Source organism: Mustela nigripes, chromosome 17 (assembly GCF_022355385.1).
Source record: "Mustela nigripes isolate SB6536 chromosome 17, MUSNIG.SB6536, whole genome shotgun sequence".
NCBI classification, from domain to species: domain Eukaryota; kingdom Metazoa; phylum Chordata; class Mammalia; order Carnivora; family Mustelidae; genus Mustela; species Mustela nigripes.
The window spans coordinates 17,335,301-17,468,071 of NC_081573.1; the positions used below are offsets into that span (position 1 = coordinate 17,335,301).

General features: G+C 51.5%; 13 protein-coding genes and 1 long non-coding RNA gene across 29 annotated transcripts; 4 read left to right on the forward strand and 10 right to left on the reverse strand.

Moving 5' to 3' along the window:
- Positions 1-3,129: 3,129 nt before the first annotated feature.
- PROSER3 (proline and serine rich 3) lies at positions 3,130-11,326 on the reverse strand. 3 transcript variants are annotated; one of them, XM_059383522.1, is made up of 11 exons: positions 10,846-11,326; positions 10,448-10,544; positions 9,922-10,124; positions 8,946-9,073; positions 8,732-8,838; positions 7,737-7,819; positions 7,504-7,643; positions 4,720-4,907; positions 3,603-4,548; positions 3,433-3,514; positions 3,130-3,323 (listed from the first exon to the last, which is right to left on the reverse strand). In XM_059383522.1, the coding sequence occupies exons 1-11, from the start codon at positions 10,887-10,889 to the stop codon at positions 3,197-3,199; spliced, it is 2,145 nt and encodes a 714-aa protein (XP_059239505.1). In that variant the 5' UTR covers positions 10,890-11,326; the 3' UTR covers positions 3,130-3,196. The 3 variants fall into 3 exon arrangements, with proteins under 3 accessions (XP_059239505.1, XP_059239503.1, XP_059239504.1); XM_059383520.1 differs by having other exon boundaries at positions 8,732-8,841; XM_059383521.1 differs by lacking the exons at positions 3,130-3,323; positions 3,433-3,514 and having other exon boundaries at positions 4,058-4,548; positions 4,767-4,907; positions 8,732-8,841.
- Positions 11,327-12,330: 1,004 nt separating this feature from the next.
- On the forward strand, positions 12,331-15,087 carry HSPB6 (heat shock protein family B (small) member 6). The gene is made up of 3 exons (XM_059383525.1): positions 12,331-12,808; positions 13,789-13,911; positions 14,024-15,087. The coding sequence occupies exons 1-3, from the start codon at positions 12,611-12,613 to the stop codon at positions 14,192-14,194; spliced, it is 492 nt and encodes a 163-aa protein (XP_059239508.1). The 5' UTR covers positions 12,331-12,610; the 3' UTR covers positions 14,195-15,087.
- Positions 15,088-15,145: 58 nt separating this feature from the next.
- On the reverse strand, positions 15,146-20,268 carry LIN37 (lin-37 DREAM MuvB core complex component). 2 transcript variants are annotated; one of them, XM_059383523.1, is made up of 9 exons: positions 20,043-20,268; positions 17,210-17,285; positions 16,973-17,023; positions 16,640-16,669; positions 16,469-16,554; positions 16,205-16,383; positions 15,529-15,669; positions 15,368-15,441; positions 15,146-15,282 (listed from the first exon to the last, which is right to left on the reverse strand). In XM_059383523.1, the coding sequence occupies exons 1-9, from the start codon at positions 20,074-20,076 to the stop codon at positions 15,201-15,203; spliced, it is 753 nt and encodes a 250-aa protein (XP_059239506.1). In that variant the 5' UTR covers positions 20,077-20,268; the 3' UTR covers positions 15,146-15,200. The 2 variants fall into 2 exon arrangements, with proteins under 2 accessions (XP_059239506.1, XP_059239507.1); XM_059383524.1 differs by having other exon boundaries at positions 16,217-16,383; positions 20,043-20,265.
- A 1,074-nt stretch (positions 20,269-21,342) lies between these two features.
- On the reverse strand, positions 21,343-22,710 carry PSENEN (presenilin enhancer, gamma-secretase subunit). The gene is made up of 4 exons (XM_059381360.1): positions 22,624-22,710; positions 22,335-22,491; positions 21,794-21,898; positions 21,343-21,625 (listed from the first exon to the last, which is right to left on the reverse strand). Exons 2-4 carry the CDS (start codon positions 22,393-22,395, stop codon positions 21,486-21,488), a joined length of 306 nt encoding a protein of 101 aa, XP_059237343.1. The 5' UTR covers positions 22,396-22,491; positions 22,624-22,710; the 3' UTR covers positions 21,343-21,485.
- A 117-nt stretch (positions 22,711-22,827) lies between these two features.
- On the forward strand, positions 22,828-25,124 carry U2AF1L4 (U2 small nuclear RNA auxiliary factor 1 like 4). Of its 2 annotated transcripts, XM_059381358.1 has the most exons (8): positions 22,828-22,968; positions 23,115-23,202; positions 23,586-23,652; positions 23,742-23,791; positions 23,867-23,965; positions 24,143-24,276; positions 24,387-24,482; positions 24,837-25,124. In XM_059381358.1, exons 1-8 carry the CDS (start codon positions 22,925-22,927, stop codon positions 24,919-24,921), a joined length of 663 nt encoding a protein of 220 aa, XP_059237341.1. In that variant the 5' UTR covers positions 22,828-22,924; the 3' UTR covers positions 24,922-25,124. The 2 variants fall into 2 exon arrangements, with proteins under 2 accessions (XP_059237341.1, XP_059237342.1); XM_059381359.1 differs by lacking the exons at positions 23,586-23,652; positions 23,742-23,791.
- Positions 24,187-27,880, forward strand: IGFLR1 (IGF like family receptor 1). Of its 3 annotated transcripts, none has more exons than XM_059381357.1 (5): positions 24,187-24,276; positions 25,887-26,109; positions 26,585-26,769; positions 27,036-27,426; positions 27,507-27,880. In XM_059381357.1, the coding sequence occupies exons 2-5, from the start codon at positions 25,953-25,955 to the stop codon at positions 27,830-27,832; spliced, it is 1,059 nt and encodes a 352-aa protein (XP_059237340.1). In that variant the 5' UTR covers positions 24,187-24,276; positions 25,887-25,952; the 3' UTR covers positions 27,833-27,880. The 3 variants fall into 3 exon arrangements, with proteins under 3 accessions (XP_059237340.1, XP_059237339.1, XP_059237338.1); XM_059381356.1 differs by lacking the exon at positions 24,187-24,276 and adding an exon at positions 24,395-24,482; XM_059381355.1 differs by lacking the exon at positions 24,187-24,276 and adding an exon at positions 25,150-25,229.
- Positions 27,881-28,273: 393 nt separating this feature from the next.
- Positions 28,274-48,186, reverse strand: KMT2B (lysine methyltransferase 2B). The gene is made up of 37 exons (XM_059382695.1): positions 47,809-48,186; positions 46,607-46,679; positions 44,290-46,361; positions 43,932-44,045; positions 43,688-43,838; positions 43,121-43,400; positions 42,904-42,959; positions 42,384-42,662; positions 42,002-42,096; positions 41,626-41,724; positions 41,372-41,485; positions 41,084-41,230; positions 40,889-40,984; positions 40,325-40,442; positions 39,723-39,836; positions 39,348-39,532; positions 39,183-39,272; positions 38,981-39,091; positions 38,773-38,846; positions 38,082-38,197; positions 37,894-37,985; positions 37,674-37,811; positions 36,666-36,824; positions 36,369-36,489; positions 36,214-36,292; positions 35,953-36,113; positions 34,653-34,880; positions 33,275-34,571; positions 33,099-33,188; positions 32,912-33,021; positions 30,237-30,374; positions 30,073-30,147; positions 29,792-29,969; positions 29,410-29,517; positions 29,211-29,294; positions 28,963-29,092; positions 28,274-28,869 (listed from the first exon to the last, which is right to left on the reverse strand). The coding sequence occupies exons 1-37, from the start codon at positions 48,169-48,171 to the stop codon at positions 28,594-28,596; spliced, it is 8,211 nt and encodes a 2,736-aa protein (XP_059238678.1). The 5' UTR covers positions 48,172-48,186; the 3' UTR covers positions 28,274-28,593.
- A 24-nt stretch (positions 48,187-48,210) lies between these two features.
- ZBTB32 (zinc finger and BTB domain containing 32) lies at positions 48,211-59,552 on the reverse strand. Of its 6 annotated transcripts, none has more exons than XM_059382701.1 (6): positions 59,386-59,552; positions 58,529-58,712; positions 50,403-50,476; positions 50,222-50,290; positions 49,936-50,097; positions 48,212-49,756 (listed from the first exon to the last, which is right to left on the reverse strand). In XM_059382701.1, exons 4-6 carry the CDS (start codon positions 50,247-50,249, stop codon positions 49,479-49,481), a joined length of 468 nt encoding a protein of 155 aa, XP_059238684.1. In that variant the 5' UTR covers positions 50,250-50,290; positions 50,403-50,476; positions 58,529-58,712; positions 59,386-59,552; the 3' UTR covers positions 48,212-49,478. The 6 variants fall into 6 exon arrangements, with proteins under 6 accessions (XP_059238679.1, XP_059238684.1, XP_059238681.1 ...); XM_059382698.1 differs by having other exon boundaries at positions 59,284-59,552; XM_059382696.1 differs by lacking the exons at positions 58,529-58,712; positions 59,386-59,552 and adding an exon at positions 50,736-53,417 and having other exon boundaries at positions 48,211-49,756.
- On the forward strand, positions 49,505-79,135 carry LOC132005513 (uncharacterized). The gene is made up of 3 exons (XR_009400820.1): positions 49,505-49,576; positions 77,308-77,428; positions 78,745-79,135. It is a non-coding gene; the product is annotated as an uncharacterized LOC132005513 (long non-coding RNA).
- Positions 72,326-80,891, reverse strand: UPK1A (uroplakin 1A). 2 transcript variants are annotated; one of them, XM_059382703.1, is made up of 8 exons: positions 80,736-80,891; positions 80,363-80,446; positions 79,049-79,249; positions 76,366-76,440; positions 76,116-76,223; positions 74,314-74,493; positions 72,915-72,998; positions 72,326-72,832 (listed from the first exon to the last, which is right to left on the reverse strand). In XM_059382703.1, the coding sequence occupies exons 2-8, from the start codon at positions 80,441-80,443 to the stop codon at positions 72,788-72,790; spliced, it is 774 nt and encodes a 257-aa protein (XP_059238686.1). In that variant the 5' UTR covers positions 80,444-80,446; positions 80,736-80,891; the 3' UTR covers positions 72,326-72,787. The 2 variants fall into 2 exon arrangements, with proteins under 2 accessions (XP_059238686.1, XP_059238685.1); XM_059382702.1 differs by having other exon boundaries at positions 80,363-80,891.
- Positions 80,892-88,588: 7,697 nt separating this feature from the next.
- LOC132005188 (cytochrome c oxidase subunit 6B1) lies at positions 88,589-95,905 on the reverse strand. Of its 2 annotated transcripts, none has more exons than XM_059382043.1 (4): positions 95,796-95,905; positions 93,930-94,045; positions 92,672-92,772; positions 88,589-89,087 (listed from the first exon to the last, which is right to left on the reverse strand). In XM_059382043.1, the coding sequence occupies exons 2-4, from the start codon at positions 94,033-94,035 to the stop codon at positions 89,034-89,036; spliced, it is 261 nt and encodes an 86-aa protein (XP_059238026.1). In that variant the 5' UTR covers positions 94,036-94,045; positions 95,796-95,905; the 3' UTR covers positions 88,589-89,033. The 2 variants fall into 2 exon arrangements, with proteins under 2 accessions (XP_059238026.1, XP_059238027.1); XM_059382044.1 differs by having other exon boundaries at positions 93,930-94,080; positions 95,796-95,895.
- Positions 95,906-97,900: 1,995 nt separating this feature from the next.
- Positions 97,901-100,946, reverse strand: ETV2 (ETS variant transcription factor 2). The gene is made up of 6 exons (XM_059381615.1): positions 100,868-100,946; positions 100,016-100,348; positions 99,711-99,770; positions 98,984-99,463; positions 98,363-98,475; positions 97,901-98,119 (listed from the first exon to the last, which is right to left on the reverse strand). Exons 1-6 carry the CDS (start codon positions 100,944-100,946, stop codon positions 97,919-97,921), a joined length of 1,266 nt encoding a protein of 421 aa, XP_059237598.1. The 3' UTR covers positions 97,901-97,918.
- Positions 100,947-104,551: 3,605 nt separating this feature from the next.
- On the reverse strand, positions 104,552-112,521 carry RBM42 (RNA binding motif protein 42). 3 transcript variants are annotated; one of them, XM_059382246.1, is made up of 10 exons: positions 112,286-112,521; positions 111,914-112,058; positions 110,548-110,632; positions 110,369-110,443; positions 108,512-108,577; positions 108,257-108,432; positions 107,522-107,854; positions 107,077-107,194; positions 104,894-105,088; positions 104,552-104,801 (listed from the first exon to the last, which is right to left on the reverse strand). In XM_059382246.1, exons 1-10 carry the CDS (start codon positions 112,411-112,413, stop codon positions 104,689-104,691), a joined length of 1,434 nt encoding a protein of 477 aa, XP_059238229.1. In that variant the 5' UTR covers positions 112,414-112,521; the 3' UTR covers positions 104,552-104,688. The 3 variants fall into 3 exon arrangements, with proteins under 3 accessions (XP_059238229.1, XP_059238231.1, XP_059238230.1); XM_059382248.1 differs by lacking the exon at positions 108,512-108,577 and having other exon boundaries at positions 108,257-108,411; positions 112,286-112,520; XM_059382247.1 differs by lacking the exon at positions 108,512-108,577 and having other exon boundaries at positions 112,286-112,520.
- A 6,525-nt stretch (positions 112,522-119,046) lies between these two features.
- On the reverse strand, positions 119,047-129,013 carry HAUS5 (HAUS augmin like complex subunit 5). The gene is made up of 19 exons (XM_059382065.1): positions 128,874-129,013; positions 128,052-128,114; positions 127,928-127,960; positions 127,776-127,800; positions 127,054-127,159; positions 126,817-126,976; positions 125,669-125,738; positions 125,497-125,579; positions 124,922-124,979; positions 124,656-124,780; positions 124,389-124,452; positions 124,147-124,277; positions 123,773-123,935; positions 123,477-123,557; positions 123,230-123,375; positions 122,858-122,969; positions 122,648-122,780; positions 120,381-120,513; positions 119,047-120,198 (listed from the first exon to the last, which is right to left on the reverse strand). Exons 1-19 carry the CDS (start codon positions 128,969-128,971, stop codon positions 120,081-120,083), a joined length of 1,902 nt encoding a protein of 633 aa, XP_059238048.1. The 5' UTR covers positions 128,972-129,013; the 3' UTR covers positions 119,047-120,080.
- Positions 129,014-132,771: the final 3,758 nt, after the last annotated feature.

A 132,771-nucleotide genomic window follows, 5' to 3' on the forward strand; every position in this document is an offset into this window, starting at 1 on the left:
GGTTCTTTATGCTTTGCTTCCTACACTTCTAACACTAAGCATTGAGCCCTCCCCTTAGTCCACTCTCAGTGACCAGTCCTCTGACACTTTTTTCCCCCTTTGACACTCTTAGTTGGGTTCTTCCATGGCCTCAGAGCTTTTCTCCATCCCCAGGCAGCTTTTCAACGTCTCAATCCTGTAGCTCCAGCTTGTCAGTCCTGACCCTGACACCGCCCACAGAATACTGAGGGCATTTGCCCATGGACGGTTTTCACAGACTCAGATACCCTGCCTGGGACGTTATCCTAGGCACTCTGAGACTCGGCCTTGCCCTGCCCACTGGATATTTGCCCTTGCCTCCTGCTCTACTGCTTCTTGCAGGCCGGCCTCCAGCTTTGACTCCTTTTTCCTAGGAACTGGTTTAGCCCGCAATGCCAGAAACAAGACCACACCTCCCATAAAGCCAGTCCCAATCGTTTTGCCTCTGACTTGAGCCAGGCCCCAAAAAGGCTATTAACAACGCCCTTTCCGAGAGAACTTTTCCCCTGGTCGTGTTCTCAACAGGGGCCCTCACCTCAGAGAGCACCGCTTTGATTTATTCACTCTTTCAAAAACTCTAGTTACTTACTTTGTGGCTACATCAGTAACCAAAACAAGGGAAAATATATCCTGCTCACATGGGGCTCAGAAGCTGGTTGGAGAAAACAATGAACAAAATATTCAAAAATATAGCAAATCAGAAGGTGATAAATTCTAAGGATAAAAAATTAAGCCAGGATTGGGGAATTAAGGGAATGCTGAGGAGGGCTCAATTTAGAGTTACTTATTTCAGCTTATTGAACTTGCAGACTTCACTCCCATTGCAGGGATTTCTTACATGATGTTCCCGTTGCCTGCAGTCTTTAAAATGACTGCAAATTCCTTGACACGGATTTCATGAAAAGCTGGAGTCTGTGTCCTCTACCCCTTGAATCTGAGCAAGACTGACAACTTCAACCAACAGAGAATAGTGGAATTGACATTATGCTATATCTGAGGCTAAGTTGCAAAAAAGCAATGCATCTTCCTTTTTGTCTGCTGGAACGACTAGCTCTAGAGCTTTGTGGCATCATGTGAGAAGTGCACCTATGGCCAGGAAGCCATGCTTTGAGGAAGCCCAAGCCCTGTGGAGAGACCATGTGTAAGCACTAGAGTCTACAGTTCCATCTGAGCACAGCCTTGGAGTCATCTGAGCCCTGGTGCAGGACTTGTAAGTGGAGAAGCTCCAGAAATTCTGTCCCTGGCTGTCAAGTCACCTTTGCGTCTTTCTAGCTGAACCCCTAGACATCATGGAGTAGAAATAAGCTGTCCCCAACTGTGCCCTGTCTGAATTTCTGATTCACAGAATCCATGAACAATAAAATGATTGTTTTATGCCACTAAATTTTGGGGATGATTTATAATCCAGCAATAGTAATTAGGATGGCCTTTTGTCAATGAGTTAATTCCTACCTGTCTCAGCTTAAGTTGTAACTTCCTCAGAAATTCTTCTAGGCTCCAGTCACCCCCAACTAGATCAAGTTCTGCTACTATAAACATCTTTTATTTCTCTTTATATCTAAACAGCAATTTCCTTTTTTAAAAAATGTCATTTAAATGTATGGTTTGTTCAAAAAGGTTGAAAACAAATATATACCATGTCTATGATATACACAGCTACTTTTTAAAAAAGATTTATTTCTTTATTTGAGAGAGGAGCATCAGCAGGGATAAAGGCAGAGGGAGAAGCAGCCTCCCTGTTTAGTGGGGAACCTGACACGGGACTTGATCCCAGGATTCCGGGATCATGACCTGAGCCAAAGTCAAATAAACGCTTAACTGACTGAGCCACCCAGGAGCCCTCAGAAGCTACTTTTAACAGAAACCCATTATATCGTCCCTTTTTAATAAATACAGATATCAAAATAACCCTAGTCATAAATTCTCCCAATATTTTATTACGAAAAGTTTCTAACATATAGCAAAGTTGAAGAATTTCACAGTAGACACCCATATACCCACCACTTAGATCCTACCACTGACATTTTACTGTATCTATTTTATATCCCGGTCACCTATTACTCTATTCATTCTATTCCAGTAGTCTATTTTTTGGATATATTTCAGAATAAATAACAGATATTGGTATACTATCCCCTAAACACTTCAGCATGCATATCTTTAACTAGAGTTCAATATTTGTTTTTATTTTGAGATCAACTCTACCTACAATAAAATTCAGAATTTTCACTGAATCTTGACAAGTGCATACACCCGTGTAACCAAAATCCCTACTCAGTAGGGCAACTGCACTTTTTACATGGCAGCCCAGGGCTCCAAAGCACACAAAAGAGAGGGGATGCTGGGCCACCAGGTGGAAATTGTATCACCTTTTCTAATCTGGTTTAGAAACTTAAAGCAGGGTCATTTCCTCTGTATTCTATTTGTTGAGGCAGTCCCCAGAGTTCTACCTAGTTTCAGGGAGAATGGACACTGACTCTACTTCTTAATGGGAAGTGTGTCAAAGAATTTACAGACAAAACAACAGGTTTTTCAAAAGTCCAGACAGGTGATGTCCAGACAGGTGAAGCTAGATGAGAGCACCTGGGAATGAATACATACAGTTAAGGCCAGGGACCTGGGATATCCTCAAGTGACAGGCTGGGGCAATGACAAGGTGTGACCAGAGAGGTGAGGAGAATGGTGGGGCACTGGGAAGAGGGGAAGAAGTGTTTCAAAGAGGGAGGGATGAGCACGCCGAATGCTGCTGTGGGCTCAAGCAGGCTGCCGACTGAGGGCTGACCATTGTCCAGCACTCTGATGACCCCATTAGCTTCATTAGCCCAGAACACAGCCCTTTGGTTTCAGCTGAGTCAGGAGGATCCGCTTCTGAGCTGAGAGTCAACTAAGGTGAGTCTCAGTCTTGCCTGAAATCTGGCCTGGAACCGCTCCCCCTCTCCGGACCTCAGAGAGGATTCCTCAGAGGGGAAACGGGAAGAGATTTTGTGCCAACGGTCGGTTGGGAACTACAGTGGGGGTGGGGCAGAGGGTGGATTGGGGCGGGAGGGAGCTATTTCTCTAAATTAGCATAACCCTCAGCCTTTCCTGAACAACTTTCTCAGAGACAATCAGTAACGTGAAAAAAATAATATATTGTATTGGGAAAAACATAATTTGTACAATTCAATATTGTCTGGTCTCAAGAGAAACTCCTTCCCTCTGCAGACGCCTTCCTGGGGACCTGGGGGGGCGACCTGGTTGGAGGAGACCAAGTCCCTGGGTCTTCAGTGTGCTCCAGTAAGAGGCATAGTTGGGCGTCCACTTTCCTGCAAAAAAGGCCAGGATAGTAGAGGCTCAGGTTATGTGCTCAGGATTGGAGTCTGGGGTGGTGGATGGCTCTGGGAACGGGGTGTTGTATATCCCGGCGACGGTCACCTTTTCTGGCGTCTCAGCTCGGCCCTCTGAACTCTTAGCAACTGAAGTACCGGGTCGTCCTGGAACTCGCTGCCGTCAGAGTCTAGGGGAAAAAGGGCGAGCGCCAGGCTGTTGACTCGTAAGGTGCTGGACTGCCATCCAGATCCGCGCAGCCACGCCCATCAGCTCACCTTCCGCCTCCTCTAGAAGTCTGGCAGCCTGGCAGAGCAGATCTTCTGAGGGGGCGTGGCCAGCAGCAGAGGAGGGAGCAGCCACCGCCTCGAGAGACCCTGCCTTGAAGGAAGGGGGCGGGGCCCTGGCGCCAGGGAACGCCTCCTTAGCTGGAGTGGGCCGGACCTTGGGCGCCTGATACCTAGCTTCAGCCAAGGGAGTGTCTTTGTCTTCCCTAGGCTCCCACACCGCTAGGGGGAGCGTGGCCTTGGCTTTCGGAGACTCGGCTTTAGACCGACTTGGTGGAGTCTGTGCCTTGGGAAATTCTGATCCAGAGAGAGGGGGCGTGACCTCTGAGCGAGGTGGCGCAATCTTGGTTTGGGGCTGTGTGGCTTTGACTTTCAGAGATTCACCCTCGGGTAGAGGTGGGCTCTCAAGGTGAGGGGGCGTGTCCTCCAGGCCATCGGGGAAGAGTCGAGCTGATACTACTTGGCCCAGGGCGCCTCTGAGCTGGGGACCAGGCTCCTTGTCAGCTGCCACGACTGCCCCAGCCGACTCCTGGCGCGGGGCTCTGCTACTCCGAGGCTTGGGGCCCTGCCTCTCCGGCTGGGCCGGGCAGCTTGGAGCAGGAGTGGGCGGGTCCTGGGGGGCGGTTGGGGGCGGGAGGGTGGAGGCTGCGGGTGCCGAGGTGGAGGCGGGGGGCAGGGATGTGGCAGCCAGAGCCACAGGGGTTGACGGTGCGGGAGGAATGGCCCCGAGAGATACCCAGGGACCAGACTGCGGGGCCCAGAAGAACCCATGGGGGCTGGGACCCCAAAAGATGTGTGGAGAGAACCCTGGGGGAATAGGAGGTCTCTCCATATAGAAGGCCTCCAGGGGCCCAGGTCGGGCCACACTGGCCCAATGTGGGACGCAGGGAGGCTGGGTTCCCAGGGAGCCGAGAGTCTCTGCAGGGGCAGAATGGGCCTGTAGACAAATGCGGGCAGGGACGGGAGAGGGAGGAAAAGGGCAGAGGGTTCTTCAGTTCCCTTCTGGCTTCCCCTTCCTCCAACTTCCCTTAGCATCCCTCCCTCCAGCCCCCTCAAGCTCCCAACCTCATTCCCCAACCCTCACCCCTACCCCCACCCCCGCTCTCACTGGAGTGGTGAGGGCAGGAGTCTGGGGTAGTACCCAGGTTCCATCACCCTGTCCTCCTCGAGCCTGAGCCCGAGCCCGTTCAAGCTTCCGCCGCTGCCGCCACTGGTATAGAATGTCATCCTCTGGACGCAGGGGTGCCTGGGAGGAGACCTGGGCTGGCGCAGGGATGGAGGCAGGTACTGGTGTTGCTGTGGGGTAAGTAGAAGGAGGAAGGGTAAGGTCACAGGCTGATGTGATGAGCAAACCAAGGACAGCGTGCATACCCCCTCTGACTGTACCAGAAAGGTATTCAGACAGGTTCTCCAGATAATGTCCCAGCTCCTCTCCCAAGCAGGAAGCGAGAAAAGGGGCAGAGTCAGAGGCAAGAGCACTCATGGGCTTCTTAACCTGTCGTCATTCAGTTCTTTATTCATCAGCAAATATTTATTGAGTTCTTCCTATATGCCAGGCACTGTTCTGGACATGGTGTTCACAGCAGTGAACAAGACAGATTCTCCAGAATCTACCCACTTCTCCCCCTCTTGACTGCCATTTCCTGGGGCCAGCCCCACAGCAGGATCTTCTCTGGTCTACTTCTGTCCTCTCAATCTGTCCTGTCTAACCCCCCACACCCCTCCACACCCACCGCAGCCAGAGGGAGCCTGGGAACATCTGAGTCAGGTCAGGGCCCTCCTGGAATGGAAACCTCCCCTGTCTTGGTAAAAAGCAAGCTTTTGCGTTTGTGCTTCCCACTGCTTGGAGTGCTGTTCCCTCCTGGATGCACACGGTTCCATCCCTCCCATGCTTCAGATCTTTACTCAGATCTTTATTCAGATCACCTTCTTAGTGGGGCCTTCCCTGGCCAGTCTATTTAAAACTGCAACAACTGCCAGCCCATATCCTCTTTCCTGTTCCAGGTTCCTTCTTAGCTCTTTCTGCCTTCTAACATATTCAGTGTGGTACTTCTTTGCTTTCTTCTCTCTCCCTTTGCAATGCCAGCTACCCAAGGGCAGTGATTTTCGTCTATCTGACTATCACTACATCTGCAGTGTCAAGAACAAGGCTGGTGCCATCAGTATCTGGGCATAAATGCCAAAGGAACTATTTATTATATTGAACTGCAGGGTCCAGGGATACAGCAGTGACCAAGGGGAGGGACATAGCCTGTCCTCAGTTCAGTGGGGCAAATGGACATCATTCTCAGCACCCAGAGCCTAACTTCATCCGTCAAGATCAGTAGGGCTCTTGTCTCTATGAAGCCCCACCATCTGATGCTGCATAGAGAAGAGGGTGTCATCCTGGATGTTTCTCTCTCCCACTCCCTTCTGTTTCCTGTGATTCTACTTCCAAAGCTGGCCCCTTCCCTCTACTCTGTTCCTTAGGCTCTGGCCCAAGAGAAACTACCAGCATCTCTCACGGTGGGGCAGTGGGGTGGGGGGGGGGGGGGTGACAGTAGCCAGAGGGAGTCTGTTAATAACCCAAGAAAGATTGAATCCCTCTCTGCTCAGAACCCTCCCATGGCTCCCCAGTACTCAGATAATGACCAAATGCCTCCCATGCTTCCATGGCCCAATGTAATCTGACCCCATACTACTCTCAAACACCACCCCCCCCTTTTCTAGTCCATTATCTGCACCGTGCTCCCTTCCACCTGAGGTCCTCTGTATATGCTGTAGGGGTGTTGTCCCCACCTTTGTTGTTCAGGTCTCCACTTAGCACCTCTTCCAAGAAGGCCTTCTCTGACTTCCCAGCATCACCATCCTCTCTTACAGGGCCCTCATTTCTGCTTACATTTCACATATGTTTGTGGGGTTACGTGGTTACTTTCTGGCCCACATGTCCTATGAGGACCATGAAGGTGGGACCACACACAGCTGTTTCACTGTGGAATCCCCAAGTCCCCTGCCAGGGCCTCATCCACAATAGATATTCAATGCTTTTTAGACGAAAGGATGAGTAAATTTAAAGGACAACTCATGGAGTAGATACTAGCTTTATCCTCATTTTGCAGATGAGAACACTGAGGTTTAGGAAGGAGAGGAGAATGAAAGGTGAGGTAAAGCTGAAAAGAAGCAAAGAATCAGACAAGCGAGAGCTCTGCCAGGATCACATACCACGCAGGTGCACCTGTTTTCTGTGCCTGCCTGTCCCCATTCACTCGAACCCCATAAGACACGGACAGGATCTGTCCTGTGCACCACTGCGTCCCAGGACCTGGCCATGGAGTAACAGTAATCCAGGTCCATAATCCCATCTCTGAAATCTGAAGACTTCAGGTGGCTGGAATTAGGAGTTCAACAATTTGCCTGCTTCAGCGAAATCACATCATACGTCCAGCACCAGCAGAGGGCTGGCTCGGTACCCTAGACACATTAGTATTTGGTTGAACAATATGAAATTATCCATACTCAACCATCTCTTACTAACAAGGACAAGTTTCCTGTGGTTCAAGGTAACACAGTCATAGCAAAAAGTATGTCTATTCACCCTCAATGAGATACAGAGAGATGATAAACAGCCTTTATATTCTTTCGGTCAGATTTTGCTGTCCAAGCAGGTACGGGGCCAAATGAGGAAAAGGCCTTCAGATTTTGGAAATTTGTGTTCAGAATTGCAAACAGGAGGCAGAGAGAGAACCTGCCATGTTAACAACTGGTGCTGTGAGGACTGTGGCAAGAGCTCCCTGTACCCTCAACTCATTTATTGCTGATTTAAAACTTGGAGAAACAGAGAGGCCCAGAGTGGATAGATGTCAGAGCTGGGATTCACATCCAGTCTCTTCTCGATCCTTGCCTCAGAACTTACCATGTGCCTTGGGGTCAGAGCCCTTGCTGAAGTCAGGGGTGAAGGTCACGGAGAAGGGAGAGAGGCCATCAGAGCTGACTGGGAATGAGGAGCTGCTGGTATCGCTAGGGCTTAGTGAGGAGGCAGAGATGGATGCCTTGCTGTAGGGAGAAAGCACAAGCAAGGCAAAAGAGGTCTCAGAGGCGGTGCGAGGGTCCTGGAGCTGGCGGGGGGCGGGCAGGAAAGGCACCTACCTGCGTCTGAGCAGCCTGGCAGCTCTGCTCTGTAGGCTCAGTGTCTCCAGGTCCAGCAGGGATGAGTTCCATGTGTTGAGGCTCTGCAAGGGAGGAGGGATTAGAGGCTAGCTCCATCTTATTTATTTATTTATTTGACAGAGAGATCACAAGTAGGCAGAGAGGCAGGCAGAGAGAGAGGAAGGGAAGCAGGCTCCCCGCCGAGCAGAGAGCCCGACGCGGGGCTCGATCCCAGGACCCCGAGACCACGACCCAAGCCAAAGGCAGTGGCCTAACCCACTGAGCCACCCAGGCGCCCAAGGCTAGCTCCATCTTAAAGGGTGCTGGGAAACAGACTTTGGACACAAGACCTGGAGTACAGGTCTGTGTTACAGCTGATAGGCTCACATGCTGGTAAGCCATCTAAGGAATCCACTCCTCCTCCCCAGGGAAGGGGGACCCAGTTTTCCTCTGGGGATTCACACCCCTCCTTCTAGTCATTATTGTGGGAGAAGGGCTGACCCCACCTTCCTGACCAGGCCTGGCTAATCACAATAGTCTGTCTTCTGGTTCCACAGCAACTGGCTCAAAGATAAATGAATAGCAAAAAAAAAAAAAAAAAAAAAAAAGAATGAATGAACGAGAGTAAGCTCTGGGGCTCTGGATGGAACTACTGGAAAATGCTCCTCTTTCCACTAAAGTGATTATGTAAGCTAGAAGCCAAGAGTCACTGGGGCCATGTTCACTACTTCAAGGGGAAAGCCTGCCTGAGACTGAGCCCAAGAAAGAGGAACAGAGAGTCAAGAGAGTCAAGTTCCTCCTAAAACCATTCAAACACCTGGATCCAGCCATGCCTGAAAGCATATACATTTAGATTTCTTGATTGCATGAGCCAACAAATCCTCCTTTTTTCTTTAAGCTTCCTTGAATTGGGGATTGACTCTGTAATTCTATCCTAGGGCTGGTGGTATCAGTTCAGGTACACAGGGAAGAAAGTAGATGAGAATATATATCACCTGCTTCATTTCCTCAAGGGGGGGCACAGCCTTTGCCTGAGATGCACTGGCCAACTTGGCAAGAATTGGGACTGCTGTGCTGGGTCTTCCTTCTGGTTCATTGGCTCCTGCTGAGAAGCCCCAGTTGATTTTTAGGGAGGCATGGGAAATGTCTGCTGGGGGCATTGATCAGGAAAGGTTTTAGGCCGGCAGTGGACAGGACTGAAGCTGGTACCTGCAGCAAGTTGACTGCTGGTGTCTGGAGATTCAGGCCGGAGCCACCAAAAGTCAGCTGGGGTTGGGCCTGCAGGCTGGCGCTCCTCTCGGCTTGTGGGCTGAGCCTGACGGAACCGGTTTATGTACCTGTGAGCATCAGAGAATGGGAGGCGGGTGAAGGAGGAGAGCCAAATAATAATAATAATAATAACAATAGCGAAGTTTATCAGATACTTTGGCAGTACCTAGTGCTTGTCCCTCAACATCTGTTTTCTCTTACAGAGTAATGCAGTATTATATAAGCCTGTATAATACTAGGCCCATAGCCACTCTTCTGCAGATGCATTTCTCAGAGGCCCCTATAGTTTTATGGCCCCATAACTAAGTTCTTGACCAGCAGGGTTTTGAGATGAGGAGATGTGATTCTGGAGAGTGGATGTGGTTGGGAGCCATTCTGGTCCATAAAGGAAAGGGCAAAAGCTTAGTGATGGGAGGCAACAAGACATGAAGCAAACCGTGTCCCTGACACCTGAGCCAGGGGATGCCATGTTGGCCTTCGTTGCTTCTGCCTGGACTGTTGCGTGAAGGAGAAATAAATGCTCTCTTGATTAAGACACAAGTAATTTGGGGCTGTTTGGTAGAGCAGCTGAACTTAGATGCTACAAATCCAAGGGCTCACTATGTGATAGCATACTTTATAGATACTAGATACTTTATAGACAGTAACACATTGAAAGCTTAAAACAGCCCTAGGGGATATATGCTGTTAATACCCCCAATTTACAGATGAAGAAACTGAGGCCCAGATCATACAGAGGGTAAGTGGTAGAGCTGGGATTTGAACCCAGGCAACCTACCTCCAGAGCTCTTAACAGCACACATAAAGTGTGGTCCTAAAAGTGTTGCATAAACAACTCTTGCTATGGTGATTATTATGGGATGCCTACCCCCTCCTGATCCAAACCCTTCTCTCCCCCAGGGCTGCTGGGACTTACTTGGCCACCACGGACTCCCTGCTGTCGATCAGGGTGGGTGACGGAGAGGTTCCCATCTGTCCTTCAGTGGTGCTGGGCGGGGAAGGGCTTTCTGAGCTGGATGGCCAGGACTCTTCAAACAGTTCAGAGGAGCTGGGACCTGTGGCCAGAGCCTTCGGAGCTTCTGCGGGCCTGGACCTCTGGGACCTGGATAGGGTCAGGGTCTAAGATAGGGAGGTAAGGAGAGAAGAAAGTGAGGGTGGACGGGTCATCCCTGTAGGGGAATGAAGGCACACGTGAAGTTTGTCTTAGTCGAGTCGAGAGGGGAGGAAACATATCCCACAATGGTTACAACTTAGAGTGACTGGGGGCTACAACAAGGGATCCAGATGACAGAAGACTGGGTGAGGGCAGAGCCATGGGGAGGGGAGGAGGGACTGTCTCTTAATCTCTCACCCCTGTCTCTCTTCACATGTCCTCCTTGCCTCTGGTTGTCACTCCCTCACCACTGGGCTCACACACAGCACTCTCTATGGAGTGTCCTCACCTTGGGGTGCCAAGTCTGGCTTCCGGATGGCCAATAGTGGCTTTGATCCAGGGCAGTATCCTCAAGGGGGTTGTCTTGGATGGAGAAAACTGGCAGACTGCAAGAGGAGAGTGAGTTTGGCAGGCAGAGCCTTCCTGTTGGGGGGTTGTGGGCTGGAGTCAGGTTTCAGGGTTGGGAAGAGGAGGGGAGAACCAGATTACCACTCCCATAGATTCCAGGAAGAGATGAACTATAATTCCCATGAAGCAGCGCTGCACATTCAAGATAATGATACTAGAGGCTCGATTACCCACCAGCCCTTGGGGGCAGTCTCAGAAAACCAAGAACTGCCAACTGGTGGTTCTTAAGCCTGAATCCAATAAAGGAGCCTTTTAAAAATACAGATACATGGTCCTTACCCCAAGCCGAAAAGAATCATAATATCTGGAAGTGGGCTAGTCATCTGTATCTCTTTGGCACCGTCCCAGGTGATTTCGACGTGGAGCTCGGGTTGAGAACCACGGCTAACCCCTTACACTGTACATTTCCCATAAAGTCCTGGGTACACTAAGGTGTAAATGGTAAAAGGACTACAATCCCCAACAGCAACTGGGCTCCGTCTAAGCAATAAAGTTAAAAACCAACACCCACAGGAATCTGGGGCAGTTTTAAAATTCAGAAATTTAACTCCCAAGATGACACTGGACACCCGTGGAAGAAAACGAAAAGCCCTTGGAGCCACTTGGAAAGCGGAACGTAAGACGCAATGGGACCCCGAGATGGTGAAGTCCAAAGCTGGCGCTGCCGGCGGATGTGGAGCATCTTGGGAGTCGTAGTTCCAGTGCGGTTTTAAAAATAGAGACTCCGGACCTTAGCAAATCGGACCCGACGCTGTGTTCATCTCACCCTAGGTCCTCTCCAGGCCTCCTGGGGTCCCCGGGAGAAGGATCGGCCTCACCCGCGGTCCATCCAGCAGCTACCTGGGCGCTTCCGCCAGCTCCGCTCTCTCACTGGGCTGAGCCTGCGTGCATCTTTGTTGCTAAGCAATGCCTGGCCAGGCCCGTCCCTCTCCCGGAGTGCCCGCGCGGGAAGAGAGCGGCCTTCAGGGCGACCAATGATGGAGGAGAAAACAAAAGTAACTGGGAAGCGGCCAAAGGGAGATGTCGCACAACTGGCCGTACCTTCGGACTGACTGAGAGAGCGTGTTTGATTGGAGAACCGTAGCGCGTAGCAGTAATTGACAAGCCTGTGAGCCAATGGGAAGGATCCGAGGGTGAGCTCGCGGTTAGGAGGGGTCATAAAGTACTCTCTCTTTCCAGCCCTGCCTTATAGCCACTCCTACTTTTGCTGCCGAAAGCTTGTCTGGACTCCAAAGTAACCACCGTTTCTTGGGTACAGGGCAATCGGGGAGTCTGTCGCCTAACTGCCGCCCCTCCATCAGTCGCGCCAGCCAACCGGTGCCGCGGAGTCATTAACCACTTCCCGTCTTGCTGTAGGAGCAGCTGGTTGCGCTAAGTGCCAGGCCTGGGCTCCTAGCCGAGGTGGTGGGATCAAAACGAGCTATTTCGGGCCCGGCGCGCGGCCCCTGGGGGGCCAGCCTGGACTGTTCGTGCCCGCGCCCTCTGGCCGCTGCTCACCTGGCAGACCCCGCTACTCTGCTCACCCGAGGCTGAGTCAGAGGCCCCGAATTAGGCCCGGCTTGCCGGGGGGCTGGGCCCAGCGTTCTGCTGAGATGGGAGTCGGGTCTGTTCTGTGTCCTCCTGACAGCCTGGCCGGCTACCACATTCCCTGTACCCAAGAATCTGCTCTTAAGACCGCCGTCTGCGTCATCCCCAGGGCTGCCTGCAGGGCGGGAGTGAATTAAAGGGACTGCGAACTCTGCGGTGGGGTTTTCGGGCCCTGGGTCCCAAATGCTGCGCCGTCAAGGCTACGCCTCCTCAGCCTTAGTTTCCCCTTTGGGAAAGCGGGGGATCACCTCTCTGGCATCCAGCAGGCGCTTAATAAATGGCCAAGTCATTGTTGGGCTTTCTAAATAAGGCTCTATTAATGGCCGGGGCTGGCAGCGGTCCCAATGTCCCCGGGCGGCCCGCCGAGGGGCGGACACAAGGCGTACTATAAGAGCTGCTGCGGCGCACGCAGAGGCACTGCGGAGCCTAGGGGCGGCGGCGGCGGCGGCGAAGCAGGATGGAGATCCCCGTGCCTGTGCAGCCGTCTTGGCTGCGCCGCGCTTCGGCCCCGTTGCCCGGGCTTTCGGCGCCTGGGCGCCTCTTCGACCAGCGCTTCGGCGAGGGGCTGCTGGAGGCCGAGCTGGCTGCGCTCTGCCCCGCCTCACTGGCCCCCTACTACCTGCGCGCACCCAGCGTGGCGCTGCCTACCGCCCAGGTGCCAGGCCTGGGGGAGGGCGGTAACTCGACCACTTGCAAGGCTTGGGGCCCCCGGTCATCCCGAAGGGGCGGTGAGGAATGTCCCCCGACTTTGAGCCGGGTGGAGAGTCCGGCCACTCGAGGGGCTTCCAGAATTCCTGAGTATGGAATCTCACAGGCCGGATTACTAAGGCGGGTGGGAGGCCCCTGGTCATCTGAGGAGGGTCTCAGCTCTGAGGGGCTGGAATGACTGAGTCACGGATAGGGTGGGGCCGTCACTCGGAGGCGATCTTTAGTGACTCTGAAGGGGGCTGATGACCCGGGAAATCTGGGGAAGAGGGGGCGCTCAGTTACTCTGAAGGGCATGGGGGTTCCCAGGGGCTCCTGAGGGGAGGGAATGTTTTGTCATTTCTCGGGGAAGAATTTGGAGACTGTACGTGGTGACCCTATGTCTCCTGGAGAGACAGAGGGGGAGGAAGGGTCCTGTGACTTGAGAAAGAGGGTGGCTGGCTACTCTGAGAAGTTGGGGGGAGAGTACTGTAACTGTGGAGGGCGTAAGTGGCCCCGTGACTCCAGTGGGAGGGTAAAAAGACGACACTGGAAGCTGGGGGAAGAGGCATCTTGGCAATTTCTGGTGGGGGGGCATTGGTGTGCAGTGAGGGCATCAGGAGTTCTGAGGTATTAGGGGGCTGGGGATTCTGTGTCCAAAGGACACTCTGACACTGGGGGAGGGCGCAGGCCTCACCCTGTGAGAGCGGAGGTCCCTGACCTTGCAGGGGAAGAGGGCCTCATCTCTCTGGATGAGAGAATCTCAGTGATTACAGGGGGACGGATGATAGCAGTTATTCTGGGTGAAGAGATCCTCTGGGGCTACAAGTGGGAAAGGGGACTGCCCAGTTCCGGAGGCCTGCGACAGGGGCAGCCCCAGAACCAATGGGGGAAGGGCTCTGTTGGCTCCTGGGGGCCTCGCCCCAGTGATGACGATCGGGCTGTGCTTAGGTCCCGACGGAGCCTGGGCATTTCTCAGTGCTGCTGGATGTGAAGCACTTCTCCCCGGAGGAAATCGCCGTCAAGGTGGTTGGCGACCACGTGGAGGTGCATGCGCGCCACGAGGAGCGCCCGGTGAGCCCGCTGGCAGGGGTGGGGCCAGAATGCGTAGGCGGGACCCGCAGGCCGGAGGGGCGGGGCATCCATGGGGAAGGGGCGGGGCCACTCAAGTCCCCTCTCTCTCCAGGATGAGCATGGATACATCGCGCGTGAATTCCACCGCCGCTACAAATTGCCGGCTGGCGTTGACCCTGCCGCCGTGACGTCCGCGCTGTCCCCTGAGGGCGTCCTGTCCATCCAGGCCGCACCCACAACGCCCCAGGCCCCACTGCCGCAGCCGCAGGCTGCTGCCAAGTAGGCGTCATGCCTGAATCCCGGGAGCCGCCTCAGGCCCCCTCTTTTAAAGCCGACCTGACTCCGCCCAGCCAGATGTCCCAAGCGCGCCAAAACCACCCACCCAGTCTGGGATCCTACCCTGACCCTGACCCTTCCCCACATAGACCCTGCCCTGGTAACGTAGATCATTCCACCGACACTCCCATTCTCACACCCCCTCCAGTTTTCAAACTCCTGACATCTCCCTAGATTCCCTGCCCTGGGGTACAACCTACAGCCTGTAGTCTCCTGGCCCCACTTTCTTGGCATGTAAACCCTCTCAGAACTCCCTCCTCTGCTTCCTTCTGACTCATCTATTAAAACATCGCCACATCGCAGCATTTTAATCCTCTTCCCTCTCCAACACTGGATTATGGTGTGGCTAGCCCTGCCCCCACCCCAGGCCAGTCAAGCATAATCCCCCTCCACCCCTTGAATATCCAGACCATCCAAGGCCTGGGCCTTGAGATTCTGGATCCTTCCCCTCATTCCAACTGGACAATCTACTCTCCCCACCCATCTTGTGACTTAAACCCCCAGCCAGCGCCCCCCCCAGACTCTTAAACCCCTTTTCTGACCCCCACCTCACCCTTGGACACCTATTTCAGGCCCAGCAGGACCCTCAACCTCAGACTGCACAGATACCCTAAGCCCCATTCCCAACTCTAACCAGAACCACCCCCTCCACCCAGTCATTCTGTCTTAATTCCCAAATCAGCCACACAGCACACGTAATCCACCTTTCACATGCCCCACCCCCCCATTTTCCAAGATCCAACCAGGCAGCCACTTTTGCTTTGGTATCCCACAATCCTTCTCCCTCCTTGAATTTCCTGTCACCCTTAACCATTCCCCTCAATAAACGTGCTACAGCTACGCCAACTGCTTTATGTCTGGGCCGGGAAATGCGGGCTGGAGAGAGCGGAGGTTGGTGTGAAGGTCTGGGGAGGGGATGTTTATTGGGGGGATGTGTGAAGAGCAGGGAAACATCACTGTCGCTCATACATCTCCCGGAGGATCTTCATGCTTTCTGAGTACCGAAGCTGGTTCCGATGAGATGCCTCCTTCCACCTGTGGTGGGGGTAGAGAGGCAGAGGGAGGACTTAGCAGCTGGGACAGAAGCCATGGGGGTGCAAGCAGGTTCAGGAACGCTCACCTCTGGCGGATGCGTTTCCAGCGCTGCATGTTGCGGTAGATGAGTGTGGATGGTGAGGGCTCAGGCTCAGAGGGCTGCATGGACAGGGAGGCCAGGCTGGGTTGGCCATGCCCAAGCCCTGTACCAGTGCCCCAGAGCCCTGGGCCAGCCTGCGTACCCACCTCATCATCAGGGGTGCCCTGGGTCTCAGGCTGCAGGGGGGATGGAATTCGGGACCTGCAGGCATCTCCAGGCGGCCCGGGGGCTGTGGGTGGGGGCAGCTTGTACACATCACGACTCTTGCTGTTGGTGACCTCCGAACTCTGGGGACACAAGGGAACCCACGCCAGGCCCAAGAGAGTTAGAGAAGAGGGCCAGCAGTACGCACTTCCCTCCTCCTGCCCTTCCCAGTGACAGCAGACACAAAGGTCTCACTGGGGACCCGTCTTAGGAGCCATGCCAAAGAAATGTCGCTTCGGGGATCCCTGATTCTATTCTATCCAGCCCAGGGACCCCCAATCACTCCTACCCAGCCCAGTAACCCTCATCCGCCACCCTAGGCAGGTGGCTACACCTGGTTGCAGTAAGGACCCCTGTCAAGCCCCCCAGCTTTTGGGAACCTCTAATGTTGGAGGTCACATCTACCTGCCTCAGGAAGCCCTGTCCCCTCCCTCTGGCAGGCCAGGTGGTTGTATCTGTCTGCTTTAAGGAGTTCCATCCACACTCTCAGCCAAACGGTTCACATCTGTGTGCTGCATCGGATCCAGCAAACACAGAGACCTGTGCCTGCCTATCCCACTAGCTTTGGGAGAGGACATCCTTCACCATCTCCCCATTGGCTGCCCAGAGGGGGCCCACCGCATGTCCAACCTCCTCGTCCTCAGGCAGCGGGCGAAGTGGGGAGCTGGGGGAGCGCTCGCGCTCACGAACTGAGGGGCTGTTGCGCATCCAGGCTCGGCAGATGGGGTAGAGTGGGGTGTTCTCGCTGAACTGAGCCAAGTCCACACTCCGGTCAAACAGCTTGATCACATACGTGTCTAGGGTAGTGGGAGGGGAAGGCGTGTGACCATCCTCACACAGCTCCCCGACCCAGCCGGCCCTCTAGGGCCATAGCCTACTCACTGGATCGCTGTGGCCCTCCCTCAGCCAGCCCATCATCCATCTCCCTCCTCTTCTTCCTCCGCTGGTGGGGGAAGCGGGCTGATGGCCTGTGCGGGGCAGGAGAACATCAGGACCAGGGCAGGGGCTGGCGACCTCCTGCCAGTGAGTGGGCTGGGGCCCCTGCCACCTTACCGTTTGCCAGAGGCTGCAATGGAACAATCCCTGTGTGGAGAGACAAGGTGTCAGCAGGCTGACCCTCAAACAAACCCCTGCTCAAAACCACCCAAAGGGTGCCCTGGGGAGACTGAGATGCTCACGTGGACACCCCACCCCCGACCCCTTAGAGCCTACATCCCGCTTGAGCCTCCAGGGCTGTAGATGGCAACCAGGAGGGGACTTAAGCTTCTGCTGCCACAGGGTCTCTGTACACATGGGCTGGTTACAAGTATGGTAGAGGAAGCTTGGATAAAGGAGGAAGCTGTCTCACACAAATTCTCAGATTCAGATCCCATCCACAAAACTTACTTGTTGTGGGTGTCCGAGGGGGTTTTCCCAGCTTCTTCCTCCAAACGCTCCCTGGTAGCAGGAGAGAACTGTGGGCTCGGAGTTCCCAGGGCCGAGTGGGAAGACAGAGTGGCTTTTCCATTGGGCTCCCTGCTCCCTAAGTCAGCCTGTGGGGCCCTACCCAGATCCACCCAGGACCAGAGAGAGGGTCCAATGTGCCAGGACCCCGAGCCCCCAATGACCTGGCCAGATCCCAACCTGTCCATGTGGCTCTTCTCCAGCAGACACTGCAAAACAGCATCAAGTTGGTTCCGGGCCTTGGCCATCTCCAACTCTGGGGAAGAGGACAGCGAGCAGGAGTCAGTGCCCAGGTCCAAGGCAGGTGGGTAGCCAACTGGGCTGGGGAAGGGCATGTATATCCAAGCCTCAAGCCAGGCCCAGGCATGCTGAGAAGGGGCAGTGGGCAAAGACAACTGATGTGAAGAGCAAAAGCCCTGGGTCCCAGGGCTGTCCCACATGCTCACATGTGACCAAAGCCAAGTCATCTTACCTCACTGAGCCTGTTTCTTTATCTTGAAAATAGGCCTCCCAATGCTACCTAACTGCAAAGACTATTCTGAGATTTAAATAAACCTATGGTGTATATAAATCTCTGAGCAACATGTAATAATAATAATAAAGTTGTACGTATGTGCCAAGAATGGTTCTAAGCACGTCTCATCTGTTAACCCCGTTATATTTTCAAAATGACTCTGGCAGGTAGATATGTCTTATGTACAATGAAACTGAGGCACAGAGAAGTTAGGCTACTTGCTCAAAGTCACACAGCGAGGCAATTTTAGGGCTGAGGATTTGCACACAGGCCATCTGGCTCTACAGCCGAAGTTATAAGGCAGAGACTCAAAGTGGGTGCAGAATCTAGCCCCCAGATGTATTTTGTTTGGCTGACTTTTTGTTTTATTTGATGTTATTTTAAATCTGAACTAAATCTGAATGGACAACACTTAATAATTTGGAGACTAGGGGCACCTGGGTGGCTCAGTGGGTTAAAGCCTCTGTCTTCCACTCAGGTCATGATCCCAGGGTTCTGGGATCGAGCCCCTTTTGGGGGGGGGGGGGTCTCTACTCAGCAGGGAGCCTGCTTCCCTCCACCCCGCAGCTGCCTCTCTGCCTACCTGTGATCTCTGTCAAATAAATAAATAAAATCTTTAAAAAAAAATAATTTGGAGACTGCACCTAAAATATCCATTTTTGGCAGGAAATGACATCTGGGCCCACCTTCCTGCATTCCTGGCTCTGTCCACCTGTGTGTTTGCCTGCCCTCATCAGAGAATTTAAGGAGGTGATAATGTTATAAATATTCTCCTCTCACCCTTGTGGGGTGTTTATTCTCTTCTTCCAGCCAGTACCTAGCATCACTCTGTCCCAATGCTCAAAGCCTGGAAGGACACTTGGGGACATGCTTTGCCAGCCCTGGGACAGGGAGACACAGGGATTCCCAACATCACTGAGGAGAGACATGGTGGGGGTGAAGGGCTAGAGGCAGTTCAGAGTCTAGCAAAGAGCCCTGGGCAGGAGCCAAGGCATTGATCATACCCACATCTCTTTCCCTAGCCCCTGCTTCTCTCCTGAACCTTAGACCTTGGGATCCCATGGTCTCCTAGATATCTTTCCCTGAACATCCCCTTGGCCCTTACCATCTACTGGGTCCCACACTAGCTTCGGGGCCTCTCTAAACTTTACCCCTTTCCCTGGGCCATTTTGGGGTAGTCCCACAGCCCCCCAATCCCTCCCTGGGCCTCATAACAGACACCTCTTACCCTCCCCTACCCCAGCCCACCAACCCCAGGGCCTGTCCACTCGGCCTCCTGAGTGTCTCTCCACATACCCCCTCCGTACCCGGGTCTTCTCCCTTACTTCTCCTGGGCTCCCAGCCTCAATCTCGTCCTCTGATCTATCCTCCACAACATAGCTAGAGGACTCTTTGGAAAACCAAACCAAACCTGATCCTCTCCTGCTTAGAACACTCTACAGCTCTCCAGAGCCCCGGGACTGAGCTCTTCCACCCAGTGTTCACAGGCCTCTGTGCCTACGCCTGCCCCAACCATTATTTGTGGCCAGGCCTTTACTCTTTCACCCACAGTTGTTTTTTTTTTTTTTCATTTGGGGGGCATTTTTATTAACTTGCTCCTCAGTTCTGAACCCTCCCTTGGCTCCCCAATTCCCCTCTAAGCAAAAGCCAAAGTCCTAACTTGGGGCCACAAGATCTGTTCCCTTCCCTCTCGCTCTCTGCTGTCATCCCCTCATGCTCCCTACCTCACTCCCTCTGCTCCAGCCACACTGGCCTCCATACTTGTCCTCGCACGGGCCAAATCCGTTTTCCACTTCAGGGCCTCTTCAGAGCTGTATCCTGATCTGATTTGCTGGTCCCTCACCTACCCTCATGGCTCTCTTCCTCATCTTGTCAGATCTTACCTTCTCCTGTTTCGTTTTTATTACCAATTATACCATTTAACACCCTACACATCATTTTACTCTTTTTGGGGGGTGGGTGGGTGGAGGAGGGGTCTGGATTCTGTGCCACTAGCCCTCAACATGCCAGTCCTGGTTTCCCATCAACTCGGACCCAACTCAAAATGACTTCCTCTCTCTCAGCTTCGGTTTCCCCATCCACCACATTTCCTACTTCCTAGGATTATTGGGATACAGTAACAGCCAAGATTAAAAGCTTCCCTGTACTTCAGGCTCTGAGCACAATGCTTGACCTTTGCTGTTAATGACCACTGCTGGATATAGGGAAATTGAGGCAGAGCCAAGACGAGTCCTTTTCAGAGTTACACGGCTCGGGGTCCCCATGTCTCACCGCACCGAAGAGTCTGAGCCACCACCATTCAACCTCAAATGCTACCTTGAGTACAAACCGGAAGGGTATGAAGATGGCAAAAATCGTCCCATGCCTGACAGCGATAGTCAGATGGGTGGCAGGAAAAAGTTGAGTGGTCCGTCTTATGGCGATAATCCTGTCTTTCGGAGCTCTCATACCCCGATCGGTCGTTGCTCCCCTAAAAGCCCCCTACCTCGGAGTCCTCACCTGATTTCTCCACTTTCACCTTCACCGGGAACATGGTTTGGGTTTGAGGTGTGGCTAACTGGGTCAGAGGAGCCCAGAAGAGCCCAGGTTCACAAATCAAGGCTGAAGGCAGACGGGAAGAAGTCAGATAAGCTTTGTGTGCGGCCAATCCTCGGCGCTGAGCAGTGTCCGGCGGCGACCGCCACTGCAGCCGTCACCTCCTCTAGTTTCCCTTCTGTGGGCGGGCCCCTTCGGCAACTGCTTATTTCCATTTGTCAGTGCAACCGTCGATCTCATCCCTGACCAATTGACAGCTGCAGCCATCGGCTCCCAGGTCTAAGTCCCACCTTTCTGAGGCCCCGTTTCCGGAAGCAAACCAACGGCATCCCGGAGCGCTTCTTGGGAGGTGTAGTTCCAGCTCCCAAACACGCAGCCAGAGTAACGGCGCCTGCGCCGCGCGAGGCACTATGGGTGATGTAGGACCAGGGCTTCGCGAGGCCTCTCGGAACTTGTAGTGTTAGAAGCTTTGAAGAGCACGAATTCAGCTATTGACTGGGTTTATTTAACCGTGGGAGTCCTTTTTGTCCCTGAGGAAGAGAATTCTGGAGTTAGGCCGCTTTCAGTCTTACTGAGCACTCTCTAGGTGCCATCTATCTGTTAATCTCTCTTCAGGCACCTCATTTATTTAGCAAGTATTTGTTAGAGTGCCAGGCACTCTTCTAGGTACTGGGAACACAGCACTGAACAAAACAGACAAAAACTTTTCCCGTAATTGAGCTTATATTTTAGAGGATGTGAGATTACAAGAAACAAGTAAAACATATTAAATGAAGTGTAATGAGAAAGGATAAACACTGAAGGCACATTGGGAGTACCAAAGTAGGGGCTGAATTTCAAAGATGGTCAAGGAAGCCCTCTCTGATAAAACTCTTGGCCATATCTAATGCTGCAGGCAACATCCTCAGAAAACGGGAAACTTCCATTTACCACATACGCTTTGGCTCAGGTAATTTCTAGGAGATAGCACTGATATCCAAATTTCTGATGAGAATACTGAGACCAAGTGAGAAAGTAGTTTTCAAATTCACACACCACCAGCACAGGATAAAGGCCCCTAGCAATGCCAGCAATAATCCTTAATTCTGCATTGTAAAATAGGGTTCCAGAGCAGGAAAGTTCCTATTTCAGAGAGTGCAGAGAATGAAGGACTGCACATATGTGTGAAGCACTAAGCCTGGCACAAGGTAGGCATTAAATACGTATTTCTGAGTATTAATAACCATTTTATGTTTCAAAATCCAAAAGATCCAGGAAGTCAATATAGAGAATTAGAGTCCTTTATTGGGGGATGTCAGCAAAGAACACAGGAAATGGGAACAAGTCTTGGGGTTTGAGAGTGAGCTTAGAGTAGAGGAGCCCATCCTGGGCGAATAAGCAGGTCCCAGGCCTGTGCAGAGGAAGCTATCAGGGGGTACCCAGGGGTATGGTGAAGGAGAGGTAGTCACCAAGGGCGCCCCAACGGGGCCGGTAGATCTGGAAGATGGTGATCCAGGTGGTGAGCACAATCACCCAGAAGAGGAAGCCCACAGCTGAGCGCCAGACATCTGCAAAAGAACAAGAATGGATAAAGTTGGCCTCCATCTGACCTCTAGTCTCCAGCCCCGCCCCCGCCGCGCTGGCCCTCTCTTCTCTTCTGGAGCCCCGAATCCTGAAACCTCCATCATTCCCTCCCAACATCTAATGGCCTCCCTTCATCTGTACCCTGGACTCACAGCCTTTGATTTGGCTCTGCTCCGTGTATGCTGGGACAAGGAAGGCCTCTCGGAAGAACCAGAAGATGTTGACCAACCAGAGAAAAGGCAGGAAAGCAAACCCACCTAAGAGAAAAAAAACAAAACAAAACAAAACAATCTGAAACGTTAGGCAGTGAGGATCCTCCTCCTCCTAACCTCTCCCCGCCCCAACTCCCACCTAGAGGACGGAAGGCCGTCTCTCATACCCAAGTTCAAGTGGCAATCTCTGCTATCAGAGACAGAAATCCTGGCTCCCTCCCTATGGCCCCCAAATCCGACTCCTCATTCATCTCTTTCTCATGACCCAGAGTCTGGCCCAACGTCCCCCGTCTCTTGGTATCCAGAAGCTGAGGCCCCAGCTTCCTCTTTCCTTAGGTCCCAGGCCCTTCCTTTCCCAGGAGCTCACAACCTCAGTCGCTTTATCCCTTAGACTCAAGAATCCAGGCCCCAGGCTCTCTTCCCTCTGGTGCTCTAGTCTGGTCCCCTCTTTTCTCCTGGGATCCTAGGAACCGGCCCTTACCCAGGTAGTACTTCCGGCACAGATTCAATTTTTCCTCGTTAGACACCCGCTCCAAGTTCATAGTGGCGCTGAGGCCGAGTCTTTCCGCCGGTCTGTAGAGCAGGAGCCAAGCCTTGACCCCAAGTGACAGATGCAGGGATCGCGAACAACCACGCCCCTATTACGACAAAACGGAGAAAAACTGAAGGGTGCGTTTCCTGAAAGAAGGGAACCCCGGCCCCCACCAGCAAGCTGGCTGGGTTGAACGTTCTTCGCGTTTATTCGGGTGCGCGAACGGCCCCCAACTCACCAGTGCAGCCTATTTCCTCGCTTGGAAGCCTTTGCCACTTTCAACTCCGGAAGTTTGCGCGAGATACCGCAAGTGTCTCTGGAGTTTGTAGTCTTTTTAGATGCCGCAACGCTGTACGCATGCGCCTTCGGAACTCCAGTGGTGATTTTGCTGGGAGGGCGCAGGCCTCGAACCCACAGGCGCAGTAGGCAGTTACTGAGCGCGTGCTGTGTCGGGAGGCAGCGACGAACTACACTTCCCAAAGCGCTTAAGCAACGGAAATGACGTAAAGAGCAGACGGAGTTGGAGGGTTCGGGTAAAAATGGCTGAATATTTAGCTTCGATATTCGGGACTGAGAAGGACAAGTGAGAACGGGCGCAGGGAGTGGCTCCTTGCGGGGGACAGGACCGGGACATTTGGTTCCCTGGTGGCTGGGGGGCGTTGGGCGGTGTTTCTGGGGTGTCCAGCCTCCCCGGCCCTCGGTTCACCTCTGTCTTTGCACCTCTTCCAGGGTTAACTGCTCTTTTTACTTTAAGACCGGGGCCTGCCGGCACGGGGACCGGTGCTCCCGGCTTCACAACAAACCGACTTTCAGCCAGGTGAGACCCGGCACGGAGCTTTGAGGGTTAACGCCTCCCGGCCAGTCCCCTTCTGTTGTCCGTCACCACGAGGTCCCGCCTTTTCCGGCTTCCTAAGCCCCACCCACTATCGGCTTTTTTCTTGTCCGGCCTCTGCAGGTTCCTCCCCCTCCTTCAGTCCCTTCTCCCAGGATATTGGCCACGCCCCCGTACGTACAAATTAACACCGCTGGGCTGTCCCTGACTGCTAGGTGTCTCTTCTGGTTTCCTTAGGGGCAAGCATCGCTGATGCACCCAAGATGCTTAGGCTTCTTCTCTGTTGCCAAGTGTCACCCCTCAACCGTCATACCTCACCTCACCCCTTTGCATGAGTTCAGGCCCCGCCCCCTTTAAATTCTGTTCAGACCATAGTGCTGCTCAACCTGTACCAGAATCCACAGAACACCGCCCAAACCGCAGACGGATCGCACTGTGAGTGAGGGACCGGTCTTGGGGGCAGGGCGGACAGGCTTCAGCAGGCCAGCCCCTGATTTCACCCTGCTCCCCCCGCCCCCACCCAGGTCACGTGAGCGACGTGGAGGTGCAAGAACACTATGATAACTTCTTCGAGGTGAGGGTTGGCAAGGGATGGGTAGAGTTTCCTGTAGAACAGCAGCTCAGCTGAGTTTCTCCTGGTCTTCCGCAGGAGGTGTTCACGGAGCTGCAGGAGAAGTACGGGGAGATTGAAGAGATGAATGTGTGCGACAACCTGGGGGACCACCTCGTGGGCAATGTCTATGTCAAGGTGCTTGCTGTCCCCACATGAGAGCCTAGAGGTGGAGGCATTTCAGTGCCTGATGGCCACCTTTGAAGCCTCATAGCTTGAGGTCCATCACTAAATCCAGCCCGGCCCCAGAGCTGCTGACAAATCCTCTAAAGACTTTTGAGTTTGATTGCTGACCCTGATCGACTTTCCCCTCAGTTTCGGCGTGAGGAGGATGCAGAGCGTGCAGTGGCTGAGCTCAATAACCGCTGGTTCAACGGGCAGGCTGTGCATGCCGAGCTGTCTCCTGTCACCGACTTTCGGGAGTCATGCTGCTGGCAGTATGAAATGGGGTATGGTAGCAGGGGGCTGGGATGGGCACCTGGAGTTCCCACACTCCTGTGTGTTGGGATGCTGTCATTGACAACGGCTTCGTCCATCCGTCCGTCCATCCTCTACCCAGGGAATGTACCCGCGGTGGCTTCCGCAACTTCATGCACCTGCGGCCCATCTCCCGTAACCTCCAACGTCAGCTGTATGGGCGGGGACCCAGGCACAGGTACCTCAGGACCAGCCTGTCCAGACAACTCATACCCTAAGGCCCTTAGACCCTGACATGGACCTCATCCTGTGCCCCCAATAACAGCGTCTCTTTTTTATATCCTAAGACTTGCTCTGAGCACCATCCAAAGACCAGCGCCTGAGTCTCAACCCCCAAACCAGCTGGAACCCCAAAGCCCCAAACCCAAGACCAGTCTGGATCTCCAGTCCCGAGATTGGTCCCTGAGAACCCCTCCTGATACCACTCAGCAACTCTGGTTACCTGCCCCATCCCAGAGCAGAGAGGCAGAGCCGGGGAACAGTGCCTCACTCCTTCCAGCTCTAACCCTCATCTCTCCACTCCTGTCCCCAGGTCACCCCCGAGGTCCCACACCGGCCACCGTCCCCGAGAAAGAAACCGACGACATTCCCCAGACCACTGGCATGGCCGCTTCTGAGACCCTGGCTCCCTTGACCTCCACCCCTGACAGGCTTAAATGTTCCCAGCCAGGACCTCTCCTTAAAGCTCCCTTAACTCCCCAGCTCCATCTTCCCCAGGCTCCTGGGCTCCATGATGTATCTGTTCAATACAGGGATCTTCTCTTAACCACCCCTCCCCTAATAAAGCTCTGTATTGAGGGTTTAGAACCTATTAGCTTGAGCCTAGCTGTGGGCTGGAGTTTCCTTCCACCCCCGCATCTCCTCACGAAAGGGGAAGCGGGCTGGTCTCCGGCCACAACTTCTGCTGAAGAACTTCCAACAACAGGTGGGAGAGCAGTAGGCTCAGGCCCAGGGCTCTAGAAACCCCTCAGTGGGACGGGTTGCAGTGGGCACGCCTCTGAGCTGGGAGTCTCAGCACGGCTCTCAGGCTTCTCTAGAGGGAGGTGCCTGGTTGTGACAGGTTGGAGGATTCCCAGGCTCTCAGGCTTCTCTAGGGGGAGGTGCCTGGTTGTGACAGGTTGGAAGATTCCCAGCCTGGCGGGAGATTGGGGTTAGACAGCTAAAGTTTGTTTCCTGGGAGTTGAGTGGGAATCTCCAGAGGGCGCAGGCTCGGTCCTCCATGCCAGCTGCCCTGACATGGCATTGGAAATACCTAATACTTAAGCTTACCATATGCTAGATTCTGTTCTAAGTACTTCAAGTAACGATTTTAATTCTTCACAATAAACCTTTAAGACAGGTACTGTCATCCCATTCTAGGGATGAGAAAAGAGGTAAGGAAGATGGCAGAGATGGGATATGAATCCACTCGTTGTGGTCCCAGACTCGTCATTCTAGCCGTCTTGAGGCCTTTGTGGCCCTTCCGATAATGGACCAGGAGCTGGACTAGGAGCTGGGGGTACATTTTTGTCTTCCAAAGGGGTCTGGGGATTCCATGCCCCCACATCACTGCTTCCTTCTTCTGCCTGGGTTTCCTGGAAAGTGTGACAGAGTCGCTGTGGTCGGAAGTCCTGCGGTCACGGCTCCCCAGGCTGCAGACCCTGCCCGGATGGGGCCCCTATGCCTCCTCCTGCCTGCCGCGCTGCTCCTGGTCCAGGTGGTGCCTCGGGAGGCCTCCCAGCACTGCGGGCGCCTGGAGTACTGGAACCCTGATAACCGGTGCTGCAGCAGCTGCCTGCAGCGCTTTGGACCTCCCCCCTGTCCCGGTGAGGAGCATGGACGGGGCATGCAGATGTTCAGGCCGAGCCAGCGGGTGATAAGGAGCTGGGGAAGGGACGAAGTTTGTGGGTTACTGCCCGTGGGGCTTACTTCGGGGTGGGGGCAGCAGGCCTTACACAGCTAAGACGATATGGGGCTCCGCTTCTGATGGAAGGGATGGTACCGAGATTGCCTCTTAGGCCGGATCACAGCAGTGTTCAAAGGCTGGGCTGAGCAGACAAATCAAGAGTGGGCGGGGCTTGGTGCCGGAGCGGGGTTGGGGTAACGGGGGGCGGGGCCTGTGGAGGCAGGGTCTGGAGACTGGCGGGGCTAGTCCAGGGAGGAAGGGTGGGCGCTTTTGTGAAAGGTTGGGTTAGTAGAGTACAAGGGCTGGGGCCTGCTGGGATAGGACAAAGGGGGAAAGGGTGTCGTTAGTGCAGGAGAGGAGTTCCTGGGCAGCTTTAAGACCCTGTTTCCCACCAGACTTCGAGTTTTCGGAAAACTGCGGGCTCAATGATTCTGGCGATCACATGTCGCTCCCCTTCAAAGAATGTCCTTTTGGGCAGTGCAACCCCGACAGTGCGGAGCTATGTAGCCCCTGTGGTGGCGGAGCCACGGCCTCTGCTCCCGCGGGGAGCCGGAGCGGAACGCAGCAGCGCTGCCCACAGGTGCTGGTCGGGCTCCTGCAGCTTGCTGGGGGCGGGGTGGGGGCTGGAGGCGTGGTCTGGATCAAGGGAGAGGGTGTAGCCCCACTGAAGAGAATTGGGGGTGGGGCATAATAGATCATGAGACCTACCTGGGTTCAAGTTGCGGGGGCCGGGGGTAGCTGGATCAGGTGGGGATTTGGTCCCACTGAGGGTTAGAAGGATGGAAGGTTCAGGCTGAGGGGGCAGGAGTCGGGCATGCCTCCCACTTTACTCCAACTTATTTGCAGAGGTCGATCCCTCCCAAGGGGCCCTGTCCCCTGAAGTCTGGGAAACCAGATGTCCTTAGCTCCCAGGACCCCAGCCCATCACCGATTTCCAGTCTGTCGTGGACATCTGAGCGCAGCGTCACTCAGGTCTTGCCAAATTTTGCCCTGCCGGTCGTGCTGGTTTTCGCGGGGCTGGTTCTGCTGGTCACCTCAGCAGTGGTCCTCCTGGTGGCCCAGCGGTGTCACCGCCAGGCAAAAGTTGTCCTCCATCCCTATCCTGGCTTGGTTTGCGAGGACACCAACATCCATACTCTCCTCTTCTCCCCGCACTCGTCCTCTCCAGCCTCCCTGGAGGCATCAGAGACAGGGGACTCACGGAGGGAGGTCGCTCTGGTTCCACTCCTGGGCAGAGGTTAGTTGGGGACTTGCCAGGGAGGGAGGTGGATGGGAAGATTGCCCTTCCTCTCCCTCACCCCAAAATTTGTCTCCCAGAACTGCCGAATTTGGCCTCGCAGCCCCTGTCTCGCCTCCTGGATGAGCTGGAAGTGCTGGAGGAGCTGATTGTACTGCTGGATCCCGAGCCGGGGCCGGGTGGGGGGATGGCCTGTGGCACAACCAGACACCTGGCGGCAAGATACGGAGTGCCTGCTGCCTGGTCCACCTTCGCCTACTCGCTGCGGCCCAGTCGCTCACCACTGCGAGCCTTGATTGAGATGGTGGTGGCAAGGGAGCCGTCTGCTTCTCTGGGACAGCTTGGCACACACCTGGCCCAGCTAGGGCGGGCAGATGCACTGCAGGTGCTGTCCAAACTTGGCTGAGCTGGGACTTGCCCAGCCTAGTCCTCAATAAAATTTCCTGTGAAACAAGTGTCTGTCTGAGCTTTTGAAACAGTCTGAATTAGGCTGAGACCCAACAGGAACGCTCTTACTCCACCACACACACAGACCAGATAAGGTGAGGGGCCACCTAGAACCCGCCTCCGGTGCCTCTGGGCAGCCCGGGTCCTCCCCGAGAAACGGCCCTGCTACCCCTGGAGCAGGTCATCTGCAGGGAGCCTGACTTGGTTCTCACTGGGAACCGGCAGAGCAAATACGGCTCTGAAGCTGGAACAGCAGCCCCCACCCCCTGCCCCATTTCCTTGTCCTTCTCAAGGGTGGCCTCTTACCCCCTGCTGAGGCTGACAGGCTTCCCTGGCTCAGGAGTGGTGTGGAGAACCAGGAGCTCCCGCTTGCCACAGCACCACACAGGAAGACCACCTCTCCAAACATTGACAGACTTTATTATGGGGGGTTCCCACCTGGGAACCCACCCTCTTAAATAAAAAAGTGCATAGAAAAGAAGGGATTTAGAAACCTTTGTACAGTATCTACATCCTGGGCCCCCAAGGCAGGGAGGGGGCGATTGCTGGGTGGGCCGGAGGGGTGGAGGCGGGGCCTCTACCACCTGCAAGCCCACCTCCACCCTGGACAGGAGGGTGGGGGTGAGAGGCTCCGGGGGTGGGGTGGGGGGGGCTCAGGAGCACCCCCTCCCCAGCTCGGGGCGAGACGGCAGCAGGGGGTGTGGGGGGGCGGTGGCGGCCTCAGTTCAGGAAGCGACGGCAGCGCTTGGCGCCGCAGTTGCAGGGCAGCTTGTTGCTGGCGTCCTCGATGGGGAACTTGTAGTCATAGGTGAGCTCCTCCCCGCGCAGGATGCGGCGCAACGCGAAGATGACGATGTGCTTCTGGCCCTCCACGTGGATGACCCGGGAGAAGCAGTTGGGCTCGCATGAGTGGTTGATGAAGCGTGCGGCATTGCCGTGCATCGTGGCGTCCACCACATCGAAGTCGTCCATCCGGAACATGTAGCACCCGATCCCCTAGAGTGGCGAGGAGGCGCGGTCAGGGGCTCTTGGTGCCCATGGCCCAGCCCCGCTGTGCCCACCTCGCTCCCACAGCCCCACGGAGCCCACCTTCCCATCGTAGAACTTCTCCCGCTTGTCAGTCAGCACAGAGCGAATGACGATTCCAGAATACTCGATGACCATCTCGCCAGCATCAATGTTCCGCTTACAGAACAGGCCCCGCCCGTGGATGGCAGATCTGCAGGTTAGGACGGGCCAGGGGGATCTCAGGAGGGAGGGGGACAGAACCAAGGTGGCCCCGCACCAGGGCACCTGTCCATCCACCCAAGGGGCATCCTCCCCCCAACCCCACTAACCTGTAGACACCCACAGCCTCTTTGGATGTCTTCTTGAGGTGGCGAAAACGCATGGCCATGGGCAGCTCCAGGCTGGTGGCACGTCTGGTGGGGTCAGCAGTGTCACAGGCTGGTACCCAGGAATGACCTCTCTTGCCCCTGGTCACCCTCTTTAGGACCCTTCCAGAACACCCCCAGCACCCTGGCCTGCCCTCCATACCTGGTTGACCTGAGCTGCACCTCATCCTCTTCCTCGTCACAGGCGGCTCCCTCAGGGAGCACCCGGTGCTGGGAGGCCAGGAAGTTGAACATGTCAAAGGTGCATTTCCTGCAGCAAGGGGGGAGAAGAGAGGGTGGTAACAGCCATTCCTTCAAAGAGATGTCACCCACCTATCCTCTGACTGGGGCTTGCTGCTAGCAAGGAAGAAATACTGCAACCCCAAGACACAGCAGGAGGGGGACGGATGGGGCTCACTCTTCTGCTGAGAACTCTAGGAGTAATTCCTGGAGAGGCCAAGCATCTTCTCCCAGGCCTCAGTTTCCAATCTCGAGACCTAACTCCCGCGCTTGAGAACACCCACAGGGCCGCCCCGACATCTCACCGGAGATAGACCTCGGCCCGGGCTGCCCCATGGGGGTTCAGAGGGGGTTCTTCCTGGCCCTCTCCCTGCTGGTGGTAGCGGAACTTGTAGTGCTGGCAGCGCTGGGCCCCGGGCAGCTGCTCTGCCAGGAAGATGACGGCGTCGTGGTGGATGCCCAGGAGCCTTGCCCCACTCATCCCTGGGGACAGTCAAAGGTGAGGACACACATGTCATGTCAGAGGCCCATCCTGTCCTCTGGGAGTGCGCCCAGCGCTCAGCATCCCAGCAGCCCCTCTGCTTACCACTGAAGGAGAGATGCCGGAGCCGGGCATGCCCTCGGGCCTCTTGCACCTTCTCAATCAGAGTTCTCCATGCCCCTGAGGGGAGTGCAGGGCCAGAACAGTCAGGATGGGGCTTGATGGGAGGACCGGACACCTTCCCTCTGTCACCACCACTCCCGACTCACCCTCCAAGCTCTCTGCCTCCACACTGAACCCATCCTCACTGCTGATCTCGAAGCGCAGATGCGGGCCAGCCCGTTTGGGGGCCTGGTTCTCTTTGTCCTCTGGGGATGGAGGCTCTTCCTCAGAGCTTGACGCCTCACCTGGTCCCAAGCAGCAGGTGAGAGTAGGTGAGGATCACCCCTCCTGGACTCTGGGGCCCCGGGTTCCCCAACCCCCTCCCTTCCTCTCCATGCACAAGCATAGACACTTGGGCTGAGGGCTCTCTTCCTGCTCTAACTGCCCCTTGAGCCCTGCAGGATGGACATTATTTTTTTCTGACGAGCCCACAGTCCCTTTTCTGTTAGAGTTCTCGGAGAGATGAGCACTTCCACGGCAGCAGCCTGGGGTGCCCTGGCTCAGCAGGACACAATTCTGGCTCACTCAAACCCAGTTCACCAACAATGCCCATCTATCTGCCCCTTGTTCTTCTCTCACAGAAAATTAAAAATACCAGAGGAGGATATCTTGCACATGTATTTTTTTATATGCAGCACAGCTCTGTAAATATTACAAATTTATTATATAGGCCCCTACCCACAGAGTCAAGTACATGTACGTTATGAGCTATTTAAGGGATTTCTCAGGGGCTAAAGATTTTGCAGCTCAGAGAGGACTTGCTGCTGTAGGAGATGAGGATGTGAGAGCCAGCGGAGGGTCAAGGACAACTCTGAGGTTTGGGGCCTGAACAACTGGAACGGAGATGGTGAGGAGAGCGTGGAACAAGGTAGAGAGCTGAGTTTGGGACATGCTGAGTCTGAAATTCCTCTCAGAAAACCTGCCCTTGCAACCTGCTGGAGACAGGGAGCAGGCAGCGGGATCTAGGAGCCTGGCTACCAATCTACAGGCTGTCAGAGTACGAGATGGGATCCAGAGCCAGGAAAAGATGAGAACACTTGAGAGTAAGTGCAGACAGAGAAGTCGTGGCCGGGGCACTGGGACACTGGGACACGCCAAAGTGACAGGCTGGGGCAACGAGGAGGCAAGAGCAGAGAGATGAGGAGGGGTGGGGTGTGGGAAGCCAACAAAGGAAGTGGAAGTGCTACAAGGGGCGCAGGGAGGGTGTGTGTGTGTGTGTGTATGTGTGTGCGTGTGTGTGTAGATCAGCCCAGATGCAGCGGCTCGCTCAAGTATGGCGCGGTCTGAGGACTGACCGTCCAGAGCAGGGAGTTTGAGTACAGGGTGCTGTAGGAGAGGCAGGACCCACATGGCCACGCTTGCTCCCCACACCACTCCTCTGGGCCAACCTGACCACATGCCCTCCCAGCCCAAGGCAAGACTCCAAACCTGGTTTGCTGTGTGACCCCATCATCTCCAGGCCTCAGTGCCCCTGGGTTCACCTCTGACAACTTCTTCCACCTCCTCTTTGCCCTTACCCCATCCTCACCTCCATTCTGTTCCCTGAACCCGACAGGCTGACTACAGGGGCCTCACCCGGGCGCTCTCATTGCCTTCTTTCTCACGGCGCTCGTTCTCAGCTGCAGTACACTTGCTAACGTACGTGTCTGCTTCCTCTACCAAAATGTGGCGTGGTCCCTAAGGGTGGGGACCTGTCCGTCATGGTCACTGCCATATCCTCACGCCACCTCTGACCCTCATACGCAGTCTTTCAGTTAAGCGGTCTCTCGTGTACCTCGCTCGGCTTCCACGCTCAGTAACAGCGCTACGTAATGAGACAATCCACGTATCCGGACAGGGCTGGGGCCAGGAGAAATTCCGAACCTCAGGCTGCTCTGTTACCAGCTCACTTGGCTGTAGCCTACCCCCTCTCCCCCGGCCCTCTATGACCAACAGAGCACTCACTGCCCTCCCAGCTTCACCGAGGCTGTTAGCCCAATCCACTCCGCGCGCACCCATCCTGCCTCCTGACAGCTTTGCTACTGCACTGACGCCCCTCCCCCGCCCCCCACCCCGTGGCTCCTCTCAGCGGTCTCTTCAGATCCAATGGCCACGCTTTCTCCCACCTCTGCTTCCCTCCGCAAGCTCCCTTCACCCTCCTCCATGGCTTTGCTGTCTCAGCTCTCATACAAATCCCACTGGGCTGCTGCCCACCCTCTCCTCTCAGACCCTTAGCCAAGCTTGCTGGCAAGATGCCTGGGTCTTGTTTTGGCCCGCTCATCAACCACTGTCTTCAATTCTGGACCCTGATGCAACATCCTTCCCAGCCAGTACCCCAAGAGTCCACATGCCTGGTGTCCTCTGCGGCACTGTTCTCTTTTTATATCCTTCCTAGTCCTCCTGCCCCTCTGGATCCTAGATGAGCTCCTCGCTGGCTGAGTGCCCTTATCTAGCTGTATGGCTCTAAATCCCATCTCTAACTCTGACAGCCCCCACACTGTTCAGCCCTGCTAGGGACCTAACCCTCTGACCCCGGCAGATCAGGCTCTGAAGCCGACCCCTGGGCTCTTGGGCACTTTTGCAGGGCCTTTCACGTGGAGCTGAAACTTCAACTCTCTTTTTCTGCCATGGGCCACAAGCTCCGAGGACATCTCTCTAACTCTGAATACCTAGTCTCGGGCTCAGAGCCGGGTTGGTGCACAAGAGCTATCTTTTGAAGTGGACCGATTCTGCATCTGACCATCATCACCCAGCTGAGGCAAGCACAAGGAAGGGGTAGGGAGAACAAAAGGCTGGTCCCTACCTGAGTAGTGGTGCCACTGGGACTCAAGCAGCAGGTCAGGGGGACCATCGGGGGCCCGGGGAGGACCACCTTCTAGGAGTGGCAGCAAGGGGGACCGGTCCTGGAGGGGCCTGTGAGGAGAGACCTGTCAGAAAGAGGAAGAGATGGATGCCCCAGAGCCTCCAGGGGAAGGGCACTGGCTACTCACCTTGGACTTTCCTCCCCAGTGGGCTCCCCAGGCTCATCCAAGTCGAGAACTCCACGCACTGTGGGCGTTTTCATCCTCACTCGGCTAAACCTGGGGGAGGAACCCCAAGAAGGCTGAGCTGCCTTCTCCTGCCCACCTCTCTTGCCCTCCTCCACAGACTCAGCACATTCACTCACCCGCTGCCACTAAGCCCTGGACCCTGGGGAGCATCCTCCAAGGACTCTCCATCTTCCTCCAGCCGGGGGTTCTTGTTTGGGGGAGGCGCTGGTGGGGAACGGCCAGAGAAGGTGGACACCCTCTTGACGCGGATGGCCTGATGGGGTGGGCTGGGGGGCCCACTGCTCAACACCAGTGTCAGTGGAGGAGGGGGTGGTGGTGGGGCGGGGCGGACCACCCCTACCACTGGCAACACACCCAGCAGCGGTCCCGGGGGCAGAGTCCAGGAAGCAGGGGCTGTGGGGGGGATGGGAGGGGGCAGAGGTGGCTGCTTCACTGGGGGTGAGACGGGTTCACCCTCCCCAGCCATCTTGACGAACACTTGCCCGAGCTTGTTGACAAGGATGATTTTGGATGTGGCAGGTTTGGGGGGCTCAGGGGTAGGGCCCAGGCTCAATACCCGGACCCCTGGGGCCCCAGGGAGCCAGGCAAACGTCCGAGTGGGGTCAGCTGGGTTGGAGGGTAGGCCCTGGGGAGGCTGGCTGCCATTAGCCAGTGGAGGTGCTGGGGGAAGCGGCTCCTCTCTGGGCCCAGCACCTCCCTCCCCGGGCCCCCCTAGGTTCTTCAACACAAAATCCACAATTTCTGACGGCAAGTCCTCAGGAGGTCGGGTTCTGTCCCCTGCAGCCCCGATGACCCCAGCCCGGCCCACTCCTGGCCCTGAAGGAGGAGTCCCCTGACCCCGAGGCTGCTGGATGGCCTCTGCCTCGCTGTCCGTGCCGTCATCCACTCCATCCAGCTGTTCGATGCGGGGGGCTCCAGGAAGGGCGCCAGGGGCCAGGGCAGGGCCAGACACCACAGTCACAGGGAAGTGGACATAGCGGGGGGTAGGGCTGGCCTCTTCCTCTGAACTGTCCCCTGGGCCCCCGTGGCCGCTCCCCACTACCCCTGCAGCCACAATCTCTTCCTGGAAGGGCTCAGTCCCCAGCAGGCTGGCCGCAAAGTCCAGGTCAGCAGCACTCAGTCCTGATACCACCTCCATGTCCTCAAAGTCTGGACCCAGGTCTTCAGGGGGTGGTGGAGGAGATGGGGCTGGGCCAGGGGGAGCCAGCTCCCCTGAGGTAGGTGTGAGGGCTCTAACGACTGAGGTAGGAGGGGGCACCCTGAGCTGTGGGGAGGTTCTGAGAGGGGGAGAGGCCCGCCGTGAGGCCGGCAGCCTTGGGGCCAGGGGGCTGGGACGACAGGAACGTCTGGGGGGAGCTGGGAAGTCCAGGTCTCCCACCGTGGGGATGTGGTGGGTCAGAGAAGATGGACTTCCTGTGGGGGGAAGGGTCAGTGTCAGCCATGAGCTCCTGCCTCACCCACCCACCCCTCTCCCCGACACGTCCAGGTACTCACCAGGGGAGGGCAGGGGTCCAAAGGAGACACCCCCCAAGGGCCTCCGGGATGGTGAGTAGTTGGGCACTTTGATTCGAGCCCCCGAGAAGGAGCGGGGGGCCGGAGGAGGGGCACTGCTTGGATCTGGCCGAAGTGGGGGGTCCATGTTCTGAACAGGTGAGTGGTGCTCAGGAGCTCCGGGGATGAGGGCATCTATATCTGGAGGGGGGTCCACATGATCTGGGGGCTCTGAGGAGGAAGGAGAATGCCGTCAGGAATGGCAGGGGCTCTCTGTTAAAGCCTCTCCTGACACACCCTCCCTCCTTTTGAGCCAACTGAGCCTTCCCCACCCCTGCCCAATGGTCTGGTCACAATGTGCACTGGTTCCCAGTCATCACCCAGGTCCCACACCCTGCTATGGCTTCTTCAAAACCTCCACACATGCGTGGATCAGGGGCCCTCTGCAACCCTTCATCACCCGTTTCTACCACCTCCCCCATTCCCAGCCGCCTACTGTTCTGACTCAGGCCCCGTATGCCGTAAGGGGCACTGCCCTCTCTCCAGCAGGGCCAGTCCCACCACTTTCTCACCCATGCCTTGCATCCCTGCCACATCAAATGCATCTGCCCCAACCTGGCGCTTGGGGCTCCCCATTACCTGGCTCCACCCAATCCATGAGAACCAACCTCTGCCACCTCCTCCCAACACTCCCCTGCTACCAGCCAGGATGGCTATACCCTCCTCCTCGCTCTACTTTATGTCATGCTCCAACCTGGCACAAACCCCTTCCCTGCAAACACACTCCGATAATCTTCCTCCTCCTGTTCAGCCCACGAGCTCTCCTTTACCAGTCTCCAAGCCCAATCCTTGCTGTGTGCCATCCGGCTCTCAGCGACATCCCTCAGCCCTGGCAGGGCTACGAGGGGACCGATGTGGCTCACATCTTGATGCCAGCACGGCGTTACAGTGCAGAGCGATGGCCCTTTCTGCGCTGCAGCAGAGCAGAGCCAGCACCTTCCGCAGAGGGCTGCGGGAAGCAACCTGGGCACACATGCCCCAAGCCAGGGGGCTGTAACTGTTTGTCTAGAAGCTGCGACCCCCCACAAGCAGGTAGCTATCTATCCCCTCACTTCCTGTGAAATGCTGAGTGTAGTCAGTCCCTGGCACGTAACGCAGAGCTGTTAAGTGATCATTTATTGGCATTACGACAAAAGGCAGAATGGCAAATATCCAGGGGTTTCTTTAGGGAAGAGGGAAATGGGGTTGGTGGGTAACCATTTGGGGAGCAGGGAAGGAAATGAGGGAGTTCCAAGGTCCTTACCTGAGGAAGGGGCAGGGCTGTGCACAATGGTCTGATTCTCCTCTGCTGCCTCCAGGTGAACCGGCTCTTCCCTCGGACCCCATGGCCGATACTCCAGAATACGACACCGATACCAGCAGCGCCGTCGAGCATCCACTGTGCTCCAGTACAGACGGGAGCACCTGTCAAGTGGGCGTGTAGGTAAGAGGGTCAGGATAACTTGGGAAATGGGATCCTGTCCTGGAGTACTTACACCCCACCCAGGCCCCCTGGACTGCTCACTGGTAGCCAATGGGGAAGAGCCGTCCCTCGCAGTCTGAGAGATCAGACAAGGTACCCAAGGAGTCAATTCGGATGGAGCCTACGGTGCAGAAAAGAGATCAGGAAGGTGGGCCAGGCAGGATCAGGAAGACCAGGGTAGAGAGCAAGAGGCTTACCAATGAGCACATTGATGGCATCAGGTTCCAGCCCCGTCAAGAACTTTCGCTTAAAGTTGATGCCCTCAAAGTCCACGTAGACTCGGCGGAGAACATCAAACCCATCAGGGGTCACAATCTCCTGAAGAGGGGTGGCAAATGGGATTGCTGGGTTGGTGAGAAGCAAGGGGGATGTGAGGGAAGGCTCTGAGGCAGGGACTGGACAGCTGGGGCTAAGGCTGAGGGGCTGCAGGGGTCTAGGAGTGGGAAGGGAAACGAGAGCAGTGGGAAGCTGTCTTCCCCATGGTTCTGGCTCACCTTGCCATCCAGCAGGTCTGTGTGTTTCTGGCAGAAAACTTTCTTGTCATCCTGGAAGATGCAATAGCTGGCCCGGGCACACATGAAATGGAAGTTGCTGAGGCAGGAGGAAAGGCAGCAGCCCACTGTGGCTCCAGGCTTCAGGCAGAGTTCACAGCGCTGCGGGTGGAAGGGGCTGCTGAGGGGAGAAGCCAGTGACCAAGACCAGGGTCTGATGCTCAGCATCACTATCCTTGAGACTCTGCTTGGGCCCGTCTAGCCTAGCACCTCGCAAAGCAAAGGCAACCATCAAACATACCCTCTTCCCTAGCTGTGTCCAGGGCCAGGTGCACATCAAAACTACTCCAGATTTTCTGAAGCAGCGTGTAGCCACAGAGACAAAAATAACAACATCTAACACCTACCAACCAGTATTTACCATGTTTCTCATACCATTAAAAAAAAAAAAGTTGAAGCCCCATTCTACGTGGGGCTTCAACTTATGACCCCAAATCAAGAGTTGCATGCTCTTCTTCTCATGCTATTTTAATGTAAAACTTGTTATCATTTTACTTAAATCTTCACATTTGCACTCCCCCCTCCCCAATATGTATCACCCCATGTCTCACTTCCTGAGCCTGAGACATTCTACAGCACCAGGTCCCACACTGGTGAGGAGAGGTTTTAACCCAGGCAGTACCTCACCTCACGGGGACACAGTAGAAACCAAATGTCACCCTGTACAGAAAGCATCCAGCACAGGTTCAATCAACAGATCTTCTAACTTTTAATCTGCCAAGCTTCAGACCCAAATATGGGGTCTGATAGGGCAGGGAGCCACTATCACTGAAGCACCAGAGTCCTGGGACAACAAAAAATGGTACCCGGGACCAGTAGTGAGAAGATATGGTGGGGTAGAAATTGTGAAACAAGAGCAGTTTCCCCTACAGTGGGGGGTAGGGTGGGGTTGGGGGAGGGGGCCTACCCAAGACCCTGGGGCTGCCCACCTCTCTAGGCCCGGGCTCTCACCATCTGCCTCCCTCGAGCCACAGCAGCATGCACATTTTTGAGGGAGCCATCATTTTCCTCAAACACTTCAGCTGACCAAATGGCACAGTTGACGTGTGTCCACTCATTCTGCCCGATGTATAGGAGTCGTCCTGCCTCCTGGGGGCAGAGGAGAAATGGTGTGAGGGAAGGCCCCAGGGACTAGGCCCCACCACTTGGGGCTTCACATGGTAGCCCTCACCTTAGAATCTGCATCCCCGTATTTGAGGCAGAGCGCACACTGACGAGGGTCCTCCAGGTGTGAGAAAGCAGCTGGATCCTTACCCTGAAAAGCTAGAAGAGATGTGGGAAGGCAAGTCCCACAATCAGGACCGAGAGCATGTCCCACCAACTCAGGGGCCCTGGCTTCCAGTCCCCACTTCCCAGTACCTGCTGAGGGGTCCCCTGGAGGCTGCCCTGATTCTGGGGTCTCAGGTTCCTGCTGCCTCCACTGAGCGTAGACATGGTCCAAGGACGGGGGCAACACGGCATTGGGAAGAACTCCGCTGTGGACAGGCAGGGTCAGCATCTGATACGTCTAACGGGGTGGCCACCCACAATCTTAGCCTAAACATGCCACGACACACTTGATCCTCTCTCCATGTGGCATTTCTTCCAGTCTCCCAAATAAGCCAGGGCCCCTTACCCACCTATGACATGTGAAATGCTATTCCTCATGCCTGGAATACTCTTTCCACATCTCGGCTTGGATGTCATCTCTTCTGAGAAGCATTAGCTCTAAGCACCTTCTCTGGGCTCCCAAAGCACCCTGGACTTCCCATCACCACCCTGACCGTCTGGGTCATCACGCACTAATGTGCCTGCTCAACCCCCCAGACATGGCTTACTCACTGCTATTCCCCAACATTACCCTTCCCAAAGTAGAAACAAAGTGAGCAAACCGTACAGAGTCTTTGCTGGCCTACAACCACCGAGGACGCTCACCCTGGTTCCACCACGCTCCAGACCCTAACCATGTTCCTCGTCTGTTCTCGGCCCAGGATCCAGACCCTGGATTCCCAGGTGCCCTTGCTTTTGCCCTTGTTTCCTGGTTCCCCTTCTGTTACCCAGCCTTGCTCACTTCGGCAGCCGGGTACTCCGTCGCCAGTACTTGGGGTCGTGGGCGTCGAACCAGCCGAACGCAGACTCTAGCAGCTGGGGAGTGGGTTAACAGGATGAGAAGAACTGGCTTCCCCAGGAAAGCTGGTAGGGATAGGGTCTGGAGGACCCCCACTCTCCTCCCCACTACCACTCAAGACACTCTAAAGACATTCCCCTAAAGTTCTCACCTTCAGTAGGAGCCCCTTCATCTGGCCTCCAGCCCGGCGCTCTGGCTGAGTGCCTTCTCCTTCTTCTGAGTGCCTCATCAGGATGCCCACCATGTCCTCCATAAAGCTGTGCTGTAAGGGGGCTTGTCAGGATCAGAGCCCCCACCCCACACACCACCCCCTCTTCCTGGCACTCACCTATTCCCCTCAGTGTCCCACTCACCACAGACTTGTAATGGCCTTCCTCGAAGCGCCGACTCACAGCTTGCAGATCGCAGGGGCCTGGGTGCAGCTGCTTTCCAGCCTGCCCACACTGTAGAGACAGAAAGTCAGCAGGGCTGCTGCTGGGCCTGACCCCACCCCATCCTACCTCCTGAGCCTCCCAGACCTGAGTGCACAGCAGCAGTGGGCCCGCCACTTTGGAGCTCAGCAGACCCTGGAGCACCTGGCGCAGGCCCCCCTGCAGGGCCCCACTCAGGGCCTCTCGCCAACGGGGGTGTGTGGCCCCTGCACACGGTCCGCAGGTGTACAGCACGGAGTCTGGCAGCCCAGAAAGGATCTCATAGTCTTCATCTAAAATAGCCAGGGTGGGAAAGGAGAGAATGATCTGGGAGAATGTGAGAGCTCTCAGCAGCCCAGAGGAGTTGCCGAGGACATACATTAATGACACCCATGAGGGCCTGTGCCCCAGGTATACAGGGAACACCTCTACCCCCTTTCCCCCTGGGGCAGAGGTGGCAGCCAAGGCACTCTGCCTGCTCACCCGAGAGCCCCTCACACTTGGCATGCACCCAGTGGTCACACTGTGCGCACTGCATCATCTTGCTCTCGTAGTCGTTGTCTTCGTAGCAGCGTGTACAGATTGGGCAAAAGTTTCCTGCAGAAGACGGAGGAAAAGGTCAAGTCAGAGGGGCCAGAGCCACCACCCCTTGTTTGGCTGCTGTGATGGCTGCCTTTGCCATGCCCCAACTCGGGTCCTACCATTCTCTAAATGCTGGCTGAGGATACGGCCTCTTGCAGCCCTATAGCCCCAATGCCTCACTTGCTAACATGCTGCCTGAATGAACACGGGGGGAAAGCCCAGGTTTTCAAAGTGATCAGTGGAGACTCGAGGTTCCAAGAAGCAGGTCAGGGACCACTACAACGGTGGGGACCAGGCCAACTCCTGCTGCCCTGAGAGGAACTGTGTCCCTCTACTTGAGGTACTGGATAGGCTTCTGTGGGAGACTACCATGAACAGAAGAAAAGGTTCTGTGGCTAGAAGAAAATACAAAGCCACTAAAATCTGCATCTGTCCTGCCTGTGTAGGAGCCTGGTCCACTGCCCGGTGTCCCCCAGGGCCCAGGTCCCCTGACAGGTCCCCACCTTTCTCAAAGAGCTGGGTGCACCTGGGGCAGAGGCTGTAATCTCCAGACCACTCGACGTCCCAGTTCTTGCCTGGAGTTGCCCCACAGCTCTTACAGCGCACGCAGGCCGAGCAGATCTGGGGAGGTGCAGAGTGACATTAGGGGGAGCAGATTGGAGCATTGTGGGGGGCTACGATGGGAGGAGATGGGCAAAGAGGAGTGGAAGGTAAGCAGGAGATAAGTGAGGAAGGACAGGTAAGAGATGAAAAGGTGTACAAGATAAGTGAGGAGGGAAGGAGAAACAGGAATGAGGTAGGGGAGACCGAGAGATGGCAACAAAAAGGAACAGAGGTCAGGCAGGGGCAGGTGATTCTGAGCCCAGGACCATGAAATCCATGAACCCTTTCGCATTCTTCAATCATTTGGTACAAATTCTGCACATAAGTCTCGTCTACGTGAAATTTTGGAAGAAAAATGCTATTTATCAGAAAAACTCTCATAAGGACCTCCAACCTTCCAGTCTGGGGGTGGTAGCAGCCTTAATTAGAACTCCAATGCAAGGGGTGTGGGCCTCATCTCTCACCCAGTGGCGCCGTTTGCGTGTGGCCCGAGTTGGGTAGCTGGGCCCCAGACAGGCTGGGTGGTAAGCATGGCGGCAGCGCTCACACTCCAGGAGGTGCTGTTGGAAGTTGGGAGAAAAACAGCAATGGCAGAACCTATGGGCACAAGTACTCCCCCCTCCTCCATGCCTCCACCCTCACGGCTCCTGTGCCCAAACCTTGGATCCCCGGCCTTTGCGCCCACAGACATGGCAAAACTTGCAGCGGCGGCAGCACCAGGTGTCATGATGTTGAGGCAGGGGCCGCTCGGCCTCCTCCAGACAGAATGGATGGAAAGGGTCACAGCAGACTTGGCAGAACACCAGCTAGGGATGGGGAGAGTGAACAATGGGCACAGTGTGAGGCCAAGAGGCCAAAGGATGAGACCCTGTTGAGGGCCCAAGCAATCAGGCAGTTTAAGGGCCAATGGAGACCTGGGGGGTTGTGGAAAAAGGCAGGGATCCAACCTCATGCAGGCCTTTGCTGGCACACAGCAAGCACACCATCGGCGGCCCCCCTGGCACGGAGGTGAGCACGCTCAGGCCGCCCATCAGCCACACGTTCTCCAGGTCACAATCCTCCTGAGGGAAGAAAGGACACGAGATCAGAAAGCAGCCAGGAACATAAGCCAAAGCCATTCTTTAAAGCCCTGGTTTCTCCGCTACAACCCATAGGTTTCTTTCCAACACAGTCCTTGAGACCCTCTCCCTCAAAGCCATACCTTAAAATCCACACGGACCCGGTGCACTCCGTCAGGGGACTTCTGTTTTCCAGTCCAGCCATTGGGAAAAGAGGCAAAGGGGCCAGGAGCCAAAGCATCCTAGGGAGGGTGGCGGTGGTCAGAAAACTGCCAGCCTCACCATCTGCAGACTTCTCTCCATACTATCCTCTCCCCCAGCCTGCCCAACCCTGTCTTTTGCCCAAATCCTACTTTGCTTTCCAGAAGGACCTGCCTTACCCCTCAGGGCCTGTCCTCTGGTGTGGACACAACACAGCACTCAGGTGAGCCCGTTACCCTGACTTGCTAGGAAGCTCCTGAAGGGCGGGAGCCATGCCTTCCACAGGGCTCAGGGTTCTTGGTGTGGGGCCGTGCTGACCTTGTCCAGGCGCCTTCGGGCCTTGAGCTGCAACACAGGCTGCAGGGTGGGTTTGCGGGGCCGGCTCTGCTCCTCGGGTTCTGGCACTGGCAGCTCTAGGCAGCACATATAAGTGGTGAGGGTCCTCCTCTTCCCTGCCCCATTCCCTTTCCTCCATATCCCCTGTTACCTGGATCCCCATGACTGCCTTTAAATAACCAACAAGATGACTCTTAGACCTGGCTCGATAAGCTCCGAAAACTTTACACACCCACTTTCCCCGTCCACCACAGATTACCTCCTTCTCTGCACTCTCTATCATACAGATACAGCCCCTGGTCTGAAAACCCGTCTACACAAGACACAGCACTGACTGGAAGGGGAAACAACAAGCAATTCGCACCATTCTCTCGTGGGGTCCGACGCCGGGGAGCAGGGGGACCCCCAGGCTCTGAGTCATCCGAGTCCTCGAAGATATCATAGGAGGGTCGCTGTTTGACGCAGCGCCGGGCTGACTTGCGCTGCAGTAGGAGGGAGTCCTGCTCCTCGGGCCCTGGGGGGGCCACCACCTCCTCCCGGGGCCCCCCAGCTCCCGCCCCCCGGCGTGGGCCTGGAGGACCAGGGGAGGCCTCAGGAGATTCATCGGAATCCCAGGGCAACAGCGTCTTCACTATCGTCCGGCCTGTGGGAACAGGGGACTTAGTAGGATCTGAGCTCAGTCAGGGACATGGGACACTGGGATGCAAAAAAAGCCAAAAAGAAGTGGGGCAGAAGAGAGTAAGTACAGAAGAGATATGAAAGCACACGATGGAAAGATGACAAAGGTAACAGACTGCAAAGATAAAGGGAGGAGAGCAAAGAAAACACGGTTCTTCCACACCATGGATCTAAATAAGGTTGTGTAAAGCATCAAGCCTCGTTACCTTTTTTAGCCAGCCGTTCCATCTTCCGAGCCTCTATCTTGTCACACTTCCGGTATCTGGGGAGGGGAGCAGCACGTCACCAGGGTAGGGGACTGGTGGTCTGGGGGAAGAGAGGAAGCTCTCCACAAGGATGCCAATCCCACTGCTCTGGCGGGGCAGGAGGCCTGGGTGACTGACAACCACGGGTGGGAACAGAGGCTGCGCCCTGGCTACTCACACACAGCACTGCTTCTTGGTGTTGGGGCCCCCAAATTTGGGCTTGTCCAGGCAGTTGACACAGGACCCACAGTCCTGCACACGCAGGCAGCCCCGACAATGTCCACACCGTGCCATCCTCATCTTCTTGCCATGATGGGAGGGCAGTGAGCGCCGGGGTGTATGGGCCAGGGTCCCTCCAGACCCTGCAGGCTCTGAGTCTCCCCCAGGCCCTGCTGACTCCACTTTTCCCCGCCGAGACCGTGACGGGACACTCTCAGTCTCAGATGCTGATGATGTATCTAGTGCAATGGAGAGGAAAGGATGGGGCCACAAGGCCACTAGGCCTTTTACCTCAGTTCCCTGTTCTCCCCCAGATCTGATTCAACTGACCCTCTGGTCCTGACTTTCCCCACAGTGCTCAGGTCCCAGGTGCCCTCAAATCCGCTCTAAGACCTAGCACTCCAACCCACCTGCCACCTGCCCCAAGCATCCAACTCAGCTCCCGCTCTCCTAGGCTCTTGGTGCATGTGCTCGCCCCCAAATGTGACACAGCTGTCAAATCTTCCCACAACACACCCGCCCCTACCCTCCGTGACGAGGTCCTGCCGATCCCGGAGAGGGAGAGCACTGAGGCGGGGGACGTCTTCGGGCACCATGGCCCGGGCCTGACCTAGGGCCACAGCAGCATGACGACAGACATGTTTGATACGGGGGCCTTGCACAGGGGACTCAGGGCCCTAGGGGAGGAGAAACCAGGAATACATGTGGGAAGTTGCCCCTTGTGCTCCTGTAACCAGCCTTCTTCAGAGGGCTCTGCTCCCACTCCATACCGACGGTCTCTCTCTCTTAGTTTCCATCGATTCATCTTCAGACTTGACAGAACCTCTATCTGAGATCTGCTTGACCGTCCCCACGACTTCCTCCATCTGCCCTCCAGGGCTTGGCTGGTGGGGAAATAAACAGGGTCAGAGGCTGGAAAGTGAGGAAAAATAGGGCTGGGGGACGAGCATCGGGGCAGGCCAGGGAAGGAACACAGGCAGCTGAGAAGCAGGGAAGGACTGGCTCTGAGGGTCCCCTGAAATACTGGAGGGGGTCTGAGGAGGCAGGAGGTGACCGGAAACTGAGAGAATGGAGAAAACTGAGGCCAGACGACTGGGTGCAGAAACCCGGCCAAAGTGCCATGCTCACCGGCATCAAAGACGCCACCTTCTGCTGCTGCTGCTGCTGATCAATCTTGAACAGCTGCACCTTGGCTCTCTTGAGGAGGCTGAACATTTTCTCCTCCACACCAGACAGTGGTAAGGAACCCAAGCCCGCAGTACGGGCCTTTTCCAGTGGTGACAGCTGCTGCGGCGGTGGCTGTGGCTGCAGCTGTAAGTGCGCTTGTAGTTGGGGCTGCTGTGGTGGTAGCGCCTGGGGCAGCAGCTGGCTTGACAAGGCCTGGAGGGGCTGCTGTAACTGAGCCTGAGACTGCTGCCCATTGCTCAGAGACGGAGCCACAGGAAGGGGCGCCTCGGCCTTAACAGGAGTGGCGACCACGGGGGCAAATCGAGGCAGGCTGAGGTGGTTGGTGCGGCCCACTGCCCGTGGCTCAGGCTCAGCTGGAGAGTCGTCGGCAGGAGGCGGCTCTGGCTCAGGGGCTTCTGGGGCCCCAAGAGGAGTAGTAAGCACCGATTCGTAGATCTTCAAGTGGGCTTCACTCGGGGTAAACTGAGGTGCCCGAAGGAGCAGGGGTCTCCGCGATGGAGTGACAGGGGCAGGAGGTGGGGGTGGGGCCGGTGGGGGGGCAGGAGGAGGAGGGGGCAGTTCCCGGGTCAGCGAGGTCCAGCGAAATGTGGGTTCCCTTAGAATGGACCGTCTCTTCTCAGGGAGTGGGACTGGGGTAGATGGGGGGGTTGGGGCACGCGGTGGAGAGGGAGCTGGTGCTGGTTCTGGGGGGGCAAGTGGGGAGGTGGCAACAGGAGGCCGCAGAACAGGTGAGACTTCTACCTTTAGGGGTTTGGGGGGGTCTTCGTCCATAAATCGCCGGGGTGTCTTGATGACTCGGGAGGAGCGGGCACTCACCACAGGCATAATAAACTGCCGGATATTCTTCAGGAAGGTGGTACTTTTGGGGGCCACAGTGGGGCCGTCTTCTAGAGGGCCCCCCGTGGTGGTGCTGGGGGTTGGAGTGGGAGGAGAGGTACCCTCCGGCACTGCCCGAGCAGCTTCTCGCTCTGCCCGCTGGCTGGGGGTCAGGGGAGGCCGGCCCCTCTTCCTGGAGCATGTAGCTGGGACCACTGGAGGAGGGGATTCTTCCTGCTCCTCTGGGGCAGGAGGCGGTGGAGGCGATGGTGGGGGCAGAGGGGACACTGGGGGTGGTGGAGGGCAAACTGGGGATGAAGGAGAAGTGGAGGGGGGTGGGAGGGGTGGAGGCAGTGGTGGAGGTGGAGGAGGTGGAGAAGATGGAGCAGGTGGAGGGGCTGGAGGGGCTGGAGGAGTGGAGGGTGGAGATGGCAGCTTTGCCTCTTCCTTTTCCTCTGCTAGCATCATCTCTTCTTCAGGTCCAGCTCTCTCTACCTTTTCCTCTTTCTCTTCCTTGTCTTTCTCTTCTTCCGTCTCCTCCTCTTCCTCTTCCTCTAGCTTTTGCTCTTTTCTCCAGCAAGGGCCCTCTCCCTGTCCAGATCCAACTTTTGCTTGGGGGGCATCCTGCCAGCTTTCTTCATGTTGATCTTGACCCTGACCTGATTCGAGTCCCAAGGACAACTGTCCCATCTTCACTTTTTTGGCCTTTGAAACAAACTTGATTACGAGAGGGAGCCCGCCTCGGCCTCGGCCTCTACCTCCACGGCCTCCTCGCCCAGACTGTCCTCCACGCTTGGGGGTCCCAGGTCCTGGGCCAGGCCCCTCCTTGCACTTCCAGCTGCCAGTTCGATGTTTTACAGGAACCACAGGAGGTGGGGGCTCAGGTTTGGGGATTGTCACAGCTGCTTCTGCCACCACTACTGCTTGTTGCTTTTTCCTGCAGGGGCCTGCTGGCCGTCCTGGGGGCCGTCCCCGAGACCGACGTGGAGTGGAGGGCTCACATGCCCGGCTCCGCGGGGCTTGGGGTGCCTGGGCCCGCCGAAGAAGTTCAGTCAGTGCCTGCACCATCCGTTCTGTGCCCTCCTCACCCCGTTTCCGGGCAGGAGTCTTTGGGGGGGTAGGAGCGACATCTGCTAGGCGAGGAGGCGGAATGGGGGTCGTCTTATGCTTGCGGCCCCGACCTCGGGGGGCTCGACCTAAAAGGAGAATAGGTGTGGGGAGATGGGTCAAGCTAGCCCTGCAGACTGAAGAAGGTACTCCAGGAGGGCAAGGACTAAGTCTTCCTTGTCTCTTTCCCCCACAACCCAGCCTAGCTTGGGCTTTGAACACAGAACACGCTATGTAGCTGATGGAGACTCTAGTTAAACAGGGAAGAGCTAACATGAAGAGCAAGAATAACATTCCTGTAAAGCTACAGAGGTAGAGTTTCCCCATCACTCACCTCGCTGGGATCGGAGCGCAGAGCGCAGGGAACTGGGGGCCACATCTTCATCTGAATGAAAACCCTGAAACTCCTGATTTAGGGGACCAGGGGTGGAGGGGAGAAACAGCAGTCAGTGCCAAAGCCCTCGTTCCACCGGAGATTCAGGTATGGAGGTATAGCCCCAGTTTCCCCCTTAACATACCCCTATCTATTTAGAGAAAAACTTAAGAGTGGAAGATAAAAAGAGTAGAAAAGAGTCTCTCCCTAGGGTTGGAGGCACAGGGTATTTCGAACCCCCATCCCATATACCGGACTACACCAGCACAGCCGTCAGTGGTTCGCTGGCCCAGAAGGGAACAGAACTGGGTCTTCTCAGGCCAGGCAGTAGACACTACGCTCAGACTCCCCCATCCTCCAACTCAAAAAAAGGTGGAACTACTGTTTATACACTCTCAGGTTGCAGTTTCCTCCTGAATGAAGATGGGAATAGGGGCACTCAAGTCGAGTGTGTGTGTGTCTGTGTGTGTGTTTCAAATGGTTTACCATTATAAGCTCTACTCTGAGCCCTGAGGTGACTACAAACTGTCTTAAGTAATACAATCTACACCCTCCTGACTTTTCTGAGGCTGAGGATAAATCCTGAGCTGAACTCGAACCTGCTAGAGTTCCCGGTCTCAGCCTTTATTCCATTTTTCTTCAACCTGTGCCCCCAAGAGGAAGCCCTCCAACATGCTACCCTCTCTCCACTTTAAGAGGAATCGGGAAACTGGTGAATCTGGGATATGTCAGAGACTATGAGGCCAGGTGAAGCAGCCTACAGGTAAGAGCCCAGGGAGCCCCAGCCTGGGTCCACTAAAGCCACGCTGCTGCTGTCAACCACCACTGGTTGGGCATGCAGTATCCACAGCCTTCTCGCTCAAACCTCTACTGCAATAGCTCTGCCAACTAACAAGATCATCAGCCCAGGATACTTCTGCAGGACGTGCCTCAGGCCCAAGTACCCAGCTGCAGCCCGGGGCTTCTCTATATACTTTCATAGGCCTTTTTCACCGACAGCTCCGTGCAGCCTATCTACTCCCAGGCCTATTTCCAGGGCCCCTTCCCTCCGCAGGGGCCCTGAGAACCTCGCTTCCCCACTCCACCCCTCGGGGCCACCCAGACCCTTGGAAGCCCCCGGCCTCCGCCCCGCCCGGCGTTGGGGACGCCTCCGACTGCCTCACCTCATCGTCGGATTCCTCGTCACTGCTCTCCTCCTCCGGCACGCAGCCACGGCTTGGGCCCCAGCCCCGGCCCCGGCCCCGGCCCCGGCCCCGTTGAATGCGCGGGCCAGCCCACAGGCGGCGGAGCCGGCGCAGGCCCCGGCGGAGCCCCAGCAAACGGAGCAGGGCCGTGTCCTCCCCGGGCTCGGCTCCGCCCGGCACCCCCGCGCCGCCGCCGCGCCGCAGAGCTACCCGCACTCTCTCGGCTCCGCTGCCCCGTCCGCCGCGGCCCCCGCCCCCGCCGGAGCCCCGCGGCCGGCCCGGGAAGCGGCCCCGCGCGGAGCCAGGCCCGGGGCAACTGCCGCCGCCCGCCGCCGCCGCCATCTTGGCACCGTGAGAGGGGCCGGGGAGGCGGGGGGAGGGGCGGCCCGTGCGCAGGGCCGGGGGGGGAGGGGAGGGAGAGGTGGGGCGGGGCGGCTGCGGCTCACGACAGCAACCAGCGCCGCCGCGGGGCCAGCGGGAGCCGGGGGCTGGGCCGGCCACGCGCGGGGCACCACGGGAGCGGGAGTCCGAGGCCAGTCGGCAGTCACCCTTAGACCGCGCCTGGAGAGCACAGACCCTGTGTGGCGGCCGGAGAGGGGCGAGGCGCAGGGAACTCCGGGTAATGTAGTCCTGGCGCCTCGCTTCTTCCGCCGGGAGCTAGGGCCGCGAGAGCTGGGACTAGGTCCTAATCGGACCCAGAAAACCGTCTCGGGGGCTGCCGGGAGGTGTGGTTCTCGCCCCAAACTCTTCCCATTGTTCCTTTCGAGACGAGGGTACGCGTGAACTACTACTCCCAGGGTGCTGTGGGCTTCGGACCCTGGGAATCCCAGAGACACTGGGAAATGAAGTTCGCGACTGCAAGAGGCGTGGGGTGGGAAAGGGCCGCGGCAGAGGATTAGTCTCAGTTGGAGGCGCCACCCGGCTGCAGTTCTGCACAGCATCGAGGGAATGCTCGAGAGGCCGCAGCTTTGCGGTCCTTGTGCTCAAGGAGAGGAGGAGGGTGGCAGAAAGCTCAAGGAAAGGAGGAGGGTGGAGCACGCGTTCCTGGAGCCCTGGGCTGGGGGTCCCAGACTCATATTCTGCGCACCGTTGTTTGCTGTGAAAGGGGCTAATAACTTGGTTCCTCACAGCCTCCGCCAACAGGGCTTCCTGCTAAGTCAGCCTGGACTTCGTGGCCCTCGCGGGCCGCTACCTCTGAGGGAGAACAGGGACAACTGGAGATGAAGGTGGCCCCCCGCGCTGAACAGTGGAAGCACCGCCAGCAGGGGCCGCCACAGGACAAGGGGCAAGGCTGCCCTTCCTTCCCTCTCCCCAGCTCACAGACTATAAAGTCTGGACTCCGCTTCTGGTCCTGAAAGGAGGGCACAGGAAACTCTTTATTTTGATGATGGAATCGCTAGTCCCCGCACAATTTTCACTCGTGCAAACTTCATTGCCCGCACCCCACACGGGCTCGCTGGCCCAGGCTTCTGGGGCCCGCGGGCATCTGGAAGAAGGCTTGCAGCGACTTTTCTGCGGCGCTTCTTGGAGCCGGATTTTCTAGGCTGCCAATAGCTGTGGTGCTGGGTCAGAAACCTAGCCAGCCCGTCGGCCCGTCTTTCATTCTTTAATTGTATTGTCAGCTGAAGCCAAAGAAGCTACCAACCCCATCAGGTGGTTGAGGAAGGGGACCTACAGGGAGAGGTCGAGGCCCGGGACGGCCTCGAAGAAGAGGAGTAGAGGAAGGTGGAGCGAATGGTCCATCCAGGTGGGAGCTGGCTGGGCGAGTGGCCGCGCATGTGCGCCTGCATGGAGGCCAGGCTGGGGCAGCCGGCCTGGCACAGAGGGCAGCGGTATGGTGCGGCCCCATGCGTCCGCAGGTGCTTGGTCATGGCTGAGAAGTCCCGGGAGCGCTGGGGGCAGAGGCTACAGGAGAAGGGCTTCTCTCCTAGGGCAGGTGGAGGGGGAGGCCGGTAAAGAAAGAAGTGGGTGAAGGCTGGTGTAGGGGTTGATCTGGGCGATTGAGCAAAGGAACTGTGTTGGGAGTCAAGCACACAGAGGACTTAGGAGCAGACAGACCAGAGTTTGGAAGGGAGCAGATAATTGCACTGGGTGGGGAGCCCATACCTGTGTGGACTCGGTAGTGCGTCTCCATCTGATGCTTGAGTGAGAACCTTTTTCCACAGACAGAACAAGAATAGGGCCGAGACCGAGCAGGTGGGGGTGGGGGAGGTTGTTGGTGAGTTAGGCCTGCTCTACTCACATGACCCACACAAGTTGCAAGTTCACCTGTGGGGTTAGAGAAGGCAAAGGAAGCAGGGCTGGAAATCCCAGAGCTGGACCACTGGTACTCCCAGAAAAGACTTTGGGAACTACAGTGGGGCTGAGGTAAAATCGCCCTCACCCTACTCACCTGTGTGCCTCTGATCAGACTCTTTCATCTCCCCAGGGCTGAGCTTTGTGGGGCCCTGGGGGAGGAAACCTGGAGGGAGCAGAGTGAAGGAGGTGCTCTCCTCAGGCTGGACTCCTGGAGTCCCAGCCTAAGGAGAGAGAGACCATGTTACAGCATTTGTACAGGGTACTTCAGGGCTTACCTGCGGCATGACTGGAGTTGGCCAACTGGTTCTGGTTCCAGACACCTTTCTCAGGGTTCAGGGACAATGGGATCCTGGGGATGGGGTGGGGAAGAGTTAGCCTTGGCAAAACCTGGGATCCTGGCCAGGCCCTTCCTGAAGAGGGAGATGTCATGAGTCCTCCTTAGGGTCTGGGCTTTGAATTCCCCTGTGGTGGAAGCTTCTTGTCCTATCACCAGCTCAGGAAATGTACAGTACAGATAAGAGATGTGGTGCCTTTCTACCCATCACTGCTGCCTATCCTGAGCCACTCCCTCCCAGCCAGGGAGGTCTTCCATTAGGCTCTTCACTCACCTCTGGTCCTGAGGCCAGACCTCCTGCCAGGCTCCAGTGATGGGGGTGCTATGGGAGAAGGGAGTGCCATATCTGGGTGGCAACAGCAGGATGCTCCACAGGGCGGGCTGGCCCTCCCCCAACCAAGGGGCCTCAGCCCACCAGGGCCTAGGAATGACGCTTGTTTGGAGGGAACCTGGTGGGGGAAGGGGGCAAGAGAACTCCCGCAGACCTTCCTCAGAGCCCCCTGGACTCTCTGTCACCCACATAATCCCGTCTTCCTTCCCATCTGTTCCCGCATGGCCATTAGGCGATTGCTTAAGTTTTTCCTTTGATCTCCTCTGCTTCCCCGCACCCTCCTTCATTGCCTCTGCTCTCTCAGAGCTGTCTTTTGGTGGCCTTTGCTCATACAGTGCCTCTTGTTCTCTCCAACCAGCTCTAACAAATGTCTCTGGTCTCTGCTCTCCATGTCCCTCCAGTCCTCTCTCAGAGTCCTTTGTGGGTTTCTCTGGCTCCTCCTGATGTTCCTTGAGCCCTGGACCCAGTTCTCTAGCCCTGTCCCGTCGAGCCTTCTTGCATGCCTCTTCCAGAGACTGTACCCCCAAGGCTCTGGCCGCTTCCTCAAGGGGTCCGAGTTCCCCAGGCTGCAGTTCTACACTCTCCCCATAAACAAAGTACAGAAGCTGGGCAAAGGTGGAAGGGCTGATGCCTTTCATCAGAGCCCAGTGGCCCCTGCGGCCCAGCTGCTGGCTCACACCTGCCAAGACCAGGCTGTGGGCAGGGAATTCTTGGCTTCCCACAGTGATCAAGGTATCACACAGTGCCGGTCGGAGCCTGGCTGCTAGCCGTACCAGCCGATCAGAGCCATAGGGGCTAAGCAGTCTTGTCGTCGGGAACAGGGGCATTGTGCCTTGCCTGGGTACCAGTCTCAGAGGACCTGAAAGAAAGGCCACAGTGTGGGGTCCATGGTGGAAAGAGGAAAGAGGAACAGCATATTCTCAAGCCTGTGGAGGTGAGGGGAGAAAGAGTGAGTTGCTGGTTCAGAGCTCTTTGTGCCCTGAATGGAACAAATAAACTAACCCAAGAGAGGACCTGAGCTTATCCAGAATCATAATGGACCACAGGGTAGGGGTGAGGAGGGGGTTGGCAGGAGAATAGAAATTAGACCATATTCAGGACTTAAAGAGTAAGGACCAAGCAGTTAGTGACTATATCAAATAGTGGGTTTAAGGCTAGTATATATGGGCCCTGCCAGTTGACAGTCTCTACTTAAAAAAGAGCAGATGCCGATACTTCTGCTACTCTAAGCCCTTCTACAAGGAAAGACCTTGGAGCAGGCCAGGCTTTCTTCTTTCCAGACAAAGAAATCACCGTAAGACCCAGTCAGCCCTGGCAGTTAGGGATGGAGCAAGACACAGCTTCACGGGAGAGTTTTGAAAGCTAGTGTGACCCCCCAACCCCACCTTCACCCCATCACATGGAGCTGAGTAGTCTTGAGAGGCAGAAAGGACAGTAAGACTGAGGTCATTGCTGCAAGGCAGCATCAATTGATTATCCCCCTACGGCTGAAACTTCTAGAACATGTCCTCAGAGAAGGACCGAGAAGAGAGCCCCATCCAGTGGGTTGAGGGAGCAGAAGCCACAGAAGAGAAGGTTCTGATCAAGGATGGAGAGAGATTTTGGAGAAAGTTTTGACCTATGAAGAAGCATGAGAAAGGAAAATGGGATCTGTATAGGGGGAGGCTATTTTCTTTCCAGATTTTAGGATAAGGAGTTGGTTTAATTTTGTTTTTTATAAGCCCAAAGCAACGAGTAGAAAGATCCAATAAGGCAGAAATTCATCACATATCAAAACTACCACACTGACTTTTAAGAAGAGAACTGGGAACCCAGATACTAAGAGACAGATCTAAGTGTCTCAGTGCCTGGTAGGCATATTCCTTAATGTGGAGTCACCATGAGTAAGGACCCTTGTGGGGAGGATTACTACTTGGACACCTCAGGGAGAAGGCTACAGGTTGGTAGGAAGGGGACAAAAAGCAGGGTGTAGTGGGAGGAAAGTCTCAGCTGGGGAGAAGCAACCACTCACCAGTTGTAGCTTCCTCCTGGACACCGCATGCTCTGAACTGCTGTTGGGGCTCCTGGGGCCCCCCTGGAGCTAGCCCCGCCCCTGACCTCACAGTCTTCCATTGGGTGTCCCAAGTATCAGTCTGCCACAGTCCCCCCAAGGGGGTGTGGCTTTATACCCCTGGCTCTGCTTTACCCCTCTAAGAAAGACCACCTCCTCTACTTCCAGATTCAAGACATTCTTCCTCCCTTGTCTCCGTATTTCATTTGTGAACTTCTAGAGTCAAAGAAGTTCATGTGAAGGGGTGCCTGGCTTTGTTTGTAGAGCATGCAACTCTTGATCTTGGGGTTGTAGGTTGGAGCCCCATGCTGGGTGTAGAGATTACTTTAAAAGAATAAAAATCATGGAGTGCCTGGGTGGCTCAGTCAGTTAAGCATCCACCTTCAGCTCAGATCGTCATCTCAGGGTCCTGAGATAGAGCTCCAGGACGCATCAAGCTCCATGATCAACCAGGAGTCTGCTTTTCCCTCTCCCTCTGCCCCCTCCCCTTCTCATGTGTAGTCTCGCACTCTCTGCCTGCTCTCTCAAATAAATAAATAAAAATCTTTTTTTAAAAATTTCATCTCGCAGCAAGAACCTTGGAATAATTAGACCCACATTCGAGTCTCATCTCTGCTGTTTACTAATTGAGTCACGTTAGGCAAGTCACCTCTCTAAGCCTCAGTTACCTCATCCATGAAATAGGGATAACCTTTGCTTATCTCATTTGGAGGTGAGGGTGAAGATGAAATGACATGATGAATGTGAAAGTGGTTTGTCAGTACAATAGCATCATTCAAATAGGATTAGTTCTGAGAACTGTCAGCTCTAGCAGCTAGAAGCTGTTTCTACTACTTCAGAAGTAAAAAGGACTGAAACATCGGGATTCCAAGGAGAGAGTGAAAGAGAGCCAAAAGCATGCCTGTCCTTCCTCTCCCTGACTTTTAGTACTAGGAAGCCTGACTGCTCTGTGGAAAGGACCCTGTCATCTGGGCCACCACTGGGGACTGAATGTACAAGTGACTCAGATTCTCCCATCAACTTCTGAAGGGGGCAACCCCAGGAAGGGCCCGCGGTGGTCCTCGAAGAGAAAACTCCCTTTTCTTGGGTTGATGACAAATGACATTTCTCTGAAATCAGAACTCTGGGGTTTCTTTCACTTCCTGTCAAAAGGGTCAAGCTCTCAGGAGATTTCCCCTGTTTTCACACTTTAGTACTCGTTAACCTGGGGAAAGGATGAGGTCTGAGAGACTCAAATTTCTTTTTCTGTTTTTTATTATTCTGTTATCCCTCATCCTATGGCTTTTTAATTCATTCAACAAACGTAGAGAAATCATTTGTGATATGTGCCTGGTATATCATATATGCCCAATAAGTAACTGGAAGATAAATTAGGCATTGGTAGGCTGCTCTGGTGACCTGACAAAGTCTGGTTCACCCTAGGCTTTTTCTCCCTTAGATCCTAGTCCCCTCCTAGACCCAAATATTATGTCCCTAAACTCCTGTTTCTCCCTTTGGCTCCAGGACCCCAAAATGTTCAGACAGCCTTCTGCTTTCTCCCTCCAGACCTAACATGCCTTCCCCATCTACCTCTCATTCTAGCTTGGGTATATGCAGATGTTAACCCTTCCTAGATCAGACAGGGTGTGCCAGTGGGTGGGGCTGGTGGAGGGGCAATCATAGGGTGGGGGGAGAGGGGAAGATGACTCAGAGCGAAAGGGAAAATGCAAATGGACAGGTTGTATTCATGTGCTACTCTGAACGTTAAATATTTTCCATTTCTAAGCTTTCTAACTCCTCATACCACCACACCCAGGGACTCATTAAACACCCATATAAAAGACACTTGGCCTGGACATATAAAAGCACCAATTCCTGATATGTAGGTGTACAGAGAAAAACGTTCTTCAACACAGTAATACAGCCCTGGAGATATGGAATAAGTGGGGGAAAACCATGAGAGAGAAACCCCAAGTGCAGAAGAAAAGGTACAGGGGTCTGGAAGATTACAGCATCACCCAGTGGCCTTGCCTCACAACCCTACTTCATGTAGGGAGCCTGTGACTCAGCTCCCCCACTGGTAGGATTTGCTCATTGATGATCAAGAATGTTAGAGATTGTCCTCAAAGGGCAGCATCCTCTATAAGCCAAGTATAGTTGACAGGGAGTGTCAGCAGGCTTTCAGGAAACCTAATATGGAGGAGAAGGGCAAGGGGACTCCCCATTCAGTGAACAAAAGCCCCCAAGAATGGGAAACCCCATTTTGCCTCCTACCTGGTGTCTACCCCACTTAAGGATATCCTTTTAAAGACCACCCCTTAGAGGTATCTCCAGGGACCTCTAGCCTCAGCCCTCAGGCTGGTGCCACTCTAGGCCCTTCTCTCTCCCTATGTTCTTGACTACACAGCCCAAACCATCTTGCATTGAGCAGTGACAGCAGAAGCACGAGCAAATAGTACTCTGACTTGGAAGGGTAGGGAAAGTGATAACTCTATTCTTAAAAAGTCTCCCATCACAATCTCAAAAACCTTGTCCACCGGGGCGCCTGGGTGGCTCAGTGGGTTAAGCCGCTGCCTTCGGCTCAGGTCATGATCTCAGGGTCCTGGGATCGAGTCCCGCATCGGGCTCTCTGCTCAGCAGGGAGCCTGCTTCCTCCTCTCTCTCTCTCTGCCTGCCTCTCTGTCTACTTGTGATCTCTCTCTGTCAAATAAATAAATAAAATCTTTAAAAAAAAAAAAAAAAACCTTGTCCACCTTCTACTTCCCAGGCTGACTCTGTAGGAATCCCCTACAGTTGTCTCCTGGGGTGGACCCAGGAAACCATTGGTTCTGGGACACAAACCCCATCCTGGGATAGGGTAGAGTGGGTAGGAGAGATTAGGTGAGACATAACCGGAAGGACTATGTGGGGAGAAAAAGGTATGATTTTTGCCTCTCAGTCCCAATACTTATATTATTAATTAAAGTTTAAAGTCTGCTATTTTAAAATTCTAGTTGATAGGCATGACCTTCAATAATAAATTCTAATTCTAATTCAATAATAAATTCTAATTGATAGTCATGACCTTCAATAGAAATGATAGGCATGCTACTTCATATGCCCCTGTAGGTACAGCCCGGCTTGATATAAAAATATCAACACAGCAATACAAGTATGGATTCTCTTTAAATATAATTAAAACTAAACCATCAGAATAGGCCAATTGGAGACATGATTATTTGTTTTATGAAAAATATTTCCCTTTATCGCACTTATTTTATTTTATTTTTTTTTAAAGATTTTATTTATTTATTTGACAGAGAGAGATCACAAGTAGGCAGAGGCAGGCAGAGAGAGAGAGAGGAGGAAGCAGACTCCCTGCTGAGCAGAGAACCTGATGCGGGACTCGATCCCAGGACCCTGAGATCATGACCTGAGCCGAAGGCAGTGGCTTAACCCACTGAGCCACCCAGGCGCCCTATCGCACTTATTTTAAATACTAAGTATTCCAAAGCCAAGTTAAACAAGATTCAATTTAGAAAAATTATATGAACTTTCCCTTTTTCCAGGAACACATCTCTTTCTTCAAATTAAGGTGGTTAAATTCCCCCACAGTATTTTATGCAGATGAAGGCCAATTATCCAAATCTTACATAAACTTTCAAATGCCCACTCTTTCTAGTTAAGTACATCCAACACATACCAGAGAAGAGACAACGCGGAGTAAATTAGTTTCTTTCTTCCCTTAAATCTATGTTTCATATAACTCAAGAACCAGTGTAATCATAGCTATGTGAACTGTACCTAGGTCATAGAAACCTTATCCTAACATATCTTTTGTGGATCAAGTGGAAAAAGAACTAGACTCGAAGTTTAAAAAGAAAGTTTAGGTTCCACTGCATCTTCTCTGTAGGTGGCCTTTTTCTCCAGCCCTAATATGGGGCTAACTCTTCTGAGATCCTCAGTTTGCTCAGTGGGGCTGTTTTCAAGACCAGTACTGAATGCCAGTATTGCATGAAACCTACTCTGACCCCCTCTGGCTGTGTCCTCCCACCTTGGGTCAAGGATCCAAGGGCATCTAGGAAAGGCCCACCTGGAACATGTTTCCCCCAGTTCTTGGCTGTGCTTTGGGAGCTTAGAACCCTGGACTTCCTCTCCTAAATGGCCCATTTCCAGGACCTACACAGCCCTTAACCCCAGGTCTATACTCAGGAGGATTAACTGTATCACCGATGTACACACTCCAGGCCTTGATTTTGTGTGAAGGGCAGGTATACTGAGCTCAGACATGCAGGCTAATATGTCTTGAAATGTGTGCCAACACCAGGTGTGGGAAGAAAAGGGGAATCTTCATTTCTAGTCTGGCCTAGGCCCCACAGGTAATACAGGAACCTGCTTAATTCCAGTGGTTCTTAATGTCATGGTTAAGGGGATTACCATCCTTTTAAACATTTTAAGCCACAGAATCAACTCTTTACACCAGAAAATTATAGATACTCATACCATTGTATATGTGAATGATAAGGGATTCACAGACTGAAGCCAGTCCCTGGACAGGTTAAATACTCCTTGTTTATCCTTGCGGCTGCTTTGCATGCTCCCCTCCAAACAACATGCATACAGTTTTTCTTGTGATTTCCAAGAGCTCAAAAACCCTTTTAATCTACTCATAGACCACTCCCTTGTATCCCCCATCCAAGGTTTAAGAACTCTGGGCGTACATGAAAGCACTCTGAAAGCTCTAATACCATGTATAATTTGAACAGCCGAGTGAAATTAGATATCAACACCCTGTCCAATAAGAATGAAAAATTTTCTGTAAAGACAACCTGGGTGATTTCTTAAGGAGCAGGATATCTCATACACCTCTTCCTGTGCTCCAATAGAACGTCCATCTTCCCTATGCATCTGGCCCTATTCTCACTGCCTGATACCTTTTCGGAATGATCAGAGTTTGGGAGAGAGTGGACCCAAAGGCCTAACATGAACCAATCCTGTTTTTTTCTAGAGTCACACAGCAGTAATATTCCGTGGAGGGCAAACAACCTCTGAGATTCAGAAACTCCCTCCTCAAGAACCTCCTGAAGACCTTGGGTCTAACCTCTTGGTCAGGCTGTCTAACCTGGACCCAATACTGGAAAATCTGTGCCTCAACCTGGAGTCCAGCAACCCCTCCCAAAAGCCTTGCAGCCACATGTTCTTAGCACAGCCTGGATGCAATGGCCATCGACAACTTCCCATTGGGCTTTCAACCTTGGCAACTCTCACTCTCAGCCCAAGCTGGATCCCAAGACCCCAGAAAATCTCTCAAGTCACACAAGTTTCATCTTTGGCCCAGTGACTCCCAATAACCTCTGGAGAGTCGCCAGGCCTCTCTTTCCAGTCGCCAGATTCAGACTCAGTCCAGAGCCCTCAGACAACGTCCCACAGTTCAGAGGCCATACCTCAGGGCCAGTGATGCCATGCAGAGCTCCGAGGGCCTCCCAACAGCCCCCCAAATACGACTTCCAAGTCAAGTTAGCCTCAGGGACCATGGACCAACTCAGGACATGTTGGCCTGGCCTCCAAAGGTGCCCGGGAGGTCCCATTGCCAGCCTCACCAGGGCAAAGGGAGTCCCCACGGAGTAAAGCCCGCAACCCTCACAACAACCACTCAAGCCCTCATACCCCAGGTTGGCCTGGACCAGTCCCAAGCCTTAAAAAGTGTAAGAAAAACCACGGCACTCACCCACTTGGACCCTGTTCCTCTTCCCACAGTCTCACATACACTGAGGGCGGCACAAGCTCGAGTGGCCGTTAGAAAGTGGCGAGTGTCGCGAGGCCCGGAGCTCGAGGCCTGGGCGCGTGCACAGCTTGCCTGTCGCGCCTGGATCCCGAGGCGGACGCTGATTGGCTGCAGCGCTGGTCGCTTCCTGCTGAGCATGCTCAACATTCTAGGAGGCACCTAGGATAGCTCCACTTGCTCGCTCCCGCCTCGCGCCCACCCCTGATTGGCTGCGGAGCTCCCACCCACTCCGCTGACTCTGAGGTGTGGCAGGGCGGTGGAGCCTGATTGGTCCGTGGACTTGGGTCAGGTCTCTAACACTGAGCCGTTACCCTCCAGCTCGCCCCCCTCCCCTGCTGAGTGGCTGTGTCACCCTCTCTGTGAAAGCACTGGGCCCTGAACCTCCTTCGCCTCAACAGTCTTGGAAGCTTCCTCTGCAAGGGCTCGGGATACCACCGCTTCCTGCTTCTGTCTTGCCACCCTGCTTAGCCCTTGTTGCAAAGCTTTTCACGTCTCTCTCAACCCCTGACAGTCTATGAAGTGTGTGTCTCTGATGGTTGGGAGGCCCTCAAGGGCCTGCCAGGCTTCGGGTGCCCGTAGGCAGCTTCCCTTTCCCGCCTCTTGCCCTGCCCACCACTGATTGGTTGCAGAACGCACCATGCCTCACCGGAAGTAAGGGGGGGGGACAAGGAAAGCATTAGAAGGGGTACTGCCTTGACCTGTGATTGGTCTAGATGATCGCGCTTCAAATGCTCCTTGCCTGAGCCATGGTTAACTGCGCACTTCACGTACTAGCCGTCTCCCTTCTCACACACACATACCACACCGCAGAGAGAATGATCCATTGCTCTGCCCCGCCATTAATTGGCCAGGGCTAAGAGCTTAGCCAGCTGGCTTTCTGTCCATGCAGGGTTTTGGCGTTGACAGGCGGCGAGCTCCCACCGCGCGAGTCTGTGAGCTGATACTGCCTCTCCGGTTCCACCCGCCCGGCTGCGGTTGCACTGCTGATTGGCTGGCCCCACTCTCTTCTAAGTGGCTTAGCTTTGGGTCCGCGCTCGGACACATCCAATGAGGAGCTAGGGCGCTTTAAGGAGGCGGGCATTGCTCGACCGCTTCCACTTCTGATTGGTCTAGGGGCTTGCTTCTTTTCTTTTGATTGATTAGAGGACCAGGAGGCGGGAGCCCAGTCCAACGGTTTCAGGCGGCAGTTGGATTTCAGTCCCTGTGCTTGGTGGAGTGTTGTCTGGCGCCCACCTCCCCGCAGCTAGCTGAGGAGCTGGGGACGAAGGAAGGGCGCAGGAGGACCCTCCTGAGGAGGGGCTGGGATAGTAGCTGCTGCCAGAAGTCAGGACGGAGACCGACTAAGGCGAGTGGCGGGTGGGAGTAAACCCCTAAAAAAGCTGGAGAAGACAGGTGCTGTAGCAATAGTAACAACAGCCCCCGATCGCTGAACCCTTTCTGGGTGCCGTGTTGTGTGCGTCATCTCATCGACGTCTGCTAAATAACCCTGCGAGGGAGCTGATTACTCTGCTGGTTAACTTCTGAGTCTCACTTGGCTCACGTCGCAGGGCGAGCATGGGTGTTGCTGGGATTCTGACCTTGTTCTGGTGAGAGTCCGGCATTCGAGCTACACTGTGGTTAAGTAGGGTTGATCTTGTAGATGTGGGGTGGGGCTTGATGTCATCACGTGGCCCTGGTTTCTCAACTACAAATGAAGGTGGATATTTTGGTTTTTGTTTGTTTGTTTGGGTTTTTGTTTGGTTGGTTTGGCTTTTGTTTTTTTTTTTTTTTTTTTTTTAAGATTTTATTTATTTACTTGAGAGAGAGACAGCGAGAGAGAGCATGAGAGGCGAGAAGGTCAGAGGGAGAAGCAGACTCCCCATGGAGCTGGGAGCCCGATGCGGGACTCGATCCCGAGACTCCGGGACTGTGACCTGAGCTGAAGGCAGTTGCTCAACCAACCGAGCCACCCAGGTGCCCGGTTTTTGGTTTTTGGTTTGGACTTGAATCTGATCCTGAAGGCTTCACTACGTGCATGTTTTCAAGTCCTCAAACTTTGGGGCAAATGCATTTGCATTCTAGGAAAGGATATTTTAAAAATTGTCCTAATATCTTTGCCACTTACACTGAACCAAGCCAGTTTTAAGTGCTTTACATGTATGGAACTCTTATAACAAGCTCTATTGGACATTTATTGATATTATTCTCACTTCACAGATAAATGAATTGAGGTTGGGAGAAGAAATTGATTTCTCTGAGACCTCACCAGGGCTAATTGTCAGAGCTGGAATTTGAACAAGGCCTGTTGCAGCCTGACTCCAGAGCCTAAACTCCTAACTCTTGGTATATACTGCTACAGGGTGCAGAGTGTAGCACATGTGGTCCTGGGAAATCCTCATAGCCACTTCAGGGTTAGGAATGGTGACAACACCCAGTGGAGCTGACAACCAAGGCTCACAGAGCTGAAGACACTCATCTCATCCCACAGAGCTGGTCTGTGGCTAAGCAAGGAGTAGAATGAATATCACATAACCTTCTGAATTAAACTCATATGCTTAATCAGTCTTAACAGTAGTCTCTTCCCATTTGGCAGATGAAGAAACTAAGGTCCTGAGGAGAAATCAGAGCTGGAATTCAGACCCAGGTCTATCAGACCCAAGAGATTACCCCCCTGAACCACGTTGCCTCTAGGAAGTAACTGTCTGGTAGATCTGGGTTGGATCAGGTGAGGAGTCCTCTCACCCAGCCAACCTCTTGTCTATGAACAATGAGTTCATCTGGTCCCAATGTTGGCCCTTAATGTGGTTGGGTGTTTTTCACAGCCCCGGAAGTTTGGCACGTGGAGGGGGGGGCTTCTCACTGAGAGGCTCTAATCATATATGTTACAATTTCAGTCATTTTTATGGGCAGGACAAGGTGGAAAGCATTCTACATGCATCATCTCATGAAGCCCTAGAGCAATTCTAGAACATAAGGATTATTACTGTCCCCATTTTACAGGTGAGGAAACTGAGACCTGGGGAGGGGTGTAACATTCCCATGTTTACTGAGCTAGTGAAAGGTGGAGCCTAGATGGGAACCCAGAGAACCTGATTTTAGAGTCCTCAAATCTAGCTACCTAGCATGTGCAGGCATAAGAAGATGAAGTGAGGGACTTCAGATTCATAGACTAGGAAGGGTTGTCAACTTGGTTCTGGGGGTTGGACTATAAGATTAGAAGAGTCAAATGAGAGGGGTAGAGAAATAACTATTGCTTGTTGAGCAACATCCCCACTCCAGACCCTGTGTTAACTAAGCAATATATGTTGAGAAGCAGGGAGCTTTGTGGGTAAGAAATTTGATACTGGATCCAAATTGCCTGGATTCCTATCCTAGCCCTGCTACTTTCTAGTTGTGAGAACTTTAGCAAGTTACTTAACCTCTCATGGCCTTAATTTCTTCACCTGTAAAATGGGGATAATGACACCTTTCAGGACTGCTGAGAGGAGTCAATGAACTAATAGAACAATGGCAACTCTCTTTTTCTCCAGTGCCTTGAAACTGAGTTGCTTTCTACCGATCACCATCACCCCTCCTTGACTTTGGCATAAACACTGAAAATTAAGGCCATTATTTGCAATGGAAAATTCTGGGGGAGGTGTGTTCCCAGAAGAGATAGCAAGTGCAAAGGCCCTGAGACAGGAGTGAATAGTATGTTTGAGATACAGCAAGAAGTCTAGCTAGAGTTAGGCAGATGACTAAGACTCAGGAGTGCAGTTCAACTGCACAGGTGTTTGATTAAAAAATGACCCTGTACTTCCTGCTTGTTAGAGCATAAAAGACTTTTCCCCAAGCTTTGATCTCTGGAGAAACCCAAGGCCATGATTACTTTTGAGGTTTCAGGATCCAAGGTTGCTCAGGAATTTAGGGATGAAGCTTAGAACTCAAGCCTTCTTGATGTCCATCCAGGGCTTGTGTGTGGAGATCAGGAGACTTGCATTCACTCAAATATTTACTGAACACCCAACAGCATACACCATTTGTGCTGAGCCCTGGGGAAGACTCAAATCTTTAGATTCAAAGATGAACCTTCTAAAAAGGAATAATACAACCTCAAAACGTATCCTTCCAGAATCAAGTGAAAAGTGTAACAACAAAAGCCCATAAGGGGCACTTAAACCAGGCGTGGGAGGAGGAGAAGGGTGAGCAAAGACTTTCCAGAGAAGGTAGTGGTACCCGAGTATATATTTTTGGAGCACTTGTTATGTGTTTGGCATGGTTCTAAGTACAAATGGCAAGCATGAAGAGACCAAATGTATGTGTACTTGGGCTGCTGTAACAAAATTACACAGATGGGGGGGGGGTAGTTTAAACAGCAGAAATTTATTTCTCACAGTTCTGGAGGCTGGAAGTCCAAGATCAAGTGGCCAGTGAGTTGGCCTCTCTCCTTGGCTTGCAGATGGTGGCCTTCTCACTGGGCCCTTCATGGTCTTTCCCCTGTACATATACACTCCTTGTATCTCTTTCTCTTCTTAAAAGGTACCATAGGCTGAATGTCTGTGTTAGTTCATATATTGAAACCTGATCCCCACTATGCTGATATTTGGAGATGGGGCTGGGGGTGGGGATTAGGTCATAAGGATTGAGTCTTTATTAATAGCATTAGCGCCTTTATATAAAGACCCCAGAGAACTCCTTTGCTCCTTCCACCATGTGATGTTAGGGTAAGAAGACAGCTATCTATGAACCAGAAGGTAGGTTCTCTCCAGATACCAAATCTTCCAGTGCCTTGATCGGAGACATCCCAACCTCCAGAACTGTGAGCTCGAGAAAAATAGATTTCAGTTGTTTGTAAGTTGCACAGTCCATGTTGTTCTACTATAGCAGCCTGAGCGGACTGAGAAATGATACTAGTCCTATTGGATTAGGGCCCTCCCTACTCTTCTGACCTCATTTCACCTTAACTCCCCCCTTCAAGGCCCTATCTCCAAATACAGCCACATTGTGGGTTAGGGCTCTTCCACATATGAATTCTGGAGGGGACACAATTCAGGCATACAGAGTATCTACTGCTATCCGTCTGGTAGTGAGATGCAGATTATTTACTTCAGGGCGAGGGAACAGAGCAGAATGGTTAAGATGCTAGCTCTGGAACCAGACTGACAGGTTTGTGTCCTGCTGTACCACTCCTCAACCGTGTGAACTGGAGCAAGTTTCTTCTCCTTTCTGTGCCTGGAGAAAATCATATGAACAGACATCATGAAGTTCTTAGAACAGCCCAGGGCACAGAGCCAGGGGTGATTTAAATGTTAGCTATTGTTACTAGTTGCAAGTAAACTTAAAACTATGCTACAGTCTCTGAAGGAAAATCACGAGGTAGATACTTGAAGAAAGGAAAACAGAACTCTAACCTGGTCAGGCTTTTCCTCCTCCTTCCTGGAGGAGGTGATGCTTATATTAATATTTTGCAAGTAAATTACTCACTAACCTGACTAGGAGAGGGGAGTCTTCCAGGCAGTAGGAAAATCGGTTCCAGAGCTCTGGGGTGGAAGGAAGCATAACCCTGAAGTCCACTGTTGGAATGGAGAGAGCAAAGTGGGGAGGAGCATGGGGGAGCCGGGGGCAGTGAGTGGGAGCTGGGTGTGGTGGGGAGGGCCTGGCCTGGTAGGCCATGCTGGGGAGTGTTGGCATTTCCTAAGAACATGCAAAGTCACAGAAAGAGGTATTTTTTTTTATAGAGAATAGTTTAAAAAACCCTTTCTGGGAACCCTATGAGCCCGGCCATGTGAACACGCTGGGGCTGGCCTGCTGTAGACACATGGCCCAATGAGAGCCATTAACCCAGCTACCTACACCCACTGCCAGCCAGCCATACATGTGAGGGGAACCACCCTAGACCAAACAGCCCCCAGTCACCCCACTAGCTGACTGCAACTGCAAGAGTCAGCCCAGGTGAGACCCACAGAACTGCCTGGCTGGGCTCAGCCCCAATGGTCCCAAAGAATCAGGAGCTAAAAAATAATTTTAAGTCATTGTGTTTGGGGTGGTTTAAAAAGCTAATTGGCATGGACCAGAGTAGTTTCTAGGAAACAGATATCACTGGCCTTGATTCTGGATCTTGAAAGTTGAAAAATTTCAGGGCACCTGGGTGGCTCAGTCAGTTAAGCATCTTTGGTTCAGGTCATGATCCCAGGGTCCTGGGGGAGTCTGCTTCTCTTTCTCCCTCTGCCCCTCCTGCTTGCTCTCTCTCTCTCAAATAAAATCTTTTTTAAAAAGTTGAAAAATTCCTTCATTTCCAAACTTGTTCAAATTTTGGAATGAATTTTTATGAGATGAACTTTAATGCCAGGGATCTTTCTGATCATTTTTTTTCTTTTTTCCCGCAGTAGGACTGAAAGCAGCTCTTCAAAAAACAAAAACAAAAAACAAAACAAAAAAACAACACTTGCTCTGTTTTGCATCTTTCTATTTCCATTTGCAGAGCATCAGAAAAGGCAGTCAAGGGAGAAATGATTCTATTTCATATTTTCAATACATCTCTTACTTGGGCTAAATGGTATGTTTCTAGCTGGGCTCAAGAAGGTGCTGGAGGTGGCCAGCTACAACGTGGAGAACAGTAACGGCCACCTGCTGGTCACAGTCCTGGGGAAACAGGAACAAAGCCCTGGGATCTGGGGAGAAGCCACTTGCAGTGTCCCTCCAGCGCCCCCTACTGACAAGGTCTAACCTTAGGCCAACTGATAAATTTTGAAATTAAGACACAATAAATGGATAACTGGCCCAGTGAGTGATGGGGTCCCCAAATGCTAATAAAAACGACAGCCCTGATAATAGCTAACACTGAATTCTCAGTACTTTTTTTGTGTCATTTATCTCTGAATCATCAGGAGAAGGCTTATGGGGCGAGAGGATAGTGGTCCTTTCTGCTCCCAGGGTCTGTTCATCTTTCCCTAGGCTCAGAGCCTGAGTCTGCTCTGGGTAACCAACTTTTCCCTGCTGGCCAGATCCATTGGGCAGCGCTGAATCCATCTCTGCTCCAAGGCAGGCACGTGCTGCAGAGATGGGCAGTCTGAGCTCCCTCCAACCCCCACACATGGTGATGAGACAATGGACAATAGGAAATAATCCAGAAGAGGGACTTTGCCATTTAGGGAAACTCAGACCTAGACAGGATATAGATGTGGTGCTGAAATGGCTTGCCTCTCCTCCCTGTTCGTTTTTAAATCTTTTTACATTTTCTTTTCCTCCCTAGCACTTACATCCTCTGACATGTATATTTCCCTTCTTGGTGTTCTTGATCTCCTCTTTCAAAAGGTCAGCTTTTATAAGGGAGAGATTGAGGTCTGATTTGTTCCCTGCTGGGTCCCCAGATCTAGACCAGTGCCCGGTGCATGCCCATGTTAGGCAAGCAATAAATATTTGAATGTTTGAATGAGTCATTATGTTACTGGAAAGACATTCACAATCTTACCACCCAGAATGAGGGCAGATGCAACTTGTCTCATCAACATAGCTTCCTGGGCCCCCGGTCCGTGCCTGGGCCCCCTGGGCCCTGGGGCTTAAGGGATCAGTGACGTTGGCTGCATAAGACTGGTTCTCACCAGAGTAGCTCAGTCTGTTAAGCATCGGCAGCACCATCTCGGGCTCCCTGCTCCGTGGGGAGCCCACTTCTCCCATCTGCCCCTTCCTCCCCAACTCGTGCTCTCCCTCTCTCTTTCTCAAATAAAAATCTTTAAGAAAAAATTGGTTATCGCGAGATCTGGAAAATTTGGTTCTTGTAATTCTACAGTGCCTTGAACACCCAGGACTTTACATCACAATTCCGGAAGAATTAACGTAACAATGTAAGCTTTTCCATTTAAGAGAGGTTAGCCCACATTGAACTCTTGGTGCTCGAACCCTAACTCGGAATAAGCAAGGCCACACTGGGGAGTCAGCAACTTCAGCGGCCAGATTTCCCTGAAGACTATTCCTGCCTTCGGGTCCCCACCCTGCTGGGAAGCCTGTTCCCTGCTTTCTGCTCTGTCTCTGATGCAGGACTCTGAGCTCAGTTCTGAGGGGACAACTAAAAATCCATTTCTCTCCAATCTTTTAAACCATTTAGGTTAATACCAGTAAAAGACTTTTTGATAAATTCAGTGAGTTGGCCATTTGATACAACGGACATTTTGTGAGTTGGTTTCTAGTGAATTGCCCTGTGTCCTTTTTTTCCACTCCGGCCCTCAACTGTGTGTAATTTCTTTCTGCAATCCAAATTGGAAGACATTTTGAAATTGTGCCATCAGATACAAATTTTCAAATAATGACATTGGTCAGGTTGGTACTCTGAAAAAATCATGATGCAAGTGCAAGTGTACCTTTTAAGATTTTATTTATTTGACAGAGATCACAAGCAGGCAGAGAGGCAGGCAGATAGAGAAGGGGAAGCAGGCTCCCCGCTGAGCAGAGCCCGATGTGGGGATCAATCCCAGGACCCTGGGATCATGACCCGAGCCAAAGGCAGAGGCTTTAACCCACTGAGTCACCCAGGCGCGCAGTATAACTTATTTTTAAACTATTCATCAGTTTTCAAAGTGGATAATTCTTCCTGAATTACGGAAAATTACTCCTAAAATAAAGGACACTTCCCATGCATACAAAAACTGCTCTTTTTTTCTCCTTTTTAGAGTTCTACAAATACAGAAACGTTTAAAAGTTTTTAAATTTAAAAAGTTTTTTTGAATAAGGGCATGGCTAGAGGGAGAAGGAGAAGCAGGCTCCCCACTGAGCAGGGAACTCAACAGGGTCTCAATCCCAGGACCCCAGGATCATAACTTGAGCCAAAGGCAGACACTTAACTGAGCCACCCAGGTGCGTTTTATTTTGGAAGAATTCTAGATTTGTGGAAAAGTTACAAAGACAGTACAGAGAATTCTTGTATACCCTTCTCCCAGTTTCTCCCCGTGTTAACATATTACATAGCCATGTACAAAAATCCAAACCAAGAAAATTAAAAGTGTCGGGCTGCAACCACTAACTAAACTCCAGACCTGGGCGTCTGTGTGGCTTAGTGGATTAAAGCGTCTGCTTTCAGCTCAGGTCATGATCTCAGGGTCCTGGGATTGGAGCCCCTCATCGGGCTCTCTGCTTGGAGGAAGCCTACTTCCTCCTCTTTCTCTGCCTGCCTCTCTGCCTACTTGTGATCTCTGTCAAATAAATAAAATCTTTAAAAAAAAAAAAAAACAACTCCAGACTTTATTTGGATGGTGCTAGTTTTTCCACTAATGTATTTTGTCTTCCAAGCTCCAATCTAGGATACAAGGTTGCATTTAGCATACATTCAGTTTTGCATGTTGCATTTTTCTCAACGAACAATATATCTTGGAGATGGTTTCATATTAACTAATGTAAATGTGTTTCCCTTTAAACCTGGTTGCATAGTGTTCCCTGGAGTGCAAATGAATTATATAACTCCTTCCCTTCTGACATGATTTAGGCTGTTTCCCATGCATGGCTTTTTAGTTATTCGTGCACATAGGTCTTTGCACATACGTGTGAGCACATTTGCAGAATAGATTCCCAGAGGGAGAATCAGGAGGTCAAAGGGGTGAGATGTAATATTTTAGTGACTGAGCCAACCTGCCCTCTGTAAGGAGGGTAAACACCAGTGGATGTAATCAGAGGTGTGTTTCTGCTTGATTGCTAGTACAGTTCATTCTTTCCATTCTATACTCTCAGATGGTGAAAGAGAGATTGGCCCAGTAGGGCAGAAGAGGGAGATAAGCCTGGGCAAGTGGCAGGGAGACAGGCCATAAGGGCCCCTTGGTGCCAAGCAGAGGTGCTGGACGTCCTGAGGACACTGGGGAGCCATGGAGGGTCAGAGGCTAGATCAAGCCATGGACAGATGTGGTCATGTAGAGATGTAGTAGGAAGAGCCATTAAATGGCTCCCTCTCCCTTGGATGGTCCTGAGAGCCCCACCTGGCCCTCACCTCTCAGTTTCCCTCTCACCTACAGGGCGTCTGAGTAGTGGGGCCGGAGGAAACATACCTGTTCTGCTAGGCAAGGCCTGCCTAGACCAGGCCACGCTGCTGCCGGTCCGGCTGAGTGAGCCATATTCTGCAGGTGTGTGACCAGATGGAGCCAAGGAAGGCAGGGACAGATCTGGGACAGAGGAGGAAGCCGGGTTCGCTGCCCTCCCAGAGGCCAACCCCCATGCCCCAGCATTTGGCAGGCCTGGCCTGTTTTCACTTTTTTTTTTTTTTTTTTTTTTGGGTCAATACACCTCTCACATGCCATGGTGACATTTTTTTTTTAAGTTTTATTTATTTATTTATTTGACAGACAGAGATCACAAGTAGGCAGAGAGGCAGGCAGAGAGAACCTGCTGAGCAGAGAGCCCGATGTGGGGCTCGATCCCATGACCCTGGGATCATGACCTGAGCCGAAGGCAGAGGCTTTAACCCACTGAGCCATCCAGGCACCCCCCATGGTGACATTTTGATTAATATTTATTTATTGGTTTTGGAGGCCAGCAATAATCATCATAGAATATTTGGAAAATGCCAAAATGCCCAAGGAATGAAATAAAAATCCCCTGAACTTATCTCCCCTTCCTTCATAACCAATGGTAACTTTTGGGGGGCTTTGTTTCATAATTTTAATGCTAGCATGCACATATTTATATTTTTATCAGAAAAGCAATCATCGGCACACCTGGGTGGCTCAGTCGGTTAAATATCTGCCTTCAGCTTGGGTCATGATCTCAGGGTCCTGGGATCGAGCCCCACATCAGGCTCTCTGCTTGGTGGGGAGCCTGCTTCCCCTTCTCTCTCTGCTTGCCTCTCTGCCTACTTGTGATCTCTCTCTCTGTCAAATATATAAATAAGATCTTTTAAAAAAGAAGTAAATAAAATATTTTAAAAATAAAAAAACAAATAATGCAGTGTATCATGTCTACATGATGGTTTTAAAATTCTGGCTTACAAAGTAAACTGTTGTTTAGTATTTTAGAAACCACTTTTCTTGTTTTTGAAAAATAATAGATAATCTTTATACAAAGTTTTTCTTTTTTCTTTAAGTTTTTCAAACATAAAAATATGTATGAAGTCCTTTGTGGGGAATATATATACAAATAATTTAGAAATATATCTATTAATTAAATTATATAGTAATTAAATTATATGCTAATTAAGCTAAATCAATATATAATATATAAAACATGTATATATAAATACATTAAAATATTTTTTTTAATAAAAATGAGATCAGTTATGTATCCTGTTCTGCTCCTTGCCTTGTTTACTGAACAACCAATCAAGATGATCTATGATGCATCTATAGCCTGGAGTGCATTGCAATAATAAAAACAAAAACAAAACAAAAAAATAAGAAGGTGAATTCATAAATACTGACATGGAAAGTGACCATAACATATAGTTAAGTGAAAAAAGCGAGTTACAAAGCAATATTTTAAAGCATGATTCTATTAGGCAGTGAGTGCTTTTGTAAATATCTATAGATGTGTAGGGGCACCTGGGTGGCTCAGTGGTTTAGCCTCTGCCTTTGGCTCAGTCATGATCTCAGGGTCCTGGAATCGAGCCCCATGTCAGGCTCTCTGCTCAGCAGGGAGTTTGCTTCCCCCCTCCTCTCCATCTGCCTCTCTGCCTACTTGTGATCTCTCTCTCTGTCAAATAAATAAATAAAATCTTAAAAAAAATGTATCTATAGATGTGTCAATATAAATTTTGAAAAGCCAGAAAGGACATTCATGTGTTCATTGCAATTATTCTAGCGGGGGTGGGGGGTGGACCAGATTTGGGGAGGGGTGGTGATTTACTGGGGAGTGAAATATGGGACACTTCCATTTCTAAATTTTTATCTTCTTCAAATAGTAGGGTTATAAATGATTTGGGGTTTTTTAAAAGTATTTTTTTCCATTCTTTTAAACATTAGGCTAAAGACATTGACCCATTTCTTTTTTTTTTTTTTTTAAGATTTTATTTATTTATTTGGCAGGTAGAGATCACAAGTAGGCAGAGAGGCAGGCAGAGAGAGAGGAGGAGGAAGCAGTCTCCCTGCTGAGCAGAAAGCCTGATGCAGGGCTCGATCCCAGGACCCTGGGATCATGACCTGAGCCGAAGGCAGAGGCTTTAACCCATTGAGCCACCCAGGCGCCCCACTGACCCATTTCTTTAAAAAGACCAGCTCTGAAAATATATCTACGAATAAAAGTACTGTATGTGGCTTATAAGTTTTTCTACTCTGCATCTCTTGAAGATTTCTCCATGGTAAAACATTAGTTTTTACTACTGTGTGGTATTCCAGACTACAGACATAGCCTAGCTAACCTAACCAGTCCCCTCCAGAGGTTCATTTAAGTCACTGTGATGAACACCCTTATATATACTTTCCAGTTACTTAGACCATTGTGACATCTTTTTGTATTGGCTCACATAACTCTATCTTCTTATTAAGCAACAGGGAATCCAGTCCAAGGATAGAACATGAACTGTACATTCCCTGCTGAGGGATGTTTCCAATTCTTCACCCTAACAAAAAGCCTCTTTGACCATTATATATATTATATTATATTATATTATATATATTATATATTATATTATATATATTATATGTATTATATATAATATATATTATATATAATATATATATACTATTTATCCATTTGACAGACAGAGATCACAAGTAGGCAGAGAGTCAGGCAGAGAGAGAGAGGAGGAAGCAGGCCCCTGCTGCTCAGAGAGCCCAATGCAGGGCTTGATCCCAGGACCCTGAGACTATGACCTGAGCTGAAGGCAGAGGCTTTAACCCACTGAGCCACCCAGGCACCCCTGACCATTATATATTTTTAAAAGTACATTTAAAGGGGCCCTTGGGTGACTCCGGCAGTTAAGCGCCGGCCTTGGCTCAGGTCATGATCCCAGGGCCCTGGGATCGAGTACTGTGTTGGGCTTTTCGCTCAGCTCCCCATTCATGCTTTCTCTCGCTATCTCTGTCTCTGTCTCTCTCTCAAAGAAATAAAATCTTTTAAAAAATAAACAGAAGTATATTTTTAAAAGCTGATATCTGAATTCAGGGTTTGCAGACCAGTGGAGAAAAGGAGGACTCTGGGAAACATCATTTGGAGGGGAAGGAAGCCCGGCCCTCTTGGCAGGACCTAACCACTATAAAATGGACAGAGGTTGGCCTGCTTGAGAGAGGACAACAGTGAGGATGAGACTCCTAGAGTGTTTGCTGCCATGCATCCATTAGAGAACTTGCTGGAAGCTACAGCCATTGGGAGGAGGCTATCTGCCACGTGTACTGGCCCAACAACCTTGCACTCTAATTTTCCTTTGATAAATCACCCCCACTTCCCAACACCATCCTTCACAGCAGTAGTAATTCAGGTACCCTCCCTCCCCCACCAAAGGATGGGCCTGGACTCTAAGTGAAATTGAATCCTTGACCTTGGCTCAAACTATTGGGAGAGAGGGGTCTCTTCCTGCTGTGTGGCTTAGTGTAAAGTTGTTAAGTCTGGTGTTGCCAAAGGAATCCTGCCTGAGAATGAAACAGGTTTCCTGGAAACTTTGAACTCCTGGATCTAGATATTCCGGAAGCCAGCAATGTTATCTCAGTTACACGAGCCAAGAAATTTCATGTTATGTTTCAGTCAGTGCCCACTGGGTTTCTGCAACTTCCATTGGAAGAGTTCTTGTTCATTTGCCTTTGCCCCCAAGGAAAACAAATTAATTCATTCAACCAGTATTTATTGAATATTGATGCCCCTCCCTCTGCTGGGTGATATTGAGGACAATAAAGTAACCATGACAGAGCTTGTCCCTCCCCTCATGGCAATCCCATCTACCAGAGTATAAACAATCACAAACTATTTAGCAAAAATGGCAACAACTGCCATGAAGGAGGAGCTACAGGAGAGGCATTGGTGATGGGGGTAGTGGGATCCGGGAAAGGTCCCCTGAGAACAGAACTTTAAATTGATGCTCAAAGATGGGCCAGGAATCAGCAAAGTGAAATGAGGTCCCTAAGGGTCCTAAGGGTCCCTGTACACATGTCCAAGGGTTTCAGGGCATCCCCAAGTCTCAGCAGGGCTCAGAAAGTTGGTAAAAGGTCTTTGGAGGGAGTGGAAGGGGGGGAAGGTTGAGAGAGGTCGGAAGGGGGAGGTGAGGCAGCCATCAAGCCCTCAGCCAGAGGAAACAGGAACGGGAGGAGGCTGCACGTGCACGTGATTTTCCCTTCTTGCTCCTCACAATGTGGTGTAGAAATACATGGCTATGAGCATCACAGGGAGCTGTACCAGGAGGCAGTCAGGTGAGGGACGCTCCAGCCCCACACCCACATCCCCCTCTTGCCCATAGGTTCCCGCCACTTACCGTCCACATCAGGATGGCAAAACCAAACCATGAAATCCCCCATGTGTAGCTGTCAATGGCATGGCCGATGTGCTCAAAGCAGCCCTGGGCAAGGGGAAAAACATGGGAGTTTGAGGAAATGCCCAGTAGGGCTAGCCCTGAGGGAGAGTCACTGTGTGCCTTTCGGAAGGTCACCTCCTTCTTCAAGCCTTGGTTTTCTCAGCCGTGCAATGGCGATTGTGGCAGTGTCTACCTCCCAGAATGGTTTTGGGGAGCCAGGGATGTGATGTTGAACCCAGGCCCCACACAAGTAGGTGTGTGGCCGTGGTTATGACAGTCTGAGGACAGGTTTGTACAGAGCTGGCTTGCCATGCTGCCCACAGGTGCCCAGGATTGAAATTTGCCTTCACTACGAGCAGTGCAGTTTTGATGCCTCCCCGTTTAGGAATGAGGTCAAGTGGGGCCTGAGACTCACAACAGAATCACCCTCAGGTAGACCCCTGCCTCGACTTGGAAGCAGCCGAGAACAAAGTTTCGGGGTGTTCGTCCTGGAGTCAGGCGGGACTGAGTTGGGGGCCAGCTCCATCATTTGTTAGCTGTTGGGGCCTGGGAATGATTCTGGCTCTCTGAGCCTTAGTTTTCCTATCTGGGAGGTGACAATCTTGACAGCACTGGCCTTGAAGGTGGCCGTGGAGCGTCCGTGAATGGACGCACGCGCACACTCTGCACAGAATTGGGCTTCAGAAATGGCTGTCTGGCTCCGAGGGTGGTGATGGTTGGCACAGGCTCCCTTCTCCATGACACCTGATCTAAGTCGTATGGTTCCAGGGTCCCGAAGCAGCCAGAGGGACCGCTGGAACCATTTCTTCTCCTAGTCTAACCTCCTCTGGTTTCTCTCTCCGCCTTTGCACTCCCCTTGCCCTGCTTAAAGCCCCTAATTGGGGCCTGTCTGCCTGAAATCCAGTCCCAGCTCCATCCCTTAATAGCGAATGAACTCCGTTTCATCATCCTTAAAATGGGATCATTATAAACCCATACCTCACAGGCCGTGGTGGGAATTAACTAAGACAAAGACTTGAAGCCCTTAGAAGAATGCCAGGCACAATGCAAAGGCTCAATGAACGTTGGTTACTATGGTGGTGGTGCTGTTTCTGTGATTCCTGTTGCTCTCATTCCCAGGCAACCGGAAGAAAAGTTGCAGGTCCGGTTCGGGATCAGAGAGACCCTGTGCCTCCCACTGACTTGCAGAGGGAAGAGGGACAGATGGAGAGAGAGTTGAGAGAGCCAGAGAGAGGGGAGAGAATGAAAGAAGCCAGAGGGGGGAGGAGGAGAAGACTGTGGGAGGGGGGAAGAGATAGAAGGACCAGAGGGGGCCAGACCCATGCCGCACAGACAGGGGAGCTGCAGGGAGGGGACACACCTTGGTGAACAGGTAGTCCGTGTGGCCCAGGCGGCAGCCTTCTTCATTGAGGGGAATAAAGTTGCCAGTCCGCCGACAGCACAGTGGGGGCCAGGGGAACACCACCTCCGGGGTGGCCGCCCGGAAGGCTGATGTGAAGTTCACCCAGTCCATGGGACCGGATGTGCCACAGCACTCTTGCTGGAGAGAAAGGCAGGGGGTCAGGCAGGCTCTGGCTCCGAGAGGACAGCCACTCGCCTAGGGTCACAGAGTGAGGAAGGTCCCGACTTCCCATGTCCTGGGCCTTGAGGTGGGGGGTGGGCAGCGTCTGTGTTTGTGAACAAGGAGCAAGAGATATTTATCCCGGCACCACGGGGCTGGTGGGGGGTTTGAGTCAAACCCACACTCATGAGTCATTTTAAAATTCTTTTGAATTAGCTGTCAAAAAAATTTGAGGTAAGTGACACCCAAAGAAGGATCTCTGGTTTCTTCTAGCATCTGTGTTTAGTTGGTGGTCCTGAATGATGAAAACATAGGCGCCTTCACATATGAGTTCCAATCCTAGCTAGAGGTATGACTTGAACCAAATTGGGACCTCAATTTCCATTGGGTCCTCAGTATTCTTCTCTTGTGCCGTATCATGTTGGGTTTAATTAAGAATGTGGCTTCTGGGGGCGCCTGGGTGGTGTAGTCAGTTGAACATCTGACTCTTGGTTTCGGCCTGGGTCGTGATGGGTTGTGATCTTGGGGTTGTGGGGTCGGGCCCTGCGTCAAGCTCTGCACCTGGCACAGAGTCCACTTGAGACTCTCTCTCCCATCCCCTCTGCCCTTCCCCACCCCACAAATGTGCATGATCTCTCACTCAAATAAATATGTGAATGTTAAAAAAAGGGGGGGGGAACCCCTGGGTGGCTCAGTGGGTTAAAGCCTCTGCCTTTGGCTCAGGTCATGATCCCAGGACCCTAGGATCGAGTCCCACTCAGGCTTTCTGCTCAGCAGGGAGCCTGCTTCCTCCTCTCTCTGCCTGCCTCTCTGTGATCTCTGTCTGTCAAATAAATAAATAAAATCTTTTTTTTTTGAAAGTTTTTTTTTTTGAAGAGTTTATTTATTTATTTGACAGACAGAGATCACAAGTAGGCAGAGAGGCAGGTAGAGAGAGAGGAGGAAGCAGGCTCCCCGCTGAGCAGAGAGCCTGATGCGAGGCTCGATCCCAGGACCCTGGGATCATGACCTGAGCCGAAGGCAGAGGTTTAACCCACTGAGCCACCCAGGCGCCCTAAATAAATAAAATCTTAAAAAAAAAAAAAAAAAAAGAATGTGATTTCTGGAAGCTGGTGGCCTGGGTTTGAATTCTTCTGGTTCTATGACCTACCAGCTGTGTGACCTTGTGTAAGCCACTCAACCTCTTACCTTGATTTCTTCATGGCTGGAAAGCTGATCTCCCTTATGGTGGTTGTGAGAATTAAATAAGCTTTAAAAGTGCTTCTAACAGTACTCAAAAAAAAGTTAGTGCTCATTAAATATTCATTATTATGATTATCCTCCTTATTAAGAAGGTATCTATAACGGTAGGGGCTCTGGATCAAGACTGGCAGACTCTGATCCCGGCTTACCAACCATGTGACAGCAGGTGACATTCCCTTTTCTGGGCCTGTCTAGTCACCTGGAAAATGGCCATGACCAACCCTGTTCTCCAGAAGAACCACAGAAGTGGGTATCATCTACCAGTGGGCATAAGGGGAGGCGCCTATCTACCTCTGTGGTCAGAGCCCCATTCCTCCAGTCCTTCCTACCCCCTCACCCCTTTGCTCTCCCTCGTCTACCTCAATCATGACACGGTCCCAGAGACGAGTCAGTTCCTGGCCCTGGTCGGTGTCTGCACTGTAGAAGGTCAGCATCTGCTTGGTAATCAGGGATGGGTTGGACACCATCTGTGGAGGTCCAGGAAGAACAGGGTCCAGTGGGGCTAGGTGGGGAGTGAGGTCGACCACCACTCCACCCGCAGACCCAGACCCGGATCCTTGCCACTCTTGCCCCAAGTCACACCCCTCCCCTGGCCTCTGCCCAGCTCACATAGTCGCGGTGAGTGTAGGACGTGATGCAGGAGGCGCACTCGAAGATGTAGACAATGAGCATGAGCACCAGGTACTGGGGAGAGATGGAGGGAGAGACAGAGGCACCACCCAGTCAGGCAGTGCAAAGCCTGCCAAGTCACACCCCCTCAAGGGATTTTCTTTTATTTTTTAATTTTATTCATTTATTTTGACAGAGAGGGATCACAAGTAGGCAGAGAGACAGGCAGAGAGAGAAGGGGAAGCAGGCTCCCTGATGAGCAGAGAGCCTGATGCAGGGCTCCATCCCAGGACCCTGAGACTATGACCTGAGCTGAAGGCAGAGGCTTCAACCCACTGAGCCACCCAGCCACGCACCACCCCACCCCCCCGCCCCCGAGGGATTTTAAAAAGAAGTTCAGGACAATGTGACCAGTAGCATCTAGGTGGTGGGTGTACAAGCATTCCCTAGTCAAGTCTTTCACCTTTCTTGTATGTTTGGATTTTTAATAATAAAATGTTAGGAAAAAATTAAATCAGGGGCGCCTGGGTGGCTTGGTGGGTTAAGCCTCTGGGTTTGTTGGCTCAGGTCATGATCTCAGGGTCCTGGGATCAAGCCCCACATTGGGCTCTCTGCTCAAGGGGAGCCTGCTCCCCCCAGAGAGGCAGAGCCTGCCTCTCTGCCTACTTGTGATCTCTCTCTGTCAAGTAAATGAATAAAATCTTTAAAAAAATGATATCAACAAAAATATGTAAAGTATTGCCTGAAATTAACTATCAGTCTGGGCACAGTAAAATAAATGTCTGCTACAGGAAAAACAAAACAAAACAGACATTCTTGAGACAACCAGAGGCATTTGAACGGAGACTAGATATTGAATTTGTAGGGCATACTCGTGGCACGGTTGTTGTGCATAAAAAGAAAAAAAAGCACTTTCCTCACCCCTCACCTTCTCCCTTAAAGCAACAGGGGGTGGAACGTGGATATGCCAACACCTTTGCCAAGAGATGAGCGGCACAACATGCCTGACTGCTCTCAGCAACGTCCTTAGCGCTCAGAGAAACGTGCACTCAAGTACTTACAGGTAAATGACCTGGTGTCTGGAATGCACTTCAGAACACACCAGGAAGAAGGATGTGGGCAGGTAGAGGGTGAAGCCGAGGGAACCCGGCTGGCCAGGCTGTGGTCAATATTGTTGAAACTAGGTGATGGGTATGTGGGGTTCATGCCATTCACTGCACGCAAGGTTTGAAATTTCCCATAATAATTAAAAAAAAAAATTCGTGTCTTAGTTAATGACAAACTAATAAGGGAGTAAGACACAGACGCAAACTTTTTTTTTTTTTAACCAGTTGGCTGAGCTTTTAGGGCTTCAGTTAAATTGTTATGTCAGAGAATTACATGCAGGAAAGAAAGCAAAAGAGAAGGAAAAGAGCCTTTCCAGAGCCCCATCTTACTCACAAGAAAGCCAAAGTCTTTACCAAGACTGGCAAGACTCAACTTAGAGGCCCACTTCCCTTTTCTCACCCTCATTCTCCATGCCCATCGCCCATAGTACCTCCCTTCTCTGGACCCTTACTGCCTCTCCCGCACCCCACCCCCTCTTGGTTCCAGCCACACTGGACTCCTGGCCCCCTCTTGCTGTTTCCTCCCACAGAAATGCACACCCCCTCACCTCACTGAGGCCTCCCCTCCTAATCCCCAGCTCCAGACCTTCCTTCCATCCTTACTGTCCACTGTGCCCCCATTGGGGGCACCCTCCCCTTAGGGCTTTCCTATTTTCTCTCTAGATAGCCAAAGTGCCCAGCGCAGGACTGGGCCCACGGTTCTGGCTCCATCCATATTTGTTGATGGAATAACCCGCTGCTCTCAGGAATCTAAGAGGCCCTCGGCTGTGGAGGCAGCACAATGTTGTCTCTAAGTCAGGGGGGCTGGGATCGAAGCTCCTGCCTTCCCTATCACCCTGGGCTGTTGGCCTCTTTGAGCCCCCGTTTTCCTGTCTGGTAAACGGGCAGAGAAGCACTAACTCCAAACGGGGGCTGGAGACACTGAGGGAGCTCGTTTTCTAAACGGCTTCGCCTAGTGCCAGGCACAGGAGTGGTCCTTGGGAAGCCTGGGTTCTTGTGGTGGCAGTTATCACTGGCGGAAATTAAGAGCAAGGCTCAAGCTGAACTGCTCAGGTTTCAATCCTGGCTCTGTCACCCACCTGCTGTGCAACCTCGGATAAGTGACTTCACTTCTCTGAGCCTCCGTTTCAACTCTTGTCAAATGTGCTCACCGTAATGATGGGATCTCCTGGTGGGTTGTAAGGAGTAAATGCACCCATCTATGCAAAGCATTTAGAACATAATAAGTGCTCCCGAAGTGGCAGCCGTGCTATTGTTGTTGTTGTTTTGACAGAGCTCATGTGCACAGACCAACTGGGGACCAACTAGTTGAGATTTCGCATCTCCGTCCTGCCACTCAAGAGCCGTCCTCCTGGGCAGAGCTCCCTTCCCTTCCTCTCTGTGCCCCAGTTTTCTCTGGAGATTGAGGGTAACGGCTGAACCTGTGTTACAGGGTTATGGGAAGATTAAATAGAATGATTGCCACGAGGCCCAAGTGTGGTGCATACTGAATACACACTCGGGGCTCAGTGGCCATGGTTACAGTGACTCTGTGCCTGCCCGGCCCCATGCCATCCCGCCCCCCCCGGGGGCCTCACCGTGAGGATCATGGACCGGCGGCGGCAGAGTGCTGCACCCACCCCAAAGCTGGCCACCACGAAGAAGGAGAAGCCGCAGAAGATGGCGATCCAGGCGCCGGCGAAGACATCATCCTTGCCTGAGACGCCCATCAGTGGGTACACACGGTACTGGTCAGCTGTCACCCACACCGTCTCGGCAAACAGGGCCAGGCCCGACAGCTGGACAGGGCAGCAGGTTAGAGAGGGCACAGCAGGTGGGGCCACAGGACTGTCTCTGAGCAGGTTCCCCTTCTGAGCCTCCGCTGCCCTCGGCAAGGTGGGCACATGCGAATGGCAAGGATGTCACCTTCCATGACTAGGGATGGGCTGGACAGAGGCCAGAAGGGAAGGGCTGCCCGACTGGATCCCTGCTCCTCCTCCCCCCAGCCACCCCCACCCCCTCCATCGCCCGAGCTGTCGTCGGATGCTTCAAGGATGCCGGGGGATGCCACACGTGAAGCCTAGAGTGCATGACAGGAACAGAGGAGATGCTCCGTCCCCCTGGCCTCCCTCAAACAGTGTTGTTAACCTGCCCAGGCCCAGAGCAACTACAAGTGCATCAACCCTTTGACCCAGCAATGCTGCCTGCAGAAATTAGTCCTGTCTGTGCAGGAAAATCCTAAACCCGCGGTTATTCTTTGCATCCTCATGTCACAGGCACTCGCGTGCACACAGGGAGTGCTCTGCTGGGTGGAAGAGGGCAGGGCGGCTCTCTGAGGACTCTCGTGGAGTGGCCTATGGACTATGTGAGCAGGAAAAACGGGGAAGCACAGAACAAGATATAGGATGAACTACCGCTTGGACAAAAAGGGAAGAAAATAGCTATATATGCTATTTGTTTGTATGCGCTTAAAGAAATGTTGGAGAAACTAAAAATCTAGTACCTATAGGGATGAGAGATGGGAGCAAGGAGAGGGGAAGGCTTCTCAGAGGATACCTTCGACCCCAATCAAGCTAATACTCACAGAGCGCATGGTGTGAGTGCGCTCCGCGTTAGTCCTAGTAACAGCTGTTCCTTGTTACCGCTGCAGGGCACTACTGCTGCTGTGGCTGACACAGACAGTAGCCGCACATGCCAGACTCTGGTCTGAGCTCAAGAATCCAGTAACTCATCCTCTCGGCATTCCTATTTTCAGAGAAGTAGAGTGGCTTGCTCCCGCTGGAGAGCTGGGATTCAAATCCAGGTTGCTCTGACTCAAGAGCCAAGAGCCAGCGGCATTGGCCATGGCAAGCCTAGGCTGTCCCCTCCTCTCCACCCACCCACTGGGCTCCCGGCACTGGGGGAGGTCTCACCAGAATAATGATGTTGCCCACCACCAGCAGGCCCACCACGGCCGGAGACCCCTTCTCTGCCTCTGTTGCCGCGGATGCCATAGTCTTCCTGGGACACATGAGCCCGAATAAGGCCAGGCAGAGGCCGGGCATGGAGGGCAGCCCCAGCTGGAGCCACCGCCCTCCCTCCACACCCCAGCTGCCAGGGGATGCTCCCGGCTCTCTGCTAGGCTCAGAATCCTCCCACAAACCCTGATGGTGTGCCACCTTAGAGAAGAGGGAACCAAGGCTCAGGCAGGGCAGTCACTGGCCAGAGCTCAGCGTTGGGCTCCCTGCACCTCCGAGCTTCCCAGTTCCCCCCTGCTCATCCAGACCCCCAGAGCCCCCTCCTCACCTCTTTCCAAAGCCTCTGTGGCTAGCTCCTCCCACAGTGGCTCCCTATATATGCCCAGGCCCCTCCTTGGGCCAGTCTCCAGGAAGGCAGAAGGTGTCTGGAGGGGACAAGAGGTCAAGCAGGCCGACCAGCATAGAAGAACAGTTTTTGAGCACCCCCGCCCCCCGCAACCCAAGTGATTTATAGACCTGAAATTCAAGATTGGGCTAAGGTCTGGCTGCATAGCAGGGTGAGGTGCCCAAGGCTTCCTGCTCCCGGGCTGCTGTGGTGGGGGTGGGTGAGGGGAGTTCCAGATGAGTGAATAGGGCAGGGTGGGGGAGGGGAGAAGAGAGTATGCTAGAAACTGAGAGAGGGCACACAGAATAGGCTTGGTGGAAGAAAAGTACACTCACCCCCACCCACACAAACAAAGCAGGGTCACAGTGAGGAGCCACAGGCAGAAATGTCTTCAGGCTACAGAATCAAGGAGACCAAGGTTGAAATCCCAGTTCTGCCTGGGATTGAGTAACTTGGGTATGTGTGTTTGTCCATCAGCAGAATGGGTATGATCGGATGACTCGCTCCAGCAGCAGTGGGAACTGAGCACAGGGATGTCTGCAAAGGATGTCCTCTGGCCTGGTGTACAGCAAGAGGCTAGGCTGCATCAGCAATGCTCCTGAGGGGCCCACTTTCCCTCCGATGGTTCCCCCTAGCATCACAAGGCTGGTTCCTCAGGTGAAAATGGCTTGGGGCACCCAGTCCTTTCCCAGAACTTCTCAAGAACCAAGGCACTGACTGTTTTCTTTCTGAGCTGTAGCTCCCTCAGTGCATGTGAAATGGACAAACAAATGGAACTTAAAATTGCGGTGTTAAGACAATGGCTTGATAAAAAAACGGATGAGATGTGTTCTGATTAAAATTAAAATGAGTAATTTGGTTTTTAGTCAATCCGCTTTACATTTAAAATAGTCTTTCTCTCTTGATTTACATTTATAGTAAGGATTAATAAGAAAATTTAAATAATAACATATATGATCTGTCAAGTACATTTTATGAGGTTTAGCTAAAATAACTTGGTAATAATAGGGCCATGCTAACAATATGAAATATTTTTATTTTCAAATAGTTGGTAACTGTTAATAGTTGGACGTTATAAAATGACTCAGTCTTTTGGCTAAGATCAAGTGTAAACTGTCTGGTAGAAGGAAAAAGTTATCAATGGGGCATTACTATCATCAGTCATAAAAGGGATCGATTTTGTTTTAATGTGATGTCAAAGCCTTCTTTAGCTTTTTTTAGTTAGTTAGTTTGTTTGTTTTTAGAGATTTTACTTATTTATTTGAGAGAGACACAGAGAGAGGGGTGGGGGAGAAGCAGACTCCCTGCTGAGTAGAGAGCCCCATGTGGGACTCGATTCCAGGACTCTGAGATCATGACCTGAGCTGAAGGCAGACACTTAACCAACTGAGTCACCCAGGCACCCCTGTTCTAGTTCGATGTCAGACTTGAAATTTCACAATTCCTGGGGCACCTGGGTGGCTCAGTGGGTTAAAGCCTCTGCCTTCGGCTCGGGTCATGATCCCAGGGTCCTGGGATTGAGCCCCACATCGGGCTCTCTGCTTGGCAGGGAGCCTGCTTCTCTTCTCTCTCTGTCTGCCTCTCCGCCTACTTGTGATCTCTGTCTGTCAAATAAATAAATAAGTAAAATAAAATAAAAAAAGAAATTTCACAATTCCTCCTCCTTATATAAGCCAGTCTTCAAACAATACATTTTGGAGTGCTAATTACCTCCTTTAAAAAAAAATCACAAGGCTGGGATGCCTGGGTGGCTCAGTCAGTTAGGCATCCAACTCTTAATTTTGGCTCAGGTCATGATCTTGGGGTTGTGGGATTGAGGCTCCCCACCCCACTTGCATGCTCTCTCTCTAAAGAAAAAAAAAATCACAATGCCAAGATCTCCTAAAGAGGACGTATGCCTCTCCTATGACTATCCTATGATCCAGCCATTTGTCCCTGGGAATCCCTCCATTTCTATCAAATGCTCTGAATGTATTCATATTGGTCCCAAGCTGGAAGCCACCCAAATGCTCCTTCCCAGTAGAGTGGGTAAGTACATCACAGTATAGGCATACAAGGGATACAATTCAGCAATAAAAGGCAACAAACTACTGGTACCTGCAACTACAGGGATGAATTTCAAAAGCATTACAGTAAATGAAAAAAGCCTGGGCTCATAAGACTGTTACTGTAGGATTCTAGATATGAAGTTCGAAAACAGGCAAAACCAATCTAGGGGGATAAACGTCGGGGGAGTGGTTACCCGTGGGGGCATTGTGACTAGAAGGGACAGGGAGGGGATTTCTCTTTCTGGGTTTGGACACTGGTTACACATGGGGTGCTCAGATTTTGAAAATCTGTTCAGGCGTACGGTCTCGGATAAGTGCACTTTTCTGTGTATATGTATATATTCTTAATTGCAAAGTGTTCTCAAGGGTAAATAAAACCTTTTCAAAGAAACACATTTGATGTATCAAAGGGGTGTTTTCCAAAGGGGAGCACAAGAGCTGATTTTGGGCTGTCTATGGGCTTGAAAGGAAATGGTATGAACCCATGTAACTAACATCTGATGGAAAAATGATCTAGTTCTAATCCTGATGGTGCCATCGCGAAAGGCTCAGTAGTTTGATGCCATGTCCTAAACACCTGCCACCTTGCTTAGAGCAGGTTCCAACAGGCCTCAGTGTCTGAGTAGAATTGAATAATATATATTTTCATTATATTTATTTATTTTTTTAAAAGTCTGATTCATTTATTATATTTTATTTTTCTTTAAGATTTTATTTATTTATTTGACAGGCAGAGATCACAAGTAGGCAGAGAGGCAGGTAGGCAGAGAGAGGAGGAAGCAGGCTCCTGGCTGAGCAGAGAGCCCGATGCGGGGCTCAATCCCAGGTCCCTGAGATCATGACCTGAGCCGAAGGCAGAGGCTTTAACCCGCTGAGCCACCCAGGCACCCCTCATTGTATTTATTTTTAAGACATTTTCTTTCCCAGGGTCAGTGGTGTAATCTAAAAATATTGATATATTTCAAATATACAAGACAATGTAGAAAATACCTATAACAAATATGGACATCCTCCCTACCAGCTTTGTCAAATGTATGTATTTTTCTATACTTATTGAAGATTGTTGTTGTTTTAAGTGGCATACATGGCAGATGGCCTTTGAAGCCACCTGATCTCACCCAAGATACCTTCATTACTACATTTGAGGCTCATCACCCTCCACAACCCTTGCACCGTCTTCTTTTTCAGATCCGAGATGTCATGGGTTAATTCCATACCCTCAGCTCATTATTTCCCACAAGATAGTTCTGTTTTTAAGATTTTATTTGACAGAGAGAAATGGAACACAAGCAGGAAGAGAGGAAGAGGGAGAAGCAGACTTAAGGCTGAGCAGGGAGCCCCATGAGGGGCTGGATCCCAGGACCTTGGGATCATGACCTGAGCTGAAAGGAGACACCTAACCATTGTGCCACCCAGGCACCCCAAGATATCTCCTTTTAAATTTAATTCATTCCCTTGTATCCCCATATCCCAGTTGCTTTCAGTGCCCTCTACTGGCAAATACTCTAATTAGTCCGCATGTATCTTTTTAGTTGGGTGTGCTCTTGTAAAATGGATACCATTGTTTTCAATTTTTTCTTTTGGTTATTTTTTTTGTTGTTAGGATTTATTTATTTATTCTTGGGGCTGGGGAGGGACAGGATCTCAAGCAGACATGGGGCTTGATATCATGACCCTGATTATCAGGACCTGAGAGGAAACCAAGAGTGGGACAGGTTAACCAGTTTACCGACTGCGCCACCCAGGTGCCCCACCTGCGGGTTTTCTGATTTACATACTGTTTGTGCTTTTCTCACTTGGCACAGATTTTCGGGTCCACCCACTACTCTGGACACACTGAGTCTGCAGCTTCTCATGGTTGCATGGGGCACCTCTCATACACCCCCCCCCTCCAGTTTATGGTTTCCTCCCTGGTGAGGACACTTAGGCTCCTTCTGACCCCCCCCCCCCACTGTAAATAGTGCTGCTCTGAGCACCCACATGGGGGACCCTCACATACTTCCGGATCTCTTTCCAGGGAGAATTGCTGGGTCATGAATGTGTATGGACCAGGTTGCTTTCCACACTCCGACTGAGAGCTCCTGTACCCTTCCTTCACCACTCGTGCTTGACATTACCCAGCTTTCTCATTTTTGTCAGAGTAATTCCATGGAAAGTGATACCTACCATGATTTCAATTCTCAATTCTCTTATTACTAATGATTTTGAGCATCTTTGCAAATGTCTGTGAGCCTTTTGGGTTCCCACTGTCATGCATGCTTTCATATTTTTAATATATACACATATATTCATTAATACATAGAATAGCTCTCGATTTTCAGGTAAATTCTATATAAAGTGTATCTCAGATATCCTCATGCAATTGATTTTCACCTCAACATTATGTTTTTGAAATTTATTCATCACATATTGTGGCTCTAGTTCATCCATTTTTTTTTAAAAAGATTTATTTATTTGACAGAAATCACAAGTAGGCAGAGAGGCAGGCAGAGAGAGAGAGGAGGGAGCAGGCTCCCTGCCGAGCAGAGCCTGATGCGGGGCTCCATCGCAGGACTCTGAGATCATGACCTGAGTTGAAGGCAGAGGCTTACCCCACTGAGCCACCCAGGTGCCCTCTAGTTCATCCATTTTTTATAAGAATACTTCATAGGTTGCTTCCTTTCCAAATTCATTTTGGCAAAGACGCTATGGAATAGTGGCGGCACAGAGGTCCACAGGCCTAGCAACAGTCTGAAGCTTGAAGCTGGGCGCTAAGGTAATGAGCAAATTTAAGTCTCAGGTGCTCCTTGGCTCAGCTGAGCAGTGGAGGGCCTCAAAGTCATGGGTGGGCATGGGAGATCTTCCAAGAAAAGGGGACTTTGGAGTTGGATGGGGCCAGTGTTAAGTGTGGGATGAGGAGGAGAGAGGAAAGAGAGAAGGTGTGGGGAGACTAGGATGTGGCATGAGGCGAAGCAAGAGGAAGGCACTTTGGTGGAGTAGTCAAAGGAGCTTTTCAGTTTTTTCTCAAATTCATTGAGCACCAAGTACGTGATCAGGCCAGAACTAAGCCTCAAGGACAGGGTGCAGCTGATGAGTTTCCCAGGCCCTGCCCTGTGTGGGGCCGAGCTGAGAAAACAGCAGTGATCAGGACAGTTCAGTTCCCATCCTCACAGGCAGAAAGACATTCAGCAGAGAATGACAGCCCAGCATGCTCAGGGAGATGCTGAAGGGACCCAGGCACTGAGAGTGGAAGCACAGCCAGGGCCACAGCGGGGAAAACAAAAGGGAGATGTGTGAGCCCCAGGGAAGCACCTGACCCAGCCTGGGGTGTAGGAAGGAAAGGGTGTTGGAGAAGGAGACTGAAGCCATCTGGTAAAAGGGAGTAAAGAACATTCCTAACAGAAGAACACAGTATATACATACAATGGAGTATGATTCAGCCTTAGAAAAAGAGATCTTGTAATACATGACAACACGGAGGAAACTTGCAGACCCGATGCTAAATGAAATCAGCCAGTCTCACAAGGACAAAGAGTACACAATTCCACTTACATGAGGTATAATCTATAACAGTGAAACCCATTAGCGCAGAGAGCAGTATGGTGGCTGCCAGTGCGGGGGGAGTGAAGAGGAAATGGGGAATTGATGATCTGATCTGCTGATATGATCGCCAGGTACAAAGGTTCAGTTACGCAAGATGCAGAGTTTCTAGAGGGTGAACCATTGTATCTACAGTTAACAATACTGTATTATAGGCTAAAAATCTAAGAGAGGAGTTCCCGTTAGGGGTTCTCACCATGGTAATAGCAGTAGGAAAAGACATTTAGAAGGAATATTTCCTCATTATGTCCACACTCTAGAAAGGAGACCAACGTGCTGAGAGTAGCTAATCTTTCAAGAGCATTTCCAACACATCCGGCATTGTTCTGAAGACCCCACATATAGCACTGGGCACTAGTCTCCGCACCTAACATGTAGCATCTCATTTAATCTGTACAATGGCCCTATGTAGGTGTCATTAATTTCATTTTATAGATGAGGAAACTGAGACAGAGAGGTCAAGCAACTTGCTGAGTCTCACAGCTGATAACTGGTAGAATCTGAATTTGAACCCAGGCGGTCTGGCTCCAGTCTCTGTCCCCTTAACCACTACATTGCTTCTCTGTGTATATACTGAATTGCTGGAGTATTTTCCTTTTGTTTTGGGGTTTTTTGTTTTGTTTTTAATCAGAAGGATATATTCATGCATTAATTGTACAATCTGGAAAAGCTTAAGATATGAGATTGACAAGGCATGATCTTTAATACTATTAGTAATGGAGAAAAGCAAGTTCAGAACATCAGGAATAGCAGGCTACGATGGTGGACGGGCAGGTAGGAGAGAAGGTCTCCTTGCAAATGGATAAACTATTTTCAGAAGGAGATGCAGGAAACCAGTAACGGCAGCCCCTTCTCATGGCTAGAAGAGCTGAGGAAGAAACACATTATTCCTGCATAGTTTCTGCACCTTTGAAAAGGCTGAGAGTGATGTATCCAATGGTGAAACAGTTCTTCTACCCTTTCTCCCAAAGAATGATTTTGAAAACTGCCCATGGACAAGAGCAGCTCTGTGGGAACCCAGGGAGTCCAGCAGAGAAGTTCCCTCACACCTCCAGCACAAAATCCCCAAGACCAAATGTGTTGAAAAGAAATTCTATACGACTAAGAGTCAGGAAGCAGCTGGGAGAGTGGCAGTTGGGGTCTTGGAAGCAGCCAAAAGCACTTGGATCCTACTAAATACACCGCAAATGCAGGGGGACTGCCCATGCTTTGCCTGTGGATTCCCTCATCTGATCCATGGGCATCCGGCATCCTACTGCTCTGCATGCCTCACCTGTACACCCGGACCCATTTCGTGGCTGGCTCCCTGCAGATGCCTCTGAGGGCTGGGAGAGTGCATTTCTGAAGGTGGCTAGTAAGCATGTGCAGAGCCGGCTGACTCCGTGGCACTGGGAAAAGGCATGTACACTTGAGCAAGCAGCACAACCCAAGGGAGAGGAAATGGGAGGCAGTCCATGCTTGGTCTGGCTTTGCAGGATCAAGAGGAGACATATCATCCCAAAAAAACCATACCCTGCAAGGGAACAAGTATATCCATAGAAAAGGCCTCAGAAAGCCTCAGAATCCCCAATAAAGCTGATAGAAGGTATTGCTTGCCTGAAGCCAGTAAGACTTGATAAAGTGACTATGCCTACTAATGCGAACACAACGCCAGACATCAAGCAACAGGAAAAATCAAGGAAACAGAACACTATTGAAGGAACTCCATAATTTTCCAGTAACTGACCCCAAAGAAAGGATATCTGAGATTTGCTTGATAAAGAGTTCAAAAGAGTTGTTTAGGGGGCGCCTGGATGGCTCAGTCAGTTAAGCATCTGCCTTCAGCTCGGGTCATGACCTGACCCCAGGGGTCCTAGGATCAAGCCCCACGTCTGGCTCTCTGCTCAGCGGGGACCCGGCTTCTCCCTTTCCCTATGCCCGCTGCTTTGCCTACTTATGTTGTCAAATAAATAAATAATCTTCCCCTACTTGTATTAAAATTTATCATTAGTTTCTTAGATTTAACAGTGAAATCTAATTATGTACAAAATAAACCTGTAACTCTAAGAGACACACATATTTATTTCTGGATGACATGTGATCCCCAGGCTTTGCTTTAAAATCACCTAGAGGGGGAGGGCAATAATTAGAGATAAAACTGGCCATTTGTTGGTAACCATTCAAGCTAGGTGATGAATACACAGAATTTTTATTATACTCTTTTCATGTGGTTCAAAAATTACACAAGAAAAGTTTTTTGAAATTGTGTAAATAAAGGGGAACATACAGATAAATTTCAGCACATCCAGGGGCTTGAGACTCCTCTCGCTCACTCTAGTGTCTGATATAGATAAGGTGGTCAGTTTAATAACATGAAACAAAACAAAACAAAACAGAAAAAAACCAATCAGCCTGAAGCCCCTCTTACTGGTCAAGGTATTAATTCCCACCACAGCTTCATGCCCGATCACCTGGCTCTTTTACACATACGCAGTCTTACACTTTTCCAACGAGTATTTATTATTAGTTAGGCCATGATTCAGAATCCCAGGGTGGGGATCACCATGCATCCAGGTCCCCCCTTCACCACCCTGGGAGAAGGACGGAGGACAGAGGAGACGTGGGTGGAGCCAGTTCAGATCTTCCCAGGAAATGTGCCTTCTGCCCGGCGGTCATCCCAGGCCGACACCTGAGAAAAACAACCAGTGTTACTTCTTTCCTCTGTGGGGAAACCAGACGGGTGAACCCTGTCTTCCTAACTTTGCCCACCTGTTCAGATGGTCAACAAGGAAGGCCCGTACTGCCATTGTTCCAGGAGCGAGAGAATCGGCAATGACCCAGGAAGAGAAAAATCACTGTCAACTGACACACTGAGGGGGTAAAGGGGTAGGGCATTGGAGGGGGCGAGTAACAAGCAGAAAAATCCCACATTCACTATAGGGCTGTCCTTAGGGAGATGCAGGACTGTACAGAGAGATTCAAGAGTGTAGCTGTACCCTGTTTCGGGAACCCCCGAGTCAACACTCAATGATGTCTGGCAGAACAGAGGAAAGAAGAAATACCAGGCAGCTGTGAGGGGAAAAAAAAGGCTGATCTATGTTCTAGCACAAATGGATCTCCAAGATGTACAGTCAAGTGCAAAAAGATGCAAAACTGAATAGAGAGTATGATCCTACTGCTGATCACTGATGTGTGCACACATATAAACAATGATGGAAAAGCCCGTATCCAACCATTAACACTCCCCAGAAGTAACACTGGGCAACTTGTGGACCCTCGTACAGGCAGCCAGAAGCATATCCACTTAGACACACCCACTCACATTTACATGCATACATTAGAGGCAGTAGACAAAAGCATGGACAAGGAAAACTGACTCTGCATCCCCGCCCCACCACTTCCTAGCTCTACGACCTTGGGAAAATTCCTCAACCTTTCAGGGCCTGAGTTTTCAATTGTGTAAAGTAAGAATAGTGAAAATGGTATCCATCTCATCCCATTTTTTTAGCATGTTTGTCCTTATAGGATAGAAAATGCTTACAAAGTAGCTCGCTCACAGTTAAGTGTCTATTCACACACACATATACACAGGCACGCATGCACGCACACATCATGGATTCGCTCTACTCTGAAAAACATGTATACAAGCTGGGCCATACTATGTAGCTGGTCCTGCAACTGCCTTTCCCCCAAGTCTTAGAGCTCCTTCTGTATTCAGTCACAGAGATCAAGATAAGTGTACCACCATTTATCTAACTTGGGCTGTTTCTGAATGTTCCTCATTACAAACAACTCTGCTATGGACACGTCCTTGGACACAAGCTTATCTTCATAGAATGTCTATATGTAAAACTGCCACATCTGGAGGTTTTTTTTTTCCATTTTGAAAGATCCTGCCAAAATGACATCAATTTATAGAACCAGTAACATTTAGCACAGTCAACCTTCATAATTCTTGCACCAGACTGCAAGGCAAAAATAAGCATCTCTCTGTTGTTTTAAGCTGTCTCGTTCTGATGACTTCAATGCGGACAGACATCTTTTCATGCCTGGGTTCCCCTGGAGTCCCTAGCACTGGAATTGTACTGTCCACAGTCCAGAGTTTTCTGTGTGCATTTCTCATTCTCTGGGTTTATCTCTCTGTCTCTTTTTAAAGAGTCAGGCTGCTCTAGTCCATATTTCCCTTTGCCCAATAATCCCACTTCATGGGGTGGAAGCTCAGAAAACCATTCCAATAGAGGGGAAAACATTTCCTGCAATGGAATCGTACACTGAGGTGTCACTTAAAGGGGCGCCTGTGTGGCTCAGTCAGTTAAGCCTCTGACTCTTGGTCATCACCACAGGGTCCTGGATCAAGCCCTTTATCAGGTCCCCTGGAGGGAGCTCAGCATGGAGTCGGCTTCTCCTTCTGCTCCTTCTCCGGCTGGTGCTCTCTCTCAAAATAAGTAAATAAATAAATAAAAATCTTTAAAAAGATTTTTTAATTCTTACTTCACCAAGTTTTTGAAATAAAGAAGCCAGGGCAGCCAGTACAAAGGGGACTGCAGAATACATTTGTAAGCCCTAACAATGGGGACACTGCAGGCACTGGAGGGTAGGAACCACACAATCTGATCCTCCCAAGACGAAGGCAGCCTAGGTCCCGGAGAATGGGGTGTAGGGCAGCACTGGGACTAGAGGCATGCTTGCTGGCACCCTGCCCAGCACGCACCTGATGCGGGCTCTGAGGCTGGAGCCTCAGATGTTATGTACTTACAACATCAGGTTACTCAAGATTACCCAGGGACAAGGGGAAATCCTGGAGGGGCACAGGGCACTTAAAGACACTTGAGACAGTGTGGCCAGAGAGAGGGGGAGGAAAACCAGGCAAGCTGAGGGAGACTGCATTAAGGCAGTTTGTTCTCAAGAAATAAGCTCCAAAGGCACATATCAAGGATGTTTCAAATATACTGAAAAAAATCAGATCATCATCTCTATCAAAAGGAAATCAGCTAAATAAAAGCACGTGGAAGTTACTAAAGCAAGTAAGGCGGACCTATATTGTAAGAAAGGCTCCATGACACACTGGTAAGTCAAAGTATTCAAAAACTATACAGTATGACCCACCCATACACAGCTCCACAGATTTCTGTATGATTAATTTATACAGAGAAAAAAGGTAATGAGCTAGAAGTAGTTACCTTGGGGAAGGGGGGCTGGGAAGCCCAAAAGGGCTCCTACGTTTATTTTGCTATACTGCTTACATTTTTTTTTAAAGACTTACTTATCTGAAAGAGAGAAAGAGCAAGATAGCCTGCTTAAATGGGAGGAGGGGGAGAGGGAGAGAAAGATCTTCAGCAGATTTCCTGCTGAGCACATGTCTGGACTCCCATCTCATAACCCTGAGATCATGACCTGACCCAAAATTGAGAGTTGGATGCTGAACTAACTGAGCCATCCAGGAGCCCTTGTTTTTTGTTTTTTAAATGAGCACTATGACTTGTACTGTATCATATCTCTAAGACACAGGATTTTTCATTTTAACATCTCTGAAATTAGCATGCTAGTTACATTTACGTCTGGCATTTTAAAAAAAGATCTGACCATCTCTCCATGTTTCTTGAAGCCAATGGGATTTTTGCTTTGATGAAACAGTACAAAGTTAAACAGAAATTCTTCATTTGGAAAAGTGTACAGCAGAGAGTATAAAATGGTGACAAAAGGTCTGGTCCGATCAGGGCTAAACAGACTAATTGTCTTAGTGGGTCTGTGTCTTTTAGAGACACTGAAGTAGGTAGGGATGAAAAGATATGCTTGGGATTTGCTTCAGAACACTTCAGCAAAGAAGAAAAGGTGACAGATGAAGGGAATGTAGAAAAATCTTGAAACTATTCAATTTGGGTAGTGGGTATAATTGGGGGGGGGTCACTGGATTATTCTATTTTTATGTATAATTTGAAAATGTGCATAATAAAAAGGCACAGAATTGCACAAGATGGTGAGCCCCAGAGGGGCGGGGAGCTGGCACTGTGTATGTATTTATGGGGTGCATGGGCGAGATGGATGTAGCAAGGAGAGGGCCCTGGTTGTCCTGGGCGAGAGCCCTGCTTGGTTGAGAGTACCAGTGAAAAGAGGGAAGGGAGGCAATTCCAGAAGGAGGACAAGGCCGAGTCCCATGGACAGCGCAATGCCCATCCTCCCTCTGCCTCTCCCAGATGAGGCTCCACCAAGCTAACATACTCCTCTGCTGAGACCCCACTCCCATGTCTCAGGGCCCCAAGAGGCAGCACGTACCCAGGATATGGGGCAGAGGGACTTGTACACACGCCGGTACCATTCGCACACGGAGACATCGCCCCCTTTAGCAGTCATTGCCTTCTGACAGCGGTGGAAGTCTGCAGAGAAAGCAGGTCAGGGTCAGCCAGGGCCAAGGGCCGAAACACATTTTTGATCAAATCTCACAGAAATCATTTTTACTTCACAACCAATTATATACACACATACAACTACAAAATAAGTGTCATAAGGAATGTCTATGCCTACAGATGTACTGAAAAGGGCTGGACAGGCCTCCCTAAGTTGATTTTGCAACCCCTAGACAACTACTGTTTGACTTGAAAATTCTGTGGTCTGGAATGAGGGGGCAACATGAGGGGCACGTGTGGGGATTATGGAAGTCCAAAACCAGGGCAAAGGAAGAGGAAAATATCTTGGGGCTAAGATGCTGGCATCCTATAGAGGAGGACAGGAGGGAGATAATCTGATTTTTTAAAGTAGGCAATTAATTAAAAAAAAAATTACTCTAGGTATTCCACTCCTGGGCACGCTCCCTACACAGAAAAGCATTCGCCTGGATGTCAGGTTACATTTATAAGAACATTTTTAACATCCTCATTCGTAAAAACCTCAAACTGGAAAGCACACAAGTGTCTAGGAATAAATTATGGAAAACTATATGCCCTCAAAATGAGCAAACTACATGCCATAGCAAGGATGAATCTTTCAAGCTGCTGAATGAAGAAATCCAAACAAAAGAGAATATATATAGTAACTGTTAAGTTCATCAAGAGGCAAACCTAAAAGCAGTGATAAAACCAAAATGCGATTGCCTTCAATTGGCAGGGTAACATCTCTAGGGCGGAGAGTATGATGTTGTGTTTAAGACAGGGCGTGCGGTAGGCAAGCAAGCTCTGAATGCTGAAAGGATCTAAATTTCTATCCAGGTTATAGTTACACATAGGGATCCACTTAAGTATTACTCATTTAGCTGTACTATGATTTATGTATTTCTTATACATATGTTAACATGTCTCATACACAAATAAATCTTAAAAACAAAAAAAAAATCAAAGGAACTGAAGTTTGTGACCCTGGCCCAGACCTTGGATCTTGAACACAGCTGTGATGAGGGGCATGGATACTGCAAGGCAGGACGTCCAGACCAAGAGAGGCCTGGGATGTATAGATCCCCTAGACAAGTAGGCTTAAGCACCTTGAAATGTGGGACTAGGAAAAGGTTCTGCATCCCTTCCCAACCCCATGCCCTGCTTACCCAGGTAGTTCTGCCAGCAGTTCCTGGTCTGGTTCTGGTTGGGGAAGCGGCTGTCAAAAGGGGCAGTCTGGTAGTTCTTGATTTTGGTCTTGATGTCTTCTGCCATGGTGCTGACTCTTGGAGGCAAAGAGAATGGAGGCTGGCAAACATTCTAGAGGACCCGGGCATGGGGAGGTCAGCCCACCCAGACACAGGAGAATGGAGTAGGTAAATGTAAGCAAGCTACATCTTTCTCCCTCTCAACATATACACACTGAGGTGAAGTGTGGGGCAAATCCACACTTCTAAGTGTGGCAGTTACAGCAGCACTCGGTGGAAGGAGGTAAGTATCTACTTAGCAAAATCAGGCCTTATTCATCCCAAAATAACACCAGCTAACATTCACTGAGGGCTTAGTCTGGGCCAAGCACTGGTGTACACTTTACTCCTGCAGGCACTCGAAAAGGTAGGAACTATTGCTATCACTGTTTCACAGACAAGGGAGAGGGTGTCTAAGTGACTTCCCAAGGTCATACAAGTGAAGGAGGGGCAGGAATCATTGACAGAACCTACACCGCAGAGGTTCTTCATCTCTGTGGTGCCATCAACTCCTCTGGGGTCTAATGACCATCCCTCAGAATATTTTCAAATGCATTAAAAAAACTGCAGAAGATCACAAAGAACACCAGTTGTATGCAGCTGAGGATTTCCTGACTACCACAATTCTTAAGTACTGTAAGTGAATGAATTCTGTGACATCTGCAACCATAATGCAATATAAGACAACCTATAATTTTTTTAAAAAGATTTTATTTATTTATTTGACAGAGATCACAATTAGGCAGAGAGGCAGGTTGGGGGAGGTGGCGGGAAGCAGGCTCCCTTGCTGAGCAGAGAGCCTGATATGGGGCCAGATCCCAGGATCATGACCTGAGCTGAAGGCAGAGGCTTTAACCCACTGAGCCACCCAGGCACCCCTGACCTGTGATTTTTGATTGCTGACAAAGTCACAGATGATGCTATTACTAAGGTCATTGCCTCCATTTCTACCTGAAGGAAATGCTACATTTCAATTACAGATTAAGAAAAACACAAATCTATTTTTTTCCCCATTCAGGTCCTAGCCACACCTTGCATTCTATTGATTTTGCAGACCCAGAGTTAAAAACCTGTTATAAAGGTCTTTTAGGAGGTGACACGCAGCAGTTTTCGCCAGGGTATGTGAAATTGCCTCTATCCCAGAGGACTCGAGGAGTAACGGGGTTACAAAGAAGTGAGCAGGCCAGTGTTAAAATTTAAGAGATCCAACATAGTGGCGGAGATATGGGGCACCACAACGGAGTCTGTAGAGGGGCGTGGGGAGGGGGACCCAAAAGATTTGTTCGGAGTTGTTTAGGGCGGAGGGGGGGTGGGAGGAAGGGTAGTTCAGGGAGGGCTCTGAGGCCCCTCCAACGCCCAAGCAGGAAGGAGGACCAGACACCACGGAGCCAGGCTGCGGCCCGGGCAAGCCACGGGAGGCCAAGCCTGCGGCCTGGTGACTGAGGGCACTATAGTCCGAACTACAGAATCCAAACCCTGAACACTCGCTAAGTGGCTTAATACCGCGGAGCTTCAGTTGCTCCTCTGTCAAAAAGGGACCGTTATACGCCCTACCTCATAGGGCTGGAGGGAAGACGAAATGAATTAATAAAGACACTTGAACTGTTACCTGGCATAAGGAAGAGCTTCATAATCGTTAGCCAGAAGACTACTAACAGGACAGAACCCCAGGGACCGGGAAGGCCGGACGCCGGGGGCCAGAAACTCACTTCATTCTCGGGAAAACTACGGCCCGGTTCCTCAGTTCCCCAGGATAGGGTCCCAGCTTCCCAAGCCCTCGACACTTACCTAAAGACACCACAGCAGCACCTCGCAGCTCAATGTGACCCTCAGCAAAGACGCCAGAGTCGGACCGGAAGCGGAATTAAGACCGGCCGGAAGCGGGGTGAGGCGGCATAAACTCGAGTCTTCCGCTTGGGTAGAGCGCCCTCGGAGGCCGTCTGCGAAGCCATTAAGGCCACGCCCATCCGGGAGAATTCTGATCCCCTATTGGGGTGAATGCCTGTTCATTATCACTCTCGGCCCAATCGTGAACTTGCGCGGCACTTCGAAGGTCCCGGGTGGGGCTTGAGATCCTTGGTTACCGATTCTCATCACTTTAGGGTTTTTAATTGGGGGAAGGAGTTCTGGTTCTTGAGGCTAAATGCAGAGGGGGCCTGGGGTAAATATCCCAGCAGAAGTATCCTTATTCATGCAAGAGTTACTTATTGAACGCTTACCGTGTGCCACATACTTCTGTAATTCCTGGGGAAGCATCATTGAATAAAATACAAGAATCCTTACACTTTTTATGCTTATTAGGTGATCAGTTGTTAGGGGTTTGAAATCGAACCAGTTGTTCTCCTACGGTCATTTGCCGCATTATGATGAATACTCAGATTCCACCTCCCTGTTCATTATCTTCTTTCCCCAAGCCTCAGAAGGCACAAATTAAGACAGATTTGGGTTCCTGAGGACTCAAACCAAAGACCTGCATCACAGAGAGCAGAAGTTAAGAATAAAAGCTTTGGTCTGGCAGAGGTTAAGAATAAAAGCTTGGGTCTGGCAGAAATTTGTCCATCTCAGAAAGTGACACATCTATGCTTCCGGTCACAGAGTTTGCTCTCTCATACCCCACAGCTGACCTATCAAAAAATCGTGTTGGCTCTGTCTTAGCAATATATCCAGAATTTTCTCCGACGTCTGGTTCAACCCACAGGCACCTCTAGCCTGGGCTATTGCAGTAGAGCACTCCCTAGCCTCCTGGTTTCCCCACTGCTCTCCACAATCGTCCACTCAGCCAGAGGGACCCTGTTAACACCTCAGTGAGATCACTTCCCTTTGGCCTAGAACCCTCTCCCTGGGTCTTGTTTGACTCAGTCAAAAGTCAAAGTCCTTACAAATGACCTGCATAGTTTGGGCTCTCTCTCTCTTTTTAGATTTTATTTATTTATTTGACAGAGAGGGAGAGATCACAAGTAGGCAGAGCAGCAGGCAGAGAGAGGGAAAAGCAGGCTCCCCACTGAGCAAAGAGAGCCCAATTTGGGGCTCAATCCCAGGACCCTGAGATCATGACCTGAGCCGAAGGCAGGGATCCAACCCACTGAGCCACCCAGGTGCCCCAGTTTGGTCTCTCTTATACTCTCATTTCCTATCCTTCTTCTCTTTATTCCCACTGCTCCAACCACATTGGCCTCATCCTGCTTAAACTTGCAGGCTGACTTTCCTCTAAGGACCTTTGCACTTACTGTCCCCTTGATCTGCCATGCTCTTTCTAAAGCTGGCTCCCTCCCTCACCTCTTTCAGGTCACCTCCTTGGTTAGTCCCTCCCAGACCAGTTATTTAAAATGTGCATCTGGTCAGTCCATAGGAGGACCATTCTTTAGGGGCTCAGTGGTTCCCAGAAAGCAGTAAGCTCTCCTTGAGGTCTAGATTGGAGTTCTATCTCCTTCAGCTTGGAGTGGGAAGATAGGTGGTTTGGGGGATCAAACCCTAGGCCAAATTCCTTAATGATCCCAAGCACTGAAAGGATGCACATAAACTGTTTTTGTTTGTTTGGTTGTTTTGTTTTTTGTTTTTTTTTGTTTTGTTTTTGTTTTTTTAAGTCTTGAGTGTTTTGGAGTCTTCAGGAGGGGCACGGTAGGTAAACTCGAAAGTTAGTGATTGGGTTTGATTTCTTTGCAAGTCCCAGCACAGGCAGGCACACAGTAGGCCCTGTAGGGACTGAGATGATTCCTTTGAAAGTCCCATCACACAGTGACCACACAAGTAGGTCCCCTAAGGGTCTGGGTGTGTCTTCGGATCACACGGGGGGGTGGGTGGTGTGCGTGTGATGTGAGTGTGGTGGTGCACATTTAGGGTACCTAGCGGGTTTAGTCAGTATCCATGGGAAGAATGCAGGCAGCACTCACGACTAGTTTGATAGGACAGTTTTATTGGATCATTTCTCCCGGTCCAACCCGGGCGCAGTCCGGATAGGCCAGGCCGGGCACGCGGCCCCCGAAACGGTAAGTGTACTTGCGCCCACCGCTCTTGCGCACGATGTCCCGGCGGTAGTAGTAGCGTAGACCTCGGCTCAGTTTCTCGTAGTTCATGCCCGGTTTCCTTTTGCGCTCACCCCACAGCCGCGCCACCTAGGACAGAGGCCGGGCTTAGTCTGAAAGGGCAGGAGGGAGTGGGGCTCCGCAACTGACGGGAGGGGCGGGGGGCGCGGTTTCGCGTAAGTTCTGGACGCCAGTTAGTCGCGGTAACTCCCGGCAGGGGGAGAGGAGTACGAGCTGGGGGCGGGGCCAACTACTAGGTAAACAGAATGGCCCTGCCAAATGGAACCGGCGGAGACCGGGGCGGGACTTTGCGCGTCCGGGAGGCTCCCTCACCTCTCTGGGGTCACACAGCTGGAACTCGCGGCTGTTGCCAGTCCAGCGGATGCAGTTGCTACGCTCGCTGTCTCGGAGCAGCTCCAGGAGGAACTGCCACAGCTGAATGGGACCTGCGGAGGGCAGGCAGGTGAACACACAGGTTTCCTAGCCCCAGACCATGTCTCTTCAATGACCCAGCGGTCCGGCCTCCCTCGCTTCGAAGGTTCAAGGGTCCAGATCTTCCCAATTTAGGACCCAGTAGCCCAGATCTCCTCCTCCTCGGGGCCCAAAGAGTCCAGATCGCTCCATATAAGGAACCCAAGAATCGGCCTCAGGGACCCACGCAGCCGGGGTCCCCATCTCGGAGACTTAGAGGAGATTGGCTGCCACACCTTGGTGACCCAGGCGTCCAGACCCTCACCTCTTTCCTCTCACCTTACCCAGGAACCTAGGCTCTAGTCTCTTGCTCCCTATTGTAGTACCGTGTCTCAGTCCTCTCCCCCATCAGGACCCACGGTGTTAAGAGCCTCTCTCCGCTCTTAGGTAAGTAAGCCCCACACCTTCACTCTCAGGTTCCGGTCCCGCCCCTGCGCGCCTACGCCCCGCCTCACTAGATTCCGGTCCTATGGACCCTCTCACCTCGATGATTATTTTTGGGGTAACAAGCCAAGGTTACGCCGCCCGACTGCTGGCTTGGTTCGGAGGACGTGGTGAGATCTGAAGTCTGGTACCCTTTTGAAGTGGTCGTGCAGTCCGTATGCAGCTCCGAGACCCAGGAGGTGGTACAGTCTGAGCCCACAGGCCCATCCCACGAAATGGTAGAGTCCGCGTTCGGCTCCCCGCGGAGGTCCTTGCCCCAGTAGGTAGGGCGGTCGAGACCAATAGAACAGTCCCAGTTGGTGGAGCTGGCGGCGGCCTGGGCGCTGGGCCACGAGCTGGTCCCTCCCCGGGAGGTGGTACAGTTCTGGCCCGCAGCCGCCTCCACACCAGCGAAGGGGGCGGGGTTCAGGCCGGGAGGGGCGGGGCCCAGGGCCTGGGAGACGCCCCTCCAAGGGTCCGAGCTACTGCAAGCCAAGTCCGTCCAGTCTCCCGACCACGGAAGAGCCTGAGGGGCGGGCTCTGTGAGAAGTAAGAGACCCCGTGTGAGGGGTGCCCAGATGTCCCGGTTCCCGGGCCCCTCAGGGGTTCTTGGAGTCTAGGCTCTCAGACCTGGCGCCCTGGGATCCCGGATCTAGGCTATGCCATCTCGAGGGCAGAGGGATTCCCGTCTTATCCCTGTTCCCCTTAAAGATCAAGGAGTTTAAACCTCTAGCTACGGTGGAGGACCCCAGTCCCCTCCTTACCCCTCCTCTGCACGCATACTCACCCGCTCCCCATGGAGCTTCTGGGTGCGGTAACGCGGAGCCCCAGTCCGGCTGTGGGAGCCCTGCGATGGGTAATGAAGGGACAGTTTAGGGAAGGGTGTGAGCAATGACTAGAGACGCCCCCTCGACCCCAGCAGTCTTTATTTGTCAGGGGCTGAGTTGTTCCCCCTAGTTCCTACACACTCACACCTAGAAGGCCTCGTCCTCTTTCAGCCTCAGGACTCAGCCGCCAGCCCTCTCCCCATTCAGCCTCAGGAGTCAAGGCACGCCCCCTTCCTCCCTCAGGCCCTAGAGCTCAGCCTCTCACCTTCCTCAGCTCCCTGGAGTCCCAGCGCACAGCCACCTTTCCAGCGTGCCTCCGCTGACAGCGTGTCTCCTGGGAGCGCCAGTTCGGGGAAATAAAAGCCAAGTTCAGCTCCTTCTGCAGGCAATGAGGCGGTTAGGGCCAGGTCGGGGTCAGCGGAGGCCCCCACCTGTGCACCCTCCCCACACAGGGACTCAGTCCCCCAGCCTACCCAGCCCTGACAGTCTGTTTCCAGGGGGCACTTCCTGTGGAGGCGCTTCAGACCAGTTCCAGAAATCCATGGATGCTCTTTGTGAATGTTCTGGGCAGAGAGGAAAAAGGGGTAAGGGTTGAGAGCTGGGGACACTTAGGGACCCTGGAGTCTGGGCTCCAACCCTTGCTTCCCTCAGACCCAGGAGTCCAGGCCTTTTGCTCCCTGCTTCCCGAGGACCCTGGAATCTTGGCTTCCTGTGTCTTTCTCAGACTAGGAGTAAGAGACCTCAGCCCTCTCCTTCCTCTGACCCAGGAGTCCGGGCCCCCAGACCTCCAGTCCCCAGTTCATGGCTCACCTCTGGCGGGTTTCTCTGTCCCCGGCCAGGGGTCTCAGCCCCATTTCATACCATGTACCCCCTCCCCTGGGGAGCCTGGGCAGGGGGGAATTTTCCGAGACGTCAGAGCCGGGGGTCGCAGCCGGGTCGAGTTGCAGGGCCGGGGGGCGGGGCCAAGCCCCCCCACCCCCTGCCCGGCATACACCTCAGGGATGGCCGCCTGCCTCCTGATAGCTACAGCTGTCGGGCTGCAGGGGTGGCTAGGACTTGGACAGGAGTTTGGGGAACGGCAGGCTGTGAGAGAACCGGGGTCCGAAGGCGTGTTTACGGGGTGATGGGGATGGAGCGTGGCGCGGGGAGGGGTTGGTGGACAGGTTTTCCGTCTTGGGGACTTGATCCTGCGACATGGGGGTGGGGAGGGGGAGGGTCTGGGGGTCAGCGGGGCTGCGCCAGGCTTATCTGCAACAGGAAGGGGGATTTCCGGCCAGATCCCAGGTCCGCCAACGTCACAATCTGTAGGGGGACTGCGGGGCGGGGTGGGGGGATATAGTTGGGGGAAGCCAACGCAGGATTCCCTTTGAGGGCTTTGAGGATGTTCTGGGGCTGCTCTTGAGGAGTGTCAATCATGATAACACAACAGTGTAAACAATAACCAGAGTAATTCTAATCGCTAGCATTGAGGGCTCAGTTGCCCGCCCCCAACTATGCCATGGGCCTTCATTTAATCCTTTTATGAGGTAAGTACTAGTCTTTATTTTACGAAAGGGGAAATTGAAGCAGACTTCCTTTTCACTTCCCTTCATCTCCAGAATCCTTTACTGTAATATTCTGGACAAAAGGGGGAAACTTGAGTATGCACTGAATATGTGATATAGAATTATTCATTTTCCTAGATACGATTATGGTTTTACAGTAGGAAAGATGTCTCTATAAAGAAATGAACACAGATATTTAGGGGTAAAGTATTACTTGCTTCAAATGATTCAGAGACCCCCCCCCATATACATGTAACATATATATTCATGCAACAGTTGGAACATAATTATACTAAAAATTATCTGAAACTTCAAATTTAACTAGGTGTCTTGTATTTTTTTTTAAAGATTTATTTATTTGAGAGAGAAAGAGAGAATGAGAGCAGGGGGAGGGACTGAGGAAGAGGGAGAGAGAGCAGCAGAATCCCCACTGAGCACAGAGCCCAACGAGGAGGGGATATGGCTCAGTATTAAAACCCTGACACCATGAAGGGAACCGAAATCAAGAGAAGGGAGCTGAAAACAAGCTGCTCAACTAACTGAGCCACCCAGACATCCCTGCCCTGTATTTTTATTTCCTAAATCTGGTAACCCTAAACCCAGGCAGCTTGGCTTCAGAGCCTGTGGTTATACCCATCCTGCTGTATGTATTAATATGTACTTGCCATTAAAAAGAACCTCTTTGATATGGGCATTTTCCAGTATTCACCCTGCTTGGCCATTAACTACTTGGTATTCTGGGGGTGGGGGTGGGGTGCTCTTCTTTTCATGTTACATTAGGGAAACTGGGCCTTAGGAGGGAGGGCCATTTAATGGGTCACAGAGTGAGCAAGTGGGAGGTGCCAGGATCAGCATCGGGGGTTCCGAGAGCCCCCAGGCATCACCGTGCCACCATCTAACCCAGGGGCCTGCAGGGTCTCTTGCTGAGCCCCACAGGCCCCAGGCCTCCTCTCCCTGAAGTCGGCCTTTTTCCTGTCTGTGTGTGTTGTCCGTCCATGGCTCTCTGCCCTAGTTAGTGTCTCTGGCTCTGGGTCTCTGTTGTACCAGACCTGACCCCAGTGAGGTCCTGCCGCCCAGTCTCTTCCCGCTAAGTTTCAGTTCCTCCCCATCTGTCTCCCCACCTCCTTATCGCTCAGTCCCCATTGTTGTCTCTGGGTTTTCTTCCCCTGCCCTTTCCCTTTGTACTGCCTTCACCTGCAGGTCTCATCTCTCCAGCTTTGTCTCTCTCCCCATCTCTCCGTCTCCACTTGCTGCATCCCTTCATCTCTGTCCATCTGTCTCTCAACCCAACGGTTGAGTTTTTTCTCCCTTTCCTCAGGAGGACTTAAATGCACACGTTTAAAAGCTTCCTTTCAGAGACAAACCATATGAGATTTTTAATCATAGGAAACAAACTGAAGGGTTGCTGGAGGGGAGAGAGAACATTAGGGAGGGCATGTGATGTCATGAGCACTAGGTATTATATGACTGATGAATCACTGACCTCTACCTCTGAAACCAATAATACATTATATGTTAATTAATTGAATTTTTTTTAAAAAAGCTTCCTTTCTGCAGTCATTCCCTCTTCCCATCTCCTCCCTGGTTCCTGTGACTGAAGTGACCAGAGGGGGTCAGGAGCGGGAAGGCCTAGTGATGTGGGGGTAGGGACCGGTCCTGGGGCTGGGTTGTCAAGCCCAGGTGGCAGGGGGCTGAAGGGCACTTCCTGTGAGGGAGGGAGGGGAGGCCCTCACCCTTCTAACCAGACTGGAAAATGTGACGTCAGAGAGGGAGCAATAAGGGAGGAAGGCAGGAACAGAGGTAACTTGACACCTCTCCTGGGCGACCAGATTCCCAGGGAGGTCTTGGCTTTGTTTCCTTCCTCCTCCCATGCCCCCTCTCAACCCAGGGTTCTGCTGGCTATGCCCCTGGGAGACCCTCATCCCCATCCCATGCTTGAACCACACAGTCTCCCTCCTCTGCCTGGTCCCTGCCCCTGCCTCCTTCAGACCTCCAGTCCACAGCATGGCCCTGTCAGGGTTCTTTCTAAAGTGCAAATCTGATGCCAGTCCCATTTGAACTTGGTTCTGGCTTCTCAGGGCTAGCTGCTGCCTTCAGGGTAAAGTCCAAGCTCTTAGTCTAGTGTTCAAGATCCTGCTCAGACACTTCTTCAGATAGGCAGTGGCAAGCTTGGGGCTGGGAAAAGAGAGGGGGAGAGATCCATAGATGCAGAGAGAGAACAGAGACTCAGAGACAGACACTTAGAGACAAAAACAAACAAACAAACAAACAAACAAACAAACCAGAAGGACACTCACAGAGACACTCACAGGGAAAAACAGACATAGAGAAGAACTTGAGGGGGTCCACACAGACATACAGCAAGAGAAGGTGGCTGGGGTTTGGAGGAATGAAGAAACTGGAAAACAGTCTCCGGGATGCAGATGGCTCTTCTCCCCGTTCAAGTCAAATCCAAGCTTGACACTGCCTATATAAAGAAGTGTCCGAGCAGGATCTTGAACACTAGACTAAGAGCTTGGACTTTACCCTGAAGGCAGCAGCAAGCCCTGAGAAGCCGGAACCAAGTTCAAATGGGACTGGCATCAGATTTGCACTTTAGAAAGAACCCTGACAGGGCCATGCTGTGAACTGGAGGTCTGAAGGAGGCAGGGGCAGGGACCAGGGGGTGAGAACTTCAGAGACTGGGCGAGAATGATAGGAAGAGCATGAGACAGACTCAGAAGTGGCCAGTTCCTTCAGGAAGCCCTCCCTGACTCCCACGTCAACACCCTGGGCTTCATCACCCCAACCCTAACCACTCCATGTCGCAGTGGGCCTATCTGCCGCCACTGGACCAAGCTCTGAGGGAAGAGTCCAGGATGGTTTCAGTCACCATGTCCCCAGCACTGGCTAGGCCTTCTGTGAGTTTGCTGAATGGATGAAAGCCTGGAAGGCTGTGACCTCCAGAAGGGCAGGGCCCAGAAGACCCCTTACCTTGGTACTGAGACCACAGGCTGGAGTCGGAAGACAACTGGACTGAGTCTCGGCTTGGTTGTGGCCTCACTCTAATAAGCCTTTACTTTCTCCTCTGTCAAATGGGCTGTACTCCAAATACACTTAAAATAGGGTTCAGGAAGATGTGGCGGGAGCACAGTAGGGACAGAAAGATGTCCATCTGCATGTTTGCCTAGGTAAACTTTCAAAGCTCCCTACTCATCACTATTCCTAGATTGGAGGATGCCAAGCCCTACTCCCCAAAGAGTGCTTGCAAGTCCAGCCAGGGACGGAAATAACGTAAATTTATTGAAACTGGTTTTGGGGAGGGTGGGTGGGTGGCTAGTTGGGGGTCTTCCAAAGAGAATGGGGAGAAGAGCCAGCGCCCGGCCAGGAGGGAGCGGGTGCCTGGCCACCGACCCTATCTCAGGCCCAGCTTCTTCTTCTCCTTCTGCTTCTTGCGCACCACATCCAGGTTCCGGTCCTTCCACATACTCTTGCGGAGCTTGATGGGGCGTGAGCCCACATACTTCCCTGTGGGAATGGAGGGTTCAAGGTCAGGTTCGGGGTCGGGCTTAGGCCAGATGCTCCTCACACCCATGGTCCCTGAGAGAGGCCTCACCCACCATTCATCTCACGCATGGCGCGCACGTAGTCGCTGGGGTCCTTAAAGCTGACGAAGCCATAGCCCTTGGTCTTGCCTGTGCGCTTGTCTCGGATCACCTTAGCCTTAAGGAAGGATGGAAAGCGGCTGAAGGCGCGTGCTAAGATGTCATCATTCACTTCATTGCCCAAATCGCCACAGAAGATCCGGAAGTCATCTGGGGTTGGGAAAGAGGAGGTCATAAGATGCAGATGCCTGGTCCTGTGTCTGCCTTACTTAAATAGCTCCCCTTCTCTGGAGGCATCCCCGAAACTCCCCTCCCTCTGTAGTCCCAGCAGTCTTGGCCTGGGGCCCTCTCTGTAATAACAGCCAAAATCTGTATGGTGTTTACCCTGCACTAGACTGTCTGCTAAGTACTCGTGAGGTTTTAACACATCTGGAATGCCCAATGGGCCCTTTTATACCGAGGCACAGAGCAGTCACGTTACCTGCCCAAAGTTATTCAACCAGGTAGTCGCAGAGCTAGGACAAGACCTCAGGCACCTGGCTCCAGAGTCCTCACTTTTAACTACCTGTACTGCCTTTCCCCACCCCAGGGCCATCTTACCCATTGCCATGATGAAGGCTCCAACTCTGTCCTACCCCTGGCTTCTCCTCTGAGCTCCTGGCACCCCTTGGTCTCCTGGACATCTCCCCATGGATATCCCCCAGGCTCCTTACACCCGTTTGCTTTCTTTGCAAAGCCCACTCTAATTCCTCAAAACATGAACACGCTCTGATCCTTCTCCAAGGCTGACCTTAGCTGCCATTCCTGAGCATCTCCCCTGGGCTGGGCATGAGCCAGACTGAATATACTCAAGCCCAAAGCATCCCTCCAACAAGGCACATACTATTATTATCCCCTTGTTAGAGTGAGGAAAGAAGGATAGAAAGCCTAAGTGATTTGCCCAGATCCCAGAATTAGGGTCTATAGCATGCCCTGACCACCTCTAGGCTGACACTGCCATGCCCTGGCCTGGGGCAGGTGGACGATTCTCAAAAGAGGCAGAAGTCAAGGACTCAGATGGGAGGCAGGTCCATTTCCTCAGCTAGCACTGTGGCTGCCCCACAGCTTCTGTGGTGATTAGGGACACTCTCTGAGAATAAGTTAGGCTCCCCTAAGAGGAAAAAGTCTGATAAACTCAGAGGGAGGGGTCTTCTACAGACCGACTAGGTTAGACATTAAAAAAAAAAAAAAAAAACAAAAAACCCTGTTACACGCAAGACAAAGTGGTAGCAGGGAGACCATTTTCATTACAAGGTAATCTAGAGACCGAAAATTGCTGGCATCCTGACTCACGGGCAAAGACGGCTGTAACAGATGGTTTAGAGGCAACTAGGGAAATTTAAACATAAAGGGAATATGAGATAACACAGAATGATCATTCATTTTCTTAGGAATGTTAACGATATTATGATATAAAAAAGACTGTCACTTTTCTTAGGAGATGAATGTGGAGGTATTTAGGAGTGAAGTGATAACTTCATTTTTAACTTGCTCCAAATGACTGAGCAAAATCCAAAAAAAACATATATACACACAGAAAGGTAAAGTGAATATAGCAAAATGGCCACTGCTGAATGTAGGGGCGGATATACATGGCTGTTCACTGCGCAATTCAGTGTTTCAAAAAAATTTTTTTAAAGATGGTATTTATTTATTCGACAGAGGAAAAGAAAGAAAGCACGCACAAAAACAGGGGGGGTGGCAGGCAGAGGGAGAGGGAGAAGCAGGTTCCCCACTGAGCAAGGAGCCAGAAGTGGGGCTTGATCCCAGGACCCTGGGTTTATGACTGGAGCTAAAGGCAGAGGCTTTTTTGACTGAGCCACCCAGGTGCCCCCAGTGTTTAAAATTTTTCATAAGAAGTTGAGAGAAAAAAAAAATTCCCTTTACCTTTAGCAAGCCAGGCTTCTCATGAATAAAACAGTTCAGAAAATCCTAGGTATCAGTTGCCTTTATGAAATTCTGTTCACTGGCTAGGTGGGGGCCTGCCCCCAAGAACCATAGCCTAGCCCACCATGAGGCAGGCAAATAGCAGGGCCTGCCCTACAGAGAGGTGGCAGTTGCGGAGTGAGTTGGTTTACCTTCCCTGTGTCTGCCCCAAGGAGGAGACCTTGGTGCGTCCTTGACTGAGCAATCCCTGGCCCTGCACTTGGGCCCCTCACCTGCATCCCACTCCAGCAGGCTGGGGTCCTCCCAGCTGCTCCCAGCTGCGGTGCGAATGCAGCGTTTCAATTTCTCTGGCTTTCCTTTCTTCTTGTCCTCACCCAAGGGCTCTGGGACCTGTAGAGGAAAGGGGGATGGGGCGCAAAAGGCTTGGTGTTAAGTCTCCTGGACCCATGTGTCCCCTTCAACCTTCCCCACCTGCCTATGCCTCTCACTGTCCTGCTTCTATAATTAAAGAGCTGGATGTACTTCTTAATGTGAAGTACCTGTGTCTGTCTCCTTTTCCCCTATGTCCTCCCAGCCCCTCCAATTTCCTGAGTCCCTCTTACCTCCATCAGTACAGGACTACATGTGTTTCTGGGTGTGGAAGATCATGGGTTCCTCTCTGCCCTCCCTGCCCGTTCTACCTGCCTCCCATCCCCAGCTGCTATGCTCCCTACTTACCTCAAGAGCCATGAGGCCAGGTGGTGGCTCAGGCCGTGGGGGCCGGGGTCGTGGACGCAGGGACAGGAGCTCAGGAATGCGCAGTGGGGGCAGTAGGCCTCGTACAACTTCTAGCGGGAGGGGCAGGGGCTCAGGCTCAGGCAAAGGCATGGCCAGGGCCAATGGCAGGCTGGGCCCAATGACCGCAGGGCCGGTGGGGGCACCTCCTGCCCCAACGGCCACAGCTGCACTAGCCTCCTCCAGCCCGGCTGCCGCTGCCACCACTGCCTCTTCCTTCTCTTTCAAGCCCAACCCCAGGCCTAGCCCCAGCTCTCGAGGTGTTGCTGGCTCCTCCTGTGGGAAAGGGAGACAATGAAGAGTGTCCTTTCCCAGGCTCAGACCTTACCCCCATCCTGTACAACAAAGCAAGGGTCTGACACCAGAGAGCAGACAAGAGACACCTACACCGAGAAAGGAATTTCTAGTCAGAGACAGACACAAGGACAAGGACACGAGGACAGAAAAACAGAGAGGGACAATCAGAAAAATAGAGATATAGGGACAGAAACAACCCAAGGCATATGTTTCTCTACTTTCCTCACAAAAAGAAAGAAAAACAGATTCAGCCACAAAAAGAAATAGTGAGAGACAGAGTCAGAGAGTGAGAAGGCAGATTCAGACATGGCCCATCAAGCCAGGATTGAGCATCTCTCCACCCGTCACACCTCTGGCCATGAGCTCCCTGTCCACACTTACCAGCGGAGGTCTCAGAGCAGCCATGGAGCCCAGGGGGGGCCCTGGGGCCCGAGCCATCGGTGGCAGCATCATAGGTGGTCCCGGGGGGCCAGGCAGAGGGGGACCCACGAGGGCCTGGTGAGGGGGCCGCAGGGCCATGGGGCGGGGACCACCTGCTGCAGAAGAAAGAGCAGAATCTGTCAGGGTGTTAGTGGGGGAGTTGGAGGATTTAAGGGGGAAGTTATGTGGCACAGATGATGACCCTGGCCCCCTCACCTGCTCTCTGTAGCACGTGGGGGACGAAGGCCGGACGCAGGATAGGGGCCCTCTGGGGGGCCACAGCTGTGGGAGAGAGAGATGGGGGTGTGTGTCATGGGGGACCGGGGCACTTGAGGTGAGGTGTGTGTGTGTGGGTACTCTCAGCATCCAAGAAATCCTGGAGAAGAGTCTGGGGAACCTTCTAGGTGATGCAGGAGTCTTTCCATTTGTTCATTCAGCAAAAATTTACCACTGAGCATCTCCTTTGGGTGTCCCTGTTCTGGACAATACTATGGACACACCAAAGGACCAAAGGCTCTCAGGGAGCTCCTGGTCCAGAGCAGGAGGGAAGAGACCCATCACCAGAGGGTGACAGCCCAGAGTGATCAGGGCCAGGATGGGGTAAAGCCCAGGCAGGGTGACTGGAACTATGAGGGGGAAGCCTGGGGAGTGGTGGGAACCCATAGAAGCCCTCTGACTTAGCCAGGGTAGCTAGAGGTTTCCTAGAGAAAGGGACCTATGAGCCAAAACCTAAAGGATAATAAAGACCCAGCTGCCTTTGGTCAGGCAAAGGGTGACTGTAAAGATTACTGGCAAGGAGAACATGTACAAATTATTTTCTTTCCCTTTTCAATTCAGTATAATTTTAATAACAGAGGCTGAAATTTGGAAAGCATTGTAAGAGAATGGTCAAAAGGTCAGCAGGCATCCAAGCATAGCCTTGTTGGCCTGATCATGGATGTCCTCCTGAGGGCAGCAGGGAGCCACAGCAAGGTTGGTAGCTAGGCAGGGTGACTAGGTCAGATGTGCATTTTGATCAAAGCCATACTAAAGAAGAAGAGATGTTAAGATTTCTCATATATCAGATTTAAAAAGTGTAAAAGAGATTAAGTAACACAACGCATAAGTTTGATCTAATAGTGACTGTACCAGAACTTTAAGAACATGTATTCTTGGGGCACCAAGGTGGCTCAGTGGGTTAAAGCCTCTGCCTTTGGCTCAGGTCATGATCCCAGGGTCCTGGGATCGAGCCCTGCATCAGGCTCTCTGCTCATCGGGGAGCCTGTTTCCTCTCCTTCGCTCTCTGCCTGCCTCTCTGCCTACCTGTGATCTCTGTCTGTCAAATAAAAATAAATTTTAAAAAAATATTAAAAAAAAAAAAAGAACATGTATTCTTTTCATACATATCAGGAAGTAGTGTTAGAAAAATTGACCGTGTGTATATAAACATCACCTTGACAACAAAAGTAAGAATGACCTGTGGAGAGGATAGATTTAGTTAACTTGATTCTGATTTAGTTAATAGGCTTTGGAAGATTATAACTGGATGACAGCAGGGGACAGAAGGGAGGTCAACAAGAACATTGTGGGCACATTCTAGCAATGCCTAGGACTTCTGGAGAGTATATGGGGATCTCTGTGTAAGGGGCTAGGGGATGCAAGGTCTTGACTGCCAGCTGAGGAGCTTGGTGTTTATTTGATGGTTTATTTACCCCATCCACAGATAGCACATACTGCTTACAATGTGGCAGGCACAAGACTTTTGTTCCTCATAGACCTTATATTTTAGAGGAAACGAAAGGTGATTACCGTAATAAATAATTTGTATAGCTTGTTACAGGGTATTAAGTACCATGGAGAAACACAGCAAAGAGTAGGGATTAGGAGTAACAATAAGGGGGTTGGTTTGCAATGATCAAGTGAAGCCTTACTAAGGGCAAACTCTTAAGTGTATGATCCGGTTTGTGCTTTAGGAAGACGGTAATGTCAGAATGGGGATGAAATTAAGAGTTAGCACAATGATGTCGGCAAGATGCTGTAGTCGTCAAAAACAAGAGTGCTTGGTTACAGGTGGGATTCCTGGCCCAGACCTACCTGCTCGACGCAGAAACATAGCTTCTCGAGCCTCTGGACTATCCAGGTGACTCCGATCACCAGGGCCAAAGCCAACTGTTGGAATGGAAAGAGACAAGGATTGTGGGAGGAGTGTCCCAGGCATCCCTTTTTATTACTCTGATTGATCCCCTGGCTCCCTCTCCTCCACCACTCCTTACCTGGACCCACAAAAGGAGGTCCACCCACCATGGGAGGAACCACTGTGGCTGCAGCAGCTGCCCGGGCCTCCAGAGTCTGTTGGACCTGTTGGGAAGGAAATTGGGGTGAGGGCCCTGATTTAGTGCCCACAAGCTGCGCCGGCTGGCTCACCCTGGGAGGCTAGGGGTTTTATTCTCTGTATTCTGTGTGGGGCTGGCTATCTGTTAACCTTAAGTCTAAGTTAAAATGTCACTTTAGAGGGAGGCTTTTGGGATTCCACTAGTGAAAGCCGTCCTTCACCCCTCTCAGTTGCAACTTTTCTTGTTATCCTGTTTAATCTTCCTCAGTGCATTTAGCACTATCTGAAGTTGTGTCCATCCTGTCCTTCTCATCTCCCATGCCACCAGCCTGGTCCAAGCCATCATTGTATCTTGCCTAAATGATTATGGTAGCCTCTTCTTCAGTCTCCTTAACTCTGTCCCAGCCCCCTACAGTCTGTTCTCCAAACACAGCCATAATTAGTTAATGTCTAAGTTGGACCATATTACCCCTTTGCTCAAAATCCTTCAAAAGCATCCCACCTCAGAGTAAAGACCAAGGTCTTTACGGTAGCCCACATGGTACTACCAGGTCTGTCTCTATCACCTCTCTGTCCTCATCTCCTCACAATCTCTCTCTCTTGCTTGCTTGCTTGCTCTACTCTAGCCACACTGTTCTCTCTGCTGCCCCCTGAACATGTCACATGTGTCATGGCCCTTGAACTCGCAGTTCCCCTATATTTCCCCAAGGTTCCCTCTATCATGTCCTTTATATCTTTGCTTAACTGTCACCTCCTCAGAAAGGCTTTTCCTCATCTCACTGATAAACCTTTCCTTTCCTACTCTACTTTACCTGTCTTCACCCAGTAAAATGTAAACCTCAAAAAAGGCAGTGACTGTTTTTCTTTGTATCGTTCTCTGCTATGTGCTTAATGCCTAGAATGGTGCCTGATGCATAGAAGGCACCCAACAATTACTGACAGAACGAACAAGTTTCATTTACCTGTTTTCTTTCTAGTAGTCTATCTCCACTAGTTGCATACAGCTGGCTATTGAGCAGGTGAATGTAACTAATAAGACCAAAGAACTATTTAACTTAAATGTAAATTTTAAATAGATACAGAGTATTTTTATCATTACAGAAAGTTCTACTGGATAAAATGCTCCAGAATATTAGCTCCCGAAGGGCAGAGATATTGTTTGCTTAGTGGTTACTGTGTTCTCAGTGCCTGACACATAAAACACATCTGTCATGCTAATCGATAAGTCAACATGTCAACAGCTCTTTGTATAAAACACTGTGTTCAAGGCACTGTGCTCTCGGTTATATGCCTTGGCTCAGCCGTACCTGCTGGTAAGTGTTGGTTGCAATAATTGGGCGGATCACAGGAGCTGCTGGGACCTGCATCGCTTCTACCGTGGGGACCGTGGGAACCGCGGGCACAGCAGTTGGGATGCCGGTTACCGGAGCCCCCAGAACTTCCTGCTCAAACCTGAGGAGGCAAAACCGACATCACAGCTCAGGACCTCCCATTAATTCTGAAACGCTGGGTATACCGCGATAGCGCCTTCACCCCTGCCAACCTCTTCTTACTCCCTCCCCCACAATCCCAAAAGTCCCATTTCCCCATGACGGAGCCATAGCGGGCTAAATTTCGGCCTGGAGACTCCAGTGCTCAGTGGCTCTAACTCTGGGACAGCTTTTTATCGCGGGCCTTACAGGGCCATCTCTGCCTCCATCTCCTTCAAGCGTTCCTCCCCGCTCTTGCCCGGCATGCCGGCGCCAGGGCCTGGGACCACAGGTCCTCCTGCACCCGGGAGTCCCGGGGCTGGTCCCGCCCCGGCCATCGCTGCTGCCGTCGCTGTCGCCACTACTACCGCCTCGGCTCAGCGGCCTCCTCCAGTTCCGCTGTCTACTCTCTGGTCTTGTCGGGGTTGGCGCCCTTGAATGACGTATCAGCGAAAGCGACAGGCGCTGGTCCATGACATCAGATGAAGAGAGGCCAATGAGAATCTGGCCACACCTAGAGGGCCCGCCCCAAGGAGGAAAATAAATCAATCAGAGTGCTGGAAAAAGGAACCAATGAATAGCCTGGGTCTAAGTAAGTGCAACTAAGTGAGGCGGCCACGCCCTCATTGGAGGAACAAGGGCTAATGAGAGCGCTGTAAAGTGGTTGGCCCCGTCCCTAACGAGGAAACCGGACCTTTGAGAGCTCAGAAAAGTTTGGAGGCTCCGCCTGTGCTACTGAGGCTCCGCCTGTGCCACTGAGGCTCCGCCTGTGCCACTGAGGCTCCTTCCGGAAGTTTTTAAAACACAGAGGTCCGTATCAACGCAGGGCTGGGCGAGGCTATAGAGTGCTGAGTGCCGTGGCCTTTTAGTCGGTAGAGACGCACTACTGGACAGTTACTTCCAGAAACACCAGGGACAGGGGCGCCTAAACCAGGCTTTCTGGGAAAGGTGACGTTTGAAGAGTTGCTACATGAAAATGGAGATGTTCTGTAAAGGCCGAGAGAGTAGTAAAATGCGTCAACCCAGAATGGTTTTAGATTTGGTCTGTCTGTCTTTTCTTGGGACACAGCTTACTGATCCTTTTTTTTTTTTGGTAATCCTCAATGTGTTTAATAACGAATATTTATTTTAAGATTTTATTTATTTTTTTGACAGAGATCTCAAGTAGGCGGGGGGGGGGGGCGGGGGGGGAAGCTGACTTCCTGCTGAGAAGAGAGCCCGATGCCGGGGCGGGGGGGGGGGGGCTCTATCCCAGGACCCGGAGACCATGACCTGAGCAGAAGGCAGAGGTTTAACCCACTGAGCCACCCAGGTGCCCCACGAATATTTATTCTTAAAAAAGGTTTTATTGGGGTGCCTGGGATCAGGCCCCACGTTGGGCTCTCTGCTCAGCAGGGAGCCTGCTTCCTCCTCTCTCTCTGCCTGCCTCTCTGCCTACTTGTGATCTCTGTCTGTCAAATAAATAAAGTCTTTAAAAAAAAAAAAGCTTAAAAAAAAGGTTTTATTTATTTATTTGACAGCGAGAGATCACAAGTAGGCAGAGAGGGGGAAGCAGGCTCCCCGCTGAGCAGAGAGCGGGTTGCTAGGCCCCATCCCAGGACCCAGAGATCATGACCTGAGCAGAAGGCAGAGGTCTAACCCACTGAGCTACCTAGGCGCCCCTCATTACGAATATTTAAAACACACAACACTAGGAGTGCCTGGGTTGCTCAGTGCGCTAAGCGTCTGCATTGGGCTCTGGTCATGATCCAGGGTTCTGGGTTTGAGCTCCATCTGGGCTTCCTGCTTAGCTGGAAGCCTACTTCTCTCTCTTCCTCTGCCCTTTCCCTCTGCTTGTGCTCACTGGCTCTCTCTCTCTCAAGTAAATAAGTATTTTTTTTAAAAAACCACTGGCTTTTGTTTGCTTCTGTGCTACAGATGCGATAAAAAGAATAGGACACCTTTTTTTTTTTTAAAGATTTTTTTTTATTTATTTGTTTGACAGAGATCACAAGTAGGCTGAGAGGCAGGCAGAGAGAGAGAGAGAGGCAGAAGCAGGCTCTCCACTGAGCAGAGAGCCCGATGCGGGGCTCGAATCCAGGACCCGGATCATGACCCGAGCTGAAGGCAGAGGCTCTAACCCACTGAGCCACCCAGGCGCCCCAGAATAGGACACCTTTTAAAAAAATACATTATTAGCTAGAATCCATACTTTGTATTCATATTTTCTTGGTGTTTAATCTCTTACATTTGAGCATTCCATCCAGAATACATTGCATTTAGTTGCCTTGCTTCTTTAGGCTCTTTTTTTTTTTTTTTTAAGATTTTATTTATTTTTAACAGACAGAGATCACAAGTAGGCAGTGAAGCAGGCAGAGAGAGAGGGAGGAAGCAGGCTTCCTGCTGAGCAGAGAGCCTGATGTGGAGTTCGATCCCAGGACCCTGGGATCACAACCCGAGCCGAAGCCAGAGGCTTAACCCATTGAGCCACCCAGGTGCCCCATCTTTAGGCTCTTTTTGCCAGTAACAATTTCTTACACTTACCTTGCTTTTCATGAGTTTGATAGTTTTCAGGAGTACTGGTCAGGTATTTTGTAGAACGTTCTTCATTTGGGATCTGATGTGTTTCTCATCATTAGAATGGGGTTATGTGGGGTCTTTTGGGGGATGGGGGTTGGGGGTAGACCTCAGAGGTAAAGTGCAATTCTCATCACGTCATATCAAGGGCACACATACTATCAACATGACTTAACTGTTGGTGTTTTAACTTTGATCTCTTGGCTGAGGTACTGTTTGTCAGGTTTCTCCACTATAAAGTTACTTTTCTTCTTACTCCCTTTCCATGCTCTTTGGAAGGAAGTCACTATGTACAGCCCACATTTAAGGGGTGGAGAGTTAAATTTTACCTTCTAAGAATGGAATATTTACATTAATTACACGCAATTCTTCTGCACAGAGGATGTCTGTTCTTTTATTACATCATTTTTATCACTATGGACTCATGGATATTTTATATTCTGGGTTATAATTCAACACTATTTTGTTGCTGAAATTGTTTCAGCATCTAAAATTTCATTCTTGTTTAGTCTATACATTTACCTCCCCCTGCCTTTTTGTCCCCCTCATCCCCCCCCTTTTTTTTTAAAAGATTTTATTTATTTATTTGACAGACAGAGATCACAAGTAGGCAGAGAGGCAGGCAGAGAGAGAGAGAGAGAGAAGCAGGCTCCCTGCCGAGCAGAGAGCCCGATGCGGGACTCGATCCCAGGACCCTGAGATCATGACCTGAGCCGAAGGCAGCGGCTTAACCCACTGAGCCACCCAGGCACCCCCCCCCTTTTTTTGTGGCTTTCTGTTTGTTGAAGAAACTGGACCAGTTGTCCTATAGGATATCTCAGATTTTGGATTTGACTGATTATAGTTTCATTTGTTCCTCACTGCCCCCCTTTCTTATATATTGTATTTACAGCTAAAAGCTTGATTAGATTTAGAGTTTATTTGGTGAGAGAGTATGTATTCCATAGTGCTATTGTAATATACCACCGTATCTTACTGTATTCTATCAGGACCACATGATGTCTAGTTGTCTTCCTTTGGTCCCCTAAGACTGATCAGCAATGTCATCCTGTTCCATCTTAAGATGCCCAATCTTTCCACTACTAGCTTTAGCAGCCCTTGATCATCATTACCTGCATCTACTACTTTTTTTGATAAACGGAAAATAGTGGTTATCAAATTTTATCATTCTTTCTCTAATTAGCAGTTATTCTTTCATAAATAACTTCCCCCTTATCAGGAGTTTGGTTACTTGTTCACCTACAGGGGGGACATGCTTGATTCTTTCCCTATTTTATGAAAACAAAACAAAACAAAACAAAACGACTTGGTTCCTAGCACCCTTCAAAAGTGACCAGTGAGGGGGTGCCTGGGTGGCTTAGTGGGTTAAGCCTCTGCCTTTGGCTCTGGTCATGATCCCAGGGTTCTGGGATTGAGCCCTGCATTGGGCTCTCTGCTCAGCAGGGAGCCTGCTTCCCCCTGACTCCCCCCCCCCCCGCCCGCTGCTTCTCTGCCTACTTGTGATCTCTCTGTCAAATAAATAAAATCTTAAAAAAAAGTCTCTCATTTTTTAAAATGAGACATTAGAAACATTAAAGAGATTAACATTAAAGAGAAACATTAGAGACATTTAGAAACATTTTTTTAAAAAGTGACCAGTGAGATACTGTGTGTATGAATACTAATATGAACTTACATTTTCTAACATATTTGATGTGCTTCAAATCACTGCAGTAGCTCTAATTGCTACTCAGAATGTCCCATCTTTGGCCAGTGGCAGTCTTTTCAGATTGACTCCTGAGTCCTTCTGACTCAACCTCATTGGTATTAGAAGACTTCCCTGCTTTTTGACACAAGATGCCTCAAACTCATTTGTCAATTTCCTGTCCCAGACCTGGAATCCCTGGTCTCCCCAAAGATCCTTGGTTTTATCTAGTCAAAAATGGCATTTAGAGACCATAGTCTGGGACTAGGGTTGCTCACTGTTACTGGCTTATCATAATTAGACTTTTTCTGTGGACTTAGAGAGGGAAATACGTTTTCTAGAAAGAGAAAAACCCATGAATTCATTCTTCCCAAGTCAAATGAAAGATTACAGGGTGTTTACTCCTTTGATTTTCTTTTCATTTATATTGAAAAAAAAAAAAAACAACAAAACCAAAACCCTTGGTCCTCAGCAGGGCACCTGGATGGCTCAGTCAGTTAAACACCCAACTCTTGATCTCAGCTCAGGTCTTAATCTCAGGGTCATGAGTTGAAGCCTCTCATTGTGCTCCACGCTGGGCATGGAGCCTACTTTAAAAAAAAATCTTGTTTCCCAGTAGCATTAGCACAAATACTTATTTGCTTTAGTCAAATATATAATTTCAAAATATATAATGTAGGGTCTCAAAAATGTAAACTATGTATTTTTATCAAAATAAAAACCAGTGTTACTATGGACTGTAAGACTAATAAATGCAGTTTAAGATTGTATTGTTCTTTTTCCCTTAGGATACTTGTACCACTGGAGGCATCGAGTAAAAGTACTATTTTACTTTATTTTCAAAGATTTTATTTGTTTATTTGGCAGAGAGAGAGAGAGAGAGAAGCAGAAGTAGAGGGAAAGGCAGACTTCCCACTCAGCAGGGAACCCACTGTGGGACTTGATCCCATATCCTCGGGCAGACGCTTAGCCAACTGCACCACTCAGGTGCCCCCAAAGTACTATTTTAACCTAACGTGGAATAATTTTCATCTGAATCAATTGTGCCACCAACATGATATAGTTAGGTTTGTTTGTTTGTTTTCAGCTTTTAGGGATTACTTTCTCACTTTTAAAAATTATGATAAATTAGATGTTTCCACAGTGCAAAATATGAAACAGTATACATAGATGTTTGGCTTCATTTCTGTCCCTTTTACCTTATTCTCTTCTCAACTATCTCAAAGTTGCAGACATTATCCTTAATACCTCAACACGCATCCTCTAAGAATAGTCTCCCACCCAAACACAATGCCATTATCTCAGTAAAGACATTTAACAAAGACACAGTAATATTCTCTAACATACAAGTTTCCCATTACCAATTTTCAAATTTCCTGTTGTCCCCTAAGAGTACTTTCACTTAAAAAAATTCCATGGCTCGATCAAGACCCATCTTGCATGTGGTTGTCCCCACCCAAGCCCCAATGATTTTCTGAAGATAGTCGTTTCATACAAGGTCCCCCAACTTGTCTTGCAGTCTGATAGGTGGAAAATGTATCAAAGTAGGGTTTTTAGTATATGTGTTGCTGAAGCAAGCACTCAAAGTAGGGTTTTAATTAGCTTTTCTCTTATTATTATATTGAATTCGAGGATATTTTCTGAGAATCGTCCATTCACTTTGCCAACTCTTCTATGGACTTGGAATTTTTTTTTCCATTTTGACATACACATGTGTGCACACCCCCCCCCCCCTTTATGGTATAAACTGCAAATCCCTCTCCCCTCCCATTTATCAATTTTTACTTTGTTATTTTTTTTTTGCCATGCAAAAGTTCTTAAAATTAATTAATTACTTGATTGATCAAGCGTGTGTGCAAGCATGGGGAGGGGCAGAGGGAGGAGAAAGAGAATCCTAAACAGACTGTGCTGAACAGGAGCCCAATGCAGGGCTTGATCCTATGACCCTGAGGTCATGACCCAAGTGGAAACCAAGAGTCGGCCACTCAAATGGACCACCCAGGTACCCTGCAAAAGTTTGTTTTTATGTTTTCATTAATAATTACCCTACTGCATCTGGAGTTTGAATCATATTTAGGAAAGTTTGCCCAACTTCTGGTTTATAGAGAACTTCACTTTCATGGAGCTCCCATTCTGTCTGGAGGACAACAAAGGATAAATAAAGTAGAACACAAAGTATGTTAGAAGATGTACTATGGAGGGGTGCCTGGGTGGCTCTGTGGGTTAAAGCCTCTACCTTTGGCTCAGGTCATGATCCCAGGGTCCTGGGATCAAGCCCCACATTGGGGGGGGGGTGTCTCTGCTCAGCAGGGAGCCTGCTTCCCCCCACCCCCGCTTGCCTCTCTGCCTATTTGTGATCTCTCTCTGTAAAATAAATAAATAAAATCCTAAAACAAATAAAAAAAAAAAAAAGATGTACTATGGAGAAAAATTAAGCAGGGAGGGGGGACAAGGACCCCCATGATCAGTCTTGGTTAGGGGCCAGGATGAAGAGAGGAGAGGAACACTATGGTGGCACTTAGGAAAGGAAATATGCTAAAGACATAAAGATGTAAATCTCCCTCATTTGTAAACTTATTGCAACCCCAGTAAAACTCCCATCTGTGTTCGTATTTGTTCTAGAACCAGGCAGGTTGGGTATAAAGTTCATTTCGTTTGGGAGAAAAAATGAGCAAGAAGAGACAGGGAAGCCTTGAGAAAATAGAGCAAGACAACAACCAGCCATTTCAGATCCTAAAACATAATAAAACCTTTATAATTACAACACGGTGGGGATAGCATATGAGAATCACAGACAACAGACTTGAAGAGAATCCAGATATAGTCTGATTACTCACAGACATTTAGCATACGAAGAGGTGGCATCTCAAATCACCTGAAATCTTATTTTATATAGGTGGGTAAAGTTTTACCTTATAAGTTGAAGAATAATGCACGGTGAAGAATAATTCACAGTGAAATGCACAGACTTAAAAGAGTATAGCTAGATGAGTTCTGACATCTATCCTTACTACCTTCAACGTGTAATCCATTTTCAACTCTAGAAAGTTCCCTTGTCTCCTGACCCTTGGTTGATCCCTGCTACCCACCTCTCCTTCAGAGAATTTTAAGTGCTATTGGGATATATGTAAAATAAGACAAAACTGGATCCATTTGGATAAATTCCAAATGATTTCAGAGATTTAAATGTAAAAAAGGAAACAATGTAAAAACTAGAAGACAACCTTGAGCTCAGGGCTGTTTCCCCAGCTCTTGCCTTCTTCTGGCCCCCCACAGGCTCTCCTCAGATGCCCTCTAATCACCTTCACAGAGTGTGTGCAGTCTTCTAGCTAAAGTCACACTTCCTACTGCCTGCTTTCTTTTTCTCCAGAACTTTTTTCTTCGAACATGCTATGTGCTCACTTAACTTGTCAAGGGTCTGCTTCCCTGTGCTGAACAACTTCCTGGGCTGGGACTTCCGTGCACTTTGTTCAGTGCCGGATCTTCAGTGTTTACAGCAGGTGCTCAATGACTTTTCATTCAATGACTTTCCGCTGACGAGGGGAGTTTCAGGGGGACCTAGGGTGGGCTCCAGAGTACCCCATTCACTTGGCTTTGATGTGATGAAAAGACAAGTCCAAGGCAGTTGAGAGGAACAGAAACACCTGTGAGGGGGACAGCAAGTGTGGGTAGAGACAGTGGGCTGACACATCCAGGTGATGTTCTCTTCCAAAGGTCTCATGAAGGCGTGAATATGAAGCTCCTGACTTCTGTTTGAGGCCCCTTTCATCTGCACAGCTGCTGCAGGGCACCTTGGGCCTGGACCCAGCGCAGCCGCCACTGGGGCAGGGACAGGCCCTGGCAGAGCTCCTCGGACAGGGCAGCTTGGCCTGGCTGCTCCCACCTGGGGGAAGGGGATAGTGTCACAGGAAGGCCTGGGCTTCTAGACACTCAGCCTCCCTCCCAACACCCTGGCCTGCTTGTTACCAGCCACACATTGCCCCCGGCACCCCGCCCAAGTTCTGCCCGTTCCACCTGGCTCAGCACCCTGCCCACCCTCACCCCCCCACCACATGCCCCTCTCACCAGTCCTCCACAACCCCCTGTAGCTTGGGGATTCGCTCCAGCGCTTGTTTCAGCACGTTCTCCAGCTGCTTCAGAGCCTGCCCCAGATTGTCTTTCTGTTCCTTTTCCTGGGATGCCCGGATCTGCAGCAGCTCTGCGGGTGAGAAACCCGGGAGGCAGCATTGAGTCCTTGGGTTGTCTGGTGCCTTATGGCCAGTGGGTCACCAAGTCTCCAGTCACCTAGTCAGGACCTCAGCATGTCTCCCAGATCTCTCCCTTCTTCCAGGTCCTCATCTCAGGGGCAAGCCCACCATCCCACAGGATTTATCCTGTGTACCTTCCTCCCTTCTGCACAGACCACCCATCTCCTTGGCCCATCCCTTCCCTTCCTCCACCTTCCCTGCTTGCTCTCCAGCTTCCCTCCTAGGCTCCAGGTCTCAGCCTCCCATTCTGGTCCATTCTTTACATGGCAGCCAGAGTGATCTTTCTAAAGCATAAACCTGATCCTCTTCCTCTTCTGCATGGAACCCTTCAAGGCTCCCTAGTACCCCCAAGAACAGAGTCTGAGCTCCTCAGCCTAGTACTTGAGGGTCTGCACTATCTGCCTCTGCTACTACCAAAACCTTGCCTGTCCCTCTGGGCCCACTCGAGACACCACGTTTCCTCTTGGAAGACTTTCCCAGTGTTCTTCACCCCAAGGCTTCCTCCTTAGACTGCTATAACCGACATTCCAGCAGTGTTTCCCCCTGGAGATGTGACTAGGTCTAGTCCCTCTTCACAGGTCCAAACCAGGTCCATCTCAGAGCAAGTACAGATCAGCAGTGCAGTCTGAGCCCCTGGGCCTGGCTCCATTCTTGCCTGACCTCAGGCCTGACACTTGCCCTTTCTTCAGCCCCTCCTGCGGTCATGTGTAATAGTGAGGCAGAGGGAAGACTGGGGCATGCTGGAGTGGGACCTATAAGGCTTGCTGACAAGTTGAAGGTCGGGAGGGGGGCGGTTAGGGAGCCGGGAGGAATTAAGCATGATTCCTGGGTGGCTGGCCTCAGTAAGGAGAGTGCGGTCATTTGCTGAGGGAGGGAAACAAGGCAGAAGAAAAACAAAACTGCTTTTCAGAACAGAGAGAACTATGTTCTGCCACAGACGTGCTAAAGCCCAAGAAGCCCACGAGGTGGGATGATTCTGTGCCATAACATGGGCTGTTCTCGCACACAGCTCCCTGCTCATCAGAGAGGGGAAGGCCTTTCCGAAGGCCTGGAAATGGTCTTTTCCTGCTTTGCTGATGGCACCCAAGTCGTTTCTTATCAATACACCTCTCCTATTTACCCTTTGATTCTGTGCTCTTTGCTTCTACCACTGGGATCCCTGGGGATGGGCAGCTCTGGCCTCTCTCCCCCTTGAGCTCTCGGGGCCAGCAGCTGGCAAGTACCCAGCAAGTGCCTCCTGAGGGAATCTAGCAAGGAACAACTTCCCTGAATTTGTTTCTTCATCTGTAAATTGGGTCTTAATAATCCCTACCTTTGGGGGCACCTGGGTGGCTCAGCCAGTTAAGCATTTGGCTCTTGATTTTGGTTCAGGACCTGATCTCAGGGTTGTGAGACTGAGCCCCATGTTGGCTTCTGTGCGGAGCCTGGAGCTTGCTTAAGATTCTCTCTCCCCACCTCCCCCTCCCCGCTCCCCTCTCTCAACAACAGACATCCTACCCTCACCATAAGGACTGAAAGAGACTGCACATGCGCAGACAAAATGATCATAATTGTACCAGAGGCACGTAGCGCTTACTGAATGCCATGCATTGTTCAGTGCCCTGTTTGGGTAACTGGACTGAGTCTTCCCAGCAACTCTCCAAGGTACTATGATTATGCTTACTCCACTGAGGAGAAAATGGAGGCACTGGTAGATCACACAGCAGGGAAGAGGTAGGCCTGAGAGGAGTTTAACTCCAAAGCCCAACTTTTAACTACTCTCATTTCCTACTGGATGGTGATACATGAGTACTTGGTAATTTGATGGGTAGGATCACCTGGTTAGGAGTACAGACACATGTCAGACTGCCTGGATTTAAATCCTAGCTCTGCCACCTAGGCAGCCAGCAAGGCTTAGTTCTTGCCTCTGCAAAAGGGGCAAACGGCAGCGCTCACCCCATGGGGCTGCTGTGCAGATGAAACCAGCGAACACACTCAGCACACAGTAGGCCCTGTGTCAGCAATGGATGTTTGGGATTTGTTCTGGAGGCTGATGGTCCCGGGGCTGGGCAGGGATGCTGGTTGTGAAGGCAGGGCAGGGCTTACCCTGGGTGGATGGTCCTGGTGGCAGGCTGGTCTTCACGTGCAGCAGATCCCAGCACCGGAGACTCTGCTGGTCCTGGAGGAACAAAAGGTCCTGGCGAAGAGAGGCAGCCTTTGGGAGGAGCAGTTCCGGAGCCTGGAGGGAGGGGGAAGGACAGTCACTTTGGGCAGGAGGAGGAGTGGGAAGACAGGTCCTAGGGGACAGGTACTCACCTTCCCTGCAGGCAGCCCCAGTGTGTGGCTCAGCACTATGAGGCTGGAGCCCCTCGGGGACGCAGGATGCAGCTGGTGGATGGATGGCAGGACCGTGGGCAGGGGCTGTAATCTGGGGGGGAAAGTCCAGGCTGGGTGGGCTACTTGGAGGGAGGCTAGGATTCCAGAGGTTCTGGGGGCTGAGAGCTGGCTTCAGGAGGCCCAGAAAGTTGGAGATGGGTCTGGGGACTAGGATTCCAGAGTAGGACTGAGACCTGAGGGTGAGGTCTGACAGCTTGGGAACACTGGAGGCCCAGGATTATGTTTTTGGCGTGGAATCAGGGAGTGATAGTCACCCACAGAAGGAGCTTAAGGGGGTGGCTTCAGTCTTACCCTCCAGGGCTGTGCCGAAGCAGGGGACCCAGCAGAAGGTGCGGAAGATGCCGGGCTTCCTCCTCCAGACAGCGAAGCAGCTCCTGACTCTGTGGTGCCACCACCTCAGATGTGGGGACCACTTTTCGCTGAATCAGAGCCAGCACCTGCGGGGAATGAAAGGGATGCGAGGGGCAGCCTGGAGCCCCCTGGCGCCATCTCTAGGAGCCCCAGCCCTACCCAGACCTTGCCCCAACTCCCATCTCACCTCTGCAGGGCTCCGGCACAGGCGTGTCTTGCTGGCTGAGTTGCCCTTGATGAGGAGGCGGACCTGTTCCTGTGTCTCCTCCTGGACAGCCATGAGACCACCAAGATGGGCAGCTTTTACTTTCCATCTCCCAGCCTCTACCCCTGCCCTCCCCTTTGCACAGGTCCTGCTGCCTCCTAGGAGACTGACTCTGGGCCTCTCCACACCACTGGAGGCCAAGTTTTGGACCTAAGGCTCCCAGACTCTCTCTGGCCCTCCATCAGGCACTGCCACATCCCCCAGGGCCAGCCTCTCACCACCAGCCGGCGCCAGTGCAGGATCCGCTGCTGTTTGGCCTGTAGCTCCTGCAGCAAAAGCTGCCGCCGCCCAGCCACCTCCTCCAGCTCCTGGCTCTGGGCACGCAGGGCCTTGAGCTCTGCCCATAGGCCACAGCCACGGAGCCCCAGCATGAAGGCCTGCCTGGGGCATGGCAGAAAAGAAAGATGACTAAGACTCCCAGTAGAGGAGGCAGATGGATCTGTAAGGATGCACAAAGAGCCACAAACACAGGGAGACAAACCAGGAGAGCAGGGAGGCAGAACTGGGAGCCACAGGAGCAGAAAAAGTCTAGTATTCTGAGACCTCTGGGAAAGAGATGCCCTAGAGGTCTCTGCTGAGAGAGCCCCCTCACCTCTCACTGGATCCTGGGGCATATCTCTCCACCTCCTCCAACAGGCCTTGGAGGCGCTGGGTCAGGGTTTGACGCTCCTTCAGAAGGGGGCCCCGCTGGGCAACCAGTACACCCACAGCCCGCCAGCCCTCCTGGGGCAAGAGTACAAAGTCAGGGTGGGCATGATCCCTGGGGGGAAGGGGATCAAGTGGGCCTTGGGATGGGAAGGGGATGGAGTCCTGGGAAGGATGCCTGGGGGTTACCTGGATGAGATGCTCCATGGATGGCAGGGCCTGGCTGGAGTCTGACTGGTCTGGTGCCTGGGACCTGGGGGTGGGGTAAAACTGCTGAGGGAGGAGTCCTCCCCTTGCCAGGGCTCTTGGGGGTGGCCAATGTCAGCCCACCTGCCAGACTGATCACTGAGTTTCAGGTTCACCGCCATCAGCAGGTGACTGTGCTTGGTCCAGAGTTTGTTCTGGCTTACCCATTCACCCGCCCTGCCCGGCCCTTAGGAGCACGGCACTCCACACCTGTCCATCTCTGTATCTCGGAGCCCATCTGGACTGCACAGGGACCGAATCTCTGTCTCCCGCTCTGCAGCCAAGTGCTCCAAGGAGGCCAGGACATGACCCGGAGGATGGTTTGTCAGCAGTGTCTGGTAGGGGAAAGGGTAAAGTAGGGCTAGATGGGGGCGGGGCTATGCGCTGGGATCTATGGTGATGCAGTAGGGATCAAGAGTTGGGTCCTCGCACCCTGAGGTTTGCTCATGGGACAGAAGGTGAGGCCCCCCCCTTACCTCCACAGAGCTAAGCCACTGCTGGTAGGAAGCTCCAAAGTAGTCATCTCGAGGGGTTCTGTGGGGTTGGGGAAGGGGACAGAGAATATTACAAGACACAACAACTCTCCCTCTACTGATCACCACTACCCTGTAAGGTGGGGGCTATCACTGTCCCCATTTTAAGGATGAGGAAACCAAGTCCATCTATGCCTGCTAGACTTGGGTTCACCAACCAGCTGCCCTTAGGGCCTTTCACATGTGCTATTTGTCTAGAATATTGTCTTAACCTTTCATCCTGCCTAAGCCTCCTCACCAGAGAACCTGTCCTCCCTGACTCTTTAAGTGAGGAAGATGTCTTCTCTGGGGACCTGGAGTCTCTCAGGCTTCCCCACCCCCAACAGTCCTAATCACCCACGTTGCTACCATCTGTAATGTATTTGTCTCTTTTTGCTCTCAACCTGAGAGCTTTGTCAGGCCAAGGCCTAGGGCTGACACAGTCCAGAGGCTGAGTGTCTGAGGAAGGAACAGATGAGTAACTCCTCCATGAAAGCCCAGGTTCTTGTCAGAATCTGTGGAGCCTGGATGACACTCACGGGACGCTGCCTCCCTTGGCCTGAGGAATTAAGAGTTTCTGCAAGAACTGGGTCCGGAGGGTGCAGGCTCTTCGGACATCACCCTGGGAAGAAGAGGATGGGACATGAGGGCAACCCAGGGGTCCACCTGACCTGACTCCCCACTCGTTTCCCCATGGCCCAAGACTCTTACCAGGACCACAGGTTCGAGGCCCAGGGCTGCTGATGTCAAGGGTCCAAAAGATATATCTACTTTGGCCTTCCTGGAGAGAAAAGTAGAGTTGGGGTAGTAGTCACTGGGAAAAGGGAGCTAGAATGGATGTGTCTCTTTCTGCTACAAGGCTAGTCACTAAGCCTGGATCTCAGGGTCCACCTCTAAAATCAGGCCACTGACACTTCCTGGCTGTATTAGCTTCCTCACTGGCCTCTGCTCTTGCCCTCTGCAGTTTATTTTCCAACTAGTAGTCAATGATCCTGTTAAAACTTCAGACAAATCAGGTCACCTTGTTACCCAAAGCCCTCAAAAAAATGTAACATTTCCCCATCACATTCAAAATAGTAATAATGGGTATTAGAAACTCTTCTAAGTGCTCTGCATCATTTAAGTCACCTATAAAGTAGGTTTAAATTAATCCCCAATCCATAGAGTTTACGAACTGAGGCACAAAAAAGCTAAGTAGTTTGCCCAAGGTCACAGAGCTGTAAGTGGACAGGCTAAGGCATGAACCCAGCCTCTGAGTAAAATTCCGATGCCCCCGTGGCACTCTGTCCACCTCTCTGACCTCACCTACTCGTGCCCTCCATTTTGCCTGTGTAACTGAAGATGAACTGGCTTCCTGGCTGTTTTTCCCATATGCCAAACTCAGCACCTCTGCCCTTCCTGTCCCTCTCCCTGGAGATTCCTTCCACAGCTCAGTGCTACCTCCTCAGAGACGGCTTCTCTGGCCATCCTCCCTGGAGTATATCTCCCTCACCTTTACTATCACATCACCTTTTTAATCACAGCACTTCTCTCTCCTTGCAGTTATAGAGTTTGCTTCCTAGTTTATCTTTGGCTCCTCTGCATCAGAGTAGAAGCCCCAGGAGGCAGGTACTTGTCCCTTATTTAATGTTCTTTCCCTAGAACATTCTTTAGATATATGGTTGGGACCATTCTAAGCACTGGAAATATAAGTGGCTGAGATGAGAAAACTTTCTGACCTCACAGGCTTTAAATCCTAAGGAGTGGAGCTCAGAATTCTGGAACCCAAGAAGGGGTCAGGGTAGAGCAATGAGGTCTCTATGGAAAATGTCTGCCTGCCCCGCCTGGTGAAGGCTGGTCCCTGAGCACCTGAGGCCCACCTCTCTATGTCCTGTAGACGCCTCAGCTGATTCTGCAGCCGCTGCATGGGATCCTGCAGTCCACGCTGCTGCCTTCTCATGGCCCCAGCTTGGGCCTGGAGGAGGAGAGCGCGACGCTGGGTGTCTTGAATGTTCTGCAGGGCTTGCTCCAGGGCCATGTCTGTAAGAGAAATGCATGGCTATCAGCAGTTCCCCCACCACCACTCTGTTGCTCATCTTCCCAGCCCCATAGGTCACCCTGAGCTTCGGTCTCTTGCTCCATCAGCTCCAGGCTCTGGTCTAATTCCTGGATCTCTGCCCGCAGGTGAGCAACAGTGGCTTCCAGCTCCAGCTTCCGATGGGCCTGGTGGGATCAGGTACAGAGTCAGATGCATGGCCTGGCTGGGGCTTGGCCTGGACTAACTGCTATTTGGGGAGCACTGGTCTCCTTGCCTGCACAGGGAAGTAGCAGAGGGTTTATTGTGAGGAATTTCTGTGTCTTATTCTCTGGGCCTAAAAGAACACTAGGGTACTATCTGGCCTCCTCCTTTCTCCTGGGATTGTCTCCCTTATCGTCCTAACCCGTGTCCTGTCTCTGCACTGATGACACTACATCTCTGCCCCAGTTCTTACCTCCCCACTGAGCACCACATCGAGGGGCCCCAAGGTCTTCTGGAAACCTCCCCCTAGATGGCACTGGGGCGCCATGCACACAATAGGTCCTACACTGGCCTCAGTATATCTCCGAAACCAGTCCTTTCTCCCATCTCCTCTCATCAGCTTGGATGCCTCATATCCATGTCCCCTCAACATCCAGCTCATGCCTGCCTCCCTTGGACTGTTAAGTCCTGTGAGTGTGGGGATCAGACCTGTCTTGTGACTCAGTAGTCCCCAGCATCCCATAGCACAAGGCTGGGCCTAGAGCAGAAATCTACATGTCCTCTTTTTGGATAAAAGATCTTATAACACATGCTTCTCACCTCTGGACTGTCCTGGTGGCCATACCTGAGGAAATGAGGCCAGAGTTAGGGGATGACAGGGACTTCCAGGGGAGACAAGTGGTGTGAGGCTGTGGGTGAAAACACAGCTGGATGGGACTAGGGTTAACAGGAGGGAATATAGAACCATTTACCAGAGTAGGTTTCCCCGGATCTTCTTGACACTCCTACAGTGGAGAGGCAGAAGGAAGAGGTGTTACTGTGGGGCTTGCCTGTGTCCCTTCCCTGTCACAGCCTCCCTCATGTGGCCAGGCTCACCTCTGGCTGTGCACATGCCGCAAGACATAGGCCCAGATGTCGGCCCCTTGGCCCAGACACAGTCTGCGGGAAGAGTGTGTAAAGGTACACCTCCGGCATCACACAGGGTGGCTCACCCTTATTCCCAGGCTGGTCACGGTGGGTAAGGTTTTTACTAGGGAATTCTCACTTCTAGGGGGAAAGAGAGCCCATACTTTCTGGGGTGAGATAGTCCTTTCTGGGGAGTTCTTGGTCACTGAGTTGTGGGGTTCTCTCTGTGTGGGGGATATTCTCATTCCATGGTGGGGTGATTCCTTTCTCCTGGGAGAAGAGGGCTATCTCTAGTCACTCCCAGAGGAGAGGGGTGGGGAATATACTGTCAGGAAGTGCTCTCATTACCAGATGTGGGTCATAACGCCTATAAATTCAATCTCCTGTGGGGTGGTCTTTGGTAACTCCAGTCTCTTCACTGGTTGGGGTGGGTGGGGGTGGTAGGCTGTTGCAGGGACGGTCTCACTCCAAAGATCTTACTTCCACACGGGAAGGGGTCTCCACTGAATTTCGGAGGATCCTCACTGGTGCCTCGCTCTCACTCTGGGTGGTCTCACGGGGTGGGGGGTGGGAGTGTCGGGATCACCGCCAGGGGATCTTCATTCAACCCAGGATCCTCTTCTTGAATATACTACTGGGTGTGCGTGTGTCGGGGCGGGGGAGGGGGCGCCCTTAAGCGTTATTCTCACTGAGGCAGAGGAAGGCGGGTCTTCAGGGAGGGGTGGGGTTCTCTCTCATCCCTGGAGACCACCTCGAGGGTTTGGGAGTGCTCACTCTCAGAGCGTCCCTCACCTGCGCAGCGTCGACTCCGGGGCTCGGGCTGCGACGGGCGCTCCCATCTCTTCCGTCGCCCAGCAGCCCAGTTCCCGCGCTTCTTGCATTAACTCCATGACAGCTCCGCTCCCCGGCTTCCCGCACCCTCTTCAAGTGTGGCGCCCGCCTCTGACGTCACGAGCGCGCCGGCAGTGACGCCATCGGTGTCCAGGCGGACTAGGGTCTCGGTGCCCCGCCGCGCCACGGAGCAGTGCTCACGTTTCTTGCTCCTCCAGCTTAGGTATCTTCGAGTGAGGGGAAACGGTGAGGTTCGTTCGCTTTCCTCGTCCTCCCGCTCACCATCAAGTGCCCCTTAAGAGGCAAAAGGTTCCAAATGCCTCCCTTGATTCTCTTGACAAAATGAGACTTTCATTCTGGGAGGTCAGGTGCGGAGATGTCAAACTTACTGCTCCTTGATTTCAGAAACAGGTTGTTTCAGGTCTGAGTGAGGAGGGATAGGGGGCCGATAGCACGGGGGTAGGGATGGAAAGGGATAGGAGGCCGATAGCACGACCCTGATATCTCCCCGGCATGCATTCTTCCAGGTGTTCCTCGTCTTTACCATTCCACTGCGGTGGATGAGAGAGCCCCAGTCTCCATGCTACGGAGCTCAGGTTCAGTGGGGGACTTAGACGGATCACCAGGTAGGGATGGTGGAAAATAAACAACAGGATTGGGTCAATTTGGGACACAGGGAATGGTCAGAGGTCTGTGGGCTGCCCCAGAAAGCACTGGATACTGGTAGTGGAGTTCTGGAGAGCCCACTCAGCCTCATTCAGGGCCCTGAGAAATGGCATCATTCAGGGACCTTTCACTGAACATGCTTAGGTCACTACTCTGTCCTCGGTGTCTGGTACAAAGCCTGACTCTCTAAGTAGTTATTCAGTAAATGAGGGGAGAGGTGGTGGGGTGAGAATAAAACTGGGGACAGGATGAGGTATGGGGGTGGAGGGCAATGGTGGACCATATAGGGCTGTGGAGCAGAGGGGAGACAACTGAGTGAGTGGGTCGGGATCTTGATTGGGTGTAGAGGGTGGGGCATCCAGGGTGAGGTCCAGGGCTCTGGGCTCCGGAGCAGACCTTGAAATGCAGATGTCAGAGAAGGCACAACTCTGGGGGAAATGTTGATAACAATGTGGGACCCTGTGGGTGTGAGGAGTCAGAGAGACATCCAAGGGTTGGCTGAGCCTTTGGCCCAGGGAGAAAGGGACCATGGGATTACCATTAAGATAGCAAATTTTGGCGAGAAGCTGAGTCCAGCTTCAAGTGTTTCATAAGGGCTGAAAAGCATAAGAAGGTGCCATGGGCTGCTGTAATCCAGGTGGCTTTCCTGGAAGAAAGAACAGCTGCTATTCCACAGTGCCTAATTCTCAAAAGGTGCCATTTTGCTCAAACATTGTCACCCTTCTGCCGTTTGTGGGGTGTTTTGCTGTTAAAAACTAAAATCAGTTAGCCAGCATGTCTGCCATTGGTCTATGAGCCTTTTGAGACTCATAGCACTGGCTGTTACGAGAATGATGAGATAAATCACAGACTGGCAGAAATACTTGCAAAACACATAACTGATGGTGGACTTATATCTAAAATATACAAAGAACTCTTAAAACCCAACCATAAGAAAACAATCTGCTTAAACATGGACAAAAGTTATGAACAGATTTCTCACTGAAGAAGATGTACAGATGGCAAATAAGCATGAAAAGTTGCTAACCATAATGTCATTAGGGAATTGCAAGTTAAAACAACAATGGAATACTTCTACACACCTATTAGAATGTCTAAAATCAAAAAAAAAAATGACACCAAATGCTGTTGAGGATGTGGAACAACAGGAACTGTCCTTCATTGCTGGTGGGAGTACAAAATGATACAGCCATTTTGGAAGACAATCTGAAAAGGCAGTAAACTCTCTGACCACAAATATATGGCATTCTAGGAGAAGCCAAACTATAGAGACCAGTAAAAAGATCAGTGGTTGCCAAGAGATCATGAGATGGGGGTAGGGATGGAAAGGTGAAACTATTTTGTGTGGTATTGTAATGGTGGATACATGACATGATGAATTTATAAAAAGCCATAGAACTGTACAGTACAGAGTGAGCCTTAGTGTAAAATATGCACTCTAGTTAGTAATAACATTCCACTATTGGTCATCAATTGTAACAAAGGTACCATACTCCTGCAAGATGGTAATAATAGGGGAAAATGGGTGTGGAGGTACAGGAAGTATATGAGAATTTCCTTGACTTTTTGTGTACCTTTCTGTAAACATAAAGCTGCTCATGAAAAATAAAATCTATTAAAAAAATAATTGGTTGAGGGCCCTGGGTGGCTCAGTGGGTTAAAGCCTCTGCCTTCGGCTCAGGTCATGATCCCAGGGTCCTAGGATGGAGCCCTGCATCAGGCTCTCTGCTCAGCAGGGAGGCTGCTTCCCCCACTCTCTCTGACCGCCTCTCTGCCTACTTGTGATCTCTGTCTGTCAAATAAATAAATAAAATCTTTTAAAAAATTGGTTGAAAGTTGGAATATTTTTTAATGAACTATCTACAACCATAATGTAATGACAACTGATCAGATGCACCTTGACTGAAACTGTAACATAAAAAGATTCTCAAAGATTTGGAAGAAAAGCTAAAGCCAAATAAGAGGTAGCTGCTACCAGTTTCCCCTCTAACTCTAAAATTTTTAAAAAGCCACCCAGAGGTTATGAGACACATGCATTCAAGGTGCCTCTGCTTGAGAGCAGAGCTGCTCATGTTTCCATCTCCCCAGCGGCCACTGACGGATCTTCTCTCCACTCTCCTCCAGTCTCTGTGCATGGCTTTGTCATGTATCGGCTTGACTAGGCTGAATGAACTATATCTTAGAATTACCTTCTCCTTATGCGTTCGGTTAGGACGGACCAATAGAGATTCTTGGGCAAGATGTGGAGGGCAGAAGTGAAGCAGCTGCCATTTTATAGATCACACAGGTTGTCGCTGGCTGGCTGCTGGCTCATCAGGTTTGCATAGGGCAGCAGCCAGGCCCGCAACTGTTTCACCTTTTTCTGGATCTTCTCAACTTCTCCAGCTCTGGGCCAGGTGTGTGTCTGGCTCCATGATGAAGGATGCCAGTTTCTCCCATGGATGCTCATACCACCAAAGGCAGAGGCCAGCTTATACCAGCTTGTCCTAGCTTCTCCCCACTTTACATCTGTTTTCTCTTCCTAATTGCCTACCCTCCGTACTTCGAGTGTCGGCATCTGACACTAAGACCACAATGTTAGGAACTGCTTCATAACTCCTGACTGCATAAGGTTAAATCCAAGCTCATCCATCCATCCATCTATCCATCTATCTATCTGCCTGTCTGTCTGTCTATCTATCTATCTATCTATCTATCTATCTATCTATCTATCTTCGATCTCCCCTAGTGGTTCAGCCTCTCAGATGGAGCCCTGATACACTCCGTAAGCAGAGACTCCTGGTGTCTGTGGAGTTATTGTTACCTCAAGCTGCTGTTCATGGAGGAAGTTGCAGTGGGTTTCCTGTTCCTCTCCCGCATAAGAAGAGGATGTTTTCTTCTCCATTCCCCAAAAGGCTGATGCAAAAATGTGAGATTGGCATCTTATTCACAGAAAGAACAAGTAGAAGTCATATTTGTACCCCTACCATGTTCAGTCTGTTCAATCTACAAATGACAAAATGATTATCATCCCCAAACTGAGACCGTTAACCTGTATTCTGCTCCTGACCCCTGTTTGACAAGCTTCAAGCTCTCACATTATGCCTGTAATTTGCTGCTTAAAGGTGTTCAAGGATCAGCATCCAGGGGCTTGCTAGAAATGCAGAATCCCTTGCCCCTCCACTCCTAGACTTACTGAATCAAAACATGCATT

What these genes read in the sequence shown, in the direction of transcription:
- PROSER3 (XM_059383520.1), bottom strand. Translation starts at nt 10,889, where the DNA reads ATGACTAGCCCACTTCCAGATATTATGATTCTTTTCGGCTTGGG. An exon ending in ATGATTCTTTTCGGCTTGGG is followed by an intron (nt 10,545 to 10,845) that starts GTAAGGACCATG and finishes CTCCTCTTGCAG; the next exon opens with TCTGCCAGTTTTCTCCATCC. An exon ending in GCCAGACTTGGCACCCCAAG is followed by an intron (nt 10,125 to 10,447) that starts GTGAGGACACTC and finishes TCCCTATCTTAG; the next exon opens with ACCCTGACCCTATCCAGGTC.
- HSPB6 (XM_059383525.1), top strand. Translation starts at nt 12,611, where the DNA reads ATGGAGATCCCCGTGCCTGTGCAGCCGTCTTGGCTGCGCCGCGCTTCG. An exon ending in TGGCGCTGCCTACCGCCCAG is followed by an intron (nt 12,809 to 13,788) that starts GTGCCAGGCCTG and finishes GGCTGTGCTTAG; the next exon opens with GTCCCGACGGAGCCTGGGCA. An exon ending in CGCGCCACGAGGAGCGCCCG is followed by an intron (nt 13,912 to 14,023) that starts GTGAGCCCGCTG and finishes CTCTCTCTCCAG; the next exon opens with GATGAGCATGGATACATCGC.
- LIN37 (XM_059383523.1), bottom strand. Translation starts at nt 20,076, where the DNA reads ATGTTCCCGGTGAAGGTGAAAGTGGAGAAATCAG. An exon ending in GAGAAGAGCCACATGGACAG is followed by an intron (nt 17,024 to 17,209) that starts GTTGGGATCTGG and finishes TCCTGCTACCAG; the next exon opens with GGAGCGTTTGGAGGAAGAAG. An exon ending in TGGAAACGCATCCGCCAGAG is followed by an intron (nt 15,283 to 15,367) that starts GTGAGCGTTCCT and finishes CCCCCACCACAG; the next exon opens with GTGGAAGGAGGCATCTCATC.
- PSENEN (XM_059381360.1), bottom strand. Translation starts at nt 22,395, where the DNA reads ATGAACTTGGAGCGGGTGTCTAACGAGGAAAAATTGAATCTGTGCCGG. An exon ending in GTGCCGGAAGTACTACCTGG is followed by an intron (nt 21,899 to 22,334) that starts GTAAGGGCCGGT and finishes TTTTTCTCTTAG; the next exon opens with GTGGGTTTGCTTTCCTGCCT. An exon ending in GCAGAGCCAAATCAAAGGCT is followed by an intron (nt 21,626 to 21,793) that starts GTGAGTCCAGGG and finishes GTTCTTTTGCAG; the next exon opens with ATGTCTGGCGCTCAGCTGTG.
- U2AF1L4 (XM_059381358.1), top strand. Translation starts at nt 22,925, where the DNA reads ATGGCTGAATATTTAGCTTCGATATTCGGGACTGAGAAGGACAA. An exon ending in TTCGGGACTGAGAAGGACAA is followed by an intron (nt 22,969 to 23,114) that starts GTGAGAACGGGC and finishes CACCTCTTCCAG; the next exon opens with GGTTAACTGCTCTTTTTACT. An exon ending in TGGGCAATGTCTATGTCAAG is followed by an intron (nt 23,966 to 24,142) that starts GTGCTTGCTGTC and finishes CTTTCCCCTCAG; the next exon opens with TTTCGGCGTGAGGAGGATGC.
- IGFLR1 (XM_059381357.1), top strand. Translation starts at nt 25,953, where the DNA reads ATGGGGCCCCTATGCCTCCTCCTGCCTGCCGCGCTGCTCCTGGTCCAG. An exon ending in TGGACCTCCCCCCTGTCCCG is followed by an intron (nt 26,110 to 26,584) that starts GTGAGGAGCATG and finishes GTTTCCCACCAG; the next exon opens with ACTTCGAGTTTTCGGAAAAC. An exon ending in GGTTCCACTCCTGGGCAGAG is followed by an intron (nt 27,427 to 27,506) that starts GTTAGTTGGGGA and finishes TTTGTCTCCCAG; the next exon opens with AACTGCCGAATTTGGCCTCG.
- KMT2B (XM_059382695.1), bottom strand. Translation starts at nt 48,171, where the DNA reads ATGGCGGCGGCGGCGGGCGGCGGCAGTTGCCCCGGGCCTGGCTCCGCG. An exon ending in ACGGGGATGCAGATTCTAAG is followed by an intron (nt 37,812 to 37,893) that starts GTGAGGGCTACC and finishes CTCTGCCCCCAG; the next exon opens with GAGGCAGGACGACTCCTATA. An exon ending in CCAGTGGCACCACTACTCAG is followed by an intron (nt 30,375 to 32,911) that starts GTAGGGACCAGC and finishes GCTTGGGACCAG; the next exon opens with GTGAGGCGTCAAGCTCTGAG.
- ZBTB32 (XM_059382696.1), bottom strand. Translation starts at nt 51,619, where the DNA reads ATGCCCCTGTTCCCGACGACAAGACTGCTTAGCCCCTATGGCTCTGAT. An exon ending in CAACTCCAGTCATGCCGCAG is followed by an intron (nt 50,291 to 50,402) that starts GTAAGCCCTGAA and finishes TGCTCCCTCCAG; the next exon opens with GTTTCCTCCCCCAGGGCCCC. An exon ending in GTCTGATCAGAGGCACACAG is followed by an intron (nt 50,098 to 50,221) that starts GTGAGTAGGGTG and finishes CTAACCCCACAG; the next exon opens with GTGAACTTGCAACTTGTGTG.
- UPK1A (XM_059382702.1), bottom strand. Translation starts at nt 80,494, where the DNA reads ATGCCCGGCCTCTGCCTGGCCTTATTCGGGCTCATGTGTCCCAGGAAG. An exon ending in CGGACTACCTGTTCACCAAG is followed by an intron (nt 72,999 to 74,313) that starts GTGTGTCCCCTC and finishes CCCCTTGCCCAG; the next exon opens with GGCTGCTTTGAGCACATCGG. An exon ending in TTGCCATCCTGATGTGGACG is followed by an intron (nt 72,833 to 72,914) that starts GTAAGTGGCGGG and finishes CTCCTGGTACAG; the next exon opens with CTCCCTGTGATGCTCATAGC.
- LOC132005188 (XM_059382043.1), bottom strand. Translation starts at nt 94,035, where the DNA reads ATGGCAGAAGACATCAAGACCAAAATCAAGAACTACCAGACTGCCCCT. An exon ending in CTGCTGGCAGAACTACCTGG is followed by an intron (nt 92,773 to 93,929) that starts GTAAGCAGGGCA and finishes CTTTCTCTGCAG; the next exon opens with ACTTCCACCGCTGTCAGAAG. An exon ending in CCCTCTGCCCCATATCCTGG is followed by an intron (nt 89,088 to 92,671) that starts GTACGTGCTGCC and finishes TGTTTTTCTCAG; the next exon opens with GTGTCGGCCTGGGATGACCG.
- ETV2 (XM_059381615.1), bottom strand. Translation starts at nt 100,946, where the DNA reads ATGTCGCAGGATCAAGTCCCCAAGACGGAAAACCTGTCCACCAACCCC. An exon ending in AGAAGCTCCATGGGGAGCGG is followed by an intron (nt 99,464 to 99,710) that starts GTGAGTATGCGT and finishes TACTTCTCACAG; the next exon opens with AGCCCGCCCCTCAGGCTCTT. An exon ending in AGCTGTGTGACCCCAGAGAG is followed by an intron (nt 98,120 to 98,362) that starts GTGAGGGAGCCT and finishes CCTCTGTCCTAG; the next exon opens with GTGGCGCGGCTGTGGGGTGA.
- RBM42 (XM_059382246.1), bottom strand. Translation starts at nt 112,413, where the DNA reads ATGGCCGGGGCGGGACCAGCCCCGGGACTCCCGGGTGCAGGAGGACCT. An exon ending in TATGTTTCTGCGTCGAGCAG is followed by an intron (nt 108,578 to 110,368) that starts GTAGGTCTGGGC and finishes TCTCTCCCACAG; the next exon opens with CTGTGGCCCCCCAGAGGGCC. An exon ending in CTGGCCTCATGGCTCTTGAG is followed by an intron (nt 107,195 to 107,521) that starts GTAAGTAGGGAG and finishes TTTCCTCTACAG; the next exon opens with GTCCCAGAGCCCTTGGGTGA.
- HAUS5 (XM_059382065.1), bottom strand. Translation starts at nt 128,971, where the DNA reads ATGGAGTTAATGCAAGAAGCGCGGGAACTGGGCTGCTGGGCGACGGAA. An exon ending in AGTGGCTTAGCTCTGTGGAG is followed by an intron (nt 124,781 to 124,921) that starts GTAAGGGGGGGG and finishes TTCCCCTACCAG; the next exon opens with ACACTGCTGACAAACCATCC. An exon ending in TGGGGCTGCCTGCAGGGAAG is followed by an intron (nt 122,781 to 122,857) that starts GTGAGTACCTGT and finishes CCCTCCCTCCAG; the next exon opens with GCTCCGGAACTGCTCCTCCC.